This window comes from Ammospiza nelsoni, chromosome 1 (assembly GCF_027579445.1).
Source record: "Ammospiza nelsoni isolate bAmmNel1 chromosome 1, bAmmNel1.pri, whole genome shotgun sequence".
In the NCBI taxonomy this organism is placed as follows: Eukaryota; Metazoa; Chordata; class Aves; order Passeriformes; family Passerellidae; genus Ammospiza; species Ammospiza nelsoni.
In genome coordinates, this window is record NC_080633.1 from 87,324,165 (window position 1) to 87,468,343 (window position 144,179).

At 40.3% G+C, this 144,179-nt stretch overlaps 2 protein-coding genes and 1 long non-coding RNA gene across 6 annotated transcripts; 2 read left to right on the forward strand and 1 right to left on the reverse strand.

Moving 5' to 3' along the window:
* Nucleotides 1-636: 636 nt before the first annotated feature.
* On the forward strand, nucleotides 637-44,221 carry RPRD1A (regulation of nuclear pre-mRNA domain containing 1A). Of its 4 annotated transcripts, none has more exons than XM_059466570.1 (7): nucleotides 637-839; nucleotides 10,189-10,318; nucleotides 10,986-11,092; nucleotides 11,175-11,269; nucleotides 12,168-12,294; nucleotides 12,393-12,568; nucleotides 39,591-44,221. In XM_059466570.1, the coding sequence occupies exons 1-7, from the start codon at nucleotides 689-691 to the stop codon at nucleotides 39,738-39,740; spliced, it is 936 nt and encodes a 311-aa protein (XP_059322553.1). In that variant the 5' UTR covers nucleotides 637-688; the 3' UTR covers nucleotides 39,741-44,221. The 4 variants fall into 4 exon arrangements, with proteins under 4 accessions (XP_059322553.1, XP_059322561.1, XP_059322576.1 ...); XM_059466578.1 differs by lacking the exon at nucleotides 39,591-44,221 and adding an exon at nucleotides 12,930-15,353; XM_059466593.1 differs by lacking the exon at nucleotides 39,591-44,221 and adding an exon at nucleotides 13,564-15,353.
* Nucleotides 44,222-45,579: 1,358 nt separating this feature from the next.
* On the reverse strand, nucleotides 45,580-51,371 carry C1H18orf21 (chromosome 1 C18orf21 homolog). Its single transcript, XM_059477830.1, has 5 exons — nucleotides 51,285-51,371; nucleotides 51,147-51,169; nucleotides 50,198-50,397; nucleotides 47,097-47,305; nucleotides 45,580-46,691 (listed from the first exon to the last, which is right to left on the reverse strand). The coding sequence occupies exons 1-5, from the start codon at nucleotides 51,356-51,358 to the stop codon at nucleotides 46,538-46,540; spliced, it is 660 nt and encodes a 219-aa protein (XP_059333813.1). The 5' UTR covers nucleotides 51,359-51,371; the 3' UTR covers nucleotides 45,580-46,537.
* Nucleotides 51,372-54,060: 2,689 nt separating this feature from the next.
* LOC132083871 (uncharacterized) lies at nucleotides 54,061-78,916 on the forward strand. The gene is made up of 3 exons (XR_009419997.1): nucleotides 54,061-54,309; nucleotides 74,799-74,922; nucleotides 78,733-78,916. It is a non-coding gene; the product is annotated as an uncharacterized LOC132083871 (long non-coding RNA).
* The last annotated feature ends 65,263 nt before the right edge of the window (nucleotides 78,917-144,179 follow it).

Genomic DNA, 144,179 nt, shown 5'->3' on the forward strand with positions numbered 1-144,179 from the left:
TCATCAATACAGACAAATATCTCAAAAGCAGGTACCAAGAGGATGGTCTCAAACTCTTTTTGGTGTTGCCTAGTGACAGGACAAGGAGCAATGACCATAAAGTAAAACACAAGATGTTCCACTCCAACCTGAGGAAGAACTGCTTTATGGTGAGGGTGGCAGAGCACTGGAACAGGCTGCCCAGGGAGATTACAGAGTTTCCTTTTCGGGACACATTCCTATCTAACTTGCTCCAGGCGACCCTGCCTAGGCAGGGGGTTGCACTGGATGATCTCCAGAGCTCCCTTCCAACCATAACGATTCTGTTATTCTTAACCTGCTGGGTGAAAGAAACCGCTAGGACTAGTTTGCCTTCTGGGGGCAAATTTACATTTGCGTTTTTGTGTTATTTTCCAGGGCAGGACGCTGACGGACTGACCCCACCCCTGAGAGATCCCGTTCCCGCGCGACCCCGCCCCAGCGCGAGCTCGCGCCCGGCCGGAAGTGAGGGCAGGCGAGGAGGGGGCGGGGCCGCGCGGCTCCCCACGGGCCTCGGCCGCCGCCATTTTGTTGGCGCCGGGCGCTGCCGCCGGGGCGGGAAGAGCTGGGAATCGCCCATCGGCTCCTCCCTCGTCGGGGCCGAGAGGCGGGGACTGAGCGCGGCCCGGCCGGGACGGGACGGAGCGGCGGGGCCCAACGCGGTGCAGCGATGTCGGCGTTCTCGGAGGCGGCGCTGGAGCGGAAGCTGTCGGAGCTGAGCAACTCGCAGCAGAGCGTGCAGACGCTGAGCCTGTGGCTCATCCACCACCGCAAGCACTCGGCGCTCATCGTCAGCGTGTGGGAGCGGGAGCTGCGCAAAGGTGAGCGGGGGGCCGGGCAGGGCCCGCCGGGGGCGCCCCGGGGCGGCGGGGCCGGGCGGGACTGGAGGCGGCGGCCCCGCTCCGAGTGCGGGCGCAGGGAGGGAGGGTCCGGCGGGGCTGCGCGGCCTGCGGGGCCGGGGAGAGAGCGAGGGCAGGCCTGAGCGCCGGGGGAGAGAGAGCGGAACTGTTGGCCAGCGTTAAACGTCGGGTCTCCGCTTCTCCGGGACCGTGGGCTGCCAGGTGCTGCTTCTCCCTTTTTTTTCCTTCCGCTTCACTCGCTCCTTTCTTTTCCTTCCCATTTTCCCGTCACTCCATAAAGAGGTGTCTCTGAGGACGCTGCCCCTTGTGTATTATCTCCCGTTTTTTAAGGAGAAAGGCAAGTGGGGAACCGGAAGGAATCCGGCGAGCCAGGGTTTTAGGGCTTTTTGTTGTTAATTACAGCTCTTTCAAGACGGAGCCTTTTTGCGTATTATTTGTCATCGTCTGTTGTGATGGTTAGCTGTAATACTATTTGAATTCCATATCTACTCAGGTTTCCTTTCCAGAAACTGTTCTTGAAGGCCAGATGAGGATGGGAATACACTGAGGGAAAAGCAGTGTAGTGCATCCAGAGTGGTTTTTACTTCCTGGTTTTGCCAGATGGTTAATAAAAATGTTAACATAATAAAAACGTGAGTTTATTTAGGTGTGATCAGCGTGCAGACTTAAATGCTAATGTGGCTTTCCATTTAACAGGAAAGAACTTGCAGCTATAGACTGTGGTTCAGGGAGTGAAAGGGAGAAATGGCATATGAGGGTTTATTTGACCTGACTGGATAATAGCTTAAGTTGGTGCATTTAAGAAAAAGAAGACTCACTTACTGGAACTCTGCTTCAATCTACAAAATGATGCTGTTTTACAGTAGCTTCCTTTGGAGCCTCAATAATATGTGGATCTTCAATGGGAAAAATAAGAAGTCTCAATCTTTTAGACCAAGCAGAAAAACAGTACTAAGCCATTTCAGGATTTATGAAAGAGGAAGGAAACACTGAGTTTCGTGTAATATGGCTACTGTGGTTTTATTAAAATATCTTTTTCTGATTAAAATATCTTTTTCTGGGATTTGTTGTCTTTTGAACTTTGAGGCATGAGTTAAATTCTTATTTGTATTGACTGAAGGAAGACTGACTTGGCGACATTATTCCATCTTAGGACATAAACACATTTTCATTGTGTTAGTTGCAGGCTTGCTTTTTTTTGTTCCAGGAGCAAATGAATGGATCTCCCACCTGTGTCTGAAACATTTCACATTTCTGGGCCTTCTAATCAAGCAACATGAGTGTTTAGGGTTTTGAATGATACCAGGAAAGTATCTTAAACTAATTTAAAGAGACACAGGGTTTTGGTTGCTCATCTTAATTATCATGCACAATATTAGTTCATAGTAATCTGTGATATTAATAGGCAGTCCTTAACTTTAACTTTCCTCTTGTGCTGGTTGACTAACTGGAGAAATGAAATCTTTGAAACCCAGGCATTGAGAGGCAAGGACAACAACCTTCTTTTGAGCTTTAGGTGAGAATAGCTGCCATCATTGGGTTTGTTTTGCTTATTGAAGTTGTTGTCCTGCTTTTGCTGCTTCAAAGTAAGATTTTGGTGTGACCTCTCTTCAGATGCCAACCTTCAAGGGTCTGTGGAAGGCATATGTGAAACTCTGCCTGTGCTAGGAGTGGCTTAGTTGCTTTCAGGGTCCTGACCCTTCTGGGCTTTTAGGCCTATGTGAAGTGTTTAATTTTGGAAGATAGGAGGCTTCGTTTAAAGCTGCCATAGTTAATATGCACAGGATGTATTTTAGTTTCCTATCTCTTAGAATATCTGAGCTTCATAAATGCTAGCTTGCATTTACCTGATACTAACTTCTGGCTAATTGCTGCACAGATTTGTAAGATGGTGTCTAATCCCCAAAGGTGGAAGTAGTCATCTCAGCAGGCAGCATGGGAAGGATGAGAGGAAAACAACTGTCCTGTGCTGAAGCGAGTGCATAAAACACCATAAAGTAGGATATTGGCAATGAGGCCATAACTAGAGTAAGTTTAAGGCTCCTGACTTGCCTGTCATTCAAACCATAGAAACAGGATTTCTCTTCTACCTGAGAGGAAAATTACCTGTATTTGGGGAATATGGATATGAAAGTTATTGACGTTGTCAGCTGTTATTGCTAGCCAGTAGTATCCTGGAACCTTGAACCTTGCATTTCTGGATTTTGTTTCCTTTCATCGTATCCCTTTTTTATTGTCGCACCCCTCTCCAGACCTTCCTTCCAGCCTACTGCTTTTCAGGAACATTGTATAACTAGTTGTGTTGACCACAGTACAATGACATTATGTTTTTTTCTGGATGCTTTCTTTCAGTTTTGGTAAAAGATCATTTGCATCAAGAGCCTTTCTGAGCATGTCTCTAGCTATTCATCAAGACAAGTCCTAAGATCAGAGCTCTTTCTTTCCTAAATGTTTGGTTTTGATTCTTTTATATTTAAAGTAATCTTTTTCTTTATGCCACATTGGACTAGAGGCGAAAAGATAGCTTTTCAAATCTGCATATAATTTAGATAGCATAAAATGTTAGTGCCTTTCTGTTTACTTGGATTAATTGGCAGTGGTCAGGTCCCATATTCTGGCATCCCTAAGGATCATCAATATGCCTTCATGTACAGGTTTTCTTGAAAAGCGTGTACTGAGGGAAATGATCCTGCTTCAGCTAGATTTCAGAGGTATGAAATGTAGTTCTCAAAGTTAAATAGTTAATTACTTGGGAGTCATAAGCTTATTCAGTATTTAAGTAGTACTAATTAATTAACTTGTGATTACCTCAGTCATTTTAAAGAGGCAACTGGTGGGCCCATTTAACCCTGTGTAGTTTTGTGTATCCATAAAGGGAATGACTTACAGGGTTTCTTTTTAAACTGAGTAGTGGCATAACATACAAATTTGTTGTGTAAGCCTGCAGTCACTGAAGGGCTGCTGGGAAACCCCTTAGGAAGAAACACCTTTGAATAGGCTCTTCTGAGATGCAGTCTCTTGAGAATTATTTTTTGTTGTTTGCAAGTCAGGTTTGTTCTCTTGCATACATCTCTTGCTCCCTGGTTTCAGGAGGCTCTGCAACTGTAGAGGTTTGCTACATGTTAGTTCATTTTTTGAAATGAAAAATTTCAATTCTGTAATTCAAAGTATCTGCCTTCAAGGGTGAACAGTAGCTGCCTGTTCAGTAGGCTCAATGTACAGTTTGCTGTACTTGGTTAAAAGGTGTTCCTTTTCAAAATTGCTAAAGGTTTGTAATATGGGACTTGTTATTTTGAGTTCCAATTAGTTGTCCATAAGAATCTTTTCCTGTCATCTTATTTTCTGTTAGCTTTTCCAGGTTCAGCTCTGTCACTTGTTAAGTATTTATTTCATAGTGATATTTTAGTAATATTTAGAATATTCCGAGTTGGAAGGGACCCACGGGGATCTTCATGTCCAAGTCTTGGTTCTTAGCAGGACATTGTTACATTGTATCTTTAAACCTAATTTCAGATTCAAGTATCTCTTTCTTCAGGGCCCACACGGCATCTCAATGATCAGTCAGTAACAGAAACTGATGGTGATCATCCCCATCCTCCTTTATCATCGCTTGACCTCTTGTTTAGGCTGTCATCTGTCACCCCACGCGTGTCACGCTGATCACTCTCTTCCCTGCACAGCTCATCTAGGTCAGTGGAGCCGTTGTGTAGAGCCTTAGGAGAGCCACAGTTGTGTAGGTGCATCTGGGCTGCTGCAGGGAGATGTATTTGTAGTGCTTCACTCTGCCAGCTCACCTGCTGTTCCAGTTTATTATGTTTTTTCTTTGTTTGTTTTTTCCTGGTGTTGAAGTCTTTCAGGGGTATAAGAAGCTACATCTTTTTTGCTTATTTATGGTTTGTCTACAGCTTCTGCCACTGGACATGTGCTACTGCTTGGTCCTCATCCAGTATAGCTGTTGCATTGATGAAATATGTTTTTCTGAAGCTACTGGCTGTTGTGGCCGCTGCTGAAATGTGGAAGATAGAGGATTTTAGTAAGTAAATTGAGAAGGCCTAGCAACACTTAAAGCAGATTTGAAAGTTGTACTACATCTGAACTACTCTAATACTTAGCTGTTTTGGAGCACCATTACAGCCAAAAGTGGTTGTGATATATTGCCCTGGAGATGGGAAGTGGATCACAGGAAACAAGTTCCTGCTTTAAAGCAATTATTTTCTGTGCCGTGTAGTGTAGTTTTTTCTGCCAGGAGAAGGAATCTTTCTTTTCTGGTGATTGTAAGGTGGTGGTATAGTCTTTTCTGGTGATTTTACTTAGTGGTGGTATAATCCAATGTGAGAGAATAAATAATTTTGGTTTCTTTTATTTAAAAGAAGCCAAGCTATGGGTTTTGGATTTCACTGATTATGCCCACATCAATCTTCTCATCCATGCCAAAATGTTTGGAGAGCAACAAACAGGGAAAACTTCAGATGGATGGGTGTTATTGAGTCTAGTTAGGGAAACTTATTTGCTGTGTACATGATTTACAAAATGATCCGCAGTTAGGAGCAGCAGAGTGGCAATGTAAGAGCCTTTTATTTAAAACAATTATATTTGGGTTGTGTGGTATCAAACCTGCATGTCTTTTACCATTCTGGTTCTGAATACTTAAGTGTAGGATTTTTTTACTATCCTGAAGCTGTTGTTGCAGTTGATTCGTATCCATTTTGGCATTTTACCAGCCAGGTAAGGCAATGAAAGGAGTTGGTTTGTTTCATATGTTCAGGTAGTTCCCACTAAGTGCAATGGGAAGCTTCTGCAGTGTAATTATGTTGGAATGGTTTCCTTGGTCTGTGACCAGCTGGCATTCCTGTGGTAATTTGAAGCTAGTGGCCTTAATCCCAGCTGTGGCTGTGTGTTGTGTTCCCTTTGTTACTAGTCTCCAAACCCAGTCAAAATACTTGGACCCTCAAACCTTGAACACATTCAATGGGCAATCCCATTTCCCTCTTTGAAGAGAAAACATGGCAATTATCAAACCTTGGTAAAATTCACCAGGTGACTGCACAAGGTGGAATGCTTAGTTTAACCTTTTCTTAGTAGAAGGTTAATGAGTTTTAAGGTTAAGGGCTTGTTGTACAACGTGCCTTTTGTGGATTACGTTGTCTCTAAACTGTCTTTTCAAGTGGCAGCCTCTCAAGTGGCTTTTTAGAATCATATTACCAAAGATGCTCTGCTTAATCAGCTTTCATAAAAACCCAGGTTAGCTCTCCACAGTGTGAAGGATCGGTGAGCTTGCACTCAAGTTTCAGTGCTGCTTGACTTAACAATATTTGCTCTTGTAATAAAAAGCTTGTCAGGTATTTACAGAGATGTCGGGAGCTCCTCTTGCAAAGGTGTGAAGCATGCTGTGAGAAAGTGTCCCAGAGATTTTGGGAGGAGTGGTGGCACTCATAAACTCTCATGCATGTGTATAGACTAAAGTAATTCAAAAGCAATTTAGCAAAGTCTTTATTTGAATCCATAGTAGAGAACTTAAGTATGCTAATGAAATGTTTAGGGCTGATAACTTTTGTGAGATTTTACCATTTTTAACAATAACATGCTTATTGTTTCAAACCTTTTTGTTAGGTGGTATTTTCCTTCAAGGTCAGTTGACACAGCAGAGCTGGCCTGCAGAAAGCCACAGCCTGATTTAACATTTTCAGATGCTCAGTCAGGCTGTACATTTTGTAGTGGGATATAAGTGAAATCTCTTATGCTTGTGTGCTTTTCTGTAGTTTCTTCTAGTATATCTACAACAGCAAATATGTCTTGGCTCTAAGCGTAAAACAGCATGAAACTAATGGGCATGTTTCTAGCTGTCTTCATGGGAGGACAATTTCAAATGCAGGAGGTAAACCTGGAGAAGACAGGTGATTGTGCTGACTTTGATTGCCAGGGCTAACCTCAGTGAAAGTGGCTGATTTATTGCCTTTCAGGGTAAAATGCTGGTTACTTGCGCTAAAGTGGTGGCTTGTCAGTGTCAGGAGTTCTCTAAGTCTTATGGATTAAAGCAGATAATGTCAGGCATCAATTCTGAGCTGCCAGAGAACCAGGCATACCTAATGGGCTAAGAAAAATGCATTACTGAGAAGAATGGATTGCCAAAAACTAAGGCTTGATAACGTTGTTTCCACTGCAGATATCTCAGTATGCTAATTGTTGGTGAAATACCATTATTTTCTGAAGAATATTCATTGGCATTTAAACATGTCAGATGCATTTTTGGTACAGACATAGTTTCATTTGCAAGGTGCCAATCCCGTGTAGTCTCATTGAAGATGCTTTGAGAGTAATATGCATAATATGGCTCTTACATCAACCAGCACTGTTGACACATTAAAATGCTTCAGAATCCAGTGCTTCAGGGAGCTACTTTGGTGGCTAAATGGTGAGTTTGGCTGCAACAAGCAGAGGAGTTAGGTGAACACTACACAGAGCTTCTGAAAAGATGACTCAATCCAACACGAATGATTTCTTGGCAGTTTTGTGTTTGCAGAGGGTACAGTTGGTACCGAGATGGCTATTTGTAACACTGTACATTCTGGCAGTTGTGCCTTTCAGATCCTTCTTTAACCTAGGTTCTTACAGGTTTTCTCTCTTCATTTTCTTCTGGCAGTAAGAATGCTTTTGCTGTTAGGCTTGCCATGTGTTGAGGACCTTCAAAAATTGTCCGTTTGATCCATTTTGGTGTTCTGAGGTTTATCAATGCCCCAGGCTGGAAAATGAGTTTCACTGCTACTGAAGAGAGATGTTCTAACATAGTCCTTTCTCCAAAACAGATCTGTTTGATCCTGAATTTAATTTGTGTTTCAGACATCACCAGTCAATTTATAGTCATGCTAGAGATAGAATGTTTTCGGTTCAGGTTGCCAGAGTTTACCTTCAGTCTCATGTGTAAGCCAGAGTGCCAGTAGACCAGAATGTAAGTCTTGAAAATTTGTGAAGGGAGAGGGAGCACTTCTCAATACTATGCATAATTTTTACCTTTGGAATTTTGTGCAGTACATTCTTACAGCAAGAAGAATTAAATTTTACTTCACAATTTTCCTTGTGAATAATAAGGGTATTGTCTTTGGAGAATAATAAGGGTAGAATAGTGAAATTTTCAACCAAAGGCACAGATAGCTTAATAGTGGGTCTAGGGTTTTTGTTCATTCTGCACAGCTTTGTTTATGTTGAATTGTAGTAGGAAGCTGAAAAGGAATAATTGGGGGAATAAGCCTGAAAATGACTTTCTGTGGTTTAGGATGCTTTTACCAAATATGATACATCAATCTTTTACTGCAGTGAATAGATAGTGTCCAGGCTTTGTGAGAGTCAGCATTACCTGACTTCATGTCACTGTGTATCCATCTGGTGTCTTTGCCAGCCCAGTTGATTTGACTGTTTTTTGGAAAGAAGAAAGTTAGGATATCTCACAAATGGGTTACATCACTGAGGATTTAAAAGTGATGGGGTTTTTTTCTGGTGAAATGAATGGATAAGGACCTACCCTGCATGAAGTTCCAGAGGATATAGGATATAGGATGATCTGCTTCATTAGATTTTGAATCCTAATTCTGGGCTTATTTAAGAATTGAGAGAAGAAGCAAGGCCATCTTTGATAAACTTTAGTTACTTTTTGATTATGCCTATGAGAAAACGTGTGTTTTCTGACATTCTCTCTCTGAGTAATTCAAAACTTGCTAGGTGTCAGAGCTCTTATGTGAAACATAGGAGATGTGTTGTTTTATCATCAGTCAGGTTTTAATGTAGAAATTGAGCAGCACAACTTTATAAAACCTACATTATAGATTAGCCAGATTTTGACGGAAATAGATAAATTTCCTGTCTGCTTGCATGTGGTGACTTCACTGTTTGGAGCAGACTCTATTGAGTCCACCTTGTGTCCAGCACTTCCAAGCTTTTTTTTTTTATTTTGTTTCCTACTCTTCAGTGTACCTTGACTGTAAGCAAAGTGCATTTTTACATTTAACAGATGGTTTTTTCCCCAGTCAATCCAGAACTCCCAACTTGTTAGATATATCTGTTCAGAGACTGGAAAGAATTCTGTACTTCAAGGAGCAGTTCTTCAGAGGAGTCTTTCTGTAGTGCAAAATTTATTCTCGAAAGCATTTCCCTAGAGTGAAAGCATATTAACATTGAATTTTCTCTTTATATGTGAGGGTGGTGTTCTGCATTTTTGAGAGGACAGACTAGAAAGTAACAAAATCAAATCATATTTTCTTGCATAAATTATAAGAAATCCTGGATTGTCGTTACCACGGTGCTGCTTTCCTTGACAGAGCAGAAAAAACTTGTCTTTCAAGAGAAACCTCTTTTTAAAGTCAGAGTGTACATATTGAGATTATGTGGTGGTAATGGTATTCTGGTGTTAACCAAAAGTAGAAATGTTACAGTAAGAGTTTCAGCTCCAATAAACTTGAAGAATAATGAAAATTAGATGAAGTATAAATGAAAATACCCAGGTAGGAGCACTTAGAAAACATGGAATAGATTTTGAGAAGCAGCTTGTAAATTGGAAGCTTGTAGTCTACTGCACATTAAGAGAGGTGGGTTAAGATGTTTAAGGGGCTGAAGGAAGAGATACACCACAGGAGCTTCAAGGGTTTTTGAAAACCCTTTTGTGCTATTACAGCTGCTGGCACATGAGTGTTTTAACAATTCAGAGGTGGGGAAGGGGAGTATCAGAGTGATAGAGGGACATTGACGAGGGGATTGACTGTTCAGTTTGCTTAAATGTGAGAATGAGCAGTGGTTGTGTAAGACTGAGTGAAATTCAGACTGAAAGGGAAGAGGTTCTTCACATGAATGATTGTGGATCTGTGAAGTGCCTCATCAGAAGATTTCATGAGTGTAAGAAATTTAAGCAGGCTTAGAAGAAAGCTGAAGTACTTGGAAGAAATGCATGAAGGCTGCCAAACAAGAATCATTAAAGGCTCAGGAAAACACCTGAAAATAGTTTGGGGATGAAGAACTTTGGAATATCTTGGGATTTTTTCTGGTTTTTGAGATAGCACTAAATGGAGATTGTGTCATACTATGAAGGAAGAAGAACTTGAACAAAGAGAGCAGAAGGGAGAGAAGACCCAATGAGTGACTAAAGTCTTTCACATGAAAATACTGAAAATCTGAAATGGTGTAAGCAGTAATGAAAATGGGAAAAAAACATCTGATTTCACGATGTGGGGGAGTGGGTGTTTGTATTCAATATAAGCCTGGATATGTAGGTATTAGTTGAAGGAAATAAAATTTCTAATTATTTTTAATTTTTCTTTTTTTTTAGCAAAACCAAATAGGAAGCTGACATTCCTGTACTTGGCCAATGATGTCATACAGAACAGCAAAAGGAAAGGACCAGAATTCACGAAAGACTTTGCTCCTGTAATAGTGGAGGCTTTTAAGCATGTTTCAAGGTACAGTAAACTTGTATGTGCAGTGTCCCTCACACTGCATTTGAGAAGTGGTCAGTTGATGTCTTCTGGCCCATCTAGTCTTCATGTGCTATTTCTGTACTTGAAATCTTAGTTTCATTTATTCACTGTTCTTTTGATCTTAGATAGTCTTACTACAGCTTGATGAAGTTTGATAGTAAATTCATCAGCATTCAGTTCCTTTTTGCCTTGGAAGACAGCCTTTCAAGAAGGAAGCAACTGAAACTTGCTTACTGTCTGTGTTTATGTGCTACAACAGTTTGGCATTTTACTGGGTGTTGCATGATTTGCTTTTTCCCCAGCAGCCTCTAATGTCATTGCATGAGGAAGCTAGAGTCCTGATGCAGGATTATCTTCACAATGATACACAGCTGTTGAAGCAACATAAACCTGTTTGTAGTGTTTGCAGATTTATGGGTTGAAAAACCAAAAGAGTTTGATATAGGCCCTTTTTTTTTCAGGTGCTTGCTAGAGCACATTAAACTGGTCTTTGCTTTCTTTAAAATAGGGATTTGTTATTTTCTGAGGTTATTTGACTTCTGATGGTTGGATATTGCTAAGATCTGTGAAGGTCTTTCTGTGAAAAATAATCATAAAGCAGTGCTATACTTCTAACTAGTGCTGATATTTGCTTTTTTCCTTCTAACAGTGAGTCTGATGAGAGTTGTAAGAAACACCTTGGCCGAGTGCTGTCTATCTGGGAAGAAAGGTCTGTTTATGAAAATGATGTATTAGAACAACTTAGGCAAGCTTTGTGTAAGTATTTTGTGAGTGTATGAAGGTTCTGTCTCCTGTTTCAAATAGTACTTCTTTGACTACTGTGTTTGTTTTCATTTAGATGGAGACAGAAAGGTGAGGAAGCGCACATATGAACAGATCAAAGTTGATGAAAATAACTGTTCACCTCGAAGTTCTCCCACTGATCCTCCTCAGGTAACAGAATGTTTATTAAATTCTCTACTTCCATATGGTTTTATATAGAATTTTTTGGTTTCTATTTTTTTTTTAATGGTCTCTTTTTCAGTGAGGAACTGTTTCTGGGCAAGGGTGGCTACACCTCAAACTTTTAATAGTTTTTTAGGGGGGCATGCTGTAACTTTGTGTTTGACAGTAAACTCAGATGTATGAGCTCTATGTCCAGCTTTGTTCATGTCAGTATTTCAGCAGTTTGTACAATGTATTGAGTTCTCTTTCAGTTTTTAGGGTAGTAGTAACACATGTATTAGAGTGTAAGATTGTTACGATTTATCAATAAAATATTTCCCTAAGTTTCACTCACAATGGCTGTGAGGAGTTCTTGTTTTACCTTGCACTGTTACAGCTCTTCTAATTCTTGTGGGGTTTTGTTGCAGTATTGCCCTATCTCAAAAGGATTTTTGTTATAGCAAAGAACGACTGTGCTCAAGTCATCACAATTTAGTATGTTTCTCTGTAGCAGATAGCTGGGCTTCTGTGAGCATCAGCCCTACTTCCAGAAGAAGTGCACTGATACAGTCTTTTGCAGTAGTGAAGCAAAGCAACAAGAAAAGTAATTTTTAAAAATGTGTAATAAAATGAAAGGTACTGTAAAATAATCACTACTGTCAAGAAGAAAAGGTTTATAAGTATTCCTATACAAAGAATTTAAATGAAAAAGCTCTTGTAGAAAGGTGACCTTTAAAACTAGCAATGATGTGCTGAGACTAAAGGTTTTGTTTTGTTCGACTCTAAAGGTGATACTATAAATGCTGCTAAAATTATCATCAAATCAAGAAGCTTGTTGTAAATACTTCTGTTTTGTTGTAGGATCTGTTTATTTAAACTAGTTCTCAATCTTGCATGCTTTTTTCAGACCACAGATCTCATTAGAGCATTACAAGAACTAGAAAATGCTGCCTCTGGGGATGCAGCAGTTCACCAGAGAATAGCTTCCTTGCCTATAGAGGTCCAGGATGTGTCCCTGTTAGACAGAATAACAGGTGAGGGTTGGGAGCCTGGTAACCAAAATGCTCTTCTAAGAACGTAATGGTGCATAATGGAATCACATTTTACCTGTTTTTCTCTGCTTGCTTTTTAGATAAGGAATCTGGAGAGCAACTTTCCAAAATGGTAGATGATGCATGTATGTTGCTGGCGGATTACAATGGCAGGTTGGCAGCTGAAATAGATGATAGAAAGCAGCTAACTCGAATGTTATCAGACTTTCTCCGATGTCAAAAAGAGTTCCTTGCAGAGAAAGAACATAAGCTGGAAGTGCGTAATATTTTGTTTTAGTCTCTTCTTCACTAAAGCTTGTTCTTGCAAATGTTTCTAGTTAGCCTGAACAACTTTTCTCTCCAAAGACAAATATTTTTTTGCCACTGTTATGTCTTTGCTTCCAGCACATTAGTAACACATTGTTTGATTCTAGTGTTCTAAACCTACTAAACCAGCTCTTTCTGCTTTTCAGTCTTGGTTATACCTACAAACTTAGTTTTAGTAGTGCAGATGGAAAGTCTTATCCCTGTTGTTACAAACTTAATTCTTCATAGTGTCATTTTCTTTCCATGCTCTTTTTATTCGTTGTTGTAAGTCTTAGTTATGTATTTGCTAAAGGATAAGAATTTAATTCCAGGTTTCAGCACAAGTTTTAACCTGCCTCAAGCATCCATTAAACCCAGGGAAATCTACTTACAGCTTCTACAGCCTCTAATACAGCTGGTTATCAGCACTAGCACCAGCACAACCAGGCAGATCATAATAAAAGAGTGATGCAGGGTGAGCAGCTCATTATTAGCAAATGATCCCTTAAGTTACTCCTTTTTTTGCTATTACCAATCACCTGCTTTTCTTTCCTACCAGTACTACTGTAAAGCCTCCTGTGAAACATTCCACATATTTAGAATATGTCCATAATTTCATATCAGTGGCTTCCCAGTGCTAACCTTGGGTATTACAGTAATAGAATTGAAGCTGCATCATTTTGCAAGGGAAGATGTCTGAACAGTCATGATGCCCTGTAACTGCAGCATATGCATATATGGTCCCAGCATTAATTTATCTTCAGGTTTCATCATATATGCCTGTCAAGAGCATTTTCTTTCCCTAGTGGTTTCTTTACCTTTAGCTTCATAACTTTGATTCAGATTTTGTTGTGCTTTTTTTCTGGAAAATGCTGTTTGTAATGTATTTGAAGTCATCATTCAGATCAGTTATGTCATTCCTAGCCTACTCTTATTTCCTGACTTCCTTTCCTCTATGCCTCACAGAAAATCAATTGATGAAGGTTCTTCCTATCAACCTTACTGTGTTTATCCTGTGGGAAGAATATCAACCAGCTTCATGTAAGATAGATGGCACGCACAATAGTTCTGATCTCAGTAGCAACTGATCCAACTGCATAATGGAACCTGGAAGATTAAAGAACAGGAAGCCTTAAGCTTTTCATCATATGCCCTACCTTCCCTCTGCCTGTGTAATGGGTTTGAAGGACAAGTTCCCATAATTTCATTGAAGGACTGGTTGTCTAGAGGCACTGACTTGTTCATGTAGCTCATTATCAGCAGTTATATGCTGTGTAGGTATGGTAACCTGCCAGGATAGGGAGTTGCTCAAAAGGCAGTGACTTAGTCTTCAGACAGATTTACCCTTCTGTAAAACAAGAGAGCCAGTTGAAAAGAAATTAAAAATAGTAGCACAGCTGTGAACAGATTCCACCCTTATTGGTTGTTTTCAACAAATAAAAACCAGTGTAATTTCCCAATATTGCTAGATCAGAGAATTCATAATTCTGAGAGAAAGCAATTGCATATTACTGGGCTGTTATGGTGCTTCACATAGTTTCTTGGCTGAATTATTTAGACTGCTAAAGAATTTAATTCCAGCATTACAGAGTTTCATCTTTGGGCTAGTTTGAGGTCTTTCTTTAAAAGTAGGAGACAGTCTCAATGTCTGTAGCAGCTTGTTTTAAACTGGTGAAGTCCTAGGATGTTGAAGTACGCTGTAAGAATGTTTTTAGGCTGATTAGTGTGGCATAAATATGATTTCCTAATACAGAACTATGAGCCAGGATGGTGTTAACCCAGTAACTAGTAAGATTAGGATGTCTTAGTGATATTGTCTGTAGGGCTTGCTGACTTAGCACATGTAGGATTTATTTTGGTGATTAAGAAATGGAGATGAAGCGAGGACTCCCTGTTCTTACAGATTTGGGAAATTACATGACTCAAATTGAACCTTGTTTCTTGGCTTGTCATTTGAAATAGAACTGGGAGAGGGCCTTTCATGTAACTCTTTGAGAATGTGTTTCCCTGAACTGTCTGTCCCTAGGTTTTGCTGTTCAAGTTTCATTTCTGGTGAAATTAATTTGTTCCAGACAAGCTTGTTTCTTGTGTTAGACTTCTGGCTATTGATACTTTCCCAAGCATAACATGATCTCTCAGTTGTAACAGAAAGTTTTTATTTCTTCCTGAATTGCTATCACCAATCTGTGAGTATAATGCTGAGATCCTACCTTACTGATTCCTTACCATACCAGGCAGATAGAGTAAGGAACAAGTGGATGTATTCTTAGTTGAATCTAGAAATGTTACCTGCTGTTAACTTTGTTTAACAATTTGAATTGGAATTCCCAGAGAATTTTCAGTAGCTTTCAGCATTAGATAGAAGCTTTAGACCTAAATAGGCCGATCTTTTATCTTCTGAAGATAATTTACAGGTAAGTAATTTTGCATAACCAATGTTTCCATCTTCCTTAATTTTTTAAGAATGAGAGTCTCTCTAATAGTTATTTCTGAAACAGAAGTGTGTGATTCCCATCAAAATTGAGGTAATGTATGTGCTAAATCTTGACAGGAAATTTTGATAACAAGTAAATAATTTTATGTCTGCATCAAAAGCTAGCTGTACTGCTTGATAGGTGACTTTCCTAAGTGTGTTTGGGGTAAGTAGTGTCATCTTTAACTCTTAAATTGTTTTCTTTAACATCTGTCTAGCTTCTGTTGCAGGTGGTGGACATGGACCTATCTTCTAATGATGTCACCATCCATTAGTAAACACATCCTGCTAAAAATAAATTTAAGAATCAAAATCTTGTATTGTCTGTTGTTTTTGAAAACTTGAAGAGGAAGAATTCTGTAACTACTCATATCAAATCTCTGCTATTTTCATCTATATTCTCACAAGCATTACTGAGTTTATGCCTGAGATGGATAAGTATTTATCCAGTGTCATCTCTTTTTCCTGAAGACTAAAATTTTCACATGGTTGTGCTTAAAACTATCACATTCTTTCAGTAAACTAATTCAAAATTCCCAATACAGAAGTTGGGGGGTTGCTTGCATTGAAGCTGCCATTTCCAAAAGGAAAAAGCTGTGAAAACAAGACTCTTTCAGCCTTTTGCTTTTTAACTTACACTGCTGGGTTTACATGATCAGAAATGGGAAGTGATGAATGTAGGACTTCTCCTTTACAAGCACAATAGAAAAACTTTCACTTTATTAGATAACAGAGAAAATGTGCTTTGTAATTGCACTTAGGCCCCTTTAGAATCCCCCTCAAATTTAGGATCGTGTTAAGGAGTCTGTTCCCTTCACTTTTGGTAGTTTTAAAGCAGTATAAATATTTAAGGTTCAGTGTGCTGTGGCTCCAGCTAGGATTTCTAGCTAGATAGGATTCTGTCTACTAGAGAAAATGGAAATTTTTATAGAATATTTTTGTAGAACTTTTTTTCTGAAGCCTTTGATGACTAATACCATGCCTTTCTCTACCACTTCGGTTCACTTTTTACCTCTTTCCCTCCGTGTTGTACCTCCCTCCTGTCTCCCTGCCCATCCCCTAGTTTTTGAACAAAAATACTGGTTCATCTCTTGGTGTCACTGAAGGATAAAATGAGATTTTTGTATTGCACAGGAACAAGGAATTGGGTACATAAATTGATATCCAGATTTGATATCAATTTGGCTCATGTCCTTTTGATAAGACTGTCTTGTTACTCTAGAATTAATATTGCCTTCAAAGTGACATGAACAAGAGAAGTATTTGATTTATTGTTCTCTCATGTTTCTTTGTGTTTACCTCTCCCTCCCAGAGTCTCCTGGATTATAGTGTTTAGTCTCTTATTAAGTTTCAAATAGAAGGTTTGGTAGTGGCCATCTTAGGTGACTCATGAACAGGTGTGAGTAGGGGATCACAAGACACCACCTCACCTTCATTTTGGCCTTAGGAAAAGATGTAGTACTGCTGCACTTAGCGTATAGTGGGTATACAGTTTCTTGCATACTTCTATCAGTTTACCACTTTAAATTTGGGAATATCTTGTCACTAGATTCAAAGTTTTGTGAGGGAAGTGCTACTCTGGGAAGCTTTCTGTCATTTAGCAGCTTGCATTTAATTAAAACAGTTAATGCTGCTATCTTGCATTTCTGATTTTCTACAGCTCTGTAAGCAGTATTCATATTCTTACACTCACACATCTGGTTTTAATTGTAGTTTCTTAGCTTGTTGAGAGAATATGTCATGTTCAATGCACATTTATTTCATGATTGAGCTTTTATGGCTCCATATAGCTTGACTTATCTTCCTGAAGGTTTTAATTTTGTCTTGAATTTTACAGATAAACAACAAGCAGTTAGTCAGCCTTGACTTTTGCTCTGGATTTGAAATACTTTTTTTTCCTGCTCAGTTCACACTTAATGGTTTCAAATGTAGACAAAAATATTAAGCAAACAGTTTAGGGCTGGCAGTGGTGTAACAGACCTCTTATCCTTAAGTTTTGTTTTGCAATACCAAACTGGGTTGGTGCTATTGTCTACTGTTGCCCTTCACCATAGCCTTCATGATAGCACAGGCTGTAGTGCTTTCCTTGCTGGCTTCTTTTTTTTTTTTTTTCCCTTTAAACCCCTTATTCATCCTTAGTATGTTAGTATGTCAGGTTCAATCTGCTCAGTGACAGTACTTGGAGTAATATATTCCATTATACTTTGTATTTTTCAAGTCCACTATTGGTAATTTGGATTCATTTTTCATAACCTTGCAGCTGAGCACCTAAATTATTTTACTGAGCTTTGGTTGAAGATTTGTAGGATGAACCCTATATTGCCTTTTGTTACGGGGTGGAGTTTGCAGCATTGAAGGTGATCTACAACTCCATAAATGTGGCATAGCACAGTAACTCTTAAGTTTATCTGGATTTGGAGCTGAGCGGTTAACAGTGGGGTGATTACAGAACTGGTAACTGGAAGGTATCGGGAAGTGGTCAGTAAGGTTCATCCAAACCCACTAAGACTGTTTTAAGATCTGATACATGCTTGGTACCTGATAGTGGTACAAACGGACCATATTGTGTGATCTCTTGACATAGTGAAACATTGTATTCATTTTTGTTCAAGATTGCAGCTTCAAAAATTGAGGCTGACTTGGCAGAGCTTCCAGTTCAGGGAACATATGACTTATACTGAAGGAAATCTTTTGAGTCATGACTGTGGATCTTTTCATAATAAAGGGGGGAGAGCCTTTGCCAAAATTACTTACTTTCTCTAGTGCCCCAGTTCCAAGTAAGTTGCACTGTTTTTTAAAGAAATGTATGTAGCTCTTCACCATTAGGAAAGAAATGTAGGGTAAAGATCTCTAATGGGTGTATTCTTTATGTTCTAGCTCTCTCCATCCTGCTGTGTATGAGATGAAATGTAATTTAGGAACAGGCCACTGTGCTTAGATATTTGTGTAGATTGGTTGAAATCCCTTGCTTATAGGTTGGCTTTTTGAATGGCAATTTGAGAGGGTTTGTGTATTGTAAATGATTTATTAGAATTTCACTTTTTTTTTTTTTTTTTCAATTCAATTTTACTGAATACGAGCACTGGGGTTGTGTTTTGTAAAAGCCAAAACTGGGGAGAATTAAATGATCACTGAAATAGTAATTTCTCCTTAGTTTCTCCTTAAGATATGTTTAGTTAAGGTGAGGGGATGTTTGAAATAGGACATAGGTTGCATCTCTTACCTGCAGTGGAAGTAGGCTTGCTAAGTGTTTTTACAAATTGCTGACCTGTCTTTCAGATGTGGTTTCTTGCTTTCCATAAGCACTTTTTTCAGTGACAGAAGATAAACTTGTAGAGTTTTGTAAAAGTAATTTGCAAGAGTGGTGGAGAACAGCAGCCCTTGTGTCAAACACTACAAAGCAAAGTCAATGGTCAGTGCATTTTGTTCTTTGTGTTCTACCCATTCTGAGAGAATAATGCTAATTTGGCCCATTTTCATAACAAACTTACAAACTCTCTGTACTTGAGCAATAAATATGCTTCTTTCATAAAGTGACTTACCAACTGCAGCCTCAGATACCATAGTATAGAGTTACTCAGTTTGTACCTGAAAGATTAGACTTCACAGCTCAATGTTGTCATTCAAAGCAGCAGAAACACTTGAAGGCTTCCTCCTTTTAAATTGACTTTTCAGATATTTCCGTGTAAATCCTGGCTTTTCTAACAGATTGAGCAGGTTGTAGGTTGTACTTTGCTCACCCCTGTAAAATAAAGATAACCTTTTGCTTCAGTTCATCACATTTTAAAGCATTGTTGGACATTCAGGATATTCTGGTTTTGAAACAAGGTAATAAAAATGTTACTGCTGTTATATTTTTTTTTATCTATTTCACCCTTATTATTTTTTAAGGGTGAGATTTTTTTAGCTTTCATTCTGCAACTTGCCTGTTAGTTTTTATTGAAAGGGGGGGGAAAAAGTATATATGTATGAGATAACACAAGATACCAGGAACTTAATTACCCTTGAAGTGCGTTTTGAATTTATTATAAAAATACTGAGCGAAGATACTGGATTATCCTAGGTAGGACTTGCTGTTGTTTGTGAGACTTCTAGCCAGAATGTTCCTGGCTATTGCCAGCCAAAAACTTCATACTGTTAACCAAACTGAATGGATCTATTTGTGTCATCCTCAGAAGAAAAAGTTTTGCAGGTATGTAAAACCTTGTGCAAACATCTGAGGTGATGGGAAATTGTAAAGGAAAAAATCAGTGCTCTAACTTAAATTTCTTGACAGACAGCTGTAGATTAGCAGGTGACTTTCTGCAGTGCATTCTGTAGAAGATATTTTCTTTGCTTTGATCAGAAGTTTCCCGGACTAAAAAGAAAACCTGGATATATGAAAATTATGTAGGAAAGACTGATACTGTAGTGTTTATGTCAGTAGTAGCAGTGAGGTTTTTCAAGTTCAAACTACCTTTTCTGCAAGACTTAATTTTCAACAGTTATTGTTTAAATATTTTTGTTAAAGATCTGATGTTTGTGTTGCTGGACTTAGTAATTTTTTTTTTTAATCTGTATTTTGAATACAAAGCAGAACTGTAAACCCTGCTTGTATCCTTCTCACAATTAGAAGCTTTTGGAATTATTTGTTGAAGCAGCTATAAACTCTAAATAGGAACATAAGACCACGCTGAATAATAGATAGTCATTCTACACAGACTAAATAAACGTCAGTCTTTCTGCATGGGAGTTACTAAGGAAAGATTCATAATCAAGTTTCAAAAAAACCTTAAATGTTAAGGCTGAAAAAGGAGAGAGAAGGGAGGGTGTTGGAAAGCTCTGCTTCACAATTTGAGATGACTTGTATGAAAAAGCTGAATCAAAATATGTTGCTTTAGCTAATGTCTTCTGGTAGTTTCATTTAATAGGAAAATAAGCCCATGTGAATTTGAAGATAATTGCAGTTTACTCAACAGCAGTGCTGCTTAGAGTTCTCTGTGAATAGTGCCCGTATTAAAACCTGTGTTGTTGGGCTGATATTCAAAGCTGTTTTACAACTTTTACAGTTTAAATTTTTTATTTATTTAAATTTTTATGCTATCACTAAGACCTTGAACTTTATTATAAATAAGGGGGTTTTTGGCTAACAAACTTCTATGTGAAGTTAAAAGGAAGCACCATGCTCAAGTTACACTTTACTATGACCTATAATAGTAGTAACATTCTTTTGCTGCATTTTTAATAATGTTTTGCCTGGGTGATTGAAAGGGCTGATGAGAACTGCTTGTAGAATTCTCTGACAGAATAAAGAAGAGAAATGGCTAGAACATCAGCCTGCTTTTTTTCAGCCTTGCTAAAACAACAAAAACCAGATTTTATTCTACAGCAGACTTCTGATGTTTTCACTCAAAACCACTCCAGTGTTACATAGAAGAAATTTGTGTAAAATCCAATATAAAACATGGTGGCACTCATGCTGTTGTGAACAGAGCTGATACTTTTGGAGAATTTGAATGTACACAGCAAGAAAAGTCTTTGGGTGGACAGCAAGTAGCTGTGAGCTGGCATTTAAAGAAAATACGCATCCAGTTACTGTAGTTCTTTGGCAGAGTGCTGATATCTCACTGTTCTCACATTTACATAGGAAAATAATTCATCATCTTGCATAATGGTCTGAGGCGGCAAATACTGTCAGAGCCCATTAATGAAATAATGTATGGCCTTGTATGTTGTATTTTAAATCAGCATAGGGGAAAGTAAGAAATGTTAACTTGTGCAAAGTGATTAGGAAGTATAGGTGCCATCGTCATGACAAAACCTGTTGGCATTTAAAAAAGCATTATTAAGAGTGAAACATTCTTAGTTTTGAATCGACATTTTGTAGTGTATGAGAACAGTGCACTTTTCTGTGCGGGTTTTTTGTTTGCCTTTGGTTGCTGCTTTTTGTGTTTTGTTATGGTTTTTTATTTTTTTTCTTGAAGCCCAGAGCTTTAATTGAAATTTGTCTACTACTAAGCCCATTAGTTATGGGTAAAATATCACTGGAAATAAGAACATTCAAGAATACATACAAATCTTTCATGATATCAGAAGAATTTTTAGTTTTAATAATATTGTTGTCAAAATTGAGCTCATGAATCAAAATGAAGATGTCAGTAGTTGAACTGCTTTAATCAGGAGCCAAAGCTATTCTATTTTCCTAGTTTAAATTCATTATAATCTTCTGTAGTGGTGCAACTAAACTCATCACAGGGTTTGTTGTGATGTTGCAGGGAACATCCATCTCTTCAGTTAAGGCTAAATACTCTTCATTAGGACTCTCAGTGAAACTGAATTTTACAAATCAAACCACCAAAGTTACACTAATGTCTTCATATAGTAAACCTGGGGAATTTACTTCAAAATACCCAAACTTTTAAAATAAAACCAGCTAACCCTCATTCCTAAAAAGCTTAGGGAATAGTAGGCCACTTCATGGTGCAGTAGGTCAAGAGAAAATATGAAGACTCTAGGGTAACATAATTCTTAGCTGGACTGTGCTGAAAAATCCAGTTCTTTAAAACTGTATCTTTCTGTTAAAGCTCATTGGTGAAATACAGAACTTTGGGTAATGTTTCCTTTCAGGTAGTAGTGACTGTAGTTTAGTTTTTCCCCTGGCACCTTTCAAAAAGTATTAAGAAGTTCAGTTATTTTTTCATACCTGGATTCCTCTCATTAATTGGGGTATGGTACATGTCTCTGCAGAGTGGAGGGAACAACTTGGAAAGTGTGAGTTGAGGCTGAGGACAATGTTGAAACACCAGCTCTTTGTCCTTTGAAGCTGTGTCAGTAGTTATTCTGGGCAGCTGTTGTTCTTGCTGAGAATATTTCTTAGCCAGGAGGAAGTGGAAGTTGTCACGGAGTACTCACCACCACCGCCTGATAAGTGTGTAAAGTGGTTCTTACACTTGTTTTAAAACTTTCTTCTAAACTAAAGGAATAGCCAGAGTCCATTGACTTTTGCATTTGACTGAAGCAGTTGTGATATTTTTCAGTTCTGCCAAAAGTAAAGAATATTGTATTAATCTGATATGTAGTTGGTGAAATTTTTTCCACTGCCAAAGTTTGAAATGCTGTGGACTAAAATTGATTGAAATATGGAGGAGCAGAACATTGAGAAACAACCCAGGATTATGTATAAATCTTGTAAGTGAACTCCATGTTGTCCTGGAATTTAATTTTATTTATATAGTATGAAGATGTATCTCTGACATAAAAAGTACATAAAGTTGACTTTATTAGAGAGGGCAAAACATTTTTGTAGTATTTCTCAGTTATTGCTGGCAGTGATTGGCAGGAGAGAAAAGACTGAGTTCCAGTTACATGGGGCTTACAGGTATTGTCCAATTTCCTGTGAGACTTGACTGTTGCAGTTATGCTGCCAGTCATATAAATTCTTTCCTTTGGCAGGGAAACAATCCTAATTAGCTCTTAAAAGTTTGATGAAATTACTTCTGTGAATACATAAAGAGAAGAGAGGCCCAGAGGGATGTTTCAGTAGCTCTTCTCCCCTCAGTCTATCCTAGTCAGCCTATGGAACATGGAACCAGCCATAACTTCCACTGCTCTTTGCCACCCCAATAGTTAGTTGATGTAGAAAACATCAAGGAATATTGGGGTGGAAAGGGGAGAGCTGGAGGGCGCACACTGGCTGGGAGCTGCTGTGGGATGGAGAATTGGACTAACTGGGATGGAGTTAGAACATTTGGCACTACTGTGGGTGTAAAACAGTTGTCTGAAATAATAATATTGAAATTATGTTTCTCTGAAAGTAAGTAATCTAAGGAGCCAGTATTTGAGGTGTTCTCTCCCAATATCACTAGCTGTTTTATTTTCTTGCCTGGTTCCGTATTACATTTTTTTCACAAAAGCATCTTTATTTAATTTCCTTCATCTGTGAAACTGGCATCACAGCAGGTTCTTATATTCTGACTGGGTTGGTAATTTAGAAATATATTTTGAATTCAAATTGATTATGAAAACCTCCAGCCTTATGCACACTAGGATGGTAACCCTATTATCTACTGCAGTATACCCCTTCATCACAAAAAGAAGAAAAAATGCTGTTTTCAACTTTTTGAAATTGAATAAGATGTTCAGAATTTGAAGTGAGATGGTACATATTTAAATGAAAACATTGGGAACATTTTGTTAGTATCAAAAAGGAATTTTGGTTTCTTCTTTTTCTGCACTTCTGCACTACCAAACTGGAAAGGATGCATTTTAATTCAGTGTAGTGAGGATGGTATTTTTGAGGGCCATTGGTAGGAGAGGAATACATTGTGAAGTTTAAGACAGAGACAAGTTTGTTAGTGGATGAAATAAGGACTCTGATGAGATAAAGGACTGTTAAGAACATTATCTTCCCCAGGCCTTCTCTCCCGGAATCAGGCTTTTTTCTCAGTGCAGAAGAGATGCTCTCTCTCCATAGTTAAGTTTATGTTCCATTGTGTATACATCATTTTTAAATGCGGGTGAGAGAAGTAGGAGAAATGCCACGTGCTTTCTAAAATAATTGTAGATCTTACTGTAGCTGTGCACCAAAGGGCTGGGATATTCATCGGTATTTCATCTGATTATCTAGCACAAATCCTGAAGTATTTAAAACATTGTTGTGAGTCTCTGATTTAAGTGTAGCCTGATGTTAACAAATAGATAGAAATCACTGTAAAATTTAATTTTGGATCCTCCCAGAAGTTAGACATTTCCCTCCGTATTTTGGTGGGTTTTTCTTTTTCTTCCTCCCCATGCATCCAAACCAGATTTTTTATGTTGCCTTGTAGAGGTGTAGAGAATTGGTTTTGTAGTCAGCACATGCAACAATTTTAAAGCTTGGCTGCAGGCAGAATTTGGGGTAGAAAATTTATAGTGGCTGCTTAGTACATTGAAAGACAGATTTGAAGAACAGAATCGAGAGTTGGAGATAGCATTGAGCCTTAAGTTCTGCCCTTCAAAAGACCATTATTTTGAGGTCCATTCTGAATATAGAACTTGAAAAACGTGTCAAAAGCAGCAATAAAATGTGAAGTGCCGTGGAGAACCAAGATTGACATCTGACTGTGGTCCTACAGGTTAAGTACACGCTTATTGGGCTCTATTTCCTCAAATGTTAGGTTGTCACAACTTTCCATTCTTGATTTTGTTTTTCTTGCTTTGTTTTTCATCAGTCACTCTCAAAGGTTCATTTTACTCCAGCCCAAATACTTCATTGGACAGAAAAGGAGGTAGAGGGACATAATTGTTTTTACCACAGTTATTTATGCTTTTAAACAGTTCTCAGATTTTATGTGGAACACTGAGCTCCCTATAACTGTTTTAAAGACAAGCCTCAGAACTGTCATGTTCTCAGTAAATGTGAGCCCTTTGATCCTGAAGAAGGTAGAAGGCAGGAGACGGCAGATGGTGTAACTCCCCCGAGTGTTACACTTGGCAATGCTTCAAACACACAAAGTTTTGATGTAGTTTATTTCTAGGTTGCTAGTAGCTACCAGAGTAGGAGGAATGATTCTGCAAAGGCAGTAGATATGAAATCAGTAATTTTCTGCATCACATCCCTATTTGCTAGTTGCAATGACCCATCACTTTATTTCTTCTTTTGAGCACTGTCATTTATTTTGCATTCTCCTCAACCCATGGGCACCAAACCAGAGGCCACTGAGAACATGGCATTCATAGAGAACTCCTTTTTCTCTGCATCCCTCCACCTTGTCTCTGCTGTCCTACACATCCAGACTCAACAGTGAAAGCTGTAGCTCTTCATTGCCCAAGATTTGAGAGTATAGAATCGAAGCCAAGTTTAAATTCTTGACATATTTTAGAAACATAAAATTTATCATACTAAGTTACTTGTTTTCTGGTGGAGATAATTGACATCCTTCAGCTGCAGTGAACCGTGGGCAAAAGGTGGTAGCTGTAGCTCAAAAGGCCAGCATATTTGATGGATAAATTTGATGAGCTGTGCCATTATCAACTTTATTTTGGAGTATTTGTCATCCAGAGGAACTCAGGGTTTTTGTTAAACTGATATTCAGCACATAGCTTCCAGACATATCTGTTTAGTCTTAACTCATCTATGGTTCCATAATAACCAGTGTGAGAGATGCTGGATGAGTGCCAATAGATCATGGTTTCCTCTTTCCTCATTTTCTGTCTTCCACTGACACAACTTCTGTTGTGACAAATTTTTATTGCTGCTGGGTTTTTTTAATGGTGGTACATTAAACAGTCATTAGTCTTACATGATCTAAATCTAGGAGCTGTACCACTGTAATTAGTGTTTTATACACTGATTCTTTAAACAAAACAATTTAGTATGTCATCTTGAAAGCCAGACATTTCTTGTGTTTGCTGTCACAGGTCGTGTAGGGAATAGAGTGCCACTCCAGTAGAGAAATGTGTCATAGGATGAAATTAGATGCAGCTTATGTAGACACCATTAAATTCTGTGTGTGTGTATACCTGTTGTTTGTTTTCTTGGTGATAACTCAACTACTACACTTAGTTTATCTGAAAATGTTGGAAGGTCCCTATTTATAATGCTGTTATGTATGGAAGTAATCAAGCATTCTTGCTCAAGCAGTGTTATCTCGCAGATTTTTTATACTCATGCTGAAAGGTTGGGGAATAAAGCAGTGATGCAGGTGCAAACCCAAAGCAGAAAGTACAGTCACTACAAATCGGTTTGGTTTTGAGAACCTGCCTGAACTTTTTCAGACAACACATTCTTCTTAAGAACCAGTAATTCTTGATTTTCTGGATTTCTTCTTGTGTGATAGTGCTGTGTTAGAACACAGCAGCAAGAAATTTAAAATGGCTAGGCTATCCTCCAGACAGTAGTGTTTAAAACAGTACTCCTTTGGTTTCCTAGCTGGCTTCTCACCTGTAATTTATATGGATTGTTAATGCATTCCCTTACTGTAGAACCTGTAAAGGGAAGTCATCCTAATTTCATTGAAAATGTAATCTGAAGCTGTGTTGTACCCATGTTCTCAGCATTTCTAGAAAAGAGCACCTTGAAATTTTTTACCTTCTGGCTGATTCATGTCCTCTGCTTTATGCAAAGAGAAGAATCCAGTTTTCTGTAACACCAGGGTCTTCCTTTTTTTTCCCCAACCCACACATCAGTAGAGTTTTTGTGCTTTGAGTCCCAGAAGGATGCTGCTTTACTATTTGGCTAATCAGTGTTATTAGTATTGGATCATGCAACTGCTTTTAAACCAGTTGAAAATGGTTGTGTTGATCCATATGTAAACCACAAAATGGTTATTAGCATAATTTTTTTTCAACTCTAACAGTTCAAGATAGAGAAGATTCCTGTCACTGATGACTAGGAGCATCTCACTTATTCCAGTAGTGTTCTCTGTGCTCTGTATGTGCATATACAAGTCATCAACTATCATAGTCCCAAATCCTTGAAGCCATGCTCAATAGCAGCTGCTGTAGTCAGTGGAAAATTAATGTTCTTATGTGGCAAGATCAGAAAAATTGTACGTACTCAGTGACAGCTGTAGGTTTCAACCTTGTGTTTCTGTTAAATAGTAAGCAATAATTCTTAGGCTTCTGAGGGTAAATCCTGTATGTGGGCTGTAGAATAATCTTGATCACTTGAACTTCGGGTTGGGATTTACCTGAGAGTATTCATTGTCTTCTGGAGTCTGAATAGCTAACATCCAGTTTGGTATATAACTAAAATACAAGAGAGTTTACAGAAGGTACTCTTAAATATGCCAAGAGTAATAAAGACTGATGTTCATAATGTAGGTTTTACAATCTTCAGTTATAAAATGGTGAGATTGATTTGCATATTTCAACGTGATTGATAAAGGTTACTATTTAAGAATGTATATTTTTAATTTAAGAAGTCATAAATGTATTATGAGATTTAATACTTAGAACATATTTATTTTCTGCATGCGAGCCAGTGCCCGAATTTCAGTAGGAGGAGGTTGCTGGAAAGTACGGAATTTCATTAGAGCTCCAGTGAAAACAAAGCTACTGGTGGAAAACACACATGCACAGACAAACTGTTGCGAGGGTCAGCAGGTAGGCTCTTAGTGCTGCAGTGGGAGGGAGGAATACTGTGCAATTATATATATATATATATATATATATATATATATATATATATGTATATGTATATATACTGAGAATGCTGTGAGGTCCAGAGTCTCACTGAAATAATTTCCTCAGGAGACACATTCTTCATGTCCCTCAAAATGTTTAATGGCAGACAAGCTTTCTCTTCTGCTGCTGCATACAGATGTAGCTTTTAAAGAATGTTGCTCACTTCTTCACGTGTGGCACGTGTGTGATTAATAATGCTTTTTCTTCCAACATTGCAGTACCTGGCGTGCTTTTATGTAATGTCAGACAGCTTTTGCCATGTTGCGCAATGAACTTTCTCCTCTAAACTTCAGTTAATTTGGAAACAATGAAATATGCCCTACACAGTTGCAGCTTTCCACCTACACATGAATTACTGTGGGGAGAGTTTTTTTGCTGTTTTTATTTGATCCTGTCTTGACTCTTCCTGATAAGGTAACTATCAGCAAGTCACTTTCTCTGAACAGCGGCAAAAAGATGATTTTGGTTTCTGGTTCTTTTAGCTGTGGAAGTGGGGGACAGATGTGTCCTTTCTGCTCCATCAGCAGTTACTTGCCCTTTCAGCTGGGACTCCTCTTGCTATGCTGTTGCACCATCAAAAACCAGCTAGGGATGGCTGGGGGTCACTGATGAACTCATTTGGGCTGTTGAGCCCTTCAGCCTGTGGTACCTGGCTAGCCTGGGTTTGAGGGGTGTCAGTAGAGAAACTTCCTTTTACTTTATAAGGCAAGCCTTTACAAAAAAAAGTTAAAAATTGGAAATGCATGATGACTTGTATGGTTACTCTTTAAGATGGTATCTTGTGTGCAGATCTTTACATTTTATTGTAAGTCATGGCCAAATAGTAAATGATTTTGTTGTTTCCCACTCTACATGGAGAAAGGTTGCCTTTTCCCATGACATTGCACTGCAGAGTAACGAAAAGTGACACATCCAGGCCTAATACTCAATCCCTCTACTTCATGGCAGGCTGGAAACATATACCCAGATGGCATTTGTGTAGTTCTTCATAAACACACACTCCAGCCTGCCACAGATCGTGTCCAGCACGCCAGAATTCTAAACAGTCTGGACAGGCAGATTTTGCTGTGCCCGCCAGTCAGTCGAGCTCTTGCCTGAACATCAGCTGCAGGTTCAGACCTGCTGGTTTTGTTTCCCTTGTCATCAGATGCTGGGTATACTTTATTTTTATTTTTCTTTCAGACTTCACATTTACAAGAGATCTGGAAACATGAGTTTATGGAGAGACCAGCCTTAAAGGTTTTAAGAGCAAGTAGGGATAGACAATTAATAAAAAAGATCCTGAATTGCTATACTAGCCATGTATACTGGATTTGTATTCAATTCAGTTTACCACCATGGTAAGCCCTTTTCTGCAGCAAGTGCTGTTTCATTGCTACTTCAGATCTTGTTTTCTGAGGGAATTTGAAGCAGCTCACCAGTGAAATGAGACAGATATCATTACTTTGCACATTAATTTGGACAGCAAATCTGCTAAAACCCTGCTTTTCTAAGACATCGTCAGGAAAACCAACTTTTTAAGAGAGGTTGTACGAGTTCTTATTTTAGGCTGTGCAACTGGAAGTAGAGCCTGAGGTTTTCTCCAGAACCCTTGGTGCAAATTTAAAGCGATATCAAGTTTGTGAGAGCAGATTTAGTGTGAATGAGAGAGAAGATTGAAGTGTCTGTCATGCAAGAAACCCAGGGTAATGAACTTTGTGAAAATATACCTAAGTGACTTGCATTTTGACATGCAAGAAGCACATGGCAAAAAAGGGAATTGAAGTGATTTACTGCTTTGTATAATTCTTTTGACACTGTGTAAACATGAAGACTGAAGGAGTTTCTTAAATCATTTGCTTTTTTCCCCCCAGTAACAAGTTTACTGAATTACTTATGATGTTTTTTGCAAATATCTTAGTAGTAAATTACTGTAACAACATTTAACTTACTATGTTTTCCTCATGACCTGATCTTCCAAGGTCATTTCATCTGCAGCTGGATAGGAATACAGACATACAGAATGGAATGTACACAGATACTTCTAGAGTCCTATATAAACCAAGATAATGATTTTAAAGATAATTTTAGTGAACTATCAGTGGCTTGAAAGAAAGAAAGGTGCTTTAAAAAGCTAAGATACTTTAGGTTGAAATTATATTGCAGCACTGAGCCTGATGAGTCCAAGAAGTGTTTGGACAATGCTCTCAGGAACAATGGTGTGACTCTTGGGGGTGGTCCTGGGCAGGAGTTGGACTCAGTGATCCCTGTGGGTCCCTCCCAACTCACCAAATTCTGTAATTCTGTGATTGCTAACCTGTGATACATGCTTTATCAGTAGATCACAGAAAAATGGGCATTAGTCAGGTTATTGCAATCTGTAGGCTTTTGGGAGCAATATAGTTCATAATGGGAAAGGAGAATTGGAAAAAACACTGTAAATATCTTTCCTTGTTCTTTTTAATGTTGTTTACTTGTTCTGTGTTTTGCTCTCTCTCTAGACCTTTTCTCCCTCTGATTTCTCATAATTTCTTCCCTGGCAACTTCTTTCTCCACCTTTTTTATTATAAAGTAAAAGCAGCTATTTGAGCAATTTGGAATTGGGTAAAAAACGTGAAAGACATGTGGGTGTGCCAAATTTGCTGCCTGAAATCGGTTGATTGATAAGGGACTTCTTCATCATTAATTTTTCTTGGAATTGTTCTGTGCTCTCTATTGGTATCACTTTTCTAAGGCTGTTTTTTCTAGTCATAATATTTTAATACTAGAGCTTGAGGGTAAGCACTTTCTTTAAAAGCACTTTTTTCTACAATTTTTAAATTATAGAACTTGTATCTATGTCCATTTTTGGAAAATTTACATTATGGATCTTGTTGGTCGTGGAAGAAGTACAATTGTTGGCTTGCTTCATGCATAGTAGAGTTCTCACTGGAGATACTCCTGCAGGGTGTTTGAGGGGCAAGTAAATCAAAATATCTATTGCTGCTGTGTAGTTCTCCTTTCCAGCTTTGCCTTTCTTGTGCTCCGATCCCCATTGCTGCACACAGCATCTGAAATACCTATTTCACACAAAATGAGAGAAAAACATAGAAATCACCATGCAGCATATCAACAATTTGTCTTACAGAATTGCTCTAATTAGTCATGTAAACTATAGTTTCAATTATCAATTGACACTAGCATATTCAACTACCATTAAGCAAATCAGGTTTAGGAATGCTTATGGTTGAGCTTTAACTTAATGCTCCTCTTGAGAATCCAGGTATCTAAAATAGATGGTTCAACCTACTTAATAAAGCTGTGAGAATGAGTTGACAAGTGTAATATGAAACTGTCTAGCTGATAAAATTCATTAGAATGTTGGAAACAAACACATATTGGATGGCCCATAGCATTTCTTGACTTCTTTGAGAACTATCCATTTAAAATCTTTAAAAATCATGTGCTGTTAAGACTGTTTTGAAATTTAAGGTGGCTGTCTTTCACAGCTCTTGTTTGGGTTGGATAGGAATAATTTGTGAACTTAGAAAAGATGGACAGGAATTACTGAAAAAAAAAAAGTAGTTGGAAGAACTTCTTCAAAATGTCCAAAACCAGTTTTGCACAGATAGACCCTACACTGATAGATTATTTAAATGAACAAGGTCACCAGTGTGGACTCACCTATAGCAGAAATGTGGGGTCCTCGATCTTCACTACCTTTATTTATTTCACCCTAAATGAAGCTAATTTACTAGCTTGACCCAGTCTCAGGTCACTAGAATGCTTTCTCATTTTCTTTCTTTCCCACAGGTTAACACTGAGTGGTTCTATACTGCAACTACAACAGCTATAAATGTTTCCTTGCTTTAAGTTCTATGCTGCTTGGATTAGAATGCTACTAGTGCTTAGCCTTGCTACAATAAAACCAGGTTTTATGCTTCTGCATTACCTACATCTGTCTTTGATAAACATCTGAGGGAGTTGTGACCTGGCTAGCAATAGATAAATCCCTACCTAGTGACCTGCAGTGTTAACCTTCATTTTCAGATTCACTTTCATCTTCAAAATAAGTTAATGTAGTCTTAGCTTTACAGCAGTTTCATACTTTAAGATGGCCATTTGTGTCTGCTAAATAATGAACTACACTGTCCATATTTTTGTAGTTCAACGCTTACAGCTATAGGTTGAGAGATTTGCACGTGTGAAATCTGAAGTTGGAACTGAGACTGTTGTAATGACCTACAGGCAAGGGCTGCATGAACTGAGGAATGTGCATCTGGCAAAGCCGAATTTTTACAGTTCATTTGTTAGGTACGGTAAATATTTGAGCTTGAAGGCTTTGCACAACTGTTCTTAAATGCATTGTTAAAGGCATGCTTTTCTAACAGACCATCAAAATTCTTCACTCATTTTAAATTATTCTAAAATTAAACACTGATACCCTTTAATTTGGATTTCATGTAGATCTTCCATGAATAGGTGAAACTTCAAGAAGCTATCTATAAGCCTCCAGCCATTTAAATTTTTTTCCTATTTTCAAAACTGTTCTGCTTTATTCCTTGTGTGCCTGTGCAGAATAGCAACTTGAGTATTTGAGCAAAATTGCTCAGAATTGTTCTGAAGTACTTGATTACTTATCATCAGAAGTTCTCCAAAGCTTCATTCTGTCAGCCAGTGTTTGAAACTTAAGAATTCAGTATAATTCAAGCATCTCTTGGAAGTGTGTAGCTTTGAGTTTATTATAATGGCTAAATAAACGCTGTATCAGATAATAAAACACAAGTAGACCAAGTGTAACCTCAGGCAGGCATCCTTCATTTCAGCTGCTGCTTATATCTGCCATCTTGGAATGCTTTAAATTAAATCATAGTCCCACAGAGATTGACTAATTAAATCAATGTCTTTATATAGTAATATATTTTATAAATTAATATTCATCACCCTGGACATTTTATGATTGAGGGGAGATAAATATAAACTAAGCCAGCCTAGTAATATCCCTGCTAATTAAGTATCCTCATAGAATCATCAAGATTGGAAGAGACCTTCAAGCTAATCCAGCCCAACTGTCCACCCAGCTCTAGCACTGTAACCCCTAAACCACATCACCCACTACCAGATCCAAGTGCCTGTTGAACACTTCCAGGCATGGTGACTCCACCACCTCCCTGAAGGCTTGCAAGTCCTGTTTTGTTTTCTTCTACTTTTCCAGACATTGGGCTACTTTTTGGCAACACAATCTTCAACAGAAAGGCTAAATACAAGTTTATAATAAAATAGTTGTAAAAATTAGCTTTTAGTTAAGTAATTTATGTTTTTTCTCAAATTATTATGAAATGGGGAAATCCTTTTTTTTTCAGAGGGGACGTGCATTTTAATATACTAATGAAAATGAATTTGAATTTTATGAAATTTAATCACAAGCCTTTGGAAAAAAAAATCTTACTTTTATTATGCTCATCAGAGATTATTTAAAGCATTACTAATTTCTGTGAGGATGTCTGCCAGAGAGTTTTCCAGCCTGGGCTAAAGAAAACTTCTGCAGTTGCAGTCATGTACAGTTGTTCTCTATGCTGGACTTGTGCTGCTTGGCCACTTGCTCTCTGTGGTGTGTGAACTTCTTCCATGGGTGGCTTGTCCATGGTTCCCATGTGTCTAAATAATGGGGAGATGGGAGCCAATGGTTTGAATGCAAAACTTGGATAAGTTCATAAGGAACTTGGCTCCAGAAGCTGTGAAGATTAAGAAGGGATCCTGGACTAGACATTACAGTAAAGAATGGAATAGGAGATTAGCTGGCTGAGAAGGGAGTGACCATCCAGAAGGGTGTAATACCATGTAGGACTGAAATCAATTGGAATTCATTTGGACTAAGACAATGGAAGCAAAAACTGATGTGAGCTAATAAATCTGATAAAGATATTATGTAGGTGGAGAATAGGGACAGGTCAAGTATAGGACTGGGAAGAAACAGGGAAGAAACTGGAACCAGAATTATAGAGAGACTGATAAATGGAGACCAGGATTGGAGAGGGAGAAATTTAGATCAGAATCAGAAAAGCTAGAAATGGGAAGAGGTAGTCAAAAACCAGTTGTGAGTGTTTGTATTGTGTCTGAATAGAGCTGTGATAGGAGTCTGAGAGGCAATGAATATCCTTCCTGGACAAAGGTTGGTTCTAGGAGCAATGTTCCAGGAATGGAGATGGAGACCAGGAGTCAAGGCTGCAGTGACTGAGATTTGAGATACTGTTTTAGGCTGGAAGAAGCTGGACAAAAATTACATTTCAAGAATTAGGAAGAATAATTTGTGGCCACTGAGAAGACTTTGCATTTGTGATAGTCACACTTCAAATGGGAAGTGTCCTGATAATAAAATGCTTAGTTTCTTTCTGCTACTGTTCCAGACAGGAATTTGTGGTTTGAAGGTCTGCAGTGTATTCCAGTCTGTACCAAAGCATAACAGTTGATGGTAGGCAAAGTCACATAATCAAGCTTTCTCCAGATGGCCACTAATTTAGTTTGTGGATTTCAAACTTCTGAGCTGATTGCTTCCTATTGCTTCACTTGCAGACAAGCTGAGGAGTCTCTAATACTTTAACTTAGAAAATTTCTTTGAAGTGTTAATTTCTTGGAAATTTTAAGTACTAAAAAAAATGAGATACCTGGAATTAGAGGATGCATTTCATTTTCATCTGTCAGCTCAAAGAAGGTTTCTGAAGAATAAATTGTGTTTTGTAATGGTGAAGCTTGCCATTAGAAAACCTGAGAATATTAGTAAATCTATGCATAGAATAATGTGTACTGTAAGTAATGCCTGGGGCAGTGGATAGAACAAAACAAAATAAAGCAGTCACCACATAGTTGCTCATTTCTTCAGTGCTATTTACTTAGTTCAAAACTTGGCAAGGCCAAATGTAAAACAGTTAGATATTAACATATTTAAAAAGTTGAAGCTTGCTTCCAGAAATATCTTTCTAGGAAATAGGCAATGTGCAATGGAAGGTTAGCCAAGTCCATCCTTTCCTAAACTTGTCATAACTGTCCTTAGTTCTTCTACCTCATGTGTGAAGCTTATGGATATTGGTTCAGTCTCTTATAGTTATTTCAGGGTTTCATTTATCCTAAACACTGGTAAATAGGTTGAGCTTTTAATTGTACTGCTGACAAATGTGAGCCATGCCAAATTTTCAAAGGCAGTGCAAAATTTAACTCTGCTCATCTATTTTCCAAGGTGATAGTGAGGCTTACCTGAGTCCTCTGAGTGTAATTGTCAGTCTTATTGCAGAAAAATACCCAAACTGGGTAAGGTAGAGTCTATAAATAATGTGATTCTGAACTTCAGAATCTAGATATCAGGCTTTTACATGACATTTGCTTTCATCTGAACCTTTGAAGAGTTCTGGTAGTTCCTGCACTGTTGGACACAGTACAGGAGGAGCCTTTACTCTGTGATGCAGTTCTGACATCTGCACCTGAAACTGAAGGTTGGAATGGACCTAGAAAGTCAGAGGTCTCAGTTTTAAATACTGTGTTCATACAGGCCGTGGATGCTGGTGTACACACATGCCCTCAACACCTTAAAAGCCTTTTAAATGTCTGGGTTTTGTTTTTCTGTATTGAAGTATTTATTTCCACCTTACCTTTCTCTAGCTAACGAGGGTGCAGATTAAATACTTCTCTTTCCTGCAAACCTTTTATTTTTGCTTTGCTATACATGTTCTACCACACGGTATTTTGGTGCATTCCATAGCATCAGTGATCAGATGAAGGTTCAAAGTCATATCAATGATATAAAGGAAAAGCATATCCATGAAGTTTTTTATCTGTAGCACCTTCCTGTTGCAAAACATCTTTATAATGATCTATTTTATTTGGAAAGTAATATATTCTCTGCAGTGCACAGCTTGTTTTATCTGCCTACATTTTTATTATTTATGATGTCTGTAATGTCTAATCAAAAATTATTTGGCTTTTTTGCCTGGTACTTTTTGATAGAGAATCACTATTAATCTAGATTCCGAATCCATATGTTATTAGCATTGCTTTCACAAAATATCCATATACACTGTCAAATAATGGAAATTGTAATAACTGGTGGGACTCTAATGAGCAAAATAAGTTCTAATTACCTCATAAACCTGCTTTTATGACTGGAGGTAAAAACAAATATTGCCTGAAAGTAGTATTAGCTTAATCTAAGATTAAGATATTGAAGAATATCTAAGAATTAAGATATTGAAGAGACCTTAATTCCAAATATCAGGTTGCCCATATATACCAAAAGTAAGGTTCTCCATAGGTAGGAAGAAATGCAAATTAAGTTCAATGTAACAAAATAAAGCATCATACTTCTGCGTGTCCCTGACTCTCTGAAGTAAATGTCTCAAATCTTGCCTCATTTATACAGGGGTAATTTGAAATTTATGTTAAAATCAGCACAATGGTAATCAAATTTAAATTCTCCATGAGGATTTCCACAGTTAAAAGTGTCAAAAACAGGATTAAATTGTTACTTGGTAGTATAATGTCCGGCATTTCTAATGGAGCAACGATACTAGAAGTAACACCTGGATATCTCAGTTCCCACTTCTCTGCTTTCATTATCATACTCTCAACATCCACACTGAGGAAAAAGGTGGTAGGTACATGTGCATGCTATTATGATAAAACAGTAAAGGCTGGACATGCAGTGAGTGTTGTTGATAATGAGTATTTAATACTTGTATTCTAGCAGTCCAGGACTACTTAGGTCATGCCAGGACAATAATAACAGTTGTAAAAATACACAAGCAAACCTTTCAGAAGAGACCAGTGGTTTTAAATAGAATCAAACTGTGAACAGCAGCTGCCTTGAAAATACCTCTAAACTGCTGAGTCACTGTACTTGAAAATCAGTCCTCTTTTGGACTTGTTCACCAGTCATAAAAATTGGACATCTCCGGTGGTTTCTAGAATAGTTTCAGGAGTGTCATGGAAAATTAGATGCTCTGGATAGGTGAATGTTTTTTCTCTTTGTGGAGGAGGATTGATGTGAACCTCTAACCTGCAGTTTCAGATCTCATATATGCTTTGGATTAGTGAAATTGGATTAAAATTACATTCTGTAATTTATACTGTATGGTATTTGCTGGGTTCCCAGGATGAGGAGGAAATGAGTGAATCTGACTCTATGTTCTTAGAAGGCTAATTTATTACTTTATGATATTATTTTATTAAAGGATACTATACTAAAACAATACTAAAGAATAGAGAAAGGATAGAGACAGAAGGCTTAACAAGAATGATAATGGCAAACTCGTGACTCTCCAGAGCCTCGACACAGCTGGATGTGATTGGTCATTAAATTAAAACAATTCACATGAAACCAGTCAAACAATGACCAGTTGGTAAACAATCTCCAGACCACATTCCAAAGCAGCAAACACAGGAGAAGCAATCAGATAATTATTGTTTTCATTCTTCTCTGAGGCTTCTCAGCTTCCCAGGAGAAGAAATCCTGGTGAAGGGATTTTTCAGAAAATATGACAGTGAGAATACTGCATCAATAATATAATCAACTATAAAACCTTACCTTTTTTTTTTTACCTCTAGTTTTGCAGTAAAGACTTCAAGCAAATTTTCTCAGAGTTACATATTTCTGAGAAGGCTTAAGGAACAAATTTTGTCTCCCTAGAGTACATTACGCCAGAGATGTTGGTGAGAGGAAGATGACTGTGTTATGTGGGAGACACAATTTATGAGAACATTTTCCTTAGTGAGGAAAAGGAACCTACTGTTAGTAGTATTGATCAAGCTGATAGTCACTAGGCAACAAGTCCCAGGCAGATTTATATGGAAAATGCTGGATGTCAGAAATGCAATGTTGTTATGGAAATGATTTATTATCAGCTAAAGGGAACTTTAAGGGAGTCAAGGAACTGACAGTCTAATATAAGGCACATTTCAGGTTTTGGAGTAAAGTCTAGCAAGAATATAACTGTTGGGTCTGTTGCTAAGTGACTGTGTCTATTTGCCTAACTTCAGGCTTCAAGCTTGTGAAGTGATACTGATTTGTGGCTTTACATTCCTCATTGATAGAGAATAAACTTGGGCAGGATTCAGCTCTTTACAAGAATTAACTGCAGGAGGGATTTTATAGTTAATATATTTTATGATTTTTAGGCCTCTTGAGTGTATTGATTCTGCTTACAATTCTGCTCATCCTCTTCTGTATAGGAGTACATCTTTCACAGTGGAGGCAAGATCACCTAGCTTCCTGAAAATCCTTGTCACCCAGTGAGCAATCTCCAAGCATCCTGCTTCTGAAAATAGGGATTCTAGTTGACTGGTATTCTATATAGCACCAAAATGGTTGTTTTAGTAAACAATGAAACCGGAAGCTGGTCTTCTCTTCCAGCATAAAATCTATTTCCTAAAATAATAGTCAGGAGTCTCTGCATCCTGGGCTAAAATGCATAGTGAGAATGCCTGAGATTGGCCTTTTACATGCTGGAAAAAAACTACACATCTTTCGCTGAGTCTGCTCAGTGAGGCCTCTGGATTCTGCTGTAAAATCAGGTATGAAACAGTGAAGTATTTGTGGTCTTAGGGCATTAGTGTAGGGATACAGTGTCAGGATGCAGACCTTCATTTCCACAGCCATGTCCCGAAGTCACTTGCACCAAAGAGAATATTTTTGGATAACTATAGCAAGTTTTCACAGGACCAAGGGGCTCACAGTTGTAAGACTTCTTTGGCCACCTGTATCCTAAAATAAATGCTGCTTTACACTGGGTACTATTACTAAGGGTTTACAGTTCCCACTGACTGGGCATCTGTAGTATTTTCACTGTGTTTAATATCTCATTAGAATCTGCATGTAATATTTGATTTTGAAATATAAATTATACCAAGCAATTGATGATCCTAATTCAGGGACACTTTTTCTTTCTCCTCTGTAAAGATTTGAAATTTTTTTAGCTACCTGTAATGATTCTTATTAAGAATTTAAGGTATCTCATTGTTCTCTTACTGCCACTGATAAGAAGGTCATGTAGTTGCAAACCTTTTAAATTTGTGTTGGACCTTGTCTAATAATCTTGGTCATGTCTCATTATCTAACATTCTTTACTATATTTTTCTACTGCATTAGGTTCTACTACCAAAAGATCTTTTCATTATTCTTCCTTATTACTCCATGTTATTAACAATATAGTAATATATTAAAATTGTGTTTAGAGCTTGTAAAGAAACAGCCTGATTCTTATCTTTTATAGACATTTGCATAGTGTTTTCATACTTGCTGGAATTATCAAGTGTTTATATTTGTTACTGTTGCTGGATCATGTAGAATTTTCCCCCACTGTTATTTAAAAGTGGTTATAGTAATGAGATCTTGGTTTTCCATGGGCTGATTATCCAAGTTGTGGATTACCTATGTGTTGTTACTTCTAGCCATTCATAGGCTGCAGCAAAACGTGCAGCCACACTAGGAGGCATCTGCATTTGATGTGTTGTGAATTGTGGTATTTTTTCATGAAGCACTGCTTTGTCTGCTAGTGCTTAGTTTCTTCTGTTTTCCACAGTTTCCAAGTATTTGAAATTCAAATATTCCTGTGAATTATATACATTGATCTTCTTATATTTTGGAATAACTGTTTTCATTTTATAAAAACTGGTATTCTACTCCATCATGTTTTGTGTTCTTAAGAGGCGACCACTGACTATATTCTAGTGCACTGATTTACAATGTTGAACTTTATTTATATAATGTTGTTTCAAATGAAAAGGGCCTCGTAATCATTAAATACATCAATTGTGAGTGGTTTGACCTGTATTGCAACACAATATAAAATCCTAAGTTCCCAATTCAAAAAGTTTCTGAAAACCCAGGGTTAAATCCATAAATGTACTGAGGTAATACGTTTTTTATTTTAAAAGTTAATACAAAATACTTGTCATTTATCATCTTGGTGGGACCTGTTAGGCCTAGTTAGGGGATATTTGGTTGGTTTTTATTATTTCAGCAGTATGAGATGAGAGTAACTTCTCTGACATCACTAAGTTTATCCCTCTAGCCTCACTGATAGTAGAATATGTGTAACAACTGTCCTTAATTAAGTTTTAACAATAATCCTGTTCTCCTAGTTACATGGAGAAAAGCCTGTGATTGTGTTAGCTGGGATTGTCTTCCCTATTTAGCATTTATGTTCTTAGAATTTAAAGCAAAATAATCCCATGGCTGTGCTATTGAAGTCCATTGCTGGGAAAATGCTAGAGCTGATACCTCTACCTCCTAAATCTCTGGATTCTCTCCTGTTAAAGGCTGTTCACCTAGCTTGCAGAAGGAAAACTTAGTTTGGAAAATCACAGGTGCAGTAAGTAGTAGGGATAGTAATGGCAATAAAACCTCTTATGGAATTCTTCTGCATTACAGGAGTACAAACGCAAGTTAGCCAGAGTGTCCCAAGTACGGAAAGAACTCAGGTCACGCATCCAGAACCTGCCTGATCTCTCTCGACTTCCCAACGTCACGGGCAGCCACGTACACCTACCGTTTGCAGGAGACATCTACAGCGATGACTGATTCCCAAACATCCCCCCATAGCCTCTGCTTTTCTGTGGAATGAGGGGTAGGCCAGACCGATCGGTACTCTTGTAGTATTATTTTTGTATATTGTTGCAGAGTGTCAGTAAAAATACTTTAATAATTTATAAAAAATGGTTTAAAAAGTTGATTTGTTTACTATTTTATTGGTGAGTGAACATAAGGGTACATTTATAAAAGTGGCATCTCTGTCTGTTACATGGAAGAATGAATAATTATCTTTTGTAAAGATTTTAGTTGGGTGCCCTGTAAAAAACATGCTAAGATTTTTCTTATGTACCCTGTATTTAATGTAGAACAATATATAATCAAAACAATTCTAACTTGAGACATTTCCGTTGCTAGTGGGAGAGTGAAACATGGAAATCATAGGCTTAGGTTTGCAAGAAGGCCAATGCCATTTAATGCAAAGTTAAAAGTGATCTTACTGTCCATTACATTTAAATTACCCACTCCCAAAACAATGTGGGTTTTTTTGAAGTAAATGTTAACAACCAATTTTCTATTGGAAAATATTTATCATGTTACACTGAGCAGATCTTCAAACAACTCAAAATACTACAATATTTTTGTATCATGTAGAAGTCAGCATGTAGAAACTATAAAATTGACCAGTTAATTATGTTTTGAAATTGTAGCTTTTTACAGCTGCTTTGTTTCTAAATCGAGGGACCATTCATTTGCAATCTAATCCTGTTCTGGAACATCTGTTTCCATCTAAAAAGGTTAATCCCAGAAATGTGAAGCCATTTTACAGTTTTAATTAAATTGAAAGGTCATTCTCTAAACTGTCTCAGTTGCTAAATGCCCATTATTAAAATTTGACAATGTACCATCCGTACATGCAACAAAATGGTGATACAGCTGTACTGTACATCCTCTTCCACTGAGAAACCCTGGAGGCCAGCATGGGCTACCACCTCCTCACCTTCACCTGCTCCAGCAAATATTTCTAAATCTTGCTTGTCTTTGTCTCACACAACAGGAAGAGACTGTTCAGGCCTGTGTATAACTCAAACAGCAGAAAACTATTGCCCAGTTAAAAAACTCTGTTGCAGGCCATAAGTGTGGTATTTGTCAGGGAACAGCTGAATTTGTGAAGAATCCTTGTTTCCATACTATGAATCACCTTTTAAGTTCACTTAAAGATACAGATAGGCATTTAGCACATTGCCAGAAAGTTGCAGCTTTTCAGTTCACTGGAATGAGCCATGTAATCACTGAGTAATTTTAGAAATGCCTACCTGTACCTTTGGCATTTTGGTGACCTAAAAGACCTGGGCTGCAAGTGTTTTGAGTTGGATATATCATAGGACTGTTTTACGATTGCATTTTGTCCATGGTTTTGCACTTGTCAGGCATTGTTTTGTACCAGTTCAGCTCACAGTTTACAAGTTTAATACGCCTCACGTGGAATCAATTTTTTTTACAAAAAGCTGTTCTTCCTTTTCAAAACCCACAACAATTCAAAATAGTCCTGGAGTGAAATTGTCCAAGGTAGTTATCTGTCACTTGTTATTGGCTACTACAGGGGGAATCACCAAAATAGTTGTAGGATGTGAATGGAGAATAATCACTCTCTTTAAAATACATACACTTGGACATAGGCATCTCAATCCAGTTACTTTTTCTCACGGAAGTTGCTATGAATTAGACCTCAGTTAAGTAGGGAAAAAGCCTGAAAAGATAGAAATACAAGCTGTTGACATAGAAGTCCATAGCATGCAATGTAGAATACTGATTTCCTAAAAAATTCTGACTGACAAATAGGAGTGTGCAAAATAGTTATCAGAGCTCACTACAGGTCCAAAAATTTCAGTTTTGAGTGGCAATTTTCCATTCCATACGAAAAAAAGAGCTGTGACTACATTGAATCCAGAATATTTAGTTTCTTTAATTTAAGTGTAATATGCAAAATTAAATAACACTTACTGACATCTTTTCAGTGTAGATTCTTGATAAGAAAATGTTCTGATACAATTTTAATGTTTTAAATATTTCTGTTCTAGAATGTTAAACTCACATAAATTCTTACACACGTGTATGTGCATTGCAGTTGCAGTTAAAGCTCAGTTTTGCTAAAAAATAGCACCAAATTTGTGGTAAATATTAAACCAGCTTAATCCATTAGAAATTCTAAAACAAATCATAGAACTAGAGGCATAAATAGTGAGTTCATGGTTGAATTCCATCCATAGAAAACTTAATTTATGCCCAGAGGTGATTATAAGTGCAGTGATAAGGCTTATTAGACTATGCTGAAAGATCTATATTGGATACTCAGAATCATAGGGAATTAAGCTTAAACAATCTTTTTCTGCCTGAATTGAAATTAGTTGTAATAATAAAGTTGAGTGCTGAATTTTCTTGATCTCTCAAAGGTTTTAAAAAAAACATTACATTTACTTCACTGGATCTGTTTTTCCTGTTCATAACTCCTGGTGATAACATTGCTTATCTATAGGTAATGTAGAACTGATAAAAGAGTGAGGAAAACCTCAACTTTTTCTTGCTGTATATAAGTTTTAATTTTGAGAGAGTGTTATTTTCTAGATATATTTTTCCTTATTTTACTGTGAAATTGTTTACTTCAAGGAGTTTTTCATAGCTGGGGTTTTGGAAATGATCCCTCAATATTTGTTTGGAAAAGAAGGCTTGTGAAAGGCAAAGGTCACTCTTAGAGCAAGTGTCATATATTAATGGCTGAATGGTACGCTGGGGTTTTTTTATTTATATATGGGAAAGGCATTGGGTATCAAGTAGTTAGGAGATTTATACTGTAACTGTAATAGTATAGCAGGAGATAGCATGATAGAGTACAGATGCAGCCCTGTAGTGTCAAAAAATACCTCCAAATTCTCAGGTTCCAAAGCTCAATGTACGTACTTCTGACATCTCAGGAAGAAAAGAGGCTGGGTGGGGAAGGGTAGGGTGCCGAAGAGACAAAAGGGAGAACATGCCTGGGTGGAAAGGTAAAGCAAACCACATGTCAGCTTCTGTCAAAACAGAAATAAGTGTGAGACTGGGCAGCACAATGTTTTATCTGTAGGTGGGGTTGTGCCACAGAACTGCTTTGGGGTGTTGCCATCCTGGGAAAGAAAATGCGTGGGCTTACCCTGCCTACCTCTTCTAATGTGGTCTGGCTCTAGGCAATGCAGCATGCCTGCCATACAAAAGGCACAATTATAAAATATCTGAATATTTTTAGTCTAATAATAAAGTCATAATAATTAGATTATTTGCTTCACTATATTGCACTTTTATTAAGCATTCTCTGAAAAAAGCAAAGATATTCCTGCAGCACTTTGCCAAATGAGAATGCTTACCTTGGAGGTCACTGGGACTGCTTGTATGTATATTCTAGTGTTTGCAGACTCAAACTGTGTTTTTTCCAGAATGTTTTGAAAGATATCAGGAATACTACCCCACTTTTGTGGTTTTAAAAATAAATGTGAAGTCCTTAGTTACAAAAGTTGCCATTCTTAGAAATTATGTTTCATGACTTCTTTTGGAAATTAGACCAGCCTGCAGTAATACTAGCTTGTCTGATTCACTCTGTAATGTTTGTATTAATATATTAAAGCACCTCTGTTAATCCCTAGCAACACAACCTAAACCACATGCTTATTATGTATTTTATCCGAGTAGTCTTCTGAGTGTCAAATTGAGAGCTTTCATTATGATGAAATTACATTGCTGCTTACCTGAAGTTTCAAAAAACCCATTGTGTTAGGACTTGCACAGACTAGTTCTGCTCTCACATCTCAGTGGTAACTCAGTTTGGTCCTTTGATGATGACCCAAACACATATGTAGGAAGGATGCAGTAGCCAGCGGAGCAGATGACCATGGAGGACGTGGAAATCATACATAGGCTTGGTTGGCCCTCTGCAGCAGAGCCTTTTGAAATGTAAGGAAATAGATCTGTGGGTGTCGGGTTTTTTCAGTGGGAAAATCAGTGAAAACCAGCACGTCTAAAATTTGATGGTTACATTTACAAATGTTTAGGCCAGTTCTGCTCATTACATTTAATCACAGTGATTATTCCTGCAAGTAAAGAAAGCAGACTCAAACATAGTGTCTGAAGTGGATTTTTTTTTAATGAATGACCAATTTTGTCTCGGCTCCTATTTCAGTGTATCATTTATCTTGATTAAGTAGTAAACCTCTTCCATCGTGTTATTTAGGAATCTAATTCTGACTTCATATTTACAATAGTTGAAGTATCCTACTAAGCATGATGTTTTTGTGGGAATTTGAAAAAGTTCAATAGCACTCATTACTTGTTTGCAACAGAAATAGACTTATTTGTTAAAAGCTAACAAGAAAAGTTTGAAATGTAAAGATGTTTCATTATTGTGCTTTTCTGACAGAACCTGTAATCCTTGTGTAATTTATGTCCTCAGAATTACACCTGTATGTACACTCTTTCATATTTAATAAAACATTGTTGTAAAAACATCTTTGAAAATTATTGTTCCCTGCTTGCCTTCTCAGTCTCATGGTGAGAAATGGCTTTAGTGTCAACTGCTCCCTATACTTGGAGGTAGTCAAGATCTCATCTCAGGGATGATGCTGAGGAAATGCTTGATACTAATTTTGAGGTTTATTACTCCCTGTATTCTGTGTGACAGTTTTTGGTGAGAAAGCAGTGTGTTAAAGGGTCTGAGGTTCTATCTCTAGAACTGTAAATTTAGTTGAGCTGATTATTTTAAGACACACTTTTGTAACATTTTCAGTGTGGTACAAGTACTGCCAGTGATACACATACCATTGCCCAGTAGAATTTGTGTGAGAAGGGAAATAACTCCCACTCTCAATTCAAATGCCTCTTTGCAGGGCTGTATGCTTAATGGAGACCTTCTTGCTCTTATTTTACAAAGTCTGAAATGAGAGAAGGCATTTCCTCTCTCCAGTTGTTCTTGCAGCTCTTCAAACACAAGCCAGTAATGTGGCCTGACAGTGGTTTGGAGGGGAGCTCAGCAAGTCTCTCACAGCCAGCAGCCTTCAGTGCTTCATCAAGTACAGGAAGGTAATGTGTCCTGAAGGGGAGAGTGCCTGACTTGAATGTATGTGTGTAGTCTGTGTTTGCATGTAAGCCTCTGATGTGTGGGTATGTATATACCTATATATATTATCTACAGAGATATGTTCATACATATGTGTGTCTGTCTTTCAACACTCCAATTCTGTGAAAGTCCAGTTAACAGAAAGAACACTCCATTAAAGGCTTAGGAGTAATATAAAAGCACTGGAGAATATTTCTACCTAGCATTTTGAAGCACACTTGTAAAACAAGAGAAGGCACATACTCAATGACTTCTTTCCCTTTGTTCCCAGAATAAAGTCTAATAGCTCACAATAACAATCCCTTTTAACAACACATCTAGACATATCTGACAACTCTGGTAAATCCAAAGAAAAAAAGATGTTGTTTGGAGCATGACAAGGCATTATCTCTGTTAACAAATAGTGTGCTGCAAAGGTAACACTCTTGGTGTGCAGAATGCCTACCACCCACAAAACATTTTTGGAAATGCATAGTTTAGGCAAGCTCTCCTGTGATCGTGTGGATAGATCACCCATTAGCTTTCTCTGCACACTGGTTGTGCTCCCCCGTCCATGTCTTTTATCCCTTCTCTGTAGTTTTATCCAAAAAGAATGCACTCTTGAGACAGCAAAATGTTGTGTAAGAAGCACTGAAAACAAAAACAACAGGGAAATGAGCTCTAACAAACACATTAATGTTGGGAGACCTTAAAACACAGCAGATGCCTGTGCTGGTTTCACATTGGCCTCATGGGAAGCACAGCAGTACCTAATGTGTGTACTTTTAATAAATTTATTGCAAAATCAGTATTTTCAAATAGTTCTGTGCAATGAACATTTTCCATCAACAAAGTATTTCTTCCAGAGGACTGGATTGTAAGTACAGCAACAGGTCAATTCATGCCAAGTTCTACACTGGAAAAGGCAACAATCCAAGGTTTGTATTTTGATTAAAGAGTGGCAGTTCATTTTATCCTACATGTACAAAAGAGACAATGAGCAGCGAGTCCTTCAGTTATTGTGCAAGTGTACAGGAGATATAAAAAAGGCTGCATGCCAATCTCTGAGACACTTAAGTACAGTTTACAACAAACTATTCTCCCCTGCCCTAGACTGCTTCCCAGCCCACTAAGTTATTTGGTGCTCCTAATTCTTAAGCAGTGTTCAATTGAGTGTGAAGGCACTTAAACTATTCATTAAACTAGCAAAAGAAAAGGAAAATACAGACCTTTACATCCAAGAAAGTAAATGCTTTTAACTAACTGGCTCTATTTTTCAGGGGGAATGTGAAGCACCATGTGCAGAACTTTCACTGCAGAAATATGCAGGACGGGCTATAACCTCAGTCTTGAACAGTTACTTTATATTTCCTCTCTTATCTCTGTGCCAAACATAAAATTGATAATCTTTAATGTTGACAATTAAATGGTCCTGATGGGGCCATCATCAGCTTCCTCAAAGGATAAATCCTGGCTTTTAATTCTTGGGGCATCAGAAACTGCAAGACATGTCCAAGATTCCCAAGCATATTAAATTGGCTGTCTTTACTTCTCCCTCTGGCAGACCATCACTCCCCTTAGAAACAGACCTTCCTTCTAAAAAACATGATCTATGCTTCCACAAGGTACAGGATGTTAGCCTGAGTTTTAAAGAAATCACTTTGTTGATTTACTAAAACTGGAGCAATATTTATTGCTGTAATCTTTATTACTTTGAAATAAAATGTAACTAAAGTAAAGTCAAGAAGGTTTTGAAATCTGCCTTCTCGTTTTTCTCTTTTTCTTCTAGGTCAAGCATCCGTTTTAGCTTAGAAAAGTGAAATTTGGAATTTCGGGGAGTCTTGGAAGCAGAGTTGGTTGTTGTCTGTCCAGATTCACGTGTCCTGAAAAACAAAATATTCAAATGTCTTAGAGGAGAGAAATAAGAATTAATATAAAGTAACTGTGAAAGCACACATATATGATTTGAGTGGAAAATATCCAAGAGAAATAGTGTATTTTTATGTGCAAGTGAGCAGGCAGAAGCAATACTTTGTCATGCAAATTTTAGGCAGACATTTTACATTAAAGACACAAATGTAACTGGGTATTTTTTGCACACAGTGGCTTATAATGAGAGTCTTTGATTTTAAATGTTGGAAAATTAAAATTGATCTCCTCAACCATACCAACTAAGAAATACACTAAGTTATCAATTCAAACTTTATTAAATGACTGATCTAAAATCAACAAGATTTAATACACTCTACTTGGCAAAGGGCTGCTTTAAATAGGAAAGAAACACATACCTGGAAAGTGATGAGGGACTGTTCCCTTTAGATCCCAACCTACTGCAGCTTACAGGTGTCATTTTCTTTGCAGACTGAATTTTTACATCTGGTGTCTTCAGGCTAGATTTGATACCTGGAGTGCCACAATTTTGTGTTTTGGCTGCCAGAAAATCCCTGCTTTTACCATAGTATCTTGTTGTTTTGTTGCAAGATTTGCAAGTAACCAGCTATGGAGAGAAGAAAGGAAGTATCAAGCTGTCTTTCAGTCTTTCCACCTTTATGTTATAAAGCCATTAGAAGAATTACTCAAACTGTTCTCCAAATACCATGACACAAATTAAATATTTGCTTAAGTGAAATATGAGATACTAAAAAGTACAAAGATACACTCTGTAACTCATATTTTAATTCAGGCTTCTTAAACCAAATACATCCTCTGGGTTTATCTAGAAATTACTCCAATTCCCTGCAAACTAATTTCAGGGGACCCATACTGCTGAATGTAACATTGTACAGTGATATACAGAGAACAACCCTGTCAAGACATAAAACAGCACCTGAACTGGGCAAATCATATTTTGAGTGCACAAGATACACTGAGTATACTGGAGTACTCCTATACATTGGGAATTTGGCTAAAAAATTTGACATTCTGTGTCATCTAAAGTCATTAGCCTATCAGGGAATCTTGGGATACAATATTTAAACTACCAAACTCTCAAACCCAGTCATCCATTTTACTAAAAACAGCAAGTCTCAGTGAACAAAGCCAAGGCTTTGTATTAGAGCAAAAGTACTTTCTACAGTAAGGAGGATGTTCTAAACAAAGGGCACTTTCTCTTCTCTCTGTGTACCTCTAGGCTGCAGGGAACTTCAGCAGCACACCAGGCTGAGAGGTGCATCAGACTGATCACATCACCCAGTCAGAGGCTGTCAGGCATTCCTGAAATCCCTCACTGCCATGGCAACTACTCATACTAAGATATACGAAAGTAATACAGCCAGACAGCTTTCTGAGACACCAATTAGACTGACAGAAAAACAGTTCTGTGATGCTTCTGGTTAAAAATAACATACTCAAAAGACTGTCACAAAAACGTCTAAGCAGTTTTGAAAACATCTACACCAAATCATTCTTCATTTCAACGTGTGTAAATTCAGATACTTTATTAAAAATTTCACTTAGAGATGCTGAAATGAAACATTTTTAGTTAAGTGTTTTGACTTCCTCTAGACATTATATTTTGTCAGCCTAACAAACTAAAAAAAAAAGAAGAAACAGCATTAACTATTTTAGTGCTCAGGCATTGACATATTTTTAAGTTCTTCTGAATGAAATTCAGGTGGGAAACAACCATTCATGGTGACTTAGCACTGCATGGAATATAAATGGAGATGACCACTTTACAATGCAGGAATTACTGGATTAATCATAGCACTTCACAGCTAATTTCCATTCCCTGAAATGGATCAGCAGTTAACTCCAAAAATTTTCAAAGCCTTGAAACAGTCCCTATGTTATATGCCTTTTTATGCCAGAAGCAATCTAAAATCAAGTTCTACTTGCTAAGAAAGTTCTCAGAGGTTCAACCTGTCACATTATTACTTGCATTAATTTCCAACCACACTGGAATTTTCATTTGCACAAGTCTCAGGTATTAGATTACAGGGATCTACATTGCTAATTTTGAAAGCTGCCAGTTGCTGACAGCATTTTTAAAGACTTAAGACAAGAAACACTTAAATCATAATCCACAGGACAAATTTAAACTGAACAAAGCTCAAGTACAGCAGTCTGTAATTACATACCAAGATCAAAATATTACCCAGAGTTTAAACTGGACCTATTTAAACTGAATTTCAAACTACTCATATGAATGCACAGTGTGTCCCTAACAAACACTCTGCAGCTACACAATAAGTCTAAGAGCACATCATCATTTCACAGGACACTGGTCTGTTCATCAGTTCCTTAAAGGGACAGTTCTTAATGTACCCTCAACATTCAGGATACCAGAAAAAAAAAGCAAACATGTCAGCTTGAAGAATCTGAGTTGGAAGGGACCCACATGCATCACCAAATTTCAGCTCGCGGCCCAGCACAGGACATGCCAAGAATCCCAGCCTCATGTGCCTGAGAGTGTTGTCCCAATGCTTCCTGAACTCCTGTCAGCCTTGGTGCCGTGCCCTGGGGAGCCTGTTCCACTGCCCAACCACCCTCTGGGTGAAAAACCTTTTCAGATGGCCTTTCTGAAGCTCCACTTGGGTCTACAATTTGGGGAGAGTGCCTTTATGAAGCATCTTATTTTGGTCTGACAGCCAAAAAACTTGGTGATATATTCCTCAGTTTAAAATTTTTAATTGACTCTTACATAGTTTTTGGTTTCACAAAATTTACTCCTGTAACCACAAGACTTATGCAAGAAAATTCCAAGTGTGCCAGCAACTGCTGGGCACAATAGGGTGCAGTCTCATTTATTACAACAACCATTCACATAACCTGTTTTAAAAACAGTACATACCTTGGCAACACTAGATTAAATGTTTACTATTATTCTTCCAATAGTAATTAAATGTCACATTCCTGAGTACTTTTAGGAAAAATAACTGAGGCCTCAAGAAAAACGTCAACTTGTTGAAATTACCTCTGTAGTTTAGTTTTAAAGAGTTTCTATAAACAGTAATATTCAGACAAAAGTAAAAAATTTTATTAATACAGATGGCAATAATAATCTGATGTAGCTATGAGAGGCTAGTGAAACACATGAAGTAAAGCTTGTGTCAAAACATATTTGGTCAACAAGTGATAAACTGAAACAAAGGAACATGAGATGTTTGTGTAGCTTCTCTAACATGTGGGGTCACAAGGTATTTTTTTGACAGAAAAGCTTACTGGTCTTGTGTTCATGATCTATCTATTGTGGGAGGTAAATTTTAAAAATGTCATTTATGCATAGAAGTTATTCCAAAAAGAAAGAGTCTTAAGCTCATGAAAAAGAAATGTGTGGGCTCCTCTTCTAAGAGAAAGGTTTCTGTATCTTCTCTTTTTGCCACTGAAACAGGGACATGAAATTTAGGGAAATATCGTGTACATGTCAGTTTCAAATAACTGTCCTTACCAGAATGCTTCTTGACTCCCTGTACTTTCTCAAAAGCTTTGTCTGTTTCATGTTAAGCTTATGATTCTTCGCCTCTCGTTTAAGGACCTTCTCTATCTGTGGAGTTACTTTCATCTTTGGTTTGAGGCGCACTCGGTAGCTGTCAGGAACCAGGAACTGGAAGCAGTAAGGACATATCCTTTCTAATCCACGTTCATTACCTACAGATAAGTAAAGGCAAAAGGATGAAATAACTATGTTAATAAGCAAACTTTAAAATTGTGTATTTCAATGTAAACATTACCTAGCTATATGTTTTCTGTTTAAGGTAACACTAGAACACAAGAGAAAGCTGAACACCAGAATGTGCTCAGCTGAGCACAATTCAGACTAAGTTAATGCCTGGCACAAGTTTACACGATATCTAACTGTACATTTTCTTGGAAAAACGCAATTCCTTCCCAAAAATCTTTAGCAAAGGAGGCTCACAATTCTGCCATGTAGGCACAATCTTCTACCAGATCAGCGACACCAAAGCCTCGGAAAGCTCTTTGCCCATTTTAAGTGTGAGAAGATGACACGACCTCAGGAACGAGAGAAACACTTTGAGGTAAATTTCAGACCCAACAAGAGGCTCGCTCCTGACATCTGCCTCATTGTCTCCTGCAGCCGGAGCCGGACTCGGGCGCCTCTCCCCAAACCCCCGAAGGCCCCCTGGCCCTGCCTCCTGGCGAGCTCAACACCGCAGCCGGCAGCCCCGAGGCTCGGCCTTGCGGGGGCAGCGCAGGGCAAGGGGCACAGGGAGGGAACGGGCGAGCCGGCAATCATTCCCATGCTCCTGTCCTGTCCTTGCGCTGCTCTCCCGCGGCAGGAGCCTCCTCTGGAGCGCTGCGGCCTCACGGGGCGCCCGGCTCCGGAGCCCCCTCCTCCGGCCCCGGCTCCACCGCCTGCGCCCGGGTCCCTCACTCGCCTCGGGAGCTGCGGAGCGTCCACCTGCACGGGAGAGAGGGAAAGCGTCAGGGCGCGGCCGCCGGCACGGGCGGGGACATCCCGCGCGTCACCGCCGGGCTCCCGCACCGCCCGGCCCGGCCCCGCCGCGGTTCCTTACAGCAGGAATCGCGCCTCTCCCGGGCACTTCTCTGCCAGCTGCTCCGCTGAAGCCAGCAGCCGCCGCCGCCCCATGGCGCTGAGCGCCCGCCCCGCCGGAAGGACAGGAAGGGAGGGAAGGGAAGGGGGGCGATGTGCAGCGCTTGGCCGAGCCCCGGCGGCTCCGCGGCCGCTGCACCAGGGTACCGGGCTGGGGCGGGCCCGGGCGAGGGCAGGGCCGGGGCCGGCGCCGGAGGGCAGCGGGGCCCGCCTGAGGGGCCGCGGGAGCCGAGCCCTCTCTGAGAGCGACACCCGCCGCCTGTGTCCCCGCAGTGTGAAAAGTTTCTCCGGTAGGAAAAGAAACTTTTACCTTAGGGAAATAAAACGTGAGGAAGAGGTGCTTTAGGTTGAAGGCGGCAGAACGCTTAGCCTGGCTCAGAGAGGTCATGGAATCTCTTTCTCTGGAGACACGCCAATCCCACCTGGATGCGTTCCTGTGTCACCTGCTCCAGGGCACCCTGGATGGATGATTTCCAGAGGTCCCTTCAAATCATAACAATTTTGTGATTCTGTGAAAAAAAAAAAAAAAAAAACAAACAAATTCCCAAACTCCGAACGCCACGCGTTTCTCTGTGAGGGCTTGTCAGGTGAAAGATGTGCAGCAGCCGCTCCAGAAATCCGCCCGATGCTCAGCAGTGCTGAACTTCATCTGTCACACTCTCTACTGGAGGTGCCTTTTCCGTGCATTTTTGCGACTGCAGACTTTACTTTATCACTCTGCAAATGTCCTCCAATCAAAAAAAAAAAAAAAAAAAAAAAACAAAAAAAAAACAAAAAAAAACCACCACCAAAAACCAACGAAAAAACCCCTACCAAAACCAAAACCACAACCCCCTCCAAAAACCTCCCCTGCACCTCCCCAAAAAAGCCCCTGAACCAAACCCTAAGCCTTTCACCGTTTGATGTGTGTTTTATTAATTCCCTCAGCCCTGCTCATTTGCTAGACGTTTTTATCCTTTGATCTATTGGTAATGGTGTTCATTTAGGAGAGGTATTCAGCTGAGCAGGCTTCAATAGTCTATCAAGGAATTTAAATAAATATAATTATTTCTTATTTTCTGACATGGTGTCGCCAAGGGCTTTAAAGATAGAAAAGCAACAAGAAAAAGACATTTCAAGGCTTCCTTTAAGACAGGTTTACTGCACAGTCAATAAATCTGGACTTGTTAATTAAATGTTCATAATAGGTACAATTAGGGCCTCTGTTGAGTCTATTTTTTAAATGAAACTAATTTTTTCAGTTAACCTTTCAATGTTACATTTTCATTGCTTTGTTGCTGGCTTTTTTGATCCTAGAGTGAACTCCTACCTTTTCTGAGTGGAAGAGGAGAGATATCATATAATATCTATTCAAAACAGAACCAGTGTCCATCAGTCAACAGAAACATTCCCATTTATTAATACTGGTGAGGGAAAGTGAAAGTACTTTTTGAACACAAGTAAGCAAAAATAATTCCAACACTTTTTTGAGGTGTGGGTCTGTGTCTATAATTTTTTAAGCCCGTTTTTTCCCCAGGGAAGTTGTTTTTGGAGGAAGAATGGTGAGGCAAGATAGTGCTTTCCCAGCTGCTGCCTAGATAAAGGGAAATGTGCTAGGGATTTCTTCTTTTGCCTGGAGCTGGGACCTCCTGGACTCCTCCCTGCCCCTGGAGTGGTGCAGGTGGGCCAGAGCATCTGCACCAGCACTGTGGATTCAATTTTCCTTCTGAGAACAAGTGCCTGAGCGACCTGATTAACCAGCATGTGCTGTACTTATTAGGCAGTGACTAACACAATGCAAAAGATTAATTTATATTCTCCCCCCTCCACCTTCACTTTTACACTCTTTATATCCCTGCTTTTTTCTCTCTCAGTGTCTTCCAGTGTGCCTGAAATGCTTGTACACTTTTTTGTCGTTCTGTCCCTGAGACAACACTGGGCCATTCCTTTTTTTTTTTTTTTTTTATATCTTAGCTGGCTGGATTCTCTTTGCATTATAGATCATCTTTGTTAAAAAAGCAGGGCAGACAGCCACTTCCAGAGCCATCCACAGTCAGGGTGATGTGCCTGGGTGATGTGTGTCCCGGGTCCCATCATATGATGCTTTCCCATATTAGGTGAGGTGCAGAATGTGCTAAACAAAGCAGTAGAGACAAAGGGGAAATGGCCAAAACCCATGGCCTCAAATCCATGGCTCTCTACCAGCCCCTTCCTGCAGAGCTCCCATCACAAGGCAGTATTTCTGTGCATCCAGTGCTGGCAGGACCAAACCCTTAAAACCAGACAGCCTTCAGATCCCCGGCTCAGTATTTATGGCATCAGTGGGATGGATTCATCCTCATTTCAAGGCAGAACGCTTTCGTCTCTACTTTTTCCTGGCTTTTGTTCGCCAAAAAAAGAGCCCACGTAGCAGAGCCGTGTTACAAACTGCTTCTCGCTTCTGTTATTTAGCGTTTTGTAGCTACCACGGCTGGCCAAGAGGCTGTAAATCTTGCCTGGTGTTTTGTAACAAAGGAAAAAATAGAATGATTTGTGTTGACTTTTGGTCATCGTGTATCATTATCGATCCGGGGGAGGGCGGCGGGGAGCGCGTAGCGCGGATCTGTTGCTCGCCGCTTCTCCGGGAAGGCGGCGTGAGCCGGCAGTCAGTAGAGGGCAATAGAGAAATACAGTTTGTGATGCCTAAAGGATTTGAAGCCCTGATTATGTGTTTACAGAAAAGAAAAAGAAGAAAAGAAGAGCCAGGAGGATAGGTTGTTCAGTTTACTACCGGAGACCTGACTGTGACAGACCACCAAGAAAACAAAATTTTCAAAGAGAGTGGAGAAGACCTTCTGCAGCATCTGCAAGTCTGTCCTTTTTTCTTCAGAGTTACGTAGGATAACTTAGCCAGAACTTATTGATGTCTGCATGTTCAGTGGACTCGGGGATGGACTGGGAGATGCGGAAACGTACTCTTTGGAAGAAACAGGAGAGGAGGCATTTCAAAGATCCTGCAGGTGACAAAGGTGAGCAAACTCACAGCTTCTCTTTCATGTGAGATAATGAATGTTCAGTCAGCTGTATAAAAGTCATGAACACACTGAGTGATAGAAATTATATGAGAATTTTGCTTTTTCAGGCATGCTACTGCATGATTCATTTTCTCACTGAAAAAAGAGAATAGTGATGCTACAAGGATAAGCATTTCCAAGCATATGTTATTTTGAAGACATGCTAAAACCACTGACCTGTTTTATGTGTCATATTTTGTATTAGAATTGTTTGAAACGTGCTCGTCATTTTACAAGCTTTATGTGCTATAGTTCCTAGACTCTAGTTTACAGAGGAATATATATATATAAAAATGTGACTATTGTTTCTCCTTTCAGAGGGGATTTTTGCTCAGCTTTTAGACAAATGTGATTTGAAGGTTTGGAGAAATTTATCAAGAGATTTTTGGATGCATAATGGTAATGCCCTCAGGTTTCTCAAAGGCTTTTTAATCAGAAAGATATTGAGAAGTGATAACTAAGAACACAGTAATAACAAAAGGTGTTAAGCCATAGAAATCAAGGGATGCAGAGGATTGGGAAAGCAGCAAAACCCACAAGAGACTAAGTTAGGAAATAAACATGTGAAACACTTTTCTATTGCCAAGATCTCAGCTGGTGTCACCATAACACTTGGAAAATATCCTCAGGATGCCGGGAACCATTAAAGCAGTACAGATTATCAGAAGATAAACTTCCACTTCAGCTGCCACCACTACCAGAAGTGACCAATAAGAAATGTTTGGGAAATGAAAGATGAAGAATCAAAGCATTGACATTCTGGGGATATCACAGAGCAAATGCAAGGGTACCTAGAGGTCAGTCAGACAGTACCCATTTGAAACACGGCAGGCTGAAAAATAAAATAAATAAATCATATTCTGAAACAAACCATCAGCTTTTAAAAGGTAATTAAGGGACAAGTTATCTGGTGTTCCTGCTGAGCTTGGATTTATTTTGTAAGTGGTATTATAGGTAAGGCTATGACACAGTGATTTATCTATGCTTTGAGTGCCAAAAACATGTAAAAGATTAGTGTGGTTTTTGTTAGTTTATACATTGTTTAGAACACAGCTTCCTAGCAGTATGTGCGTGAGGGAGGTGAAAGGTAACGTATACAAAGCATGCCACTGTATCCTGTGGGCTGGCAACATCCATTTGATAGGGAATATACCCAATGACTATCAGAATCCATCTGATCTTGAAAGCTACAAGTTCTAGTTTCCTATTTTTTCTTCCTTTCATTCAATTTCCAGTACTCTACATCTTGTATACTTGTAAATCCATTATCTCAAAAGATAATAGAAATTAAAGATGGTGTTGAACAAAAACCTCAGAGAGAAATATTCATGCAGCTTAATAGTGCCAACTCTTCTTTAAAGTGGTCTCTGGTAGAAATTATTAACTCTGTATCTAGGATGTGAAGCTGTAGGGCAGTAAACGTTCCCTTATAACTGATACCTATTTTCAGTGAAATTAGCAGGGTTGCCGTGTGGTGTTTTGTCCATACAAATACAGTCAAAGGGATTTTTGTAGTGGGGAGCCACACAGGCCAGCGGCTGGGGCTGAGGAATGGGAGCTGCTGCTCCTGGAAGTCCAGGCCTTGCTTTGTCTCTGTGTGACTTTGTGGTACATTAGGCTTGCTTATGGTCAGCTCATGAAGTGGCCAGGCTGGCACCTTGCCCATGCCAAGGGCTGGGCTTTGAGTGGCAGGGTGCAGATGGTACAAGGAGGCCTTCCTTCCATGCAGGATATGGGAAAGGCCATTGCCAGGTTGCAGTGTTCTTCAGTACACAGACAAACATACTCCTATGCCAGTTCTGCCTGTAAACCCTTGCTGCCTTGAGTCATGATAAACCATACCTTAATTTTCACTCACAGAACAGTTGTCTAAAAATGTTGAAATCTCAAGCCAAAGTTTCACCTGTGAAAAAGATGCTGCTAATTAATGTGTTAATTGTCATGTAAACCCCTTTGCTTAATGAGATGTGAAATGGCCCCTGCTGTTAGCAATATCAGTGTGCACAGGAGTTTGTCCCGGGCACTTAGGGTCATTTACTGCTGTGCTGCAGCACAACCCAGGGCTGCTATTTCAGCCTCTTGCCAAAATAGAAACGTTTTACTTTCTGATGAGTCATCTGGGTTTCGCTGAGATCTTGCAAGGTTCCCCCACCCTATTCTTCTTTGCTGTGCCGTCCAGGCCCTGCCCTGGAGGCCTTGCTTTCTCAGGAAAAGATGGGGTGGAACCTGCTTCAGCAGCTGTCAGCTCCATTCCTTAATTAACTCGGAGCAGACTGCTAATGAATGATATGGAGCGTTTTCCCTGTCACTGGAGCTGAACATGCAGCATTCCCAGCCTTTTCTGGCCAGCAGTGTGGCAGAGCAGTGCTGGCAACTGAGTCAGTTTGCCACACGTTGTGCTAAATGTTCCCTGCATCAAGGCAGAAAAGGAACTAGGTCAACAAAAGGTGGAAGCTTTAATCTATTTTCCAGGTAGGTCATACTTACAAACAACACAGAAGAACTACATGTTTCAAGAAAATATTTCCTTGCATTTTTTTTTCCTTCTGATGCAAAAGGGGGTAGAGGAAGACTTAATTTTCTCCTTTCCTTTTACTTTAACTTATTTCCTTTTCCTTCTAAGTCTGAATGATCTGTTCTAAGGTGGCACTAGTTTGAGCATGAGGCCAGACTAGATGACCTCTAAAGGTTTCCAACCTTACCGTGTAATTTTCAACAATCATGCTGTTATTTTGGATTCCTCCCGACTCCAAATTATCTGGGAGAGGGGAAAAAAACCCCACAACTGTTTAAAGATAATTTTCTTTCCCCTTAAGTTATTATTTTTATTCATTTGAAAATGCATCAGGGAAAATAAAAGCTGGGTACTTCTAATAAATAACAGTGTTATGGAATAGTTCTTTGCAGTTGTTGGTTTCTGAGTTTTGTTGTAAAATGCTTTAATTACCATGTTCAGGCTGCTTTGCAGAATTGCTATTAGACGGAAATGTAGTCAGCTGAGGGCTAAACTGTTTGAGGGCTGTACTCCCTGCTGCAGTTGAAAAGTGGCTTTTCACACCTGTTTATAGTATCCTAAGTTGGTCTTGTGTTTGAAAAGCTGGTGTCATTGCTGATTCTTCCAGTTCTATGCCTGGTGACTCATGTGGTAAGAAGGAGTGAAATATTTTCTGCTAACGTATGTGAAATAATATTAATTTTAAAAATCCATATTGCTTTTTCAGTAATGCATTTTAGCTAAATTCATTCTAAATTATGCTGTTTGCCCAGCTGACATCCTTAATTCATCATCCTGGCTGAAACCAAGATCTTCAAAGCCATTTACAACAGCTAAACAAACATGTCTTTCATTAGCTTCGATTATAATGCCTGATGAAGTGCACAGAGGATCTAAATCTTTAGAGATGACAGTGATGGATATGATTTAGACACAGGAGAGGTAAGAGAATCAGGCTGATGCTTAGAGTGAGCATTAATCCAGAGTTTCACAGTCAAATATAGGTGGATGGTGCAGTGCTTCCTATCTGCTTCAAAACTGCTGTTGCTGCTGAGGCACAACATATTGTAACTGCACTAGGAAGTGAGCGCTTGGGTTTTCATTGCTGGTAATGGGGCCTTGTCCCCAAAACCTACTCCTCTTTTAAAGGATAAACTGGATGTAACCACCTCCGAAGTGTGAAGCAGCTACAGTGAAGAGGAAAAACTCCACGTGACATCAATTTAATTAGAATGCAGTATCATTGCCTTGATTAGTGATGGAAAACAGGAAACTTCTTCAGTGAGGATTGTATTGTAGCTGCACAATTCCGCAGTAGGGAAAGGATTTAACCCTTGTCAGGTTGGCCTGCGTGCAAGGCCCTGGGCTTTCCTGTGCCCCTCAGAGACTTTGTGCAGGAAACAAAACAGCAAGGGGTAGATAATTCAACAGAAGATTTCTTTTTCTAAAATCCGGAGGCCTCTGTTTAAGCATCCCAAGCTATTAAAAGCTCACACTAGTTGTATGCACATATCTTAAACAAACATCATCAGAGTTATGTTAACTTGTTGCTTATTTGGAATGTGGAGAGGGGCTGATGCAATCTCTGGTCTTTTTCTAGAAGGCACATAGCCAAATGTTTTTGTGTATTCTTCTCATTATTATTAGATAAAGCTGACAGTGGTGTTCAAGTATAGTCTGCATCAGTCCCTTGAAAGGTCATTTCCTTAGTGAGCAAAGACTTGTTGTCTTTCTTCAGGACAATAGTTTTAAAGACTAGGTTGATAGCTGGGCAGACACAACAAAGTTTGTCAATTCATAATCAATTTATGGAAATGAAAATTATTTTTTCCTTACTGTGTGCTTAAGCAATGTTTTCCTGATGAAAATATTTATGGGGTTTTTGTTTGTTTGTTTGTTTTTTGGGATTTTTTTATCTCCTCCTTTCTCCTGAGCCAATCTGAGATCTCTATATCCCTTAGCACTGTTTAGAAAAAAAGATCTGGTTATCCTAAGAGCAGGGAAGACTGTGGGATCTCAGCACCTCAGGATGGAGGTGCAGAGAGGCCGAGACCACCCTTGGGGGGCTCGGGAATCCTGGAATGTTGCCAGAAGTGTCTGGTGGCAGGATTTTGATCCTACACAGGAGATGAGACCTGTATGAGGACTGGGAGGAATTCACTGGGTGAATGGTGAAGGGATAAGTTAGTTAAAGTGTAGAACACAGGGTTTAGGATTTTGGTACAGGGGGGTCTAAAGAAGTAAGATGGAGGAATTGGGGCGTGTCCTGTCCTTCTTCTTCTTCTTCTTGGCCTCCATCTTCTGTGGTGGTGGTGGCACTTTGGGATTGGTCATTACTAAAAGTGCACCGGTTAATAAGAGTAGAAAGTATTGGAGAAAAATGATAAATATTGTACACGTAACTTAGGGTATAAAGATAAGTGACCGCCCGGGGGCTTCGGGAGTGTGCCCATGGCTGACTTGCTGTGCAGACCTCTGTCGGGCTGAAAGAAAATCTTTTAGATAAACAATTAATAAACACCGAGACCGAGACAAGATCAGAAGTCTCTCCTCGTTCTTTGAAGCGTCGGCTCTCCAAGGCCATCCCTGGGCCTTTCCAGGCCACCTAAACAGCAACAGCCTGAAAACCCGACAAGTGGCGTTCGCTGCGTGGGCACCCCCCACCAACCCTTTCGGGGGGGGATCAGCCCTGAAGAGCTGAAGAGCTGAAGAGCTGAAGAGCTGAAGAGCCGAGAGAACAGCTCCTGAGGAGAGAAGCCTGAGAAAAAAAAAAAAAAAAAAAAAAAAGGAAAAGAAGAAAGAAGAAAAGAAAAAAAAAAAAAACAGCCAGAAGAGTCTGCAAAAAAACAGCAGTCACTGAGAATTCCATCTCTCAGCTTCTGCCGAAGGCAGTTCGCAGAGCAGCCCGGATCGGAACCAGAAGGCGCCTCTGGATTCCTTCTCCTGTGACCTGCTGGACAGAGACGGGAGCCTTCGGACAGCTCTGACGACAGATTCGGTGAGAAGGTCAAAAAATAAGAACATAATTGCACACTCTCCCAAAAAACAACGGGAAATTTTGTCCGCCTTACAAGGCGTGGCTCAAACATATACAGAAGGGATCCCAAGAAAAGAATTAAAACAGCTGTTGTTGTGGGCAAGGCTTAATTACCCACTGGCCGAAACATGCCTGCTATTCGAAGTGGGGTTTTGGCAGGAAATTAATAGGCATTTATATTTTCTAGCAACAAAGAAGGACGAGACAGCGTTAAAGCTGCTCTCGCCGGCAAGAAAAATGCTAGAATCTCTATCTGAACAGTCGAAAAGACTGGGAGAGCAACGAAAAGTTGCTGCACCCTCGGAAGGAGGGTGGGGAGCAAAGCTCCAGGAAAGAATTACCTCTGACCTCAAGAAGGCAGGGGAAAGGGCTCTCGAGAAAAGAGAGCAGGAAATAATATTAAAGCCCCCGGTCCCAAAACCCAGAAACCCCAAGAAGCTCCTAAAGCGTCCTAAAACTCCGGAGAATATAAGGGAGTCAGGATCGGAGGAGGGGGTGCAGGGGGAAGAGAAGGGATCGGGGGGGGAGGCGCTTCCTCGCGGGGGGCACGGCGCGGCAGCGGCGGAGCCGGCGGGGAGCGCGGGTGAAGAGACAGACAAGGGAGACGCGAGTGCAGACGCGGCTTTTATCAGCGCGGCGCCGGGGGGTGGCGGCCGCTCCGGCCGGCCGGCAGAGTAGCGGAGACGCGCGCGGCGGGCAAAACTCGCAAAAACCCGGGAGCGAAGTCGGGTCGAATTGCGGGGCGGGCCCGGGTGCCGGCGGGGGGCGGGCTGTACACACCGGCGGGAGGAGCCAGGGACACAACGTCAGAGGGAGAGGAGACAGAGTCGGGACAGACCGAGGGGAGGAGATTCGGAGGTGGAACGAGGGGGAGAGAGTGACGTCTCGGGTGAGGAGGGGCCGTGCTCGGGATCCTATGTCCCAGCGGCTCCACACCCTCCTCAGACTTGATGCCTCTGGTATAACCCTCGGAGTCCCAGTCCCTTCCCTTCAAGGGAGACGTTCTGGTGTTCAAGCTCCATTTTCAGCTGAATTAAAAGCCAAGCAGACACGGTCTCAAATGAGATCACGAACACGGCAGTCGACAGGACAGGGACAGTCGAGCTCAGGCTGTCATCCGAGCTGGGGAGGCCGGTGACAGCGCCACCTAGTGGGGGGCAAGGCTTTCGCTTGTATCTCCACAGATCGAGACGTGGGTGTCGGCATGACACGTGAAACCATTTCGAGTGCGAGAACATGAAAATGCGGATCCCAGAAACAAAGATCCAAGAAAAAAAAAGAGACGAGTACTCAGACAGGGGTCGAGACTCAGATTGCCAAGACGACTCGGAAGAGAAATAAGAAGAAACTAAGGACTTTGGGGGAATTCTATGTTAAGGTCCTGAATGAAAAGCAAAACAATGATGTCACACAAAAGTGAAGCCATGAGTTTTATGATGCTTATGTGCATCATTCTTTCATTCATTGCAATAAGCAATGGGGATAATTTACCTATTAATCAGCCAAAGCAAAATGTATGGTAGAATTCTTTGACATCTCTCGCATTTGGAGAGGAATTTTAAGGGTAGAATTCTTTGACATCTCTCCCATTTGGAGAGGAATTTTAAGAGTAGGGTTCTATGTTTTAATAGTTCTCCTAGTCCTCATACTTGTCGTCCCATGCATATTTGCATGTTTAAAACACGCTATGAATCGGATAGTAAAAGAGGTCTTCCTGGTGCAAACAGAAGGGGGAGATGTGGGATCTCAGCACCTCAGGATGGAGGTGCAGAGAGGCCGAGACCACCCTTGGGGGGCTCGGGAATCCTGGAATGTTGCCAGAAGTGTCTGGTGGCAGGATTTTGATCCTACACAGGAGATGAGACCTGTATGAGGACTGGGAGGAATTCACTGGGTGAATGGTGAAGGGATAAGTTAGTTAAAGTGTAGAACACAGGGTTTAGGATTTTGGTACAGGGGGGTCTAAAGAAGTAAGATGGAGGAATTGGGGCGTGTCCTGTCCTTCTTCTTCTTCTTCTTGGCCTCCATCTTCTGTGGTGGTGGTGGCACTTTGGGATTGGTCATTACTAAAAGTGCACCGGTTAATAAGAGTAGAAAGTATTGGAGAAAAATGATAAATATTGTACACGTAACTTAGGGTATAAAGATAAGTGACCGCCCGGGGGCTTCGGGAGTGTGCCCATGGCTGACTTGCTGTGCAGACCTCTGTCGGGCTGAAAGAAAATCTTTTAGATAAACAATTAATAAACACCGAGACCGAGACAAGATCAGAAGTCTCTCCTCGTTCTTTGAAGCGTCGGCTCTCCAAGGCCATCCCTGGGCCTTTCCAGGCCACCTAAACAGCAACAGCCTGAAAACCCGACAGAAGACAGTGTAAAGCCTGAAGGAATTCTAGACAGAGATGCTGTGGCATACATAAGGTCTGTGAAGAGCTTGTCACTGTGCATTTTGGCTCTCAGCTTCTGTTTCATTTGTTCTGCTGGTTAATCATTGGCTTGAGTGCTCAGGTACCATGGTGATCAACACACTACCAGTGCCACAAACCCAGCATGATGCATATTCATTGAAACACTATTTTTGAAATAAAACCAAAAATAAATGCAACTTTTGAAAATCCTCAGCATAGCTAACATTGCCATGTACTTTCCTCTCTAACAATTTAAATTAGCATGGTAGGATAAAGGCTTCTTCCTCCCATTTTAGATTTTTCCTTCTGCTGTTGATATCCCCAGCTTTCTCATTAAATGGTTTGAAAGGCTTCAGACTTCTTCCATATGTTGAGTATAGCACATTTGTGCATTGGCCTTTCTGTGCAGCTATTGAGATGTTTGTTCCACTGTCATCAATATTAATATCAAGGAAAGGCCCTTGGAATAAGAGCCAAATGCATCCTTGCTCTGTTAAGCCCCAACAGTTTGCTAAGTGTGACCTTTGTGAATCTACGGGTATAAAGTTCAACCTTGAAAATCTTGGCCAGCAACTAACTGCTGGAATGCCAATTGGCAAGCTCTTCTTCCTTCTCCAAATGTGGAGCCTTCTGCCTGAATAGCTCCAATGCAGCATCTCTTCCGCAGTGTCAGGTTTTGAGGTCCGATCCTCACACAGACCTCTGGTGCTGTTGTTAATTTTTATAATGCTGTGCTATTTATATCTTTATTTGAATGTGTAAGGTGGCCAACACTGGGAAGTCAGCACTGAGGAGCAGTTTCCCACTGAGGATGTTACTGTGTCAGCATCCCTCCAAGATAACTGCAGGGAATATAGAAAAAAATATTTCCTCCTTATCATGAGAACCTTATGAGTTTGCTCCTGGTTTTGGTATCTTGAATTCCTTCACAGTGTTGCTCTCTGAGCACCGGTGCCTGGAGCAGATTCGATACCATGCTGTCAGTCAATGAGCCCCCAGCACGTGGCATGCCCACGAGGCAAATAAACCACAGAAGAGGGAATTAGATGGAGCTAGATGCAAGGTATGCATCCACTGGAGCTGGGTAATTGTTCCTCAAACTCTGCTGATCGCAAAAGCTTGCTTTAACTTTTGTTTCAGCTGTTGGGAAATGGAAAATACATAATATTCCTCTTACATTCCCCTCACATGAAATAAAGATGCCAAATATTTTTTCAGGCGTGTCTTACCATCTGCTTCGACAGCAATTAGCTCACCAATTGGTGTGGGACAAGTTTCATTAATAGATGGTGAAAGCATGCAAAAAGCCTCAAAACTCAAAGAGTGATGCAGGGATGCTCTTTATCTTTCTCTGGCATGAGGTAGGAAGGGCCTGTGATGCACTGCTTTGCAGGAGTTGGAGACACTTAAAAGAAGTGGGAAGACAAACCAACATACTGAATGCCCAATATTACTGATTTATTTTTTTTTAAGTATAGTAAAGACACTAAATATGGCAATCATATTAATATTCCTAAGCCAAAGAGTGGGTGAGATTTGTAAGACTTGTGGGTCAGGACAGTGGCCGCCTCTCTAGCCTGCTTCCTGTGAGATCTGAGCTGATGTTGTCGCAAGAGTGGTGGGAGAGAAGCCAGGACTTACCCTCTAAGGATTTAATTTGGAAAGCCTTGTAGTTGGGATTCCCTTCTATCTATCTATCTATCTATCTATCTATCTATCTATCTATCTATCTATCTATCTATCTATCTATCTATCTATCCTTCTGCAGTATGGGACTTTCCAGCTTAGGGCTATCCAGTCCTTGAACTCTCTACAATCCACAAATCCTTGTAAAACGTACAGGTCCAGCTGCTCTGCTCTGGTGCTTTGCTGCAGAGAAAGAACAAACCTTGAGGACGGTGGAAAATGAGCGCTGCTTGCTTCCTCTGCCTCTCCTGACTCCAGGCCAATGACAGTAACAGTCACATCCCTCTTCCTGGAGGAAGATGGGCCAAGCTGCAGAGGAAGGCACCAAGCAGGGTGTAGACTATTACTGTGGATGTAGGTGTAATGTATTAAAAATCCTGGTGCCTGTAGCATGACTGCAAAACTGGGCTGTGGAATCAGAACACGAGTGGTCCTCTAAAATGATTTTGCTGCCATGATATTGCCAGTCCTACAGGCAACTCTTCCTGCCAACCATTTCCTCCTTCTCATTGATCTGCAGTAATTTTTTGGTTACATTTTTGGTTACTTTAAATACTTTTGATTTCTTTGCTTACCTTGAATTATTTTTTGGTGTTCCTTTGTGTTAAAGTTGAGTGGTATTCATAGCGTTCACAGATTGGGTTCAATTAATTCCTTTGTACTTCTTTCCCCAAGGTTATTCCATTTTTGAGAACCACTCTAGAACACGTGCAAATTGAGTGTGGATAAAGACATCTCTTGCCAACAGATCTGTGTGCTTGGTTCTTTCCATGGACTGTAGTCTGGAACTTGGCAAGCCTTTGGAATCTTTCCTGGATGAGCAGTTCTGGACTATTCACCAATATTTTTTTGGAGCCAGAGTGAAAATAAACATGAGCTTGAAATGATGAATACCAGCTCAAACCCAGACTTCCCCTGTGTGTGGCCAGAACTGAGATTTAATTAATTTGGCCTCTTTTAGATTATGATCCTGTGTCAGAGTGAGGTTTTTAGTCTGGATGGCATGCAGTGTGATACTCATGTAAATATAAATACAGCAGCTTAGTGCTTGTAATATATTTACAGCCTCCTATTAATTCCTAGTGACATTTTCCTTTTTGGCTACAGCAGGAGAAGCTGTGGCCTTTACTGTTGGAATTGTGTTTGGTACCTTCTGATGGCAACAAAACCTGCAGATATAGAAGCATGATAAATGCTCAGGCATGAAGGTGAGAAATTAGTCCATTTCTGAGCAATCTTAACATCTGCTGGAATGAGCAGAGTTTATGTGGGTTGTGCAATTTCAGCCACTGTTCACTTTCATGAAAGCAGACCCATGATTTTGCTGTCCTCAGACACTTGATAGTTTTGGCTAAAAAAGTAGGCCTGCTGCCAAAATGTGTTCGGGTTTTCAAAGTGTCTAATTAACAACAGGGATTGGTTATGCCTGGAATAAAAAGTATGTAAGGCAAGGAAAGAAATCACCTGATCCAATGCTGAAAGGGTTAATGAGGAATTAAGGAGAAGGAAAAAATAAAGGCTTCTAGAGTTCTGTTTAATTTTTCAGTCTCTTTGCTCTCTGCTAGTCCTTTATGTGAATGCTAAAAATTTCATAAAAAAATTAAAAATGCATTTTATAGACCAATTTAAGAAACTGAACTTGCAATTCTAAGCTTGGAAAATTGCACTTATATTTTCTGACAGAATCTTACATTTGTGACTAAGGGAAAACTTGATTATTTCAGTGAATTGCTGGAGAAGTACATGTGAATCTCACTTTATCCATTCTCACCCTGACAGATTGACTTGGAAACCATGAGTTTCAAAGAAGGTAAAGGTATCAGATGAGTTCATATGCAGCAGATGGGTTTTCTGCAAAAAGTCTCAGATTTGATAAACTTTCAGAAAAATTTCACATGACTTGCTGGGGGAAAAGTATCTTTGTTGTGAATGTTTGCTGGTCCCACCGAAGCTGATACTGCTTTGGGGATGGATTCACTTCAGCTGAGATTAGGACTTTTTTTATAGACCTGTGTGAGCACTGAAGATGAAGACACCAATCATTAAAGCTGTGTCAGCGTCTCAGCAATGAATTGATGTTCTTTTTGGCTAAATTCAATGTTCTTTGAATGAAAATCCTTGATTTACATTTCTCAACTCTTCATGTGGGGCTGTTAAGCTGATGTCTTGCTACTGTTTGTGGAGCCACTGAAGAAACAAGCAAAAAGGGAAAAAAATGCCATCCAAACAACAACCCATGGAAAATATTGATTTAAATTTGGTGGCTGCTGTTGAATGTGCTTGTTGTTCCCTCATGCAGCCACAGAACACATTGGTGTTGCAGGTAGGCCGTCTGACAGCTTCCTTTCAAAGCATTGCCAAACCTGCTTCGTGGATTATTCAACAACTGTTTCCTGAATTGTGCTTGCAGCTGTTTCCTCTTCTTCTGGAATAAACAGTTTTATCTGAAAAAAGCATTGACAAAGGCCAAAGTTGCACCCCCAGCCTGGCCAACTGATATAAGGGAAATCACATTTTCTTGGTGTTTGTAGAATGAAAGTCGCAGCCGTTACCATGGGAATAGTCAATTTATGAAAGAAGAAGTTTTGAGGAGGCTGAACATTACCACTAATCGAAGTGATTGCAGTCAAGACAAAAGGTTAATGTTCAAGATCTGCTAATTAGGAGAGAGCTATTTTTCTGGTAATGTGAGGATGGATGCAAATGAATTCTGTTTGATAAAAATGCTGTTGTCCTGGCTAATCCCTTGAATTTATTATTTTGGATACAAGGATTAGATTCATCCCTAGTATAGTATCCACTGATTTGTTTTCAAGTATGTGTAAACTTAATGGGTATAAACAGACGCTATTTCCTGGAAAGGTTCTTTCAAATACATTGCTGTAATATATTTTAAGTGTTATTACTTTGCATTCCCTATTTGGAGACATTTTTCTCTGTTTTGTTTTGTATTTTGCAACTATTGATGTCCTCTCTGTCTTTTTCTCTCTGCTCAACACATTTTCTAGGGTGTAGAAATTACTATGGTTCTTCAGATTTCTCCTTAAATGTGCTAAAAATGTTATCAGCAAATAGAGAAAAGGCTTTTTTATTCTGCTGCACTCCCTCTATTGACTGACTGTGCCAAGACAAAGTGAATAATATAGTAGTCATCATCTGCAAACAGAAATGTTTGGGCCAGATCATCTCTGCTCATATGAAGTGCCAAATTTTCACTCTCTTCAGGAGAAATGCATCTCTCCACAAGTTCTAAAAATACAGTGTCTGTTAAATTTCTCTTTAGAGCACCCATCTGACATACTTCTTTTAAGCAGCTAATAATTTAAGAAGAATTCTCCAGTTTGCCCTGAATTATTTCACAAAATAATGCTTATTAATTAATTATTTAACAAAATACTTAATTATTATTAACATCATATTTTTGTGAGTCCTAGCTGTTTAAATAATCTTGGGCTCTACATTCTTCTATTTATTTTCACTTGCAAGTAGCCTGCATTATCGCAAAAGCCTTTATCTGTGTAATTAGTTTTACATGGATTTTGTAATGAAAAGTGCATGTGAAAAAAGGAATGGTGTGCTGGATATGTCCCCCAAAATGAAACCAGTAACATCAAAGCAGTGATAATGTCAGTACCACACTGATGGAAGAGCTAAAGGGACACTCTGTGACCAGTGGATGCAAGCAGTGGGTCCAGGCAGTTCTAGAGGGTGTCACAGCAGTGTGATACTTTCAGCTGTGTATTAACCTCTAACTCCAAGGCTGTAATTTTGCCCCCACTCTCCTATCTGGAAGAATGTTTGAAAAACTCATAGCTGCTTTCATTCTCTACAGCCTAGATGAGTGTGTGGCATGTACACTGCCTTGCTCTTGTTGCTCCTTTAATTAGATAATACTAACTTACTTCTACCTGCAGGCATCTTCCTCAAGGCATTTCTAGGCAGCAGTTATGTGCTTAGTTAGCTCTTATCTTGCTGTGCTAAACAGGTCAGCTCTGGTAGTGTCTTCGGATGGGAAATCTCCTTGTCCCCAGGTTCTACTGGAAATCCCCGCTCTTATGTTCTATGGCCTCATTTGCCTTTTTCATCATGTTACCTGTTTTGTCACTCTCTCATTGACAACTGTAGTCATCATTTGTCCTTACTGGGTCATCTCCCATGTTACATTTTCATTTTCTGCCCCAGACCTTGTTGCTGACCCCATTTCTTTGGCTCTCGTCTTCAAGGCGCTTGTATCGCTTCACTACTCCACTGACAATAGAATGTGCAGGTACTCTTCTACCTTGGTCACAGTGATCAAGAGTTATGGAAGGACAAGAGTAGCCCCAGAATGGATCCTGAAGATCCACTGCTAATCTTAATTGATTTGATGCATCCTTTCTTAATGGCACTTACTTGCTATTATTTCTCCTTTAGCTGTTTTTTAACTATGCAAAATGTCTTAGTCCTCAGATTCCTTAATAGCGTATAACACGATGTCAAATGCATTACTAAAGTCCTGAAAGATGAGACGTATTACACCTAATTTGTTCACAAAATCTTTTACCTCATCTAAGAAAACTATATGGATAATTTATATGGTGTCCTCTTGCTAAATTGCTGTTGCACTTTATCCCATTTTTCATTTACCTCTGTGTCTTTATATATTGTCTCTCTCAAAATGTATTTTAAAGCCTTTCATACTAATGAGGTCCAATGAAATAGCTTGTAATTTCCCAACTGCCATCTCCTCTTATTTTTCTTCACTGATTTTTTTGTAAGTAAAGAAACCATATCTTCTGTTTTTCAGTATCACTCCCAACTAGACGGTGCTATTAAAAATATTTGTCACTGGACCAGCATTACACATGAGAGGAATTTTTAGAAGTTTCAGATGGTGATTAGTCAGACTTCAAGCATTTAACTCTTTGAATTGAGTTTTTTGCTAGCTCTGGTAGTTTCTATTTGCATATCCACATTCTTATTATTCACCTTATCTTTGTCTGTAAATTTAACCTAAAAATTTCTGATTGAAAATTGGGGGAATATACTTACTTGAGGCCTTCCTTGTGTTGTCTTTAATCTCTTTTTCATCCTTCCTCCACAATGGCACAGCATTTTTTTCTTGTGGCTTTTTTTTTTTTTTTTCTATTTATACTACCAAAGAGCCTTTTACTATGTGCTTTAATATTCTTTGCAGGACAGAAGTCAGTTAAGTTCGTGGGAGTTCAAACTTTATCTTTGTACTTCCTGACTTCTCTGAAGTTTCTAGCTTGTGGACAGTACTTTTGGCATTGTGTGAACTCTGCTTATTTCCAGTACCTCCATTTTTTTGGTTTCTGGCTTCAGTTTTGTAAAAGCTACTTGTTCAATTTACTGTCTCTTTTCTGTATGACAGAATAGGTATAACTCAAGAGAGTTTAAATGCCATTTTTATTGTCATTTTACAATGCTTTACTGTGTTAGTGCAATTCTTAAGTTCCCATGCCTACCTTTCTTCTCTCTTATATGAATAATCCTCCTCATGTCAGAATCAAAGCTATGAAGATTATTTGTGAGAGAAAAGGTTTGCAGATTAGGGTCTACATTCCTTGAAGTACTTTCACCAGGTACAGCATTTTTTCACAGCAGTGGCTTTTTTAGCTGTGCTGTAAAAGCTGTTTAAGAGATACACATGCAGTATCAAAAGGAATGCAAAATGTTTTGGAGGATGAAACTGCTTGGAAACTGAAGAATGCAGGGATTTGTTCAGGTGCCCAGTACTTCTCTAATAGCCTTTTTGCCAATCGACTCGTGTTTTATTTCTGTCTTTTAAGTATTATTAGATTTTCTTTTGGCACACTGGTGATTTGCAAATGTACAAGTACTGTTCTGAGTGCTTGGGAAAATGGTCTTTCACAGAACTAAATTGTTGCCTGAAAAAAATCTTTGGTAACTACTTATTGCTTGGATTTTTGTTAAGTCACAAGATATGTCATGGCTGTGTTGCACTAACAGTAGAAAAGCATATTTAGCATCTGACTGTGCCCCAAAGAGCTTGCAACTGATAATGTGTAAAATACATTCAGCACCTAAGGAAGTAAACATCATTTTCATGTTCACTGTGAAAGGTGGGAAAGAAGCCAGTGTCACTCATCTGGGGCACAACCAGTAGCTGCACCCAGTCCATTGATTTCTCAGTCTCTCAGTTGCAGGAATGTTTTTTCCTATTTTCATCCACTACAGTTGTTAGTAGGAGTAGGAAATTTCAATAGGATACTGGGAATAAAAGGAGACAAAATTTCATTTATCTTCCTGCTGTTTCACTTTAATAATCTGTCACCATACGCAAAGCAATTGGTAAAAGTAGAAAGTGTGGTATGTTCTCCACTGCAGCCATTGCATTTTGTAGCCACTCCAGAGGGAATATGCATTAGCCATTAATCTGTTACAGGGAGGAGGCTGTGGATGGGTCAGAATACAATTTGTCTGTTAATTTGCAAATATTGAGCAAAAGAGATGAACAGGCTGAACAAAGAAGTAGATGACAATGCAGAAAACATTTTTTGGTATTTTAAAACCTTTCTTTTGAATTGAGTCCATTCATAAGTAATATGATGCAGAGTTCTGAGAAGATATCAAAAAGCCTCTGCAGATTTAGATTTTCAGATTAGCTGGTGAGCTGCACAAATGTGACCTGAATTATGACTCTCCTGTGGTTCCTACTTATAAATCCTTTTTCCACTACAAATAAATTTTGAAATATATTTAAAATAATGAGTTAATGAAAAAAAGAGGGTTTTTTTTAATGGACACAACTACTTTGAGTAGTGAAACTTTTACTGTGAGAATGAAAAAAAAACCTTCTTCAAATCTCTTTTGTATGTAACTACATTCATTTACTTCAGCATCATCAGTGAATCTAAGTTTGACCGATAAGTCAGCTGGAATGTCACTTCTGTGAGTGTGTGTCAGAAAGATTCAGGAGAGGTTAGTGAGGAATCTGTGTGTGTTTCAGTACTTCCCCAATATGTCATCTTCCCATCAAAGCAGGATCCTGGGCCATAGAAAATCATGGAAGCAGAATTCTGTTTTGAAGTGTGTCATTTCACGTATGTACACAGCTATTATTTCCCTCTCAGGCAGTGAAACAATGTACTCTATTTAGAAAGAAAGAGTTTTTTGTATAACTGTAATTATGAAGAAATTCCTTTCTGTCAGGGTGGTGAGACACTGGAACAGGCTGTCCATGGAGGTACAAACCTGGCAGTGTTCAAGGCCTTCAGCAGCCTTGTCTAGTGAGAGGTGATCCTGTCCAGGGCAAGGCGGGGTTGGGACTAGATGATCTTTAAGATCCCGTCCAACACAGACCATTCTATGATTCATTCTATGGTTCTGTGATTTCCAAAAAGAACAACAAATCCCGTAGAAGTGCTTGCATAATGTTATATTAAGGAATTTCAAGGAAAATCTGATCAAGATGGTACTCAGACTATGAATAGAACTTCAAGCACCATCACAGTGTTGCAAAGAGTCCTACAAGAAGGTCTCCTCTGGCACCAGTGTTGCAGTTACTCACCTAGCAAATCTTGTGCTCAGTAATTCATTTCAACAGCAACAAAAACATACAAATAATTTTATCACTGATAATGTTTTTTCCTCAGTTTCTTTTCTAAAACAATCAACACAAATCTTTTTTCTCTTATTCTTCATGTTTTGAGGGTTTTTTTTTTGTTTTGTTTTTGTTTTCTTTTCAGGGAAGAAGGTGTTCAAACAACTGGAAACTTTTCAATCAAGAATGCGGAGATAATAGGTTAAATAGGGCTGATAATTCATGATAAGGGAAGTTTGCTCTGTGCTTGTTTTCTGAACAATATTTTCAGAAAAAAGGATCTTAGCCTTACGATTTGTAGTCCTGCATGAACTTTTCAGGAAAGCAATTCTGCTATATCAGGGACATTCTGTTTGTTAACAGGCTGTAATATAATGGGTATTGATTTAAAATTCAGAGACACAAAAATAACTGGTCTAGTTTTTGGATGCATAAAATATACAGATTGCTAGTTGAAAAGAAACCCCATACCATTTCTTTCAATGCTTGTCTGTTAAAAATGAAGCATATTTTTGACTTTGTTTATAAGCCTATGTTGACTTTTCCAAGCTCTGGAGCATGAGCTGCAATACAAATAGAATCGCATAGCTATTTACCCAGCAGTTGTCCAGACAAACTGACCCGATTAAGGTGAAAATTTCTCATTGCAGCAGTTTTCTATGGGTGTTAGGATATTTTTAGTGAAAGGGCATGTTTTTGTGAAGGTTTATTTTAATAACCCCCCACCCCTCCCCAGACACCAAACAGTCAACTTAAACATTTATTACATATTTTAATTTAAATAAGTCTCCATAGTGCCTTCTGAGGATGACAATTTAGATGCTCATTTCTCCTCTTCTACTTAGGGGCCTGTTTTCCTGTTTGGACTTAGTGCTTCATGACATGCCACTGTCTCTGCTTTATGGCTGTGGACATAGCCTATTCTGTGATGAACTGAGGGAAATACAATGTAGTAGTGTAGCTACACAAGCAAATGAGAATATGAGTCACTCAAACTTTAATATCTGTGAGTGCTAAAGCTTGTATTTAAAGCTCCCCCGGAAAACTTAATTCTTTTCTGCAAGAGGAAAAAACCTGAAAATATTTTTAATTACCTCTAGACAGCTAGTTTTTGTTTACTGTTGAATACATATGTTGACTTTGGTAAAATTATTCCACAGGATATAAGTTAGTATTTTAGCTGTGCAGAAAACTAATACTGTGAGTGAAAGGCTCAGTCTGAATTTTTGTACAAATGATTTCATCTGACAGGTGGAAGAGAAGGGTGATTTTAAGTCAGAGGCATGCTGGGCTATTGGTATTCTTCAGCCATATTCTATTTGTGCAGAGAACTTTTTTGTTGATGTCTCTATTAATCCTCTCTCTCAGTTTGATACAGAAAGCATTTTTTCACACATGCGTTGTGCATGAGGCATGGCCCACACAACTGAAATTCATCTGTGAACTACAGTGTCAGCTTGACATCAATTACTGTCTGTGGCTCCAGGACAGGTATCTTTAAGCATCAAGCAACAAGCAGAAGTTGTATTTCAAAGCCTTGAAACCTGGTCTGAAGCTGCTGGTCTGAAAGCTCTCATCCAATTTGGATGGTATTTTCTCAGCTTGGATTGCTTAATCAATGCTCTGTTTTCACTTCATTGGCAAAAATAATACAAAAAGAAAGCTTTTCTATTAACAAATCATTTGTCATTTCCAAGCTGGCAGCAGAGGTCTGTGCAGTCATGTCTACTGAGTTGCTAAATCTTTATGCTTTCTTCTCTTTGGAGAATCATTAGGTTTAGAATTACTTGCCTCTACAGGGCTGATCAGGATGGCTTGTTTTAAAACATGTCAAAAATGTTGGGCAGCAGCTTGTTAAAAGCTTCCACATTATGGATCATTCTGATTGACTGGGCATAGTTTAATACCAGTTTTGCATTTATTTTTCATACAGGTTGCAAAGATGCTTACATCCTAATTGAGACTTTAGTCTGGACTTGGCACAGGGATATAGTACATCTAAGCTCTTCCAATTTTTCTTCATATTAATCCAAAATATGTTTATTGTCTCTCTGTTAATTTGAAATCTGAGTAACTGTTGCTCAGTGCTATTACAAGACCTTGCCCAGAGAAGTTTTGAATGCCCCATTCCTGAAAAAGTTCAAAGCCAGGTTAGGTGGGGGCTTAGAGAAACCTAATCTACTGGAAGATGTCTCTGCCCATGTCCAAGGGATTGAAACCCGATGATTTTTAAGGTCCCTTTCAACCCAAACCATTCTGTGGTTCTATGACTCTGTGACTGTTGAGAAACTGATTTTCAGAAAAGCTGTTTGCCCACATTGTCTTCAGCTCAAGTCAAGTGTCGCTGCTTCTAAACACCAGTGCTACACAGTCAACCTAAATCTCTGAAAGAGACTGAACTGCAGCCCAGCCCTCAGCCCATCACATCAGACAAACCTGGTTGCCAAGGGTTTGTGTCCAAGCACAGAACAAGTGATGTGTGTGCATATTTCTGTGCCCACCCTGACTTCCATCCAGTAACCTTCAGCACATCATAATTGTATCCTGGAGTCTCATCTGCCTTAAGACAGTGTGTGACCTTGACTTGGAGCAGCTACAGAGCAGGCACATGTTTCAGCTGAAAAGGCCTCTGGCAAAGGGGCAGGTGGGGAAGCCTGTGGAAAACCTCTGTGCCAGAATTCATTTGAATTTATTCTTTTCGTGACTCCTTTACTCCCTTGTATTTCAGGGATTTAGTCCCTATCAGGGAGAAAGAAGGGCAGTCCCTGTCCCCAGGAAGAGTTTTTTGGGCCTCTCACATGCACCATGTGAGGGTATGACTTTTCTCTCATCTCCTCCACCATACCATGAAGACAGGCTCTCCTCTCCTTGTATAACTAGGTTTTCAGAGCTCAGCAGCAAAAGTGCAGACCTTGTTCTTCTAGAAAATGACATGACATTTTGTTAGTGCCAGAGAGAATTGGACTCCAGTATCCAAAGACTGAATTTAGGTCTTTTTTTGAGCACTGCATTTCAAGTTAAATCATTTTGTTTTCTGACCAATTCATAGTGAAGAACTACATCTCTGTTTCCTGTCTTGTATGCTATAAATGCAACTTGATTAGATTATATTTATTGTACTTTGAACTTCAAATATTTCCTGCACTTTCCAGGAAAAGAAAGGAAGGAAAAGTAGGAGAAAAATCGTGACATAAATGACTTTGGTCTAATTTGTAACTTTCAGATTTTGAGTATTTCTTAATTTAATTTGCAGGTGATGATCTGCTGACAGAATAAATAAATCATAGAAAGTGCCAAGACTGCACAAGCATTTGCTGTGGTATTCCTACATGAGGAACCTTCGTCACAGTCTTTCTTCAAGTATGTTCTCTCCTGGGGTAAGTGTTTCGGACACACAATCTTCTCCTGTGTCAAGAGTTTTCAGCAGAGGGAATGAGATGAGTTCTGAAAAGTCCAGCCTAGGTCCTAGACTTTGTTGTCAGAACTGGAAGCTATAGATAGTAAACCTAGCTGTACTCATGTTAAACACATACAAGGTTTGGTAAGGCTGTGGAGTGTAGTAAACACCACAGAACTAAATTACAGGTGTCACTAACTTTAGTTTGTGTTTCCTTTGTCCCTGTGAAATGGACCACATTTGCACAGGGTGTAAAATTCTTTACTTGTCTGTTTACAGGAAATTAATTTTTTTAATACTGGCACCTGTATTTTAATTTAAGACTTTCTGAATTATGTCAGTTCCTCTAAATAACTAAAAAAGACTCTCTTGTCCAATACTAAAAACAAGTAAACAAAAATCCATTAATAATTCTGACAACTAACCTTTGGAATGAAGACCTAATTAGTTCTTATTGAGCTTGGTCCAAAGATCATTGAAGCAATTTGGAGTCTTACCATTAAAGTTAATTGACTTTAGAGCAAAATCCTCAGACATGCTGGTTTAGCAAGCAGTCTCTCTGTCACCCATCAGCAGCATCACCTCCAGACAGACAGGCTGTGTGAGCTGTTCTGTTTGACGTTGTTTCTGGTAAGGATGTTGCTTAAGTTGATTATGTCCCTGTGGGCTAATAGAGAACCTAGAAAAAACTTTGTGCCCTGGGTACCTGTTTATGTGGCAGTCACCAAAGCCTGCAGGTTTCACACATTCCGGTGTCAAAGTGGAGCTTTCGTCAGAAGTGTCAGCATTAACAAGATTTTAAACTGCAGGCGAATATAGAGGATCATTTGATCCTGGCAAGGAACTGTTTGCCTCAGCACTTGTGGGATAATGTAGAGTAAGCAGCAAATCATTGATGAATCTGTAATGCAACACCAGTCCCAGGAGTACTCGGGCAAAATTGCTGCCAAGAAGAAGGAAAGACAACAAAAGTGATTAAATGTAGTAAAGGATTCAGACCTTGGGAGACCTTTAGGGAGAAGCTTCTTATTTTAAGCATAAAGGAAAAAAAATAGTACAGAATTATGTGCATAAAGCTTTCATTCTGGCTTAATAAAAACCATAAGGAACCCACAGATGCTGAATGTTTACTGAACCTTAATTGGCCTGGAATCATTCTTGCAGTTACTCTGATTTTATGCTTGTGGTAATGTTGAGTTCTGGCCATTAGCCACGAGTTTCTAGTGAACCTTTTGCACATTCTACCAAGCCATTAATTCTCATCATTGTTAAACACTTTACATGCTTTTGCTGTCGATAGACATAATTAATAAACATAGGTAAAAATTTACATTGATAGAGCAAGGTGCTTGATCATTGCTTGAACACTTAAAACATGTGGAAAATTCACTAACAATATCCAACAATACTTAAATGTGGATTAGAGAACCTCAGTGGAATTGCATTGTCACAATGGTGTATCACATCTGTCAACACGGAGAGGTTGTCCTTAGCCTCACATTTCAGTGGATGCCTACTTGCTCCTCATCTCTGTTTTGTCTTGTTGCGGGCTGCCATAGTTCTAATAGAGATCCAATGGGATCCACACAGGTTTTTCCATAGTAATGGCTGGGACTTGTACTAAAAACCTTGGTACCTGGGAGATTACCTGCTCCTTTTCCATCTCTGTATTCACTCTGGGAACACAGTTCAGTCACTCCAGCCAGTTGTAATAGGGTTGACAGAACTACTTTCTTTGGGTAATCTGCTTCGTGGCACAGCTTTGTTTCCAGCTACATTGCTGTACCTGGAAGAAGAGTTCAAATTCCATTTGGTTTCCCACGTAACTTAAGTAACAAATTTGGTTTAGTCAGTTTCAAATAATGGCATAGAGATTAAAAAAAGCCCTCCCTATCACATTGATTATCCTCCGAGTAGTCCACTCCCATTGCAAATTTATTTTGAAAACTAAGCAAGGTTATACTGCAATATTAAATACAGTCATCTATTTAGATGAATGCAGTTGCAAAGCTCAGGCTAGTATCCTTATGAAGTTTAAATTAAAGTATGCATTCCACCTACTGATACCAAAAATACTGAGTTAATGCACCAAAAATAAACATTCATCTAAAGAAAACAAAGAGGCTTTTAAGTGATCATTCTGAAAATTTCAATGCCATTTTGCAATAATTTGTGTTGCATGATTTGTGCTTGAAATGTTGTTTTCTACTCGCCCTTAAATATGCTTCTCTATTGTTGGACACCTTTTACTTTGCACCAGCTGATTTTGGAGGTAGATGAAGATGAATGTTAGTCTTTCATATGCTGCAGCAGGGGGGATGTTCTTTGGACTGCACTGGGAAAAAAAATGATGTAAGGATCTCTAGCTTCATGTTTATATCCAGGCCAGCAGTCATCCAAAGAAATTTGTCTCCTAGGCACCATCAGAAAGGGGGCAGGCAATGTAGATGGGCTTGGCAATGAGGCCCTGCCTGTACCAATACAAAAGGGCCCCATAAGGCCTTTCAAGTCTGCAGTAAAGCACATGCTCAAGGGATTAGGGTGGAGGGAAGAAGAGAATCAACTCTTCTTTTTATCTGAATTCACACACACAAAAAAAAGAAACATTTTCTCTCAGGCACAACCAAGGTGGAAGATGATGTCTTACTGACGGAGGAACATGTATTTAGTGCCATGATTTATTAAGATTTGTGCTTGTTTTCTGAGAAATACATGGAGCCTTTTGATAATGCTAGATGATAGCAATCTGCTCTCTGGGCAGATGTGCACATAATAGATGGTGCCTGAGGCATATTTGCCCACATTTGGTGAAATCTCTTGTTTATCTTACCACATTATTTAGTTTTATTGTATTGACTGTTGAGAACAGTATCTTCTTCATGTTGGAAATTGCTACCTTATTTATAAGTATGCAGATTTTAATAATGCAGTAACAGTAATGATTTTTTTTTCTAAGTGTATGATAAAAATAGTGCCACTCTTTTCCTGTGGTTGAAGACGCTTTAAAATTGGTGGACTGGTCATACTGATTTTGAAATAATCTATTTTTGCTGTTGTTCCAGATGATGTAAATTAACGGAAAATGTTCTCAGAATCTGGCTAGACAATGCTTTTGCTTTTTGAGAGTCTATGCACTATGTTTAAGAGTTTTGCCCTATGCTCTCAGCTGGGATTTAGATGGGATCATTTCCTTTGAAGTTTTGTTGTTAAGGTTCCAGATCAATACAGGATTTATGTTCGCATGTTTTCAAGTACACAAGTAGTCTTCTGAAATCAGTGAAAAAAGTTCTGACTTAATTGATGTCAGTGCCAGAACTCCCACTCACCTCAGAAAGGCCATACCTACTCACATTTTTCAATCCAGTTGTTTTGGGGCAAGGAAAGGGAGGATTGTTCTGTTTATTACCAGTGAATGAAGGGTATTCATATATTAAGATTTTATAACACATACAGTGGAGATATCCATGGAGAACTGTCAGAAATAATTATTTCAGTTTCATAAAAATCTTCAGTTTTAGTAATTCCAGTTCTTTATTTTGTCCTTCTACATTGTGTATTAATGTTAACCATGTTACTGTGATGACGTCAAATGTAATCCAAATGGTTTAGACAGCATTTAGATACAATTGATGCAAAGCTTTTTACCATATCAAACTAAAACCATTAATCGTGTCAAAAGAAATTGTTTTGTCATTACCAAAATGCTTTTGTTTTGGATTCCTGAATCTCTTTTCTTCAAGCCATTTGTTTAATGAGAAATTCTGAAGTAGTGACATTCTTTCTGATTTAGGTCATCATCAAATTTTGAAGCGTCAGAGTTTCCTGCAGAACAGAAATTCCAATTTTGACCATCTCTCAGTGCAGTGAGTATTTCATTCACTGTGACTGTTTGCCAACTCAGTGAAAAGCTGGGTACTAAAGTGCTGTTCAAATTTGGAGCTTAGCTGGCTAATATTACTGCTGATCAAAAGAACATTAACATATGGTTATATTGTTGGACAAATACATTGTCTGTGATTCCTTGGTTTTTCAGAAGATAATGAGACTTACTACAATTGCTATTCCTCAGATACTCCATTTCTGATTGAAAAAGATTTTAAATAGAACCCAAGCTTTTGTAGAGCATAGAATGTTTCTTCTACCTTCCTTCTGCACTCAGAAAACATCTTCACCTACATAATAGGCCAGAGTCACAAATAAGTCATATTTTTACTATTAAAAGCTTTTGCAATAGATTGTTGTGCAATATAGCTACTTTTATTGAGCCTTTTATTAAATTCTACTTCTTTCTTAATTTCTTGTTAGTCATAATTTCTTGGCAGAGCACTATATACTAACAATAACTCTTTATCCTCTTACCTGGTAACTTTATCTACAGAACCACATGTTGTTTTTCTTTTACTGTAATTATGATGGGCTGGGATTGAGTGTCTTAACACTACTTTATACAAATGTAGTGTCCTCTGTTTAAGCGGAACGCGTCTCATTCTATACACGTGGTTGCAAAAAAAATGTACTTTTGGATATTTCATCACATATTGAAAGTGCTGAACTCTTGGATAATACTAGTGCCTGGCTGGTGGTAATATCCTAGAATTTTTTCTGCTTGTTTCCTAAAATATCTGCATTGTCAGAAATTTTGTTCACTCAGAGTCATGGAGTGCTTTTTCAAACAGTGCTGACTATGGTGTAATAAATGTCCCCAGCTATTTTATGGGAATCTTTAACATAGAGGCTGAGTGAAAAGTAGTCACATAAACCTTTTTCCACTGTTGTAATGGACCTTGAAAATCTGCTAAGCCCTGGAGGACTAGGGAGGTCATAAGGAAAGGCAAGATATAAAAAATAATATTAACACATCATTAGTGTAAGCAAACATAATGTGATTTTGCATTTAAATGAAATTTTATATACTCACAGGAAGCATCATCTAGCAGTTAAGGTATAGAATTGGGAACTGAATGATGCTGCTTCTATTCTTGGCCATGAGGCTGAAGGTTTTGTTCTAAACAGAGAAGAGCAGAGGTCAAAAATATACCTGAATAAAAGAGCTTTCTGTTTTTAATAATAGCACGAGATAAGGCTGTATGCCAAAGCGTTACATAGAAACAGAGCTTTGATTTCAGATAAGATTTCTATGAAAACCAACTCAGAATTTCATAAAAGGGACAGATCAGAGTTAAATAAAAATGGATATGAGAGGAAAGTCCTACTCAGTCTGAAATCATGTGAAGAGAGGTATATAAGTTTAGTCTGAGGTCAGCAAACACAGAAAGCACCAAGGGTAGTAACAGCACAATAATTAGTTAAAGGGTCACAAAATGTGTCCATCTCATACACCCATGAAATTTCTGTAGCTGTCTGGGAAAGGATATTAAAAGTCTGCTTTTGTATGAATGTAAGATTACTCACACAGAGAAATTTGTGCAAAGTCCAGGGTGTAATTCATGGTCTTCACAGGGTTTGTGCCTGCAGTTTGAATGGGAATGGATTCAAATGAAGTCATTCCCAGCTGTGCTCAACTGCACAGGTAATGTGCACATGTGAAACTGCCACATGAAAAAAACAGAACTTAACTGAGACAGCTTGGAAAGTTTGACCCCAGGTACACAGAGCTTTGTCCACGTTTTCTTGTCCTAGCACACCTTCATGCCACCATCGGGTTTCACTCTCTTTCTACAGTATTCAAGCTCTCCTTGAGCAGGTCAGCTATTGATTAAAAAAGCTAGAATTATTGTACTATAGATATCTCTTCGGTTCATAGTCTGCTGCTCTGTGTTCTAGATTTGGAAGGTGGTGATGTTGGGCGTTCCTGAAGTGCAAAAGTATTTTTTTCCAAGAAAAGAAAATATAGAGGGCTTGGAATCACATAGGGGCAGAACCACTTGTCTCTGGCTATCGGGTAAACATCTAATGCTAAGATGTTCCTGATGTGTCCTATATGCTCGACATGCCCAGTGTGTCTTCAGCCTGGAGACTGCTGAGCACTTCAGCATGTCTTGTACCTCACATCTGTGAGGATTTCAAACTTAGAAATGGATGTAAGATTCAATGTTGTGGTGCTGGCACACTCCGTTCTGGTCTAGTGACATTCATCCAGCAGTTGGGAGATCCCACCTCTTCCTACTTCAAGTCCCACCTCTGCCTAAGTAGATAGGAATTTGCATTTTCTGCCTCTCTGGGGAAGCACCTTAAACAACAGGCTCAGAGTAAGCTTTGAGAAAGGATGATGGGACAGGGAGTCAAGATTGTCCTTCCCTTGTTTCAAACTGTTCCAATTTCAATGAGGTGATTAAATGTTCATTGGATTGGGGGGGTGCAGAAGGAGAATTAATGAACTGTACCAAGAGATAGAGGACAAGAGGCCAAACATTTTCAGATTTTGAAAGTGTTTGAAACTGGAATTTGATATTCCAAGTGAGAGCTCCATGATGTTTGGAGAGGAGGTTGTCTGTATTTTGTGAGTAAGGGATGGCTCAAGTATCCATCTTCAGGAGACAGTACATAGTGGTGAATTGTGCAAGTCCCAGCTCAGGACAGCACCTGTGTTGGGAGGGTGGGGGGAAAGAAGGGCACTTCCATCTCCAGCAAAATCACTCATCCAGCTTCATCAGATCGGCCTCCCAGGTGCTCTGTGCTGAGGCACCTGGCTGTCCCCATCTAACAGCACATCAGTCTCTGAGTCATATGGAGTGTCAAAGCACCAAGAACTGCCTCTGAGGATGTAGTACTTTGTACTTCATGCATCAAGAATCCCAGTGATACCTATAAACCTCTTTGTAAAGCTCTTTAAAATCCCTAATGAAAAATGAAATAGCATTATTTTGTCTAATAAGAATTCATCAAAAAATCTAAGAGAGGCAAGGTTTTAGAGGAGATACTATCTTTTATTAGATCAACCGCTAAGCTTGAAAGAAGCAGTCCAGTTTTCAGGCACAAATCTCTTCTTTGTAATCTTGATCACTGCTCATTACCACAAGGAGTTGCAAAGTCAACCTCCCAGTTTGTCTCTATCTTTGAATGCCTTTCTCATTTTGTTGCAGGAAGATGTATTTTCCTTTATATTGCTAATTTCATGATTATTCCTATTAGTCATCTTACCTGAAGTGTAGTTTACAGAAGCTGGACTGAATTACCTTTTACAGCTCCAGAGACTTCTTTGCAGCAGCAGACTACCCATCTGGCATGTTCCGTTTGCTTTGCACTTCTGGCTCTAACCTGAGTGTAGAAAGCTAAAAAAGTGGGTCCAGCATTTTGCACTCCAGCAGGCACACATTCAGGAAGTAAATTTATTGATGAAAAATTTAATAGTTAGTTAATCAATTTTTGCAACTGGAATTCTAAAATTGCTTAATTTACTGAAGTTAAGTTACCCCAATGCACTTGGGTTCATGGTTAAAAAAAAAAGTTAATTCCTTGAGGAATAAAAAGTAGAAGCTGGAGGCAGAGAGGAAAAATAATTACTTTTTTTTTTTCTGTATTTCCAAAACAACTATCAGCCTTCTGTGGAAAGTCAGTCTTTGTGTCCATTCCCCTACTCTTCTCTAACTGAAAAGTATCTAGTCTGATATCTTTCTGCAAATGCTCTGCAGAAGGAATTGAACCTGTTTGTTTTGTCTTGTTTTCTCTTTGATTTTCCTCCTTAAAATCTTCATTAGGCTTTCACAATTTATTCATGGATATGCATTAACAAGAAAGCAGAAGCTGGGTAAAAAAATAAAGTGGGTTTTCAATGAAATTTGTCTGCAACATTTGCCCCCAGTAAACTGAACACTCTGTTATGCTCTATTTAAAGATGTCTCCATGAACCTGTTAAGTTTTGCATCTGTCCAAATTCAAGGCATTCTGAGATGGGATTTTGTCTCAAGCTGAGTCCTGAGGCTGGAGTTCAGCTACTGAAGCACAAATGTAACTGCATATTTTTTCATTGTAAACAGTTTTCATAAAATGTTGGTTGACTTTTGTTATTTTCAACTTCAAATGAAAAGCAAGTCTTCTCCCAATTCCCAAATATTCATGAATATATTATGAATATACTATCAACTCTGGCAAACAAACACCTGTACCATATGCTGTGAGTTCAGTGCATTATTTATGGAGCAAAACATTATTCATAGGTATGAATAAGGGTAGTGACACCTTGGCCTTTTGTTTCCCACTCCTTTCTTCTTGGTCCTTCTAATAAACCTGCAAATATAAGGAGGACTTCTGGAGGAGTCAAAGTTAAGAATTGTGATGAAAAAACCTGGTAACTATAAGAATAACAGGGCATAAAAAGTCAATTGCTTGCAAGGTGCTTTGATACAAGAAAGTATCAAAGCAATATTGCATCATGTCTTTATTGTAAGACTATAGATGCTGTGCAGAGCAACATTAATGAGCTCTTCTAAAACTTTGGAGAAGGTTAAACCAGTCTAAACTCACTTGCTGCTTTGGTCTAATTTGGGTATACATTAATATCTCTACAGTTTGATGCTGAGGAGTAGATGGAAACCTGCTACAATCCACTAAACATGCTGTTGTGTTCAGTTAACAAAACCATCAGAATTCATGAAACGCTAAATATATCCAAAAATTGCTTTAAATTGCAAAATAAATTAGAATAGAATAAATCAAAATAAGAGCAAATGCAAAGAATGAAATAATAAAGTGAAATATTACATTTAAGTGTAAAAGATACTGAGACATTAACATTGGTTTGCATTTAAGAAATTACTAAAATGATGTTTTAGAATTGGATGCAAAATTTATTGGCCAAGAATTGTTCCTGAGCAAGGCAGCATTATTTGTTCTAATATTGGTGAATTCATTACAAAGAAGCATGATTGTAAAGATTTCCCTCTCCACTCATTCTTCCATCTCTATTCCTTTCAGAATTGTAGATATACTTCTGCATGTCACCAGGATATATTGAAATATAGCACATTTCTTGAAAGCTGTTCAGTTCCTTCTCTTTTGTGCAGGTGCATGAAAAATTCTTTTGTTGGCTCAGGCATTGATAAAGTAATAGCAATTTCTGCAAGCATAACTATTCAACTTCATTATTTCTTTGGAGAAGTTCCATGGAATGGAGCAGGAGGAGTGAAATTGAGGGAATTTATTGCAATTTAAAGTAAAAAATATTGTTAACTAATATGAAATAAAAAAAAAAAGAAAACAAAACTTGCCTGTATTTAGTTACTGGTAAGGTTTTGGGATTTTTTACATGAATGTCATTTGCTTCCCTTTAGCAGATGTTTCCAGTGCATGACCCATACCTATCTGAGAGTGTGAGAACCACTCTTAGGGTGTCTGTAGAACTTTGCTAAGACAATCAAGCCTGTTTAGTAAATTTTAAGGAGCTGCAAGCAAAAAAAAGTTGAAAACTAATGCTATATGATAGTACCAGTACAGAACTAGATAATTTTTTTTTCCCCGGTATTGTAATTAGGCTCTGAAGGTCCTATCCTAAAAGACTTGGAGTCAACAGGAATACCATTACTGACTTTTAGGGACTTAGAATGTCAATTTATTGGAGTTTTGTTTGTCTTTAGTGTCTTTAATGCACATAAGAAGATGCTTGAATAGCAGTAATTGGAATTTCCTAGCTTGGTCATTTGGCAAGGCTAGGAGGCTGGAGATTGGTAGTGCTGGGTGTTGTATTGATGCTTTTCCACTGATTGGCTGGATGACCTTTCAGCACTGACTTGCCCATTCAGCCCACAGTTAATTTATCGTGAAGAGACAGAAAATAAGAAGAATCCATTTTTTACCTTTCAGAATCCAGCAGCTGTGAAATTTAAAATAAAGCATCTTCAGCAATTCTTGGACAGTGAAAGAGGCAAAATGCTTGAAGGCAGCAAAACAGAGGTTTCTGTGCCTGCAGACAGATACACAGTGGCTGGTAGCCAAAAAGATTTTTCCTCATAATAATAGTTTATTCTTCTGAGTACAATGGAATACAGAATAATTCCACAAAAGATGATGTTGTTACTGCAAGAACAGAGCTTGGCTCATAAGGAGCAGAACTCTTTTGCCTTTTCCCTTGGGGAAACTGGAAGAAAGAAGTATAATGTTAAGGAAAAAAAATATAGCAGTGGGAGGCTGCTGTGGTGGTGACCAATATTCCACTGCTTTAAGTTCTTATGCTTATTATATTGTGTGTTCTGGATTTAATTACAGATCTGGAGTGTAGTGCTAATAAGGCTGCACAGTTTTGTCTTCTTCCTCTCTCTGAGGCAGAGCTAATTAAAAAAGGCATTAATTAATATGTGCTTTCAGGTCCCGGAACTTTAGGTGATTAAAATATTCTGAGTAATATATTATAACTTATAGCGCATGGATCACTGTGAAATGGTTTAATGGCACTGACTGTAAAATGTGACCTCTCTCAAATGCCACACCCGATAGGGAACAGAGCAGATGGAATTGACCAGCTCTGTGTCCCTGAAGAGAACTGTTGAGCTGGCAGTTCCTGGGCTCCCTTCACAAGCCAGCCACAGGGGAACATTAATGGCAAAACCTTTGCATCTTTGATTCCAGTACCCTTTTCTGGTGCAAACACATTACCTTTTAGTCCAGTGCTTACAGCCTATTTTTGGTTTTACATCTGCTCTAGAAAAATTGCAGGTTTGAGTAAAGCATTTTTTAAATTTCTTTGTGCTCTTAGGTCTCTAATTAACCCACAATACCTTTGTCCTTTTCTTGTGGGTAATGCATAGGAGATAATTACTCAAATATTGAAAACATATTTACTAGCTTCATAATTTCTGTTTGCATCCATTACTGACATTTTGTGATGGTTATGATCAAGGCATATGCACTGTCAGCAAAGGAGACAAGTAGACCTTTTGGTCTAGAGTACATATTTAGAATTTGAATTCAGTGAGCAGTAAATGTGGCAGTGAATGTTAATAAATGTTAGAGTCAAGACTTCCCTAGTGCTAAATAGGACAGTTCCTGATCAAACAGGACAGCTTTTAAGTGATCAGCACAGTGGTGCCACCCTTACAGGCACCTCAGGGATGATGATGCCTTCTCCTTCACACCCCTGATGAGAGGAGGATGCTCATTTCCCCGCTATGATATCCTTCAGGTCTCCTACAGACATATCATTAAGTTAAACAGTCCTCTGCTTTCAGGAAAAGGGTTAAAGATCTGCTTTTAAAAATGACCCTCATCCCCCCTCATACACACAGCAAAATCTTCCTGTAAGAAAAGACTAAACCTAAATAACCTGGCTTCTGAGAATTTTTAATTTGTATCTCGATTTCTAGGCTACTTTTTGGTGCTGATTTCTTCTTATAATCACCATGGCAGCAACTTAACTCATTTTGTTGAAAAAAGAAGCTTTTTCTATACTTTGTCTATGAAGAACTATGCCAAAAAAAATTTTGTAATTTATTACATGACAACACAAAATTGGAAGTCTGCAATCAGTGGGAAGTAAAAGCTTTCAAAAATGAAGCTACAAGGTGATAAGTTAAAATTGCTGGTTGTCACATCCATCCTACTGCTTTTATCCATAACTGCTCTGTTCCTTTTATAAAAGCTTGGATTTATTAGCAACCACTGGAGGCCTTCAGACACCACCAACCCTTGTAGCTCCCAGGTTAATGACTGGTATTAATTACTACCAATGTACAAATTCCTAAGGCTCTGTACCAGCTGCTATGCTTTTATCTCAGATGCATCTAAAAATGCAGTCTCTAGCTTGATTTAAATGTCACCATCTTCAGCTCTGAGTGTTACTCTAAGCTGAAGCTATTTCCAGGTCTCGTGAATAGTCGTATTTATGTTTGACTGAAAAAAGGGTCAGTGATTGCAGCAAAATGGGCCTTCACACAGGTTCCAAGGGGAAGAGGGGAGCAGGTTCTTTGGTCTAACCTCCTCTCTCTGAATGCAGTCATTTTACATGCAGAATTAAGGAACTGTATGATTGGTCACTTGTATAAAGGATAAGGAACAAAGATACAACTCTCTAGACTTCTTCCCAGCCTATTGGTATCTGTCTTGTGTTGTATTTTAAATAGAGTGAGACTCTATATTGCTCTTCTGAGCTCTTCTTCAGCACGATGTTCACGGAACCCCCATTCTGCCAGAGTCTGAGGCTGCCATGAGCACCCTACCCCTCCAGGAAACCCATTGGGCTGGTCCTTCCTACACGCCACCTGAGCAGCCTCTTTCATGCTTTCTACTCTGATGCTCCTCATGCTGAGGGACTCCCCTCTGCACACATCCATCAACATCTACTTCATCATCACACTTGAGAACTATTTGCTCTGTAGATCCATTTGGGAGTCCCCAGCAGAGTACAGGACAACACTGACAGCCAGTAGGCTGGCACTGTAACTTCCCACTGGCTAGGGCTCTCTTGTTCCCTTCTTCCCGTGCCCATGACAGGTAGATCACTTGTGACAGTCCTCACCAAAGGACATGGGAGATTCTAAAAATGTACAAGGGATGACTGAAGCTCATGAAAATAAATCTACTGAGCATTGCAAAATACTTGGAGCCCACATTTGGAGAAATAAGGTCCTGAGCTAAAATCATTGAAGGCAGAGAGATTAGCAAATTTTAACATATGGTTGTCCTGTTCTTATGATTCCATAACCATCCACTTATGGCCATAATTTATGCAGTTCTTTTAAATTGAAATACCAGAACAAGACATTGTCAACAGTCCCAGGAGCAAAAACTGTGCCTAGATGTCTCTTAATGTCAATTCTGTAAAAACAAGATACTCTGCTGGAGTGGACAGACCTTTGGTCTAACCCCCTGTAGTCTTTCTTAGGTTTTGCTTTTATGTATCTAAAAAGTATTTCACGCTTTGTTACTATTTTTATTGTTTTTCCAGCAGCACAACTTGAATTAGTTACACACACACACACACAGACACACATATGCATCGACAATATTAGAACTTTGGCACCTAAGGCAAACACCCCAAATCTCAAGTTTTACCCCCACATCCCAGTAACAACAGAGATGCTCTAAGAAAATGCACATTGGAGAATGTCAGTGATGTCTTAAGCCACAATATTCTCTTGGAGAGCTGCTGTTTCGATCTGAAGCAGGTAAAGCGGGTCCTGCTGCACCTTTTACAAAGAATTTTTGATGGTTTCCATATGATTTATCCAGTGGCACAGTGTGAGAGGCTAAAACCCACCATGGGTTTTAGATATTTTGTTAGTGCATTTTCTACCAGTAGAAATTTAATAGAATCATTTTCTTCCTTTGAAATACCAGATGCCATATTGATCTTTCTCTTATAAATGCTGTTACTATGGATTTTGATGCCTCCTTGCTTATAACAAGACACAGAGATTTGTTGTAGAGCATGTTCTCTGTATATGTTTTGTAAATGAGCATAATTTGGAGTGATAGAGATTGCTTTTCTTTCTTTTCTTTCTTTTTTTCTTTTTTTTTTTTTTTTTGACCTAGAGTTGAGCTACAAAAACAGTGTTTACCAGAGGAGAAATTTTTGAACATTTGAACACCAGAAAAGGTTTTTATTCAATAGTTCATTTTTCCTTTACCTGCAGTCTTTTATGCAGGACTACAAAGGTAATCTGTCTGTCTGAATACTAAAACACCTACAGGGGATAATTCTACCTGTCTGTGTTCTCTTAAGGAGAAATAAACTTCTCCTTAAGAATCTCAGAAAACTAATTTACTGAATACTAGTAGTCCTTTTTTTTTTTTTTTTTTTTTGCATAGACAAATATATTCTTTTACAAATTTCCCAGACCTCCACCTTCTCCCACCTCTGTTAATCAGCATTTTCCAAGCTGAAGATGAGGAATTCTCTGGATGGATTGACAGATGAAAGCAGTAATACCATTTGATACACAAATCCTCAAAGATAATTTAAGCACATATTCTTTTGCTGAAGCTGGCAGGAGGTTGGTGCTCAGTGGATTTTAGCACTGGAGTGCTGGCAAAAATGAAGGCAGTGCAGGTCCCCACCAGCTCCATCACAGGGATCAGCTCTCAGCACCACATTCCCCTCCTGTATCACATGTACCACAACCTGCCCTGGTCCTCTTGTGCTGCTTCCCACACACAGAGAGCCCAGACTGCTGCAAACATCTCACTGAAAACTGCCAGTGACTCTCACTGTCTATCATATGTGCATGCCTTTGTACCTTCTACAGCTCTCTCCTCTCACCTGACTAGAAATTGTTCAGCGTTCCAAGATTATGTCACGTCCCACCGAAAACTTCCCTGATGTTCCTTGGCATTCAACTCAGCTGTGTTTGCTGGACATGTTTTCTGAAGCTCAACTCACACTGGACCAAGTATCCTTAGCATGCTCTAGTCACCATTTATTGTATTTAAATTAATTTATAGATGATTCGCTTGAATTAAAATCAGACCCAAACTCTAATCTAGATTTACTTAGAGACACCTTACCCAGATGGCACATGCACTCTGTGTAAATGTATTTTGCTGATCAATCTAAGCCATTTTAATTAAATACAAAATCCAGCCAAAGTACTTTTTGCATGCTGCTTTTCATGAAAGACATTACAGAAGGGCTGTTGGCATCTGGAGTAACCAAAGACTATACTACCAAATTATTCCTGTAATAAATGTACAAATGCTAGATTCTTTTGTTTTCTGTTTCCCTCCTCCCATTTTCACCCCCACAGCTATCTGTGGGAACCTTCTGTTCTGTTATCTCTCCATTTAATTTCCAGTGTTGAACATGATGCTCCGTAATCGCCCAAAATTTGCGATTTTCCTAAAGCACCCTTGCCCCTGGGGAAACGGGGCAAGCATTAAACCATATTCAAGTCCAGTGTCTTGGATAAATGTAGAGCCCTTTGAAGAGACTGTGTCCAGAGTAGGTGCAAGGGTGATGTGCTTTGCCTCCTCCCTCACATCCTTGGAGGCAGGCAGTGGGGATGTGTGTGAGCAGGCTGTGAACGCCATGCACTGATGTGCTGGTCCTGAGAGGGCACATGCTCTAGAGGGTGTTCCTCAGCTGTAGCAGCTAATGTGCTTTCAGGCTCACCCCTGTACAGCAGACATGTTGTGTTTGGAGAATATTTAAGCTTTGATCCTACCCTTGCCAGACACTGTAGCCACAGTGTGTGTGACCTCAGACTAGTTACTTACTATTTTTGGGTGTCTGTCCTTTTTCTTTTCCAGTTAGCTGTAAGAATAGTCATTGAAGTATATGAAATGCTCAAAAACTGTACTTCAATAGTTTGAACTTCAAAAAATGCCTTGTGTGTTATTCCTTCCGTAAGTGACAGCATTTGTTCTCTGTGGAGGCTGGGTAGCAGAAGGGCATTTGTGGCCAGGATGGTAACATAATCTTTTATAGTCTTTCATGTGTGTAAGAACTGGAATGGGCATACATATGCTTGTTCAGAGTCAGGAGGACTTCGCACAAAATTTTCCCAGAATTAAAGAGTAATCAAAGACACTGAGAACACGGCAGGATGATTCCCTGGCAGCCAGTTTCATCAGGCTGTCTATCTGCCTACCTCCTTCACTACCAGGCAAATGCAACAAGAGCAGGAAGTCTCTGCTGTGCAGACCGGCACCAGACCTGGCCAGTGCAGTTTCTTACTGACCTTGCTCCTTCACACACATGGTACAGTGGGACCCATTCAAAAGCAAATACTGTAGTGTAGATGCTTTAGTAAATGGCTGTGCCCAAGTGCATGACTCAGTACCAGCACAGCTACAGCCTATATTGCCTAAGCAGCAGCTAAGCTGGTGCTAACAAGTGCCCTGGAAGTCGGATTCTAGGTGCAATATTTGTATAGTGCAATAATTTAGCGTAAATTTTTTATAATCCATTGTTTGGTGGGTTCCCACACAATTCAGCATAACTGGTACTAATGGAAGAGAGAGGGACACGAGCTAAGGGTGTGAGAGGCTGTTGCACTGAATTCAGTAGCAGGTATCCACATGGTTTTGCAGAAGTTACCAGTGGGGGTGTTGTTCTTGAGTGTATTGATTGTTGCACAGCTAAACACACAGCTTCAGCCAGAGCTGTAGCTGTACTACTGCAGGGAAAGAGACTGGGAACACATCCACAGCAGACCCTCAACTGGATGGGGTGTTCCCACCTGATACATGCTTCACATCCTAATTGTACTTTCTAAACTGATGAATGAAGCAGAGGAATAAGCTTCTTTTTTTTTTTTTCTTTTTTTTTCTTTTTAAATAAATCTTTTCTTTCCCCCTTATTTGTGAATTTGTGCAAGAAAAGCAACTGGAGTCGCAGCTTTTGGAATGCATCCAGCTATCAAAGTTCAATGATGTAGTGACAACTAAGTGACAGCTAAGTGCTTTAATTCAGTTTGAAGTTAGAGTAATTCAGTAAGAAGGGAATGTATTACAAAGTACTATTCAATCCCACAACACATTAGACAGCAAGTGGACTGTACATTATTATAATTTCATTTCAAATTTCTGTCAGTTATGCTGTGAGAAAAATTTCTTCATATAGAGTGTTTAATTCTGGAAGCAATAGTCAGTTCTTAGTACTGGAAGGAAGTAGCAGTGGACAAAACCACCTACAGACTGGCAAATTTAGATCATCTCTAAATTCATCATCAGCTCCATTCTCCGGCATGTTTTAGTTACATACCTCAGACAACACTGACGGTGGCTTAACAGTAAATGTGGAAATCAGTTTCTGCAAAGTTGAAGTTACAGGCTTTCCATGGGCTGGCTGGGAGGAGCTACGTGGCAAGTGCTGTGTGTGCCTGATGGTGTCTGAGAGGCTCGTTTCTGTGTCAGTGTGACACACTAGTCACACTGTGTCCAACCCTATTTTCTGGTGCCCTCTGGACACCAGCTCTAAACCTGTCAAGGATTTTTACATATATCAGCAGATGCCTGTTCAGTTCCACTTTTAAAATCTTGTTTTCACTGTTTATTTTGGCCCACAATTTCCATATAGCTGTAGATAAGCCAGGGAGTGGCAGAACTCCCAGATGCAAAATACCTGCAATAGCTGCTCAGTTCTCCAGGAAGCAACATTCAGGGGCACTGTCTCCAGCCCATGGAGACATTGGTCTGAGGGTCACTGTATCTCTGAAGGGTGAAACTTTTATATCAGTCCACAGGCCTTCCCTTGGTGCTATTTCATTTAATTAATTAGGTCCATTTGAATGACTGCCTGACTCTGCTTTGTAAATTGGTGCCTGAAAAGCAGTGAAAAGATGATGTTAAGTGTCCTGCTCACAAGCAGGACACAAATGGTGTTACACAAGCTCATTTCTATGGAAAAAGGACAGCTGAAATCACAGCTGAATAAGAAGTGGAAAAAAAAATATTATGGCCAGTCTTAATGACCATGACAGTCTCCTTGTACATCCTTACCCCACAGGGACAGGGAGCAAAGGAGCCTGAACTGTGCAAGCAGCAGCATTCCTACTGCAGGTTGTGCCAGCATGTGCCAGTGGATATCCAGCAAGGAGAGCATGGCTGTGCAGGCTGTGGGAGGACAGCACTGCCTGACAAGACAGAGCTTGTGCCAATGGCCTTCCTCACAAACTGATGGCAGTCCTGGGGTGAAAGTGGGTTTTCTTCTGTGCTGAGTGAAAGTTCTGGACCAGCTTCACTCTCTCTTCCTTAATTTGGGAAAAACACACTTTTCCTTTAGGAATTAATGCCTGACTCAGTTTTGGTGTTGTCTGTGGAGATGAGTTTTCTCTGTGCTACCCAATCTCCTAGATAATGAACTGCAGCCCCCTCACAGCATAAACTAGCTCTGCCTGAGGAGGGAATGCTTGCACAGGGATGGGGTTGCTAAGAACTGATGCCAGAGAATCATGGCATATGATTCAAGGTGAAACGTTTTCACCTTGACCCAGTGCTCCATCCTTCTGAGCTCTTGAAATAGCTGTGATTGTAATTGATTCATTTTATGCATGTTTGCTGTGCAGCTGGAAAACAAGCAACAGAGCTTTAGACTTTCAGGCTTTCTTTGGGGATTGATGCAGAATTTGGACAGATTCTCCAGAAACACAGTGGCCAGGGTGATTGAATCCATCAATCATAACAACATGGGGAGATATCATGGGGATATGATATGAACTTTCTCAGTTCAGTGATGAGGACTGGCAGCAGAAGCCTCAAAATAAATGCTCGATTTATGGAGATTGTGCCCTTTTTGGGGCCTCTTTCCAGAACTGAACATATATAGTGGAAAAAGCAACCTCTGAAACTTTGCAAAGCCACAGTGCAAAAGAAATGATGGTAAAAGAAAGTGAAGGCTGGCTAATAGAAGACAAATTAAACATTTGGATAGTGGATATAAGGGTAAAAAAAATATTTCCCAAAAGAGAATAAGTCTAAATCAGCATAAAACAAGAACAAGTCTTTAGAATTTTGCCTGGTGGTGCAACCCCAGCTCAATGGAGTGTGAAGCACAACAGGCCATCTCCATACCACGGTTTGTATGCTCTGCTTAGAACAGGCAGAGTAGCTCCAAGTTACACAACTCTGGAATAATCTCAGTGCTCACTGAGAGACATTGAGTATGAAGAATGAAGGGAAGCTCCTTAAAATAAAGGCCAGATGAGACACTTAGCCTAAGGCTGCAAGAGCCATTGAAATAATTGCTAACTCCTTAACCTTTCAAGAAAAAATTAGCTGAACTGGAAAAAATGAAGGATTAAAAAGGGGGGAGAGGGGAGAGAGAGAAAACTAGTCAGAGGAAGACACTTTTAATTTGCAGCCTGCTCTCTTCATCAGAATTACTTTAGGATAATCAGGCAGATGCGGATGTTTCTTGGAAGGTAATGCTTGAGTGGTGAGGGTAGAATATGATGGTTGGATAAAACATGCTTGCAAATATGACAGGTTACATTATCTTTTATTGACATCCAAACAGAACTGCCAGACTCTGGAGGCTTTATTTTTGCATCAGCCTATTTTTTTATGACATCTGCCATCTTTAGAAATTAAACAAACTTTTTATTGCTGAGTTTTAGCAGATTATCTCAAGCAGCCTTGACTGCTTCTTGGTAAATTGTGTGATATGTGATGTATTTCTGACTTTAACCTGCTTTTTTTTTTTCCCTTTCCTTCTTTTTCTCTAAAATAATTCAAAATAATTTATGAAATTCACTCTGTGTTATAATCTAACTTTGATCTGGGGAGACAATACCAAGGCGAAATAGAAAAAGATGGATTATAGTTCCTACATTAATAGACTTGCAGGAAAAAAACCCATTGTACACTTTATGAAATGAAAAAGATAAGAGCATGAATTAATAATACTTTAACAGCAGTGGCACAAAATCCTTGAACAGTAATGCTCCAAAACTACTCATATTGATTTAAAATCTATATTTAAGACAGTTAGGTTTAGAAGTCCCTCTTCAGCCACATCAGATATAGATTTTCAATTTACAGGATTATTTTAAATTGTGGTCTTTAATTCAGAAAATATCATATAATGCTTTCCACATTTAAAAGAAAATTCCTTTCTTTTGCTCTCTCAAATTATGCTAGTTAAAGTTTAACAGTCATCACTGATAAATGCTGCTGTTTGACCATGTCAAAGCACAACTGCTGCAGGACCCACAGAAGCCATGTCCCAAGCTGCATGCTTATAGACTTTGGAGTCTGGAATGAGGGGAAACCCCCTGTGGATACCGATCAGAAGAAGATGAGGCTAACGGAACACTTAAGATCACTGAGGGCCAAATTCTGTCTGAGGTGATGTGTAACTATTGAGTACCACAAGGGTTTGTGTTCATGAAAAGGCGGAGTTTGTCAAAATCATTTTACTGCTAATAAATAGAGATTGATCTACTTAAAAATAAAGTTAGCCAGTTCATTGCTTTATATTGAAGTAGCAGCATAACAGAATTGATTATTGCTTTCTTGAATTCCAAAACGGTTCTTGAGGACTTTGCTGGAAGCATGTACTGTTCATTCAAAGGGAAATGATTACAGCCTGCAGCTACATTAATGTGCTGATATGTAATTAGCACAGTGTCACTTTAAACAGCAAATTAATTCACAGTGGTTAGATAAATTGTAACACATACTCACAGCTGTTTTTTCTATAAAATGACCAAAAATTTTTAGTGTGCCCCAGCAAAAATGTCCTCTCCAAAGAAAAGTGTGAATTGTTGTGAAAGAGATGTGAAATTTAATTAGAACTAAAGGGTATTTGTCACAAACCCAAAAATTGTTACAAAGCATGGAGGCTGGGAAAAAATTTGATTCCAACAGTGGCAAGAAGTTTCTCTCTTAACTAATAATAGTAATGGGCAGAAAAGACAGTATCCAGATCCAAAGGAAAGTGCTGGTTTACATTTAATGGCTTGAAGATGAGGAAAAATCATCCTGGCTTGAGTTCAAATTCATATCCTGTAGCTTCAGTATTCCTGTAATGTGTTTCTGAAACTGGAAAATAATTCTCTTCTCACTTTGGGTCCAGCCACGCCACCGAATTCTATGTGTGGGCATGGTGGTGGAAATCAGAATTCCTCTCAGACCTCCAGTTTAGGGGTTTGATTTGATGGCTAGGTATGGAATGGCATCTCCTCATCCTGGGGAAAGAATCCCTTGGACACCTCTGAGGTCATATGAACGCATTGTGTTCTTGCTCCTTATGCAAACCACAGAAGTAATGACAGTCTGGCTAATGATATCTGCCAGGGATGGCTCTTGAATGACTCACTGTGAGGATTACACTGGCCAGCTTAGCTGAGAGGCCGGATTTCAATGATCATTCACTGCAGCTTCCAGCTTCCTCTCACACTGGGGAAGAGGGGAGTGAAACACCAGGCAAGAGGTGATTTGCAAATCTCTGCCTCTATTCTGTCATTATTCATCATGACTCAAAGTTTATAGTCGTGGAGTGAAAGATGATTGCCCTGTCAGACTAGGGAAATGAACCCTGAGGAATGAGCAGGTTTCCCATTTATTCATAAATCAACTTATCCTTGTTGGTGGTATAAAACAGGTAAAAGGATGCTCTGTGTACAGCAGGTTGCTTGCTAATACATCCTGCTTCCTCTCTGAGGTGTCACACAGAGCAGACAATGAGACCCTTCCACAGAGCCTTGTGGGCTCAGACTAACTTCTCTCAGAAATGCCTTCAGTGAACGAAAGCAAGGAGACACAAAAGGAGGAAGCGCAGAATAATTAAGCAGAATCTTCTCTAACTCAGAATATTTTCATGCTTTTTCCACAGGGCATCAGCAAATCTTTAAGGATGCAATTTCAGCTCTAACCTTGAATTTCCTTGCTGTAGAAATGGGATGGAGTGAACCATTTAGTTTTATCTGAACATGCTTTTTCTGTAAAAAGCAGATTAATTCTGGGTCCCAAGTTTCTAGTACTCCGTGTTTTGATTTCCTTATAGTGCCTATATAGGCACAGTTTAGGGAATTGGTAAGACAGATGGAGCTTGGTTAACATGATTTTTTTTTCACACTGAATGTAAAAGTGGTTGGGTATTTTTTTACTATGCAGCTGAGATATGAAAGGCAAATGGCTGGAAATAACTAATTTCTGGATAAACTATATAATTTGTAGGAAAAAATCTTAGAATACGTGCATGAAAAGATTCGGGGATTCTTCAAGTTGCAGACTAATAGCTAAAAACTGTTTCACTCATCATTAGGCAACATTAAAAGTCATGTTACTGTCAAAAATACTGATGGCATTCCTTTTGATGCCCTCCTAGGGAAAGACCTTTTAATTCATAGCTTTGTCCTTTGCCTAATCTGAGGTCTGACCAGTTGAACTGTACTTTATTCCATGCAAGATAAATCTGGAAATGAACAAACTGATAGCTGTGACTTTTATACTTTTATTTGAAGTAGATAGGAAAGCTTAAAAAAAATGAAAATCTTTTGAACAGAAGTTTGACATTTTAGAGCAAACAGCTTATGTAATTTGCTTAATTCTGTTAATGTGAGTACTTATCAACAGAGTGCCTGAAACAAGCATTCAATCGGTCATCTTCATAAAAATAGCAGCCAAGTACACTTCATTTCCTCTCCCACTTCTTTGAGTTTGTTTGGAGAAGCAAAAGTACCAATTAAAGTAGCAACAGCATAAAAGTAATATGTGGAGAGTCAGACACACAAAACCAATAAATCTGCCAAAGATTTTTTGAACTGAGATAGCAATAATGTTGTCTTGTGCACCTGGCTTCAAAGTGCTGATCTTTATTAAAATGCATAGCAATATATTGTATTGGGTTCACACACACACACACACACACACACACACACACAGGTAGATAGATAGATAGATATAGATATAGATATAGATATAGATATAGATATAGATATAGATATAGATATAGATATAGATATAAGTATATGAAGGGATTTTCAAGCTCTACTTTTCAAACTATTTCAGCTGGGAACAAAACGTAAGTCCACAGGGAAAAGAACACATAGAAGTAAATACTGTGCTCATAAGAAATTCAACAACAGCTCTGAATATTTTCCTTAGCATTAATTTATGACTTGAGTTGAGCAAACAGTAAAAAAAGATGCTGTCCTGTGAATATCCGCTTGGATTCACAAGTGAATTTCAATTTAACTCTTTGAACCATTTCAAGGGGCTGTTTTCTGTGGATATTTGGTACTGAACTTTATTAGCAGAAACTGCTCTCAGAAATGCCTACCCTTTAAATTCATAAGTTTGAATATTCACCAAAAGTGGTTTCTTGAGCTGCATATCCACAATGTCAGTTAGTTAATTAGACAACTAACCTCATCAGTAATAAGATTTACATGGCTTATATAATTTAGAAATGCAGTGTGATTTACAAATATTCACAACTCTTTATGAGTGATCTGCAGACCTGGAATTATTAATTATGAAGGCATTCATAAATAATTCTGCATAACAAATTTGGAAATGTTGTGATCCGTGTAAGGGCAATTTGCAAACAAGAAACAAAAGGCAGCATTTGTTTCTACATAATTAGTTGCTAATTATTCACTTAGCTTTATCTACTATTGAAAGAGCAGGTGCTGGCGAAGTTGCCAAAGAAATACTTTCAGCCATCAAGATCTGGAGATCATGCTGCAAAGTCAGTAGGGCTGATTCCAACTGCTGTGAGCTGGTATGTCTTTGCTGAGGTCAACTAAATGGTAGCTTTAGATTCCAGGTCAGAACTTGGCTTTTCTGCCTCAGCTTGGCAGCTGCTCGGGTGCTTTTTCCATTTGCTGTGTTAACAGTACCAACAGCACACAGTGTTATCTGTGCACCTGATTTCCATTCTTCTCCACTTTTCTTTCACAGATTGACACATAGGTTGAATTCAAAAGTGCAGGAAAAGAGCTTTGGCTGCGAAAGGAACCTGCACACCAGAGGGTTTGCTCTAAACTATTGTGAGACCTCCGGCTACAACACAGGACATGGGAGCTTTTCTGAACCCTCGTGTCTTGTGTTGCAGCCAGAGGGGCACATCTTTTCAGCAGAGTCTGAGATAAGGAGAAGAAACCAACGTGAAAGAGATGTAAAGAGAAAGTGAGAGACGGGTACAGGCGTGGGACTTCACTGAACATCTAAAGAAGCAGGCACAGGAATGTTATCCTTGGCATTAACCTTTGAAGCTTTCCCCTGGATCCAGAGGAGATGTCAGATTTCTGGCTGATCTTGAATGCAGATTGAAAGTTCTGAATCAGGTAGTAAAAGTTACAGTATTTGCAATGCCCTGACATTTCTATTCTTGGGCTTTTTTTTCTTCAAATTTCACTGGGATCACTGAATTAAACACTAAACAGTTTGCAATTATCTCATGATCTGTCCTTTTGAAACTCAGCTGTCTTGCTTCTGTACTTCAGCTGTTGTAGGTATGAGCTTTCCATAGAAATAGAGCTAGAATAAGTATCCTCACATGTTTTAAGCAGAGAGCATGCCTATGATTAGCACTGAACTTTTTGTTTCTCACTCACTGGGACAAATTTTTCACTTTTTTCAGCAGCTGACTTCAGAGTGTGCCTTATCTTGGATAGGAGCTGCAACAAAATTTGTTTGTTTTGGCTTAACCTTGCCACTTGTTTAAAACATTGCATGCCTTTTTGTCCCATGCAATAAAGTGTACTCAACTGAAATCTTCCTTTTTAATGCTGCATTATATTGGACACTCTGGGATATAATGTTTTAAATATATGGATTAAAAATATATTGAAATACTGAAATACTCAGAAGAGGAGTATGGATTTGTATTTTGAGTTATTAAAATAACATAATAAGGGTGATTAAAAATATTCATGTTCCAGTCCTTCCATTTTGACATCTTTTAGGAAGCTGCAAAGGCATATCTCCTCATGTGTCAATAGATACATTGAGATTTTGATGTAAAAGCTGAATAATTTAGAATATGTTTCCAGAACATCTCTGATCACTCAGACTTTGCCCCATTCTCTATTGACTGATATCAGTGGCAAGACACACAAAATAAAGCTCTGATCAAGGAGTTAAGAATAGCAGGAGGTAAATCCTGGGTCATCACATGAGAGAGTTTTTGAAGACTGCCTTACCAGGCAAATACTCTATTTTTGTACTCCATTTTGGATTACTATTTCCTGTGGAGGAAAAAAAAAAGTTACTTTTAAGAAATGTAAATAAATATTCTCACCTTCACTTCTCTGATTAGGCTCAGTGTTTCCTGCACATTTTGTGTTGTTATCATTTAAATGAGAGACAGTGCATTCATTAAGAAAGTAGCCTCCTGAGTCACTGGCTGACTTTTCAATGCCATTTATACTTTTCTGTTTGATCTCCTTAGCTTTGGTGCAAGTCAGCAGAATGAATTAGCAAAATAACCCACAAGAGACTAATAGTCCAATGCCATCCATTATCCCACTGATTCCCACTTCATTGAAAAGCCCAGTTGTTGCATCTCTGAGTGCGTGTGTCTCTGTCTCCAGCACTTCTTTCAGCCCTGAAGTATGAAACCTGATAAAATCAAAAAATTTTGCTAGGGGAGCTCCTTCTTTCCATATTCTCAAATGCAAGTCATGTTTGGGCATCTTCTGAGGTGAAGAGGGGTGAGAAAAACTTTCCTGTCCCAGTGGAAGGCCTTGGGAGGTGTCAACACTTCGAGAGAGAACAGGAACTCATGCACTTGGATAGAAGAAGAGAACTCTGGGTGTAAATTTCTGCAATTGCAAAGTTTACTACAGCCTAAGCACTTTACCTAGTGTTTTTTCCCTTTCTAAAATATCCTACATGGGCTTGCAAAAATTCCAAGAGCTTCTTAAAATACTCAAAACGAAGGATGTACTTCAGGGTTTTTTCATGATCTTTACTCAAATACTTTGCTTCCTATTGCATACATTATGTTTTGCACTTGAATTACAAAGCAAATGGTTTGACAGAAAAATATGCCTATACTGTGGGAGAGGTGTAGTTTTTTGCTCTGGAGTCTGCCAGCTAGACTGTACCAGCTGAGTAGAGTTTTACAAGTAGTTAGCCATCAGACTGTGGCCAAACTCCTAGTTTAAAGAAAAAACCCAGCAGTTAAGTATAGTTTAATTTTTTCCCCCAGGAAGTATTGTTATTATAAACTGTAATTAGTGGGTTTAACTCAGCAATATTTCATTTCTCTTACTGGAGAAAAAGCTTCCTAGCTGAGCATCTTTGTTAGAGCTGTCAGTATCTGCATTCAGAAAAGGAAAAGAGCTGTGATCGAAAATGGGTAATTTCTTGGCAGTTTACATGCACACCCTGCCAATCAAGAAAGCTGAAGCCTCCTAATGATATTAAAATAACAGAAAAAGAAATTTTGTCTAACATTCAGGTGTTTTTCAGAGAACCTATTTGCTCAAGTGAGAAGTTTTATTTGTTGGCGGTGGCTGAATGCTTGATTACAGGAGCTGTGCTAAATATCACTGCTGGCGCTTGAGATATATTTAGATTCAGCTCCCTCTGTCTCAGAAAAACCAGCAATTAAAATGCAGCACTGTAACATAACGTAACTGATAATAGGTATAGGGCTGAGGAAGCTTTGAGATGTTGCCAAATCTGCTATGGAAACCATGGATAAAGCATGAAAATGGTGGGAGCTATTTCTTCCTGTACTAATCAGAGCCCATACTCAGTTCCATCAGTGAAACATGCAGCAGTGCAGGGATTTTCCAGGGAATCTGAAGGAGTTAGGTGCCTTTGACAGCAATAATCACTACAGCATTAATCTTACTGTCTGTAATTTATCTGCTTCACAAGGTTTGTTATTCCTGCACAGACCTAAAGTACCTCTTTTAAAAGCCTCTCCTCTCCTCTCCTCTCCTCTCCTCTCCTCTCCTCTCCTCTCCTCTCCTCTCCTCTCCTCTCCTCTCCTCTCCTCTCCTCTCCTCTCCTCTCCTCTCCTCTCCTCTCCTCTCCTCTCCTCTCCTCTCCTCTCCTCTCCTCTCCTCTCCTCTCCTCTCCTCTCCTCTCCTCTCCTCTCCTCTCCTCTCCTCTCCTCTCCTCTCCTCTCCTCTCCTCTCCTCTCCTCTCCTCTCCTCTCCTCTCCTCTCCTCTCCTCTCCTCTCCTCTCCTCTCCTCTCCTCTCCTCTCCTCTCCTCTCCTCTCCTCTCCTCTCCTCTCCTCTCCTCTCCTCTCCTCTCCTCTCCTCTCCCTCTCCATGCTTTGGGTTCTGAATCTCTGCATATGATTTCTGTTTGGTCTGACTTCTTGCACAGATCAGTACAAGTCGACAGGATCATCCCAGTTCTCCCCATATGGTTCTGATTTCATCTTGTGCTCTCAGGCAATGAGAGAGAAGGAGATCGAGTGAGGAACATAAAATCTACTATCCTATCCTATCCTATCCTATCCTATCCTATCCTATCCTATCCTATCCTATCCTATCCTATCCTATCCATGCCTGAACCTTTTGTGATTTCATCTGCTCTCTGTCTCCTCTTCTCCTCCTCCTCTTTCTCTGAATACTCTCAGAATACTCAGATTTAATGAGCACTAAAGTCATTAAGCTCTGTTAAGGCTCAAATACCCTCAGACAGTCCCAGGACAGAGGACATAGCAGAATGCAAGGTCTAGTACATAATTCTTGACTATATTTTTAACTGTCATCCATGTGCAGGAAATCCATTAGAGCACATCTTGAAGGACAAAGTGGGAAGGCATTGTCTCCTTGGCACATACATGTTTGACTTTGCTGGCAGAAACCTGCTTGGTAACATACATGGAAAAGGCCTGCACTCTTACGGGCTCTGAACTTTCCAGGAGTTGCATTTACTGTAAAAAATGCAACTCTGTGAAAAAGAGATGTAATAAAGAGCCACCCTTGTCTTCATTTGAGCTCTACGTATGCTTTGAAAGTCCCATGTAGTTCACTGAGAGATTTTCTCCATCTGTCTTCAAAACATGGAACTTAGTGATTGTCAGAGCTCCATACTGACAGGATAAGGAACTGACTTAGCCTATTTATCTGTAAAGCAGTGGCACTGTATAAGTTACTTCAGCCAGTGACTTTCTTGGAAAGCAAAGGAGCCTGTTTATATTTGCAGGCTGAATCAGTCTGTGATCACTATATAGAGCAGGAGAACAAAAGTGGCAAATTCTCAAACCACAAAAAAAATTTATCTGTCATTTACAGTGCCATTTTTTAAAGCTCCTTTCAGTATTTTAAAATTGAATTATCATATGTATGGTCTACATGTCTTTGATGCACTGAGTATTTAATTGACAAAATCCTCATTTTCAACTGAAAAAGGCAGCTTTGCTGGAAATATAATAATCTATGCACCATTAGCAACCATAACCAAAGTTATAGTCAAAAAGGAACAGTAAAAATGTCACCTTCTAGCTCAGGTCAGCTTTTTGAGTGGTTCACAGGTGGTGTTTGTTCACTTTACTGACTAAAATAAATCTTATTTCTCTCAGCTGCAAGAACAACGCAGCTAATGGAGATTGAGGTGGGCTTCAGGCTGCATCGCATATATTCAGCAGAGATTAATTTAGTACTTTAATGAAGAATGTTTACCAGTAGTCATGATTCAGGGGAAACATCCATTAAGAGCCTTGGGTGAACTTGCAGTAGTCAGAAAAGAGATTGTCCCTGTAAATTAAGCTTTGCAGAAGAGGCATGGCAATCATGTGGTGCTCCTTGAATGGGGCCAGGCCAGGCAAGGCAGGCCACTTGTGGGTATTTCCCTCCTCCCTGCAGGCAAAGGAAGGCAGCAAGGCAAGATCTGCCAGAGCAATCCTGAAAATCCTAAAGAGGGTTGACACAGAATCCCAGTGGGAGTGATGAGGTGAGTGTTTGGTGCCTGTGGCAGCAGGAAAATGAGGAGGGTTTTTATTTTCCCTCTTCACACTGGCCTGCAAAGCCAGTTAGCTGTGAGAGGGCATTCTTCAAAGTTGCCTACCTTTTTAAAGGCAGAGTGCCTCTCGTGGCAGTACAAGCCATGTCCTGAACCCTCATGCACCCTGCTCCTGGCTGACACAGTGACGCTGTGGCAGCATTGCTGATCTTCATGCACTCAGTACCAAGCTGTGCCAATCGCTGGGTGCTCTCACCTCAAGCACAAACTGCACTTTTGATGCTTTTCTCCCTTGATTCTGCTCTACAAAGAGAAAGAAACTGCTGGTGGAGCCAGCAGTAGAAGAGAGAATTGGGATTTTCTACACAATGCCATTGGTACGTTTTCCTCACCATCACTGTGCTGAGAAGAGCTCTGAGCTGTATGGACCCAGAGGGGGTCTGTAGGTTGTGTGGTGTAGCTACAGCAGGATGGAATCAGGCTGGGATTGGGGTATCCCGTTAGGGCATCCCCTTAGGGCAGCATATGAGTGGGCAAAGACCACCAGTGTCATCTTTCTCCTCTAAGGGGGCTGGGAGGGAAGGAGGAAGAGTCAGGGGCTGATGGAGGGACAGAGGAAGAGGAGGAAATCCAAACCCACATCCTGCAAGACTGCACGGCCTCCTCTTCCAGATTTTGCAGTGTGTACTTGTACTGACCTACTATTTCAACTTTATGGATGTTTGGAATGCCATTGGCCCTCATCATTTGGCACAGAAATGCAAAGCCACAATCTCTGCTTTATTTGCAGAAGGGGGCTGGTACTATTTTGAAGCCATGACAATGAAATAAGGTTTGAAGTAGAGAGTGGTGCAGAAAAGGAGACAAAAACAGAGTATGTGTAGGTGTGTGCAGATGTACTCTCCAGATCATGGGCTGAGGAGAGAAGAGGTGCAAATGTTTGGGAGCCAATGTCAGAGACACCTGTTTCCCTCGTGTTCCTCCAGAGCAACTCCATCAAATTCTGCTGAGCCACCTGGCTTCATTGTAAAGGAATGGGTCATGAAACTTTGCTCACTGTCTTTGCTGCAGGAGTCATTTCTGTTTTTCTGAAGAGTTACAAACCTGCAAGCTGAACTGAACCTGAATGTCATTCACAAATGCTGTTCTCTTTACCTCTCCCTCCTGCGTGGGTATATCACACCAGGTTATTCAGGCAGTGCCACAGTTCAGTGTTTTCTGTTTGAATTTGATAATAAACATTGCAAAAGGCAAACACATTTCCTTCTACTCTGCTAACAGGGGAAAAGCAAGGAGTAGAAGAGGCACTGAGATGAAAGATATAACTACAGGTGGAACGCATCCACCAGCTGACAAACAAACAATACCCAGAATAATGAGAAAATACTTGCAACACTGTGGCAGGGCAGGCCAGGCTAGGCTTCCCTGTTCCAACACACAATGTGCAGATACAACTGTGGCTGTCATGGGTGTCCTAAAGAAACGCCAAATCCAGCTGGCAGAAGGTTCCAAACCTTCCATGGTGTCATCCTCCCCAGCATGTCTCCATTATGTGTAGTGGGGCAGTGCCAGACAGGGAGCTGCAGGGCTCCTGTGGCAGCTGTCCAGCTGTGTGCACGCTGGAATTGAGCTGAGTCTCCACTGGGGACTGACTTGCTGCAGCACACTGACCTGGTGGCAATGTCCTCCCTCATCACTCCCTGCCAGCAGAAGCCCCTGTGTGCTGGGGACTGCAGCTCAGTCACTCTGACCTATGCATCCTTCATCCTCTGCGGGACAGAGGAGAAGGGAGAAGGCATGAGAAATTGGTATCACCACCTAAAACACTGCTCCCAGAGGGCTGCACTTCTGTGTGAGTGCCTGTGCCCACTGTGAGGAGTGGGAATCACACTGAGGCTGGGGAGGTTGAGTGGAATTATCTGTCTTTGAAAGGTTCATGGGAAATTTAAATGCTGGGTGTCTCTGCCTGTCTGTCTTCAAAGGCTTTTTTACTTATGGATTACGTTTCCTGCTCCAAAAGTATGTTTGTTCAAGCAAGAAAATTACCACTAATGCAGCCATTGTTAATCTAATCTCTTCCTTTTGCTTAATTTTGCCAATGTTATAAAAAGAAAAACAAAATTTTCTTTTTCCCTGGCCTCATATGGTCTCTGTCCATAGCAGAAGCCAGTTCTGAGGAAGCATCTGGGGCACTCCAGGTCTTTTGCTCTTTTTTCAGCAGTGGACTCCAATATAACCAAGTTAATTGGCCAAAACCTTTTATTAGCAGTGCACAGGCTAGGTGATATAGTAAGGGCTGAATATAGTAAGGGCTAAGAAAGTCCTTGCAAACTATTTAAAGGGAGAGTCAATAATTCTTATGTGCTGCCTTCTTCTCTGCCATGGAACCATCCCCAAGTATTATAAGAAGAGCTGAATCACTGCATTATAAATAGACTCACCACGTACTTTTTTTCCCTGAAAATAATTTCAAATTGAACATGCCTACTCTATTCACTTTGAATTACTGCTCCTAAGAAAAGAGAAGATGATGGCATTTTCTAACTCTTTCTACTTTCCCCATTAGTAGTCTGACTGTTAAAAGCCTTGACTGTTAGCCTTTGGGATGCAAACCTGCTTCCATTTAAGTCAATGTGAGTTTTATCATTGACTTAATTGGAAGTGAGATTGAGCCATTGGGCATGTGAGTGGCTTTGTATAGAACTTTGAAAAAAATAATAAAGGAGACTGAGGCAAAATGTAGTGCCAGTTTTTTCATCACAGCGATAACCCAGCTTTGCCCAGCCTGCCAAGAGTCATGCTAAGAGGAAAGCCTAGCCTCAAAGGAACTGCTCATAATATTATAGCCTAATTAGTTTATGGGAGAAAAATGCTGAAGGGGAGAGCCGCTCCCGTTGTTAAATATTTCAGCATTGCAATGCTGACTAATGTTGTCTGCTCAACACTAAGTTAGCCAGAGTCCTTGCCCTGTTCCACTGCTGCCTGCCTACGATTGTGTGCTCCCTCCTCAAGCCTTGGTTTTGGTTTAATGACAGTCATGCTGGGTATCTCTGAAAGTACAGAAAACATTGTTTTGCTGTGTATCTAATTTGCCCATTATTAATATTATCCCCGATCTTTTAAGTAGGTGATTATAAAGCAAAGAAATAGCAATGAAGCAAGGAAAGAATGTGATAGGGAGATTTACTGTGTGGGAGGCAGAGATAAAATTAGATTTCTTTAAGCTATGTAGTACAGTTATTAGGAAGTTAGGCTAATTTTTCAAGGAGCAGTTGCTTAAATAACCTCATCTTATTATTCATGCTGAGGTATTTACTACAAAAATTCCTTCCCCCAGGTCATCATTTTTTCCAGCAGCAGAAGTTGGGAACTCAACAATTGTTTGCAGACCAGAATAATGCAATGACATGTTACAGTAATGCGAATGGTAGATTATTAAAGGACATGATTTAAAACCACTCTTCTGGTGCTAGTGGAATTTGTTTGTTTGGCCTCTTTTAGCATTTTCACCAGCTCTCTCCAAGTTTTCCATTTACAGTCTCAGTGGAGACAGCAGTAAATCTTACCCACCTCAATTTGTTCTTAATGCTGTTTCTTATTATCTGCTGACTTTTCTAAAGGTGCCCCAGTATCAATCTCACTGACTGTTAATAGCACCCAGTATCTCTGCCACCACAGAAGTCCCAAGTGTATTTTACCTTAATTAGTTTCTTTTTTCCCCCATCTCTTATCTGTTCCTCCCACCTAGCCTGTGTATGAATTAATCAGACTGACTTTTAGGCTAAACTATGGGCTTCTAGGAGCACATGTAGCTCTTAACATATAATACATTTTCCAAGCCCTGCAGTGGGAGGGAGTCTCAAATCATTTGTGGGTTTGGCAGTCCCACACAGCTTGGCAAAATATTTCCACTTAAACTTCTTTCAACAAAGTGACTCCAGCTCTGCTCCTGTTTTGTTTTGCTTTACAGGATTGTTTACAGGACTACCTCAGTATGTACTTCTCAGCTCCAGCTTGCTGGCATACCACCCTGAGCTACATGTGTAGGCACAGACTTCTCCTCCTGACCTTTCCAGTGAGCCGCAAGAGGTCTGCATAAAACCCTGTGGCTCTTTACTGTGAAGTCATCCTCTCGAAATTCAGGGCAGAACTCTAGCTCTTCTAAAAATAAGGATAATACTGGAAGGATGCAGGTTTTAATTTTTATACCCGGAAACATAATAAAGGGATCAAGGGGAGAAAACACATGCTTTTGTCATGCTTTCATTATTTGCAGGCTTAACTTAATCTCTTGCTGCTGGTGATTTGCCAATAAAATGGGTCCTTCTTGTTTTATAGAGGACACTTTTGAATCATTGACCTCTGCTATGTTGTTGGCTGAATGAGACCTCACGTGCCAAAGGCTCCACTTTAGAAAAAGAGTCAGCACTCCATGCAGAGCTCTGCTACTTGTGTTAGGCTGCTCAATACACATGATTTAGTTTGAGGGCAGAGGTACTGAAATGGACATCATCTAAAGTCCCTCATAAATGGTTAAGATTGGAGACATTCCATAGAGTTGCAAATCCATGTGTTCCCAAGACCTCTCAAGATGAGGCAGTGAAGAGACACTTTCACTTCCACAATTATTGGCTGCTGTTCTCCAGTGTCAGGGTGCATGTAGCTGCTCCTCTAGGACAAATTTGGAGAGGTTGGGACTACCACAAATTTCATTTTTTCAAAAGAAACGTTTTCTTGTTTAAAAATGAGGTAAATATGAGCATGACAGTGAGAGAAAGGTGTCCTTAAAACATGGATTCTGTTCTAGTATGTGAAAGTGAAAATCCTAACCAATTCCTGAGGTTACGTCCAAAGCAGCAGCATATGGGGAAAATCAGCTTTCAAAGCAACCACTTTGATTCATGTAAATCAGTATAAAATTCCCAAGGAAGCTCTGAAGTAAGCTGGAAAAGGTTAATATGACTGGTTTGGTTGGGGTGGGAGGTGGTGCGTTCTTGAAAATGCTGAAGAGAAGATGAAAATAGGGTTATTATGAGATGTTTTTGTCTCTGAAGCTTCATCAACTGCAGTAATTAAGCAGCACCAAGGAATATATTTTCAAGGCAGGTGCAGAACTGGTGTAATGCTAACAGAGACAGTGTACTAGTGATGTTCAAACAGCTCTTCTCACCTCTGCTGCTAACTCCTCGTACCACTTTAGGTCCGTGTTTTCCTCCTCCCCTCTCCTCTCTCCATGTTTCTTTTTCTCTTGTTTCTTTCTCTTTCTTCAAACAAGGCCAATGCACTTTCTTTTTTTACTAGCACTGATAGGGAAGGGAACAAAGGCTGAATCTGCCTGGCAAATTTGCATGCCAAATTCATAAGACTGTCAGGCTTCTCTCATTCCCAGAAGTATTTGTTCTTAAAAGCACTTGTAACAGAAGTGACATTGTAAACAAGACAAGTGTCCCTAATGGGAAACTGAAGCTTTTCAGAATTAAGTTTTTAGGAGTATACGTCAGCATTCAGTCAATTGTTTTCTTAACCTGATTATGGCATTGCACTCCTTGCAATAATAAGTGCTACATTTGTCTTTTATAGGAAAAGAAAATGGAGGTAAGCAATGTGCAGACAGTCAGGGAGACTGTAACTGGGCCATGGATTCAAGGCAGGATGCCTTGAAAACCCTCTTTCAGATTTGTTTTTCTCTTTTGGTGACCTTGTCCAGTTCTTTCAGGTTTCTTTTGCTGCAGTATATATGACTGTAGGACAGCAGTACAAACTCTCCCTCATGTAAGAACAAGAGACAGTTCCCTCCAGTCTCCAGTGTTCACATGCATGCATCCCTGCCCTGGGTTCCATATTGCACTGTCACCAACACTTTGGCATGCAAGAGAGGCACAGGCCTGTTGTTCCTTGGTGTGTTGGCACATAGAGCTTCCACGGGGCTTTGCACTGTGACCACCCTGCCAGAGGTGACACAAGCTGATGGGTGTGAGCTCTCCTTTTTTTTCTAAGAGGAAAGCAGGACCTTAAAATGGGTAAGAAACAATATGTATCGTATTATCACAGTGTCCCAGAGCCCTTGGCTCCCTGGGGCCTCCCAGCTGCAGGGCAGCATGGCGGTGCTTTTTCTGCAGTCAGCCTCAGCCCCAAGAGCTTGGTGCAGCACACAAATTGGTGTTTTGTGCGAGGATTCATTTCTGGTCACCTTTTCCTCCTTTGCCCAACTCCCATGGCCCCACAGGTGCTGTGGAATTCATTATCTGACCCAGATTTTCCTTGGGTTTCCTACACAACTTCCAAGTCCAGACATTCAAAACTTTGGCCTTAACTGATCTGCCTTTTTCTGAACCCTTCAGTGAAATGCAATTAGCACATATTTACCTAGCTGAGAGGCACATTGTAGGGCCTAATGAATGGCCTCAGAGTACCCGGTGTGCTGTTAAAGCCTAGAAGAGCCTGATAAGGAGGTGAGCTTTACTTAATTAAGTTAACCTTCAGATTAATCGAGCTGTGTGTTAAAAAAAAAAGCAAAGTGAGAGCACACAGCTCCTGCAGGTACTGTAGTCTTGTTTCTGGAGCTGCCCTCATTAGAGCGAGCCAAACACAGTGTCTGTCAGAGGGTATGTACATTGCTGGAGTGCACGCTGATCCTCCCTGCTTATTTATGCTTTACAAAGTGTAAATTTCAGAAATAAATTGTTGATCTACTCTGCATGCAGCGAAACTTTGCCCAAGGCTGGACTGGTGATTTTTTTTTTTTCTGTGTGTCTACTTGCTCCTTTGGATGAAGCCCACATGCTGCTATTTCAGTTCCTAACCAAGCAATTATCCAGCTACATGTATATGCAGCAAGCACACCAAGCACAGGTGCTTCCCTGGTGACTTCAAGGAAACTCAGGTGTCTCTCTTTCACTGCTTTTATTGCATTGACCTTTTGTACATTATCCTGTAATTCTTCTTCTTTACTGATTTATGGCTATAAAGGTGTATTCTTTTAAAGCCCTCTCTCCTCTCTTGGCAGATTGCAATTATTTTTCTTTTTTTTTTTTAATTTTATTTTTAATGACTAATTACCTAGGGGCTTTGTGAATAGGCTGTTGGTTTTAGTGCCTCACTGCAGGGCTCCTTCCCGCTCAAGTGTAAAAGACAGAGAGGTCACAATAGCAATGCTCAGCATAATTTCCCCCCTCCTCCATTGGAAAACTGTCACCCACCTCTTTAGCTCTTGATGTGAAAAAAGGAAGAAAGAAGCAATATGTGGGAGAATCTCTGTGGTGTGTTGTCTGGCAGTCTGACATGCTAATGTTTCTTTTGCTGGGAAACAGCTGAAAAAGGAAAGGGCTTGCTGACTGGCTTCTCTTGCCATCCACAGTCAAGGAGAAGAAGATGCTGAGTGGGAAACCAGAGCTGGTACAGGCAGGAAGCCATGCAGAGGCAGCCATAAATCCCCTGTCGATGTGCAGATGAAACTCAGTCAGCAGAATGTTCTCAGATGCTGGATACAAGCCTAGGTGGAAGAAGACAGAGGACAAGCAGTGTCACCCAGTGGAGCTGGAGCAGAGGGAAAGGGAGCCCTCAGTGATGGGGGGTGTGATGGAGAGCCCCACAGGGCCTCAACACAAGCCCGTGAGAGCTCCTGAACAGGGGACTGAACCAACAAGGGCCTCTGCCAAATCTCTGCCAACTGTGTCTGATGGAAAATCTTTCTAACTGAGTAGTGCTATCTCTTGGAGGGGGGTATTTTGTCTTCCTGGGGTGAAAAAGGTGAACAGAGCCAGCATGACTCTAGAGAGTGGTGCTTGGTGTCATCAGCAGCTGCTTCACATCTAGTGGAGTCTTAACTGTGTAAACTTTTGAGTAATCAATAGTTTAAATGTAGTTGAACATAGTTGGCAAAAATTATTGCTTTGGCTTTTTTCTTGGGAAAAAGTAGAATTCTAAGGAATAATGAAGACTTGTTTGAGAGTTGGCTTTGGGTGATCTATCAAATCTCAGAAAATATTCAGTATTGTATAAAGAAAAATGGAAAAGTGGATGGTTTACCTTTGACAGAAAGATCTGTAGTCTAATCTAGCATAGGACTAATTTATAATAAAAATGCATTCCTTAATGAATGTAAAGATGATGTCTTCCAGCCCATACTCATCATGATTGTCAGATATGTTTTAGGAGACAGAACACCTGTAAGCAAGGAAGCAAACTGAAGACAAATTGTATTTGTTGCTTTTGATCATGTCAGCTTGTAGGAAGAGTCCTCAGAAAGAGATCTAATAGAAATATTTACAGCGGCGCAGATGACAATGCCATCCATGGGCTTTGGCTCAGGAAAATGTGATATCCAGGGAAATCACTTTTTCTTACTGGAGAAGAAAAAAATGCATTAAAATGTGTCATTTAATGCATGTCATAGTTATAGAAAGGTGTTTTTTATATGGGGAACTACTGATGTATTCCTTTACAGACAATATACATCACTGTAAGCCACCCTGCCTGTTTTATTTTGTGTATCTGTCTATACAGATACCTCCTATTCTAATTTAATTCTAAGAAACTGAACTTCCATTAAGAGATTTATGTGTGTGATGATTTCAGACTTTACAAGTAAGCCACAGTGATTTTAAAAGATGATATAAACTTTCAAATACATCAAGTGGCTCACTGGATGAAAGATTAGGATGAGCTTGATTTTATCTGGATTATCTTTAAATGACCAAATTAGTTTTCACATTGTCTAAAGGAATGCAGAGATCTGGGTTTGCCTTTGTGAATCTGAAGGCTGGGGCTGACCCTCACTTGGTGTGTGAATGGGAAACTGGATTTTTTTGGCTTTGGATAGAGCCCACATTTCTCTAAGATAGATGCTCTTTGTCCATTTGGAAACTTTTCCCAGACACAGTTTGAGGACTTTTATGGTTTGTCAGTAGTTTCTGAGTTCTAACCAAAGCTTGCCAGGGAGGCAATACTGTACCTTGTAGTGTTTCACAGGTGGGCTATGGATCTGTGTCTTGGCTTTTTGCTACCAACATAGATGTGTGCCTAGGCAGCAGTGAGCCCCAGCATAACTCTGCTTGGAAACTGTCTCCTGATGCCACGATAGCTGGGGGCTGGACCCAATTTCCCACTGCCTCTTCAAATCTGTGGATGCCTGAGAATGCCTGCATGGGACCTATCCATGCTCCCTACAAAAAAAGAAACCATCAGTTCCCATTTCTAGTCAAGATTAAATGACAACATCACATGCAACTACAAAAGGAAAGTATCCAGGAGGGAGTATGTGATCTGTCCTCCCACGTCAATTCTCTGCTGCTAGATCAAAGCTACCAGGAACTTAGAGAGGCAGGTCCAGGGAAAACCTAATCCCCCCCTCGTTAGTGCTTGCTGTTCAGTGGTAAGGTTTGTGATAGCTGATGTTTTCCCCAGTGCCCCAGTTCTTTGAGTCGCACAGCTTGGTGAGAATTGTTTTCTTAAATGTTAATTTCTAGAAAAAAAATCCTGAAGACATGACCAAAGTCCTCTTTCCTCAATGAGAATTGAAAAGAAAAAGGGCCAAACTTGTTGTTTTAAGCAGTACATTTTAAATTTTTCTATGATCCAGCTTGTGGGTTTTTTTATGTGTAGCTGTGACAACACTGCCTTACAATTATGCAGCACAGTATAAGGATGCTTCCTACTGCCATCAATACCTCTTTGCTTTGCTAATTCTTTCTGCTTCTCCATTTCCTTCTTCCTGGGGTTACTCCAGCCCCCATCTCCCCTCTTTATTGCCCTTCTCAGACTTTCCTCCCTCCCCACCACCTCCCTGTGCTCCTTGTGGTCATGCAAGCCCCCAGTGAGCATTGGAAGGGTTTTAGTCCCTTGGTTTCGTTCTCATCCCTTCCATCAGTGGCACTTTTCCACCCCAGGCTCCTGGTGGCTTTAAGGGACACAGTCACTCAGAGCTTGCTGCCTCCTTCTACACCTGGCAGAGGACAATTTTGGTGCTGAAGTCCATAGGGCTCCCCAGCACTGCTGTAGCAGCTGAGGTTTGCCACCATAGGAGGTGTGCAGCTGCAGCAAGAGGTACCAGAGGGTCACAACTCCCAGGATTGATCTTGTCAAGGTGAAGGCACCTCATGTGTCCTTCCTTAGCAAAGAGAAAGATACAAGAGAAAAAGATGATGGTGGTGGTTGTATAAAAGATACAGAAATGGGGAGGGAGAAGAAGATTGGATTTCAGACTAATGTTTTAGTGGTTTGCAATTTAGGCTTTGTTTTTATCCAGTTGAAGTTTAGTGTGTGGGGCTGTGATTACTGTCTGTGGAAGGCATGCAAGGGAGGCAGGTGCACAAGGAAACTTCTGTCTGTGGTGTGCTCTGTCCCTGGTCTCCCCTGACACTCACTGGAAAAAGCTAAGCTCCTCTGCAGGGCAATTCAAAGCAGAAAATTAACTCCATGCTCTCCTTTTTCTGTCCAAGGCCAAAGTTCCCTTTTCTGAATAATGCCTTCCGTGCTTTTCTTAACACATTGCTTTGTTGAATTAAATGGGACTCAGTGTGTGAGTTGACCTGGACAACCATTAGCAAACACACATAAAAGCTACACCTGCAAGGAACAATTGCAGGGAGGGCTGTCATGCAGCTCCACAGGCTGCTCTGGCTCAGAGCAGAGGAGAATTGGCAGCAAAGAATGATGGCTTTATTTGTACACTAGTTTCAGGTGTAAACAACAACTGCTTCGTGTAAACCCTTCTGTTCATAAAGCTTCTTGCTTGACAATGGAGCCATTTAGCAATCACTAAACCCTGTTGAAGTGCAGATGCTCATTTTTTATTCTGAAAAGATATGTTTCCTTTTGATAACTTAGTGTTGCTACCAGCATCTATCACCTCTTGACATCTGCTTGAAATAACTCTTCTGACCCATTTCTCTCCCCTGCTATATACGTTCTCAGTCCTGCTGAATTTTTGTGTGACTAAGGGCTGTGTTGGCTTGTAGGACTGCACTAACTGTGAGTCAAGTGTGGAAAGGTGCCCATACTCAGCAAGTGACAATCACATGTGTCACCAGGTACAGCTGTACAGGAAAAGGAGCTCTCTGTGTGGCTGCTGAAGGAGAGTGTCTGATGGTAGTCAGGTGTGAGTCCCAGAGGTTGCTGAGACAAGGTGCTGATCATTTTCAGTTCCCAGGAACTGCTTTTTCCTGGTGAGGCCAGGAGGATTCGTTCCCCATGGAGGCTTTGCCCCTTGCAGTACCCTGCCCCTTCCCCTCAAATCTCTTTTATGTAACTCATTTAAATGCTCACTGGGTGTACAAGTCCTGCAGGACTTAATGGTGCTGTTATGGTTGGCAGGAGTTTGCATTTCCTTGATGCATGCAAAAAGTGCCACCTCCACCAAGGCCCCTTAAGGTGTTCCTGTCTCCAGCTGATTTAGAGTACTTATGACCTTTATATATCAAAAATACAGCTTACCTCCTGAGCAACTTCCACAAGTATCCAGGACTCACTGAGATAAATTCCAATGGGCAGCATGAAGCCTTGGAAGAACAGATGCAGAGTTGCTTGCAAATCTAGCTCAGGGCAAAACATAAGAAGCCCAGAAAGAAGGTGCCCAAGCTCTGCAGAGGTATGCCCATGCTTGCAGACATTTCCAAATGGTAACAAAACCAGACATGGGCTACATGAATGACTGTAGAATGAGAATGAGAGCAACCTGGCTGAGTGTGGGGACCCCTGCATTCAACTACCAATTCACAGAGCTGAGTTCGGTCCACTTTGGAGAAGGATCTGAACCCACCTCCCGAGCAAGACATGTCACCCCTCAGCCTATTTGAGAATTTCCAGCTCACACTGATTGACACCATCTTCCTTTGAGCACATGAGGAAAATCTTGCCAGAGCATTTCTAGTTTTCCAGAGAGTGAGATGGTTATCTAATTGGAATCTATTTCCAGCTGTCCCAGAGAAGCAGAGGGAGGGTCTGGGCTCATTTAGCTCTAAGCAGCAGGATTTTGAGGAACCTTCCCCATGGCACCTTACTCTCCCCTGAGTCAGAGGTCTAACCCAGAGCTTTGCTTTCCCGCACACTGGTCCTTCATGTAGGAGTTGGACTCAATGGTCCTTGTGAGTCCCTTCCAACTCAGAATATTCTCTGTCTCCCATGTCTGTGTGTAATCAGCGGCCATGGAGTGGAGGCCTGTCCAGACAGTGATGCCTGAGACTCATTCAGAAAACCCTCACAGTGAGAGCCCATTACCAGCCTTCTCCCCCTCCTGCCATTTGCTGTTACCAGGCTGCTGTTGTCCCTGCAGCAAAATCAGCATGATGGACCTGAGCATTTCTCAGGCCAGGGTGGCTTCTTGTAAACTGTAGTGTTTAAGCTTTGGTGTAAGCACCAATGTGTGTGAGGAGTGGGTGCCCCATACCCTTGTGTTGGTTCTGTGAAGGTGAAGGTAACCACCAGCTGGGGTTGGATGAGGGGAGATACCATCTTACAGGAACACAAACTAAGTGAATTGGAGGTAAAGCCCTGCATATCTCTCAGGTTTAAGCTTAAAGCTCTTTACAGGCTCCTGAGAAACAAATTTCATGGTGCTGTTGGCAGGTTTTATAGCTAAGTGATTAATCCTTGGTCTGTTAATAAGGCAGCTAATGCACGATGTTTTCCTCAGTCATATAATGTGGCATCAGCCATGTAAAATGTCTCCAGCCCAGAATGGCAGGGTCTTGTTTGCACCTCTGGGCATGACACACACACAGCAGGACATCTGTGAAGACAGAGAGGTGCAAAGCCTTCAGGAATCACAGAAATTCTTGCTGATTTTGTTTGGCATGGGGTGCATTCAGGAGTGATCTGTCTGGGGCGGCAGCACAGTCTGTGTAACTCTGTCTGAAAGCCATGGCCTGAACTGTGGTCTCTGAGGCCTCCCTAAATCTGCACTTGGGTGGGCTCTGCTTCCCTTGGCACAAACAAGGGAGCTCAACAGGCTGCACCATTTCCCTAAGGACCCAAAAAAAGTGAATGCTGGAAATGCTCATTTTTGAAATATTAGTAGTTGACAGCTCCTGCCAAGCATTAGCAGGCTAGTAAAATCTCTCTACATAAATTGTGTTGTAATTAGTGTGATTTGTTTAATGTCACCTTGTCTGGCTGTCTGAGAAACTGTCTCAAAATATGAAAACACTGCTCTTCTCAGTTGAGAGAGTGGACTCTGACTTCACTAAGACATTTTTATTTCTCGCCATTTTTTACCATGGCCTTTTCCAATCACTCAAACTGAGAGCTTAAGCTAAGTTAGGTAAGAGTTCCCAGATGAGGAAAATAAGGCGAAGTAACAACAAGCATAAAATTTTCTTGATAAAAGTAATGCAACAATAATTAATGGATGTTGTATTTCATTGGCAGGACAACACAGCAAAAATCATTCTGATAGCCCAAAAATCATTCTGATAACCCCACCTCTCTATTTCTTCCCCTTGTCTGGGTGCAAACAAGGGGAAGAAATAGAGAGGTGAGAGGAGAAAGTAATTTGCTTGCTGGAAAGGTGTGTTAGGGTCTGACCTTTTTCCCCAATGTCCCTCAGCTCCTGTGCTGGTCTCACTGAGCTGCACACCCCGGTCTGAAGGGCCAACATGAATGAATAATGGCAAATTTTCCACCAGGTGGCAACAAGGAGAGTAATAGGAAAGCAGTTGAGGGGCACTGGAAAGTCTAGAGAGGAACTGGGTAGCAGCACTGTGGCTTCCAGACAGACTCCAATACATTAAGAAAGCTCCCAGCTTGAATGTGGTCCCATCCATCAGAGCCCAGAAAAAGCTCATGGCAGACACAACAGGAGGAATAACCACCAGGTCTTAGCCTTGGCTGTTGAAACCTGATAAACTAACTCTTCCCCATCCCATGAGCATCACCACCAATCTGAGGAACAGAAAGGAAAAAGAAAAAAAGACTGGGGAGCCTTTTCAAGCATGAGAAGTATCTTGGGATGAGAAAGGTGCAGAAGGAGCATTGGATGCCCAGCTTAGCAACAGCATTTTTCAGCTTTAATCTTTCTTCCAAATGTTTTGCTTTTATTCCAACTAATTGAACAAATGTCTTAAAATTCACAACACAAACTGAATTTGATTAAATCTAGCTTGGTTCATATGATAAAGCACTGCAGTTAGAATGCAGCTAGAAAAATACATTATGCTAGGACAAATAAGTATGGTTAACTTCAATAAGAGCTGAGGTAAATTGCTTTTTGTGTGAGATGTGCAATTTTACCTCAGTACAGCTTTAATCAAAGTAAAAATATAGGAGAAGGGGAAAAAACCAAACCCTTACAATGTAATGTTTTGTCTACCAGCTACTCAGTAACATTTTAGATTAAGTTGCTAAATAAAGCCCAGGCTACACATTATCTGTCCCCAGTTAGTATGTAAACAATTAAGGCAATATCTGGCTATGGAATAATTTATAACAGATAAAATAAAACCCAGAAACGTGTATGAAAATTTTCCATCAGAAGCTTGTCTGCCACCAAAAATTTTACTGAAAGGGGAAGAATGAAAATAAATGCAGGTATTTAAATGGAGTTCGCAATTCACACTTATGTATTTTCACAGCCACATGAAAAAGACTGTAAATTAAGCATAGCAAATAAATTGGATAAAAAATACCAACCTTGCATTTGTGGGAAGGAATGTTGCTGTTTTCTCCTCAGTAGTCCACAGCTGATATTATGTTATCCATTATTATTGTGTGGATATTTTGTGGATATAATACAGGTGCTTCAAATTCCCACTTAGAGTTCATTGCAGCCTGCCTTCACTCTAGGGAGGACCTGCCCTTTTTCCAGGGGACTGACACTGGTGTGCTGCTGCTGTTCCCTGCTTTGCCAGGATGGATGCCTGCTTGTGGCAGAGCAGGATCACCTGCTCCCCCTTTCTCACAGGGCCATGGCTGGAGCTGTACCTCCAGTTAGGACGCGGCAGGAAGCTGGGGTGGCACGGTCCACATGCTGGGAAAAACCTTAATCTTTTATTCCACCTGGAACTACAGCCCCTGTGGCCAGGATGGGAGGACACTGACAAGCAGCTTCCAAAAAAGCCTCAAAAGGATTTTGCTCTCCCGTATTTCTGCATCCCACAGGAACACACTGCCTAGCATGCAGTACACATGGGAGACACACTGTCCAAGGGGACACCTGATCATATTAAAAGTGCATGACACACCAGTGACAGCCTGCTCTGTTCACTGCAAGGCTCCTTTGGCTCACACACCCTCTCTTTGCAGGTTTCCCCTCAGCTTGCCAGCTGGGCAGCCAGTGTAACAGTACAGCAGGAAACAGCACTGGAGGGTAGGAGTCATCAAAGCTTGCGCTGGTGAATCATCAAGCTGCAGGCTTCTGAGACAAAAAAAAAAAAAACAAACAAAAAAAACAATCCACCTACACATCTGTCTGCCATGGAGAAAATGTAGGGAAGTTTTCTGCCAGTTCATGGTCTGTGTTGTGCTGCCCATAAGCTTCATGACTGCATAGGGAGAACTGAACCCACTGCAAACCTGAGCCTGAGCAGTGGCTGTGCAAGGATGACAGGGGCCTGCTGCCTTTATCATGGTTGTCAGAGTAACTCCTTGGCTCCCCATCCTGTAATCCAACTGAGGGAGGGCATGGAAGTTGGGTTTAAGCCACCAATTCAGAAGGGATCTGCAGGGATGATGATTTAGCAACCTGGAGAGCCACCAGGAATGCCTCAAGAGAACTAGTAAGGCAGTTCTCACCACCCTGTCAGCTGAGACTAAAGAATAGACTAAAGCAAATGTGTACAGCCTTGATTATTATCAAATGTTTGGTAGAGGCAAGATAAGGGTTCATTAGATAGCAGGCAATCTGGGCAGTCTAGCACTAAGGACCACATAAACTTGTTTCTCAGAGACAGAAAGAATTTGTTGTCTTACCATTCAACATTCTTTTTTTTACTGAGTATCCGACCAAAAACCATCTTCATTTGAATTTTATGTGAGGATCTTAACTTCTGGGAGGCAAGAAGAAGGAGGGACATGACACCCTCAAGTGTCTGCAAGTACAGAAGTGTTTTGCAGAGAAACTAATTCTGGGATGATGGAAAGGTGCTGTGTGCCCTCAGGCATCCTTTGCACTCAGTGCAGAGCTCAAGGGAGACTGTGCATGGCAGCCTAACTTTGAGCCCCACGCTTTGACCCTGAGGTGTAAGGCTGCTTTGGCTGTGGGGCAGGGGAGCAGAGAAGAGAGGCAGGCACTTCCTTCCAGGGGCATTCCATAGCAGGCAGGTCACGGTCCTGTGTTGGGACACTTGGCCAGGCAGAAATTCCAGCTTGGGAATCAGGCATTCTCCTGGTCAGATAGAGGACGTGAAAGTGTGAACAAGCTGGTTCCTCTCAGTGCACAGAGAGGTCCTTATGAGCTAAATTATACCTGGGTTTGCACCCTTGCCAACAGACTACTGAATCTCCTTTATGGCCGGCCCTGGAAAGAAAAGGGGGAGGGAAAGTGACCAATCAGCCCCTTTGCAGAGGTCAGTGAACAGTTGCAGTTGCCTTTTACTGTCTTACAAAGCTGTGGGAACCCTGGATGCCAAACCCACTCCAGGGGTAGCCTGAGATGGGAGCATAGCCCATCTGAGAAGGTGTGGGAACACCAAAGGGAAATACAGATGATTTCTGCTTTGGAAGAGGCTCTCTCCCTCCTTTGGGATGGTCCTAGTGCCTCTTTGTATGGCCATGTGCTTCCTGATTTCACAGGGAGCCCTCGATTTGTTCTCAGGTGGAAAATGGCTTGGTAAAGGCTGAGAGACAACTTCATTTTCCTGCCTTCTCCTCTTCCCTGTGTCCTCATTCCTGGCACATTGCAGAGCACAGCCCCTGTATCCTCATGCCAGAAGCCCAGTATGGAGGGGATACAGCAGCTGTGGGAAAAGCAGGGTTTTCTGCTGCTCCCAGGACAGGCTGAACACTTCTGACTGATTTTGGTTCCCTGGGCATGGCCTCTGCTACCCTGGCCATGCCTTATCCTGAGGTAGAAATGCCTCCCATGCCAAGGGAGGTGTTTTCACACAGGGACTTGGACTCACGCTGTAACAACCCACCTTGCTTCTCCTATATTTGGAGACTGTCTAAAGGAGTGAAGCACGTGCATCTGACTCCAGCTGAAATTCACCAAATTTCGCTTCTTCAGAAAATGTATCTTTGCAACTACAGGATAAATTTTAATCCACCACATCCAATGACCCATGTGCTGTTCATGTTAGGAGTTCTTGAGGACAGACATGAGTGTTCCCTTCTGTGTAGCACCTCCTCTTTATCCTCAGCTGCCTTCTTTCAACAAAGGATCTACCATCTCCGTCTCTTGGATATCCACCAAACTTTTCCGCTCCATGTTTTCAGCCATGATTTATTCACATCCCTCTTATTAGACCCAGAGAGAAATTTTTTCTCTTTTCAGCCCCTCAGTTTTATTAGTGCACAAATGTGTTGGCTGTGCCAACAGAGGCCTGCACGTGATGGGATTTAACTGGGAGCATTTCACCCAGCCAGATCAGAATCTGCCTCCTCTTGATGGCACACATATCACTGCCTCAAAATTCAGTACTTCATGTAATTTTGATTCTGACAGTAAAGGCTGCACTGAAATCTCATCTGGGCTTGTTAGTGATATATTGACTTAAAATACCCTGCTTTAAAGGCTAGGAAAGCAAAGCAAGAAAAACTCAAATCTTCCACTGAAAGCCAGGCCTTTCAAGGGAGAATGAGCAGTTTGTGTAATAGAAGCATTTCCAGTCCAAGGGAGACAGATACTGTGTATTTCAACAAAGCCAAAATATTTCTGGTTTATGTAGTCTTAATAGTTCATGTTTTAGTAAGTGTAGCTCGTGCCACAGTCTGAAGCCACATTGGTAAAAAACAATCACTCACCTCTTGCTGTCTATTACCAGGTCCTTGCTGCAGCCTCCAAACAGTTTAAGCTATGCTGGCTGTAAAAGAACTTAGAAAATTTTCCCAGTGCAGGCAAGCTTGAAGAGGGCAGTTTATTGCAATTCATGTAAGTGAAAAATACATGACATTAAGTTGCTTCCCAGAGGCATTGCTAAATGAATAATGGATAAACAACGTCAGTGACCCCCCTGTCACTGAGGCACAAAACTGAGGCACAAAAAAAAGAACAGCTGTGGCTGAAGGCTTCATTCAACCTGGTGGGAAACTTCCCAATAGAAGGAGTCCCAAACAGAGAGGTATCTGGCACTGCTTTATATGGAGATTGCTTTCCCCATGACCACTCATTTCACTATAAATTTCTTCTGCTCTGCAGATTTACACACTACAAATATGTAATAGGGAAGGAATATAAACTCTGTCTTTGTGGTATCGCTGGCTCACATATTGCAGCTCAGCAGTCATGGACAGCATCCAGCATTAACACTCAAAGGGACCTGCCATATTTATGACTTCTCCAGCCTCACAAGAGCAAGAAAGGCTGGCAGAGAGTGATTGAAACACAGCTGAATGAAATGCATAGAATAAAGAAGGCAAAAATAAAATAGTTTTAGAGTCTGAATTCCTAGAGAAATGAGATCTATGAAATGCAACTAGTCTGGGCAAGGATGTATGTATGGTGGGTTGCTCTTTCCACAAATCCCACACCATAGTTTGGTTCTGCTCAGCTGCTGCCAATGACTTTTAAGAGGAGAATGTCAGCAGTCTTGGAGGCAATTCAGTCGGTCCACCATGGATGGAAACAGATGCTTATGCCTAATAAGCTTATGCTAACAAATTCACCATCATTAGGCATCAGACTACAAAAAGAGGGTAAAGGTTTTTGAAGCTGCACTCACCTATTCCATAGCCTACAAATCTTCCCCTCCATGGCTTAAACTGGCTGAAAAATATCTCAGTGTGTGTTACAAATTTGTCAGCTTCTCCAGGAAAAAAAATTTTGATATACAGGACATCTGGGAAGATGTGACCACAGTCACAGAGTCTTATTCTTCTGCCACCTTCTGATTTCTCTGAAACCATCTGCAGATGCAGTTGCTCCTCTGTGGGGGCAAGGCTGCCATCACCCAGCCCAGGCTTTGCTGAGGACACAGTGTGTGCTGCTGCTTGTGATTTACACCAGTGCACTATGGAGGGGGTCCACAGTGAATTTATAGTGTCTGTTCAGGGTTCTGGGTAAGCAGAGAAAGTGAACATCACTGTATCTGTAAGTTTGGCAATGAGCATTGGGAAGGTTTTCCAAGCTGTGTTCTGCCACACAATGAATGATTTTTTTTCCCCCACAAACATAACTAGCAAAATTTGGTTTGGGGAGGAGGGAGAAGTTCGGTAATATATAGTCAGACGTTGTTTTGCAAGATCAACCATTTTATACATATCCAAATGAACTGTTTCCATTAAGAAGATCCCCAAATATACTGATTTCCACAGTAGGTAAAGAAGTCCTAATAATGAATGCAATGACATCAAAGACAGCTCATTTCCTGTGTTTATAATTAATGTGATCTTGGTGTAGCAGTGATGAATGGGTATTTACTGCTTTTTATTGCAAACAATAGTAGTACCCAGGTTTTTGCACCCACTTTCTTAATGGAAGAGAGGGAAAATTGCAAAACAGTGGCTAATATCAAATGCCTCCATCCAGAGAAAGCTGTGAACATACTGTCTGATGTTCAGAGGTGAAAAAGCACCAACAGTTTCCATTTCATCACTTTTAAAATCAGATCACTTGTTCAGGCGCTGCTGTGATTGATAATGCCAGTGTTTGCTTCAGGAATGTTCAGGCTCACACCTCTGTGAAGAATATCCAGGACTAGGAAAAAGGTTTTGGCCTACACTGCATCTGAATGAAGTGGAGCTCACACTGTGGCACTGATTATTTCAGGTCTGTGGAATTGAAGAAAGCTCTCTCTCGCCACACGCGGTATCAGCTTTCACTCAAAACCCTCCCAAACAGTAAAAACTTTTGACTTGATTGCAGCTGCTAAAGCAGGATTAAATGTGTAACCAGTGTATGAACTGAAATCCCTTTGACTCTAAAGAGAGCCTCAAGCAATGATTCAAAACTACATGAACTTTCAACTTCAGTTCACTCAGGGCCGTGGGGTCTTCAGTTGTAAGCTGTGTTTTTCCAAGCTTTTTTTTTTCTTTGTCTTTTCCTTTGCTACAGGGTTCATTATTTTTCAGAGGATGGGTCTTTCTGCCCTGCAGGGATCTATCTATCACTGCTGACTCTCTGCATCTTCTCCACATGGAAGAAGTAATTGGATTGTATTTTCTGCACATGGCCAAGACAGCAGGGAAACCCACAGCTGTAAGCCAGAGAACCAAGCTGTCTAGAGAGTAAGTAACTGATGCCTAAGAAATGAAATGTCTGGGTCTAACCACGAGATCTTTCCTTTTTTTTCCATGGAGGAGCTGAGACATGCTGAACTGCATTCACCAGACTGCTCAGGAAGGTGAGCTCTTCAAGGTGCAGTGAAAAACATGAACACCCAAATAATCCCTTCAAAAATGCTGTCCAGGGGCATTAAATCATGCGATTACACAAAACAATAAGTATGCTGTGGGATGCTAATTGTACGGGACATTTCATAAAGTTACAGTTCAATTATTGCAAAATCCAGTGGCTTTTTTACACTGCCAGGGCCCCCATATGCTACCACATGCCTGATGTATATGACTATGCAGGAGCATAGTCATATACATCAGGCATGCAACACCTCAGTCCAGACAAATAGGCAAAAAAGTGATCTTATTTTATATATTCCCAGATTATGTTGCCTTTCTTATTACTATAAGGCTGCAAAATGCTATGTTGTAGCCTTAAACATTGTGCTCTTTCTTTTTTTTATCTAAGAACACCAAAATCCTGACATTATTATATTTGGGGAAAATGATGGAATTGCCAAGGCTTTATGCTGTTAGTCTTTAAGAGTTTAGTAGATGTATTACTTTCCTTCAAATGAATGCCTGCTTGTCATTGTCAGCCTTCTACTGTTCGTCCCCTCCCCACCTCCTTAGATCCAAGCCTAAAAAAAGAATCTCTTTGGAGCTTGATGTGTTGCTTGTAGCTATGTTAGAGGAACTGTACTATTCTGGGAACACTCAGGCTCCTCCAAACAGCTCTTCCAGCAGAAACACCATGAAGGGTTTTCATCTCAGCCTTAAGGACTTTGACTGGTCTCCTATCAAGCCTCACCTGTCAAATCCCAAGTGCCACAGGGAAGGAAAGGCACTACACCAAAATGTCACCCCCAAACTTGTGCTTATCATCATCTTCTTCATCATCATCTTCATCATCATTGTCATCATTGTTATCGTCGTCATCATCATCATCATCATCAGGGTTCCCATGCAGGCTGATTTGTGCGTTTCTCTCCATGAAATATTTTATCAACCTTGACTGGAATAAAAGCAGTGACACAGGAGGAACACTGTCTGCTATTATTTTCCACTTATAAAGAACAAAAATCTGCATGATGAGCCAAATTCTCCTATTGAAAATGTTATTTGTTACATGAAGTAGCTAAAACAGCAGAAAGAAACCATTCCTGGAATTTATGAGGAAAAAAAATTTCTTTAGAGCAGCAAAACACCACAATTGTCCCACTCAGCATATTAACACCCACAGTAGTGATGGCAGTTGCAAAAATGTGGGGGAGTATATGATTAAATCAGTATTTCTTAAATAGTTTTGGAGTGTGCAAGCTGATATTTTGGAACAATAACGGAGAACGTACAGTCTTCTGAGCTGTCAGAGTTTCTGAGGGGGCAGATTCAAAGGTCTTGCGTCACTTAATGCCTCCCAGTCTCCAGATTAATGGAAGAGGGGCAACAGGACAGGATGTTGTACTTGCAAGCTGGATGAATTATGATTAGTTTTCTTTTTCCTTTTTTTTTTTTAAAGAAAAAACATAATTTAAATGCTGCTGTTGTCATGGAATACTAAAATTACACAGTGCCATAAACAGATTTCTTATGAATAATAAGAGCTGGTGCATATACACATGCAGGTATTTGTGTTGTAATTTAAAACATAACATCACCACAAGCTAAACAGGTTTAGGAAACTTCTGTGAGAGAAATTCTTTACCTCAGGAAGAGGATCCATGATAATGAAAATCAATGTGGCAGACAGAAATAGCATTTAAACCTTTACCAGCAAGATATGACACATCAAAGGAGTTAAATTGATCTTCCAGCCTTCTGTCCCAAATATTGCTGCAGCAAGATGAGCCTCCCTTTCTTTGTGCTGACAGCTACACAATGTTCCTGTCCCCATCAGTGCACATTGCATGCTGTCATTGCCACCACCCTCTCTCCATCTCCAGGCATCTGAGCTACAGTTAAAGATTTGGATTAACAGGAGCAGAGTTTTGCATGGGCAGCGATGCTGTGAAATCAATGAAACACAAGAAATGTGGACCCTGAGCTTGTGAGCAGCCACAGACACTGGAATATCAGTAAGCAGCATGACTGAGGCTAAACTTGGTATCATAACAAAGCGTGGGTCTAAATAAAAGCTGCCTTAAACTCCCTGGAGGTTTGCTGCTTCTACATGAGGACTTGTCAGAGACTAGCTCTCCTACAGAAACAGCCATACCAAATATAGTGTGCTGGAGTAAATGCAAGAGGCAGCACTGAAAGAACACTAAAATTGTTTTACTTTCTTGCTTTCTTTCTTTTCTTTTTTTTTTCATGGATGCTGTATCTTACGGCATTTGTGTATTTGCCTCTCTAGCTCTGTGATTCCCTCAGTTATTGATACAACACAGCCATTTTCAGAAGCTCCAGGTCTTTCTAAAGGCCATGTTTTGCATTGAGAGACTCCATCGTGTCCCGGACCCAGAGAAGCTGGGTGAGTAAGTTGCTCTCTCAGAAGTCTGTCAGCCGCCAGGAGACGCCAATTATGTCACCTTGTCTGATGGTCTGCTGCTGGTGAGTTGCATAGTTAGCTTTGATTTAGCTGTGTATTTACAGGCAGCAAGGTGCAGCTAGGACAGGAAGCAGCCAGACACAATAATACAACATTACCCACTTTACCACAATGGTGTCTTTTTATAGAATGGTAGAATGGCTTGGGTTGGGAGACACCTTAAAGACTATCCAATTCCAACACCCAGGGACATCATCTGGTTCCATGTAAGGGACACCTTCCAACAGACCATTTTCTGGCAACTTCCCTGCTGCCCCTTCCCTCCTGCTCTGTTCAGGATGGCATGTGTTCCTCAAGCAGCTGCTGGGACCTGCAGGAAATTTGCAAGCATGTCAAGCTGCAGGACCTGTGAAGACAGCAAAGCAGTGACCTTACCTGGAAGCGTAGGTACACCAAAGCTGAAGGCAAAGCTCTCCTGGTTCAAAGAATCTTAGATTTGCACCTGTGGGTTTCAAAGCACAGCAGGCAGTAACACTTATGGGAAGTTTCATTCTTTGGGCCTTTTCTTTCCACACAGTCTTCCTCCTCTGCATCTTCTTTTTAAATTTTCTTTTAGTTTGGAGTTGCTCAAACTTCAGCACACAAAGCAGAATGTAGTGAGCCCCTTGTATGTCAGTACAAAACCCTTGCTAGAAACGGTTTTGATTGAAGCCAGGCCAGCTCTCACCTGCCCCAGTCCCACACCCTTCCAGTGCCCCTGAGGAGCAACCTTGCTGAAAAACTCTGCAAGCCACTGAGTCTGGCGCAGCTCCGTGGCAAGCCAGAATAAAGCATAGCCACACCTAAATTCCCCTCTGGGCTGTGAGAGGAATAAGATGTCCCAGCAGTTTTGTGTGTGTACAGAGTACATTTGCACACTGCAAAGTGTGGGTCTTGCTTGCCATGGGGAGGGACAGAAACCGAGCGATGCCTTCCCTAATGACCCCTGCTGTAACACACCCCTGTGGGTGCCAGAGCGAGGTCAGCCTAAATAAAAGCAAGGCTACAAAAAGACTGCTACAAAACAGGAGATGTCCTAGGAGAGGGTACATGCCTCTGAATGAGGGATGAGCCATCTATGGCCACCCGCGCAGCAGAGATCACCTGACACATCAAACATCGTCAGCAATCTCATCTATAAGCCCACGCCTTTATGTTTTAAAGTTAAAGTAATATTCTGAATAATAGGAGTACACTCATTCTTGGAAAGAGTAGAACACGTAGGATCTTTTCTATTTCAGTGTTAGAAAAAAGAAGGGGACAAAGCACCGGGAATTATTGTTTCTTAGCTGAACTCTTGTAGACTGAGTTTTGGTCCTGAGTGGGGTGGTTTTGTGTGACACAGTGGTAAATTTCCAAACAAAGAACTTCACTTACAGAGACAATGCTTGTAAGAAGCTTTTAACTCTAGGTATGCTGGCGGTCATTTTGAAAACTTCTGATATCTTTTCTTTTCTTCTCACAGCAGTGCTTGCAAATGGATTGAAATCTTCCATGGGGATTTCTGTTACAAAGTGTGTAAAAATTTAAGTGCTTTGTAATCTCTGTGGGAAGAGATAGTATCAGGTAAGGTAGGTAATTTGAATTACTTAGGGCAATGATGCTTTTGAAAGCCTTACTTCACTCTTGTGAAAACTAGTTGGTAGCAAAATTACATTCCAAAAGCTTCTCTGCATACTCCCCTAATGAACTTCTGATTTACGTGCAGTTTGTAGATATGACTTCTTTCTCCTAATGTAATTTTCTTCCTTTTATTCAAGGCAGCTTTCTGGTTTAGGGGGAAATATTATGTAGCGTGTATAGCCGCTGTGGAGGAATTATTGCAAATACCTCATTTGTAATCCTTTTGTTCTCCCACTCTGAAACCCCACGTCTCACTTCTCCATGGAGGAGAGGATATTGTGTTTGACTTATTACAAAGCCTAAAGCATTCTTAGGATTAACTGCAGCTAATCACTGAAAATGTGCCTTCTCATTTTGGAACTGTTGTGGCTCTTCAACATGGGAAAAGTGCTTCCTACTTAAAAATCTATTTTTCCTTTAATTTTTGTTTCCCTCCCAAAGGATGGGCCTGGGCCTCACCAGCATGCCTAATAATGTCATCAGGACTAAGGACATGAGGAGGATGAGGTGTCCTATACCCAGCAGTGAAACATGCCAGTACAAAGATAAAAACCAAAAGTGACTGGACCTCAGACAAAGGAGGAGAAGGGAAGTTGTTGAGGCCCCCACACAGATGTCTGACTACAAGTCCACCAAGGTGCATTGAAACTGTGTCACAGCTCAGCCTCTTCTCCCCAGTGCCTGTGGAGGCAGCTTCCAGCATGACACATCCCATCTTTGACTCACCAGGTAAGGCTGAGATATCAGTATGAAAATTGGGCAAATATTGACTTCTTTTGACACACAGAAACTTTCTTGTACCTATGAAGCAATATATTTATGTAGTGTTTCCAGCTTACACATGACTATGGGCTGGAATGAATAGTTTTCTAAAGGATAATTCTGAAGAAAGTGATGTCAGATACTGTCAGTGCTGGAGTTGAAAAAACTGATGGCTAATCTAGTGTTTTCCAATAAGCCACCCTGATTTACAGCCTGGAATAAAAGTTGTCTCCAAAAGTAAATGAAATAAACTTGTACTTCAAGTCATAAAAAAGCTTCATGAGAGGTTGGGATAGGAAAAATATCCCTTTCTGACATGTTACTTTATAAATGTGGAATGTGTGAAACTGCTTGCATCTTTCTCTGAAGGGTCTAGTCTGGGCACTTTTAGATACTAGGTAAGTAATTTTAAAAATGTATAGATTCTCCAACTTCTTTCAATGGAAATATAAGTTTTCAAGGATGTTTTACACTGGTCAATTGCTATGTAGAGACCAAGAACTTCATTTCCTCAATCACATTTCGTGATTGCATTAGAAGGAGATGCCCAGGGACCAATGAACCACACGAGGAAAACCATGAGACAACTTAGACCAGGAATCAGATTCTGACAGTTTTCTAACACCTGATGTGTTTAAATCAATGCTTGATTTATGCTTTTTTTTTTTTTTAATTGCAGAAGACATGCTTCAATTCAGCTAGAAAATAGGAACTTAAGGAAAGAGCTTGAAAGTCTGTGGCAAGCCTATAAGGACTGATGTACAACACAATTGTAAAGTTTAATTCTAGACTGAAAATCAATGAATATACAAAGATTCATATTTCTAAGAAAACAAAGACATAAATCTACAGCCATTTTGACAAATGATGTGCAGATTTCTCCTGGGGAACATGCAAAGAAGGCCCACACCTACGGAAAGGCTGTCCCAAGATTATGTCACCTACATGTATCATGAAGGAATTTTCTTCTTGGCTGCTCAGAGGAGGATTTTTAACATTTGCCTTTCATTTACTCCACAACATTTCATTTCTGAGTAACTTGTACTCCTTCACACCATTTTAATTTGATGGCATGTACAAGTAATGCTGAGACTTTTCGTTCCTAAGGGAAATTAAGAAAATAATTCATTCTTTCGCTCAGTAACTCAACTGAATTCAATTTGGGTTCATTCTTTTAGGAAAGGTGTTTAACTAGTTCTATCAATTAAAATATGGAAGGAAAATGTCAATAATACTGACCATCTTGTCATCACAATTCTTAGTTCTTTCATGCCATGCTTCCTCCACAGAGACTTTAATTTTGCAGAGGGAAAAGCTAACATAAAGACTTAGAAGGCTTAAGTCACACCTGTAATTTCTGCATGTTACTAAATACTAACATATACTAGGTGCATGGAACAAAACTTCAGGAAACCAGTTTTCACATTGATTTGGTTTTTTGAGCTCATTTGTAAGGTTTTAATTTTAATTTTTTTTGTTACGTTTACTTCGATATATATTTGCCAGATGAATTGCATGCACAGAAAAAAGTGTAACAAAAGGGCAGAAGTATCAGCTGCATTATGTGCTCCTAAGAGACAGAGAAAGAACATTATTTGGAAATTTCTGTGGCACAGGGCCGTGCTGGCAGCTGCTGGTCTCATTCCTATCCGTTACATGGGATTGTTAACACAAGGACGCATGTGGGAATGACTGAGGACTGGAGAGGCCATGACCAAAGTGAATATTGATTCTCTTTTTCCTTGGTGTGGCTGCCTATGTAGAAAACATCAATCAGTAGGGCAGCCTGAGAGAAGGCTGAATGAATTAATGGAGGAGAGAACCCTCTCAGAGCTACTGAACACACAGAAAATCAGCCTGGCTTGGGGTGTGTCTGGGCTGCAAGTGCTTTGCAGTAGCGAGGAGAGGCTGCTTGCGATTCTCCGGTCTCACGCTCCTCGTTCCAGCATCAGCTCTAGGGCGTTAGCATTAGCTGTTCTTATTTCATTATGCTTTTATTTACTGTTGGCAGGAGAGGAGGGCTGGAAGCTGCCCAGAGTGCTGGCTGCAGCCACCGAGAGACCTCTCTTTCCCCAGGGCTGGCTGCAGCACAGAATTGATGGGCGCTGAGTAAATGTGTTTCATATCCAGAGCAAATTTTCCTGAGTGCCTAAATGGCTTGAAACTGCAGGTTCTGTTGGCCAAGATCAAGTAACTTGCTTGGGAGATTGCTTCCAGTTAGTTTTCTCTCTTTATGTCTCTCTCTCTCTCTCTGTTTGTGCATTTTCAATTATGTAGAAATGTATCATTTAGCTCCACTTTGTTTTATTTAAGCAGGCAAAGAATGGTGAGCTTCAAAACTGCAGGATACCTTGAAATCTTTTAACTTCAAACATTCTGTCTCTGATAGGAAAACATGTATTTCCTTTTTAATTCTCAATCATGTTAACTGGTACTGGTGACTTTGTACCCACAAGCACAGAACACTAGATGGATAGACTGCAGCAAAACAAGTTACATGTTGTATTTAGAAACAAGTACCTTTAAAAAATTTACCTGTCTGCCAAGACTTGGAAAAACAAGAAAGCAAGTTCAGCTCAGTACACTGAGCAGTTCCTCATTGCCTGACTCTCCTCATGGCTTCTGAGAATGCCTGGCATGTCAGGTAACACACGCTGAGCAAGAGCCAAAAAGCCCTTTGTTGCTTGTAAAAATGAAACAAGCACCTTGTTGGAAAACAGCTCTTTTCAGAGGCATTACAGCTGTGGATGATGCTGTAGCCACTCTTCTCAGCCATCAGGCAGAGTGCCTACCAGGGACCAGCTTTCAGCAGTGGCAGTAGGTAAGGTGTATAACAAGGATAGGTCCAGTTGTCCTGTGCCAGAGCATCCTACCTTTCTTTATACCTCCATTGCACAAACAACACACACTAACAGTAAACATTTGCATGAAACAAGCAGTGATGAAATATATGAAATATACCTATTTAATTGTTCACCGTCCACTAAGTCAGGAGAGCCCCACCCTGCACTGTTTTGACCTCCAGTTCTTTCCTGACTCATCTGCAGCTCTGCTGTTTCATGGTGGGAGATCTTTCAGTTCTGGCTTTGCCCTGCCCGTAGCATCTGGTGCTGTTCTCTCCTAGTGTGACTGCTCCTGGCTGCCCTTTTCTGAGGAAAAGAGATGATTTTTTGAGGCTGTGGTGATCTGGTATGGCAGGTGCTGTACAGTCTCAGATAGGAGGTCTTGACTAGCAGAGTTTCCTGTCTGTTCAAGAGCTCCCAAGCTGAATGCCTTTGCAACCTCCTCCCGGGCTTGTGGATGGCATCAGGTGCTGGGGCTCTTTCACACTGCAGAGCTTGTAACATCTGGCTGATGCCATGGGTTATAACAATAAATGACACCACACACAACAAACACCTCCAGGGCTTTCTCCAACTTCAGTCTCTAATCTCTCAGGCTTCCTGTGCCCTGTATCTGTCTATAATGCTTTCAAAATTACAATCCTAGTGATTTTGACATGAAGAATTCATGTGAAGCTGGTGCAGAGGCTGGTAAGAGGCTGCCCTGACTCTCTGGGCCTGGGAGTGTCACATTCTCTCTGTGTATGAACTGAAAGTGGAGAGGGTACAGACGGGTCAGACAGACATCCCTATGACCCTGCTTTCCTCTGTGTCATGGGACTTTTGTGCACAATTGGCAATTACAGATGTAGCCCTGAGACTCACACCAAGCTTCTGACCTGTTGTCACACATTATTTTATGCAGCATGTCATATCCAACATGACTGTAATGTCTTCTGTCTTACTCACATCCAGCTCTGTCTCCTGCTTTTTTTAACTTCTCTCCCAGGAATTTCTCTTAGGCAGACTTTTCTTCCATTATTCAGACTCAAATCACTTTTCACCACTGTTTTGTTCCACATCAAAGCCTGTAGCCTCACCCCCTTTGCACTTAGGGCTCCCAAAAGCCTGGAAAGCTTCTGAGGAAGCTGGTCTCTGTGGAGCTGGGGCAATGAGCTGGGGTGGCTGTACACGTTCCTGTTATTGAAAGCAAACAGACCTGTCCGCGCTTTTCATTCCCTCCCCCCAGGGATTTGGCTGGGCTATCTCCCTGCCAGTTCACTGTTTTCCCTGTCTGACAGTGTTTGCTGTGGGCAGTCAGGCTTGGCCAGAGGATATGCTCCATGGCTCTGCTCAGGCAAGCCTGTCTCCCACATGTTCAGTGTATGTTGTGTGAAGAATGTCAGACCTCTGCTGGAGCTACTGGGTGGCTCCCTAAGAGAGATGCTGGGAGTCACCACAGGCACATCCTGCAGTGCCCACTGTGGGCTGTAGTGATGCCAGAGCCTCCCTTCTGGGCTGTGAAGGTTTTGCAAACAGCCCTTCTGTGTGGCTCTCTGTGCAGCACATCTGGCTTGCTGTATTCCAGAGACATTGCTGGGCAGTACCCTTGCCTCACCTGAGAGCTTTGGAGGCCCAGTGACATGTGTTACACTTGTCTGAGAGCTCAGCAGTGACCTCTTTGTGATGCTGGCTGATCTCTCCAGGGCTGGATCTGCTTCTCTCAATAATTTCACTTGCACTCTGGAATCCCATAAGCGGCTCTTGTTTTTAATCAGGGGCTCCATAATGTCTCCAAAAAATATGTAGTGTCAGAGGTCTTACATCTGAAACAAAAGGCTCAATTGCCTCATATTTTTATTTTTGGTTTTGAGCACAATCCTGAGTCCCTCTACAGTCTTATTGTGTCCAGGTCAGGTCTTCAAATAACTTTCTTGATGGTTCAATTGCTCCAAGTATTATTTTTAAAATAATAAGTGACTCTCTCAAGCCACTTCTTGTCCTTTTTGTTCAGTGAGACAGTGAAAAGTTTTACTTCCATGTTTTCTCACTCTTTCATGGCCAGCTACACGTATCAATTCCCTGCTCATGTAAACACTTCAAACTGGTCTTTTGAGCTCTCAGTGGCTCAAGTCCCTTCTGGCAGTTCATCTGCTCCATTCCCAGAGTGTCTTTCTGTGTTTACTGCACTGGCTGATGACATAAACTCTGTCCCACCTCTCAGAAAGGGACAGTTTATCTCCAGCTGCAGCTCATCCCTTTGGAACAGCACTGCTACTGATGTTAATAAGAGAGAAATCCTGTTTGAGTCTGTAGCAAACATCCCTCAGGTAGCTGCAGCAAATGAGGAAATATTTAAAGGTGAGCTATGTCCTAATATCATCTGTTGGAAAGGACTTTATGTTTCATATATTTCATGTTATTGCTCTGAAAGACTAAACACAGGAGCACATTTCCAATTGAAATGCTTGTGGAAATTAAATCCATGTTTAAATGAATTTGAAACTTTTAATGCAAAATTGAGCGCTTAGAAATTTTGCATCAACTCCAACTTAATTAAAATTAATAAGGTTTCAGAGAGTTTTAGTTGGAATAGATGAGGAAAGAATTTGGCCTTAAATGTGTAATTAAAATACAATTACATTGGAAGGAAGTAATTACTGAGGTTGTACCTCAAAAGCATACCTAATGGGCTATCAGGAGAAAAGGTTTATGTGTTTGGTTCACCAGCTATATAAGATATAAAAGGATGTAGTCACTGAAAGAGAGAGATATTAACAAGATCATTTAGGTAGATAGTAGCAGCTCTTTTATGGTCAAATCATTCTGGCTACGTTTAGGAAGGGGACCACTTCATCTTAGTTTGGGGTGCGCAAGCGCCTCCATAAGTTTTCCTTCTGACGCATTTAATTGTTTCCCAGCCCTCTCATGGGGCTGTGAGAGAAGGAAGTGTTGTTCAACCAGTGTCAAACATCTCTGGATGAGGAAAAACTTAGTGCTGAAAGACCTCAGCTGTCTGATTTTAGGAACTATTTGACAAAGGACTTCTCAAAGTGGAGGACCTAATCTGACCCTGGTTAAAACCATGGAAGGAATGTGGAATCTCTTGGTCCCTGCACCAGTCTGTATGAAGCCCTGAGCATAGAACCAGAACTGTGGTGTCAGTTTTCCATAAACCTAAACTTGGTGGTTTTTTCACATATTGCCCTGGCACACCTATGAAAAATGGTTTAATAAATATGACATTCCACAACAAGCACAAAACAGACAGCTTTGGGAGTTAGAGTTGAAATGTGAGCATTAAAAGTGAAGCCACTTTGTACTCTGTGGAGACAGAACAATCCATCATGCATTTGATTTGTTTTGTTTTGTTTGGCTTTTTTTTTTTTTTTTTTTTGTGGGGGGTAATGTGATAGATTTTGGTTTTGGAGTCAGTGGTGAGGTTTCTGTTGGCTATACTGAAGTTTGGATTAGGTTCACAGACATAAATGAATTCTATTTTATCATAAGCTAGATAGATAGTCAAAGATGCAAGGTTCACAGGCCCATTTGGACCAGCTCCTTTCCAAAGGTTCAGAGTGATGGATTGCATCGAATGGCCTGGAACACCTGGGTGTAACCTTGAGTTTGAATCACATCAAGATAATTTGATTGTAAGTTCTTGATTTATACTTGTTTCTTCACATAACTTTCTGAGGTGTTAAAATGTGATTTTTACAAGTTCAGTGTGTTTTGTAGAAGAATTGTGGGAGGGGAAATGTGTGGTGTCCCCTGTGGTACAGTATCAAACACAGTGTAAGTAGCCTGATGTTTTAATCAACAGATACATGCCCTTGGCAAAGAAGTGATTTTAGCACTTAGTGAAATGCACTCTGCTGAACTGTTGACATTCAGTTCACAGTCAAACTTTTATTGGTGAAGAGAAACACACCCTTTGTATTGAAGATTTAGCTCAGTAAAATAAAATCTGGTGACAGAAATTTCTCTCCACCCTTACATTCCCTGCAGCAATGCTTGTTACATGGATAAGAAACATGTAGAGCTTGACTTAGCCTTTTTTACACCCAAACCAGATGTCTTCAGTAATAGTCAACCAGGATTTTTTTCAACTTTTTTAAATTTTTATTTTAATTATTTCTATTTTTAATGCAATACTGAAGATGTGGGATTGTCAGTGTTGTGGTACTTCATCACCTAAAATTGTTTCCACATTAGAGCTCCCAAAGAAGCCTGAGAAGGGGTGTTTGATATATGACATTATCAGCACTTGTCAACAGTGCAGGACTGAGTGAACTCAGCCTTCTGTGGCTGTAATAGCACAAGCACTTCCTTCCCTTAAATAGTTTCTTTCTCTTCCCCCAGGTCTTGTAGCAGCTCACACCTGAAAAAGCAGCCTTTATATCTTCCTCAAGCTAATTAAATTCAGATTCAAGCAGAGGAGCAATATTGCTAAGTGTCCTTTTGTTAACTTGTTGGTCTCTGAAGATTCTCACATTTCAACCTAAGTGGCAGCAGAGTTCTCAGCCATGGAAACTACATCTGGAGAAATCCCACCTCTCAAAATCACAAAGCTCTTAAGGATTTACATGGGATGACATTAACTACTAGGGTCAAATAAATGTACTGAAAACATACTCCCAATCACAAAGGTCACTGAAAAGCCACTCAGGTTTGGCTTATGCTGAGTTCTGCCTTTTTGTAACCATATGAAACATTTTTTAATGCTTTCCAGAATGGGTGGAGAAATTTGTCAAAGCAACTAATGGCCTGAAGTACACTGCTGAAGCAGGCAAAGACTGTTGCTTATATCCACACAGCATCAATATCAGCATATTTTCAGTGTGACTTACCTCCTGCAATCTTCCCCCAGAGGCACTGGTCAAGCAGGTGCTGTCAAATGGAGAGCATCATGACGGCTGAGCCCTGTTGAAAGTGTCCAGAGGCTGGATGGAGGCCATTCAAGCTTTTTCACCTGTATTTTACACCAAGTTTGGAACAATGTGGTTTAATTGATATGCTGGTGTTCAGCCAAATCTTGGACTTGATGATCTTGGAGGTCATTTCCAACCCTAATGATTCTATGAATATAGGTATTCACTGACAGACGTCTGTGCCATTCAGTTTATAGGATTGTCCAAGTGCTAGGGATTTATATTTTGTTTCATTTACAAGATTAAAAGACGTCTTTAGTCTAAGTGTTTAATTTGTAAGCCCTGTAACAAGACTGTATGAGTTATGTCCAAGAATATCGGGATTAGGCAACAGTTTTGCACAGGGATGTGGGATAATGCTTACTTCCTTTTTTTCCTTTTTTTCTTTTACTCATTAAAGGTGAAACACAAATCTGTGCATTTTTAAGCAGCTCTCTGAAATTTCATGGCCTTATAATTACAATCTATCGTACTGAAAACGAAATCTGAAATTAGACATAAAAATCACAGTATTACCAGTCCTGGATTTAAGGCTTATATTGCTGTGAATTTCTACAAAAATATTTAAGAATCAATTTAAATGCTAATGGACTTGTTTGCCATAAAACTAGGCAATAGTCACACTCAATAGCTGCTTCAGAGCCATAGTATGGGTCTTCCCTTCACTGGACTTCACTTGTGACATTAAATTTAGAGATGTTGCTGTGTATCATAGACCTATGCAAAAGGGGGGGGCAGGGGGAGGGAGGGGTGGTTTTCTGAAACCCTGCATAAGCAACTTCTCAAAACCTGAAATTGCTCATGTGGACTTTGAAAATCTGATTGTAGAGCCAGACATGAATCCTGAGGCAGAGTTAAAGGCAGAAGTACTTGTCTCTTCCTGCCCTGTACCTGGTGACTTGCTGTGGTCACCCGGTTTGCATGTGGGATGTCCTCTATAGTTCACACACTTCAAAACTGGATTCCTCTGCCAGCTTTGTGCAGTTCCTTTGGGCTGCACTTTTTGGGGACCACAGGCACTTCCACTCTGGGTGGTGGTGGGGTAACAGCCCATTAGAGACTCTTTCCATTTAAATCAGGACCAGCTGCATCATTGCTATTGAACAGCACATTCCGTGACCTCTATGACAGCATCTAGGGCTGGGTCCCAGACTGCGTGACAGAGAGGATGGTGATGTGGCTCCTTTGCCTAGGACACAACCAGTGACCTTGTTAAACTTCTGATGTGAGGGCCTGGGAGCAGCACATTCCCACACATTTTCTGAAGCAGTCATGGGCAGGGCTGTAGAAGCAAATTGCCCTGGGTCAGGCCAGGCACACAGACCTGGAGCATCCCCATTCACAATCACCACCAACTCATTCCTGAGCTGATGAAATCAAGTTTGTTTTGAGGTGGTCTCCTGTGTTCAGGCTCTCCAATGTCAGGAGATTACTTGCTGTAGATTCCTGGGTCTGTGCTGTCTGGCTTTCATCTCTGTTTGAGTTTCAGGCATACCCATTGGATACATCCATCTGAGAAAACAAGATGTGGCTATGGACACATTGTCATATATACACAAGCACAAGATGGTGGTGGCCCCTTTTGGCCTGTGCTGGCCAACACTCATCCAGCAATTCCTGGACATGATAGAAGAGTCAAGCTCAGGACCATTCCAAATACACAGTGTTGGGAAAAAGCTGTCGAATCATGTAGGCAAGAAAGAACTGTTCTGTGCCAGTTAAATAACTCCAGACATATTTAATTCATAGTTGTATTTGTGGCATTTGAAGCCACTTTCATTTGATCAAAATTGTTTGGAAACTGCCTAGCAAATCCCAAGGTCATTTGGGAAAACTGGCAGGGAAAAAAAGAGAGAGTGAAAAAGCAAATAAACACATTTTCCAGTAGCAGTTTTTGCTAAATAGCTAGGCTGGGAAAAAAAAAAAAAAAAAAAAGTGAAGAAAGTTTTCCTCCTGGTACTTGTGGATTGGGTCAAAACAGGGCAACCACAGATATCCACAAGCATGTTCATGATCCACAAAATGTGTATGCAAGGAAATGAAAGAGCTGGGAGTGACAAGTTGAAGGAGAGTGAGAAAGTTGCTGCAGTAGAGAGAGCTGTTGATGGAGGAAGAGACTGCTCCTGGTGTGTCCCCACAAAACAGAGCGCACTCACCAAGACCACTGAAACGCCTTTGGACTTTCTGTCAGAAGAGGAAACATGATTTTGTAATGCAGCCCAGTCTGGAAGAGAATGGAGGGACAGGACCTTTGTTAATCTGGTGATAGCATAGCCTGTGGGACAGAGAAGATAGGGCAGTTCTGGAGAACCAGACACTCCACAAGCCCAGCAGCTGCACAGTGCATGGTGCCATCTTGTTTGTACTGTATTTCTGCTGTGGTGGTACCCAAGAGAGCTGTGGCATGAGTGTGGCTTCCCTGTGCTAGGTGTCAGGCAGCCCAAAGCAGCAGAGAAACGTGGCCCCTGCCAGCAGGTACTCACACCAGAGAGCAGAGACACCTTCAGTCCCTTTCTGCAGGCAGAGGGAGGGATGGGACACCATGGCATTCCCCTTTCAATGTCTCAGTGAGAGCAGCAGCCTTGGGTGGGACCAAGGAGTGGGTACATCTGCCTGAACCTCTTCTGAACAATTGGAGACTCATTTTGTTGATTGTTCATCACATTAATTATTAGTGGGAATGGGAATTTAAATATTAAAGGGCAGCTTCAGAATTAGGCAGGCAGAAACCTTAGCCCTTTTTCATTAAGAAAACATCTGGAGGCTTTTTTGCCCTCCTGAATAAGGTTTGAAAAGACAAGTTGTCCTCATAAAATCTTACAAACGCCCACAGGACAATTTTACTTTGAAGTATCAATGTGACAGGGCAAAAGCAGAACAATTTGATAGTAATGATTTCAGTCACCATCCTAATGCTTCATGTTTTAAAGATCATTTTGCAATAAAGACATCATGATTTTACAGTCACATTAGAATAATAAACCGTAGCACTTAGTGAGTACTTTTCCTCTAAGACATGAAATAAATTGGAACAATAAGTGTTTTTCTCATTTTAGAGTTGGAGAAACTGAGGCCCAAGGACGTGACCTTCTCATAGCACAGTCTGGGGGAACCTCACCTATCTCCTTGTTCTGGGGCTGCTCTTTGGCTCATACTGTCCCTCTCCTGCTAGTCCAGACAAGATGACTGATGGCAACTCTGCAGGAGACAGCAGATGCAGATTGATGTTCTCTCTCCCTCCTTTGTAACTTCAGGCACTTCACCAAGACATCTCAGATAGGAGTATTGAAACTGTCATTAGGAAAAAAAAAAAAAAGCAGGAAGAAGAAGTGTCAGGATCTATTCACAATAGACAAGCTGAATACAATTCACCAGACCTGCTGATAATCTCAGGAGGGAGGTGGGGTGGCCACTGAGCCACCTTTTCCCACCATATTTGCTGGCACATTCTGTGTCCCTTCATCTGTCTGAGAGTTGCAGTAGTGTTGTCCCCAGCCTGGGTGGCTGCAGCTCACCTGGTCTCACAAGAGGCTCCCTCAGTGGCCCTGCAGTCTCCAAGAGGGGAACCCAGGGACGTGCAGCTGCTACTGAGCATCCCTTTGAGTGCAGTGAGCACCAAGGCGGGAGGCCGATGATGTGTCAGATTTCTAATTAAGATTCACCAGTCTCCAACCTGTCTTAATTCATTATTCATCTGGAAATTTTCCTTCCTAACTTCCTTCTTTTCTTTTGCTGTCACCCACTAAGCAAAGCTATTCTTTTCCCTCCCAGAAGCTCCATCCACATCTCTGCTAATATGTCACCCTCAGATGGTGACAGAAGAGAAAGAAATGGTTACAAACCTAGTCCTGGAGCAGTCATCAATATTTACAGGGGTCTGACAATGACTTATCTTAGACCATTTACATTTAAACTACAGACATGCAAATGAGGTGTTGTTTGCATTGTGAACTGCAAGGATGGGATATTTCTACACTAGTAGAGATCTGTTTCTCTTCCAGAAATATTTCTTTTTGTTGCTGCCCTGGCATCTCACTGCAACATACAGTCAGTATGGTATTTGGTTAGGAAAAGCAATACAAAAGACAGAGTGGGTTTCCTGGCTCAGAAAAGAGGTGAACATTGCTTAAAATTTTGGCAGAGGAAAGAAGGGAGGAAAAAGTCTTTGCAGCATTTGTTCACCATCAGAGTGTTCTTTCATGGCAGCTGCCCAGCGAGCCAGTGAGTGATGAACTGATATAAAAGATTGATCCAGATAAAATATTTAGGGATTGACATGATTAAATATGCAGGGTTTGAAATGAACATTTCACTCTCCACTGTTCTTCCCCAAACCATGATCCCATATTGCACACTGTGGGTAAGATGGCATGGGGGAAAAAAGGAAAAATAAGGAAAATCTCTTAACTGGATCCTCTTATTTTGAGCCTTCAGAGGGAAAAGAGTTTGTGTTGATGGGGATGTAATCGTCAAGATGAGGTTTCAATGCAGGGTACCTGCAGGGAGAGGGAGTGCTGCCTGCCTCCCTGCTGCCCCAGGGAAGGGCCTGCAGGTGCTCTTGCTGTGATGGTCGTGCTCACTCACCGCAGCATCCTGGCCCTGGGACACTGCTTGAAAGGCATCCAGAGCATCAGATGGCACATCAGAGAGCAGAAAGCAATTTCAGCCACGGGATTGCTTCTGGTAGCAGCACTCATTGCCAGTTCAAGGTTGTCAGCCTCCTAAACTGACTTTTATTCTCAGCTAGGGTGGTTGTTGGTTTTTTTTCCTTAACATAGCAATCTTTATGCTCGGCATCACTTGCAGAATTGGCTGGAAAGATATAGATTATCATTCCATCAAGTTCCCTAGATCTGAATCTTCATGTTTATTTGTCTTTGCATGACTGAGGAATGCACTCAGGGCTGCTCTGGGAGTAGAGGCTGCCCCAGGAATAAGGCAAAGTCCTATGAGTGTAAGAGGTAATTTCACTACATCTTGGATGTGTGAGATGTGGGAGGACAACCCCCCTTTTTTTGCTGCTTGCTTATGTTGCTGTGTGAGTTATTTCCAAATGATGAAAGTGTTTGCCAGCAGTAGACAGGTTGTTGTGAGTGACATAGCTTTTGAATTCTGCTTATAATTACCCTTCTTTCCTGTACATTTTTTCCTTCCCTTTATTTATTTTTTAAATTTTTATTTTTAGGCTCAGTATCTCGTACATTTCTTGCCTTACACGAAAGTCTTAATAGTTCATTGCTTGATTTCCATGCTAATTAAGCGTGTGGCTTCTCTAAATAACTACCACATCCTCACTCACTTAATATGTACTTTTATACCCTTAGCAATGATCTGATAACATTGTCAGAGCAAAATACAGAACAAGAAACTGCAGGGATTAGATATCAAGGAGGACACTATAGGGACTGTGTTAATTGAGGCAATCAGCAAGATTAAGATAAGTCTTGCTGCTTCCTCATATTGGTCTTAATGACACAACACAGACCCCAAAGCACTTTACCTGCTGTACAATGTGGTTAAGTCACTCTCTTCCCTGGGGTGTGTAATCTAATCTGCCGCATAAAACACTTAGCAGACTCAAGCCAGCTGGTGTTAAAAGCCGTATTTCTAAGATGCAGCAACCTGTGTAAGGCTTTAAATACTACTAAAAATAGTGAAGGCAAATAAAATTGTCATTTGGTGTTTATGTGCATGCACACAGAGACAGAGATGTGTGTGTGTGTGTGAGTGTGTGTGTGTGTGTGTGTGTGTGAGTGCACAGACTGGACTGACCTGGGTTGATGCTGTCCCAGCTTCAACACCAAGGATTGCCCAAGTGATCCCCAGGTGATCCCTAAACATTTTCCTGAATTTGCACTAGAATCCATGGGACTGGATGTGACACAATTTAGCATTACAATTTTAAAAATTGCTATTCCTACTTCAAAAATATTAATTTTTCTTTTCCCCCTGCCCCAAGGCTTCTTTCTACAATTAAAATGAAAATACCTGTAGAACAAATGATTTTGCATAAGTAGCCTTTGAATAATGGAGCTGTTGACAAATAAAAAAAGGCACTACTAAAACCTTTTCCAAATCAATTCTTGACAGACTTCTTCAAACAGAGATAAACATTGCTTGTGTAATGACTTGCCACATGACCTTGCACTTGAAGTGCCAACCAAAGTGAAAAATAGCACATTCAAACAAGAAAAAGTGCTGATTTTGATTCCCAAAATAATGTTTTTGTAGATGGAACTATTTCTGCTATGGACTAGCAAGCACATACAGAGAGAAAGTTAAGATTTTCCTATAGCAATATATGACATTTCCCTCTCAGCTAGATAACTGAGAGGCTATTTGGGCTCACTAAAAACACTTCTGCACATCTGGGAGCAATACAGCTCAAAAGCAATTCTGGAGGAAGGATAAGTCTTGCAGTCAAGGTGAAGGATTAAAAAGGAGAGTTCAGTTCAACCCTGTCCTGACCTCTGAGCCAGCCTCTTTCTCCTTCCAAGCTTCCCATTCCCATGAGTTTCTGTGGGTCAGGCGTTTCTATTGACCAGAGACCCTTCCCATCCTCTGTGTCATCAGACTCCTTCTTTTCCATGCATTTATACACAGCTAAGAGGAATTTGGGAAGCAAGCAGGAGAAAATGAAAGTAATCTCTGATGGGAAGAAATCCAGTGTAAGAGGCCTGCTGGAACACCTGGGAGGCTCTGTATGATGCTAAAAGTGCTGGGTGAAACCTGCCTGGGCAGGGCACAGTCTGTGAGGGGGAAGGTGACACATTCCCCACCATTGCTGCCTTGGGGGTGGCAGGCACGGCACGTCAGGGACAGCAAAGCTGCTGTGTCTCTGTGTCAGGGAATGCCTCATAAACTGCACACACCTATGAAACAAAAACAGTGTCCTTCAGAGAGAAGAGACCCTTTGCAGCCCCAGTCCTGGTGCAGATTGGTGTCCTCCTTCAGCAAGGAAAATTTCCTGCTGAAACAGGGAGAACAGGCTGCCTAGGGATAGCTGCTATCACTGCCCTGACAAGCTGTGTAACTCCAAGTGCCACATACACTCAATAGTTAAAGACTGACTTTGCAACTTTTCGGTTGGAAAAGACCTTTGTTTCTCTGTTTCCTAGTTTCCCAAACTGGGAAAAAAAGTTGCAAGTGAAACTGAGTGTAAAAAATTGTTAGGCAGAAGCACATATTAAATGGCCAAAAAGCCATTACTTCACAGTAAAGGAGCTGAATAATATTGATGAAAAGTGCATTCTCTTTCAGTGGAAGAGTGAAGGCAGGAATAATGAATTAAAAAGCAATATGCAACATATGGAAAAAAGGGGGAAGTCATAAAAATCCATATAAATAAGAGTTTATGAGGTGTAGAAAATTGATAAGGGATACTAAAGACAGAAAAAACTTCATGGCTGGTCAGATTTTGTTTTAGAAAAAGGATTTTCTTGAAAACATATAAATATTAGCAGAAAAACTATCAATGTCATAGACTCATTACTAGCTAAAGACAGCCCAGTCATTAATAACAATGAAGAAAACCCCCAAACTGTTCAACAATTATTCTGCTCTCTATTTGGAATAATGCATTTGCTGACACATTACTAATTAGGAAAGATATTGAACAATTTTCACTAGGGTTAACCCATTTTTTAAGTTGTAAGGTCCACAAAAATGGCCCAGATGAGTCAATGCAGGATATTTTTAGCTTGTGTGTGTAAATTCTTAATATTAATAATTTGAATAATGGGGACATTCTCATAGTTCAGTGTCAATACTATGCAAAAATTCAGACATAAATGAAAACATGCAGGTAAATATAGTCTAGTTTACTTGTTATAAATATCAGGCAGAGAACTAATGGAAAATTTAATTAATAAGAAGTGATAAGAGAGGTGTATAATTAACATGGCCATACTGAGAAGGAGTTTGTGGTTTCATCCTGACCACCTGAGGTGGGAAGTGTGGTTACTAGAGGGTGACCAGGCAGGACCAATCTGTTCAGTGCA

What these genes read in the sequence shown, in the direction of transcription:
- C1H18orf21 (XM_059477830.1), bottom strand. Translation starts at nt 51,358, where the DNA reads ATGGGGCGGCGGCGGCTGCTGGCTTCAGCGGAGCAGCTGGCAGAGAAG. An exon ending in GGAGAGGCGCGATTCCTGCT is followed by an intron (nt 51,170 to 51,284) that starts GTAAGGAACCGC and finishes TCTCCCGTGCAG; the next exon opens with GTGGACGCTCCGCAGCTCCC. An exon ending in GACGCTCCGCAGCTCCCGAG is followed by an intron (nt 50,398 to 51,146) that starts GCGAGTGAGGGA and finishes ACTTATCTGTAG; the next exon opens with GTAATGAACGTGGATTAGAA.
- RPRD1A (XM_059466570.1), top strand. Translation starts at nt 689, where the DNA reads ATGTCGGCGTTCTCGGAGGCGGCGCTGGAGCGGAAGCTGTCGGAGCTG. An exon ending in GGAGCGGGAGCTGCGCAAAG is followed by an intron (nt 840 to 10,188) that starts GTGAGCGGGGGG and finishes CTTTTTTTTTAG; the next exon opens with CAAAACCAAATAGGAAGCTG. An exon ending in AGAAAGAACATAAGCTGGAA is followed by an intron (nt 12,569 to 39,590) that starts GTGCGTAATATT and finishes TCTGCATTACAG; the next exon opens with GAGTACAAACGCAAGTTAGC.